Source organism: Alligator mississippiensis, chromosome 15, assembly GCF_030867095.1.
Source record: "Alligator mississippiensis isolate rAllMis1 chromosome 15, rAllMis1, whole genome shotgun sequence".
NCBI classification, from domain to species: Eukaryota; Metazoa; Chordata; order Crocodylia; family Alligatoridae; genus Alligator; species Alligator mississippiensis.
This window is the reverse complement of record NC_081838.1, coordinates 34,885,915-35,030,093: the sequence shown is the minus strand read 5'-3', so window position 1 is coordinate 35,030,093 and position 144,179 is coordinate 34,885,915. Positions and strand designations below refer to the sequence as shown.

The following is a 144,179-nucleotide window of genomic DNA, read 5'->3' as shown; positions in this document are numbered from 1 at the left end:
AGTTGCTGGGCTGCTACTTACTGAGGGGACTAGCTGTAGGACTACTCGTATATAAAAGGAAGGGTCAAAAGTGTTGGGGGGAAAAAAATCAGTCCGCCTTGTCTTCCCGACTTGCCAGTTTAACAGCCCCCATCATATCACACTGTACTTCTTGCCACCTTTATCTTCCCCCCAAATAAACTGAAAATCCCCCACCTCCCTCCTGGATCAGAGAAGTAACTAGATTTTTGACAGACAAGGCAGTGCCACTTCTGCCCCCCAAACCCTAAACCTTCCCTTCTCAAACAGAGCACGTACTACATTTGATGTTCCCACTCAAATAAAAGTGTTGTCTCACCAAGTTTCCATAATAACAATTAAATCATAGATTTATTTACAGGCTATGACTTTTCAAAGTGCAAAAAGCAGGTAATCATAATCAAATAGCACTTAGCATTTTAACCCCACTTGGAGCAGAGTTTATTTGAAAACCCTTGATACAGAAAGGCCAAAATGGAATAACTCGTATTGAGATGCATAAAGTTGTCTAATTAGCAAATCAATGGCAAAGACAGGAGAAGAGTCCTGGCTTAGTACCTGCCAGTCCATTCATACCACCATGAAGCTTATAGTTTCATAGTAGCTAGGATCAGGAGGGACCTGAACAGATCATCTAGCCTGACCCCCTGAGGCAGGAATGAATGCTGGGTTCACAAGACCAGACAGGTGATCGTCCAACATCCTCTTGAATTTGCCCAAGGTAGGGGAGAGGACCACTTCCCTGGGAACTTGGTTCCAGATTTTGGCCACCCTAGCTGTAAAATATTGCCTTCTGATCGCTAACCTAAACCTATTCTCCATCAGCTTATGACCATTGTTCCTCATCACCCCAGGTGGTGCTGGGGAGAAAAGGGCTCTACCTGTTTGCTGTTGATCTCCCCTGATGAGTTTGTAGGCAGCCACCAGGTGCCCCCTCGGCCTCCTCTTGCTAAGGCGGAACAGGTTCAGGTCCCTCAGTCTCCCCTTGTACGGGCTATCCTGCTGCCCTCTCACCAAGCGGGTGGCCCTCCTCTGAACCCTCTCCAGGTTGGCCACATCACTCCTGAAGTGTGGCGCCCAGTACTGGACGCAGTACTCCAACTACGGCCTGACCAAAGTCGCATAGAGGGGGAGGATCACCTCTCTGGACCGGCTTCAGATGCATCTTTGGATGCATGACAAGGAGTGGTTGGCTTTGCTGCCTGTGGTCTGGCACTGGCGGCTCATGTTCATCTTGGAGTCAATAATGACTCCGAGATCCCTTTCCGCCTCTGTGCTTTCAAGAAGGGAACTCCCCAACCTGTAGGTATGCTGTGGATTCCTGCTCCCCAGGTGCAGCACCCTATATTTGTCTACGTTGAACCCCATCCTAGTCTCGTCTGCCCACTTTTGTAGTCTGTCTAAATCTAGTTGCAGCCTCTCTCTCCCTTCAAGTGTGTCCACCTCACCCCACATCTTAGTGTCATCAGCAAATTTGGACAGCGTGCTTTCCACCCCCTCATCCAAGTCGATGATGAAGATGTTAAACAGTGTGGGCCAGAGGATCGAGCCCTGGGGTACCCTACTGCTTACATCTCACCAGGTTGAGTACAACCCATCCACCACTACTCTCTGGGTGCACCCCATCAGCCATTTTTTTACCCATCCAATTTTTTGCCTGCATCCAACTGTGCAGGCATCAATGCCACAGTTGCCTAATTTATTGATGTGAGTGGGGTGAGAGACAGTGTCAAAGGCCTTCTTAAAGCCATTTACTGAAGCTGTTTAAGGTATGATACTCTTTTAAAATTTGGCTCTGGAACACAGTGTTACGAAGTCAAAAACTTGCTCTGACAAGAATAAGACAAATGTAAGGAGAGCTGCTTGGCCAGGTATAATCTACCAGAGTATCCAATGGAGTGTTTGGCTCACAGCAAAGCTCCATGACAGCATAGTCCCATAGACTGAGTCAAGTCACTGCACAAAATGTTGGGTGACAAGATATTTATCACCAGACAATGCACCAGTACCCATCTATTTACAGCATTTGCTACTAAATGGATTTTATATCCTCTTTTGGAAACTGTGCCATGTATTAATATTGACTTAGTTTCAACTGATGCTTCATTTACTTAATGTAGTGAAATGCACGTACTTTTATAAGGAAATATATCCTCTATATATGCTATGTCGATGACAGCAGTCTCTCTTTTGACTAAACTTGTATGATCAACAAGGGACAGTTTAACTTTGCCCTAAATGTTATTGTGTAAGAACATACCCTGTATATTAAAGTGTTGCAGAGTTGATCAAGTCAATAAATTAATCTGTTCTTTGAAGTGAGCCATGACTCTATTGACAAAAAGAAGCTTATTACATTAGAAGCGCTTTAAATGTTCAAGTAAGGTTTTGGGCTAATGGACTGGATTCATTAACTGGAATTTATGTCTAAAGCCTTCACCTCTGTAGATCTTCTCTCTAAACGGTATAAACACTATAGTCCAAAGGGTAGCGCACTGGAAACAAGTATTCCTTTACACATGGCATTTCCGTATAGTTTGTATCCATGGGATTAACACAAAACATTCAGAAGGCGAAATTCAGGGACACAAATTTTCGTTTCCAGAGCAATTTTGACACTGGAGAGGTTAACGGCTCACTATCCATATTGCTGAATAGCGGCTCCACAGAAAATAGCAGAACTCAGGCAATTTTACACAAAAGCAAATGAAATCCTACAGCAATATCAAACATGGGATTCCCGAGGTTTCATAGCTGTTTGATTCCTCTTGCAGGCTCGGTAGGGAGCTTCGGTTAAGCTACAGCTCATCTACGCATTCGTGCTTACATACATGCTTACTTTGTTGATTACGGGTGACCTCATTTTATCACGAGCTGCCTTTTATCCGTGTGCTTACTGCTCTTTCCTGAACAGGGATGGACTGAAAAACTGGGGCTTCAGAAGCATGTACGGTGGCATAGATCCACTGAAGTGGAGTTATGATGGGTATAGCATTGCTTTTCTAATGAAAAGGAAATTACACTATCACCCTTGATGAGTATAATGAAGTCAGGCTTCTTTAAATATTTTCCACTTTTTGGAATGGAATTTGGATGTGGGTTTCCCCAGAGGATGCATTTTTAACTGAACATCTGCTAGCCGGGATTGTGAAATCTGCCACCTGGTCCAAAGGTTAAGGACATTACAGTAAGGGTGAAAAATCTGCTGTTACCAAAACCTAGAAGCATGAAGACAAAATCTTTAGCAACCATACAGGACCTGATTGAATGAGCTAGAAGGAGGACACAGGGTGGTGTGTGTGTGTGTCCACACATTGCCACAAATGTTCTCCAAACACAACACAAAATCACCAGTTTGCCACCCAAGAAAGCCACCACGCTTCTTCCCACATTTAAGAAGGTAACAAATCACCATATTTTTACACTTTTTTTCATACAAATGTTCCTAAATCACCCTGGTTCCAGAGACAGTTCCCAAATCAGCACACCATTGTCCGCAAACATCCCTGTATTCCCACACACCACTTCCACACCACGTTCCCGTAGGACCACACAAAGTCCCCCGTTTTCACAGAAAAAAGTTCCAATATTGCCACACAATATTACCAAATTGCCCCATGTGTGTCACCATACTTCCACGCGTAACAAAGAGCACGGTAAAACCCCACTGAACTGCGGGTATGTCCTCATCATCTTCCTCAAAGAGCATCATACTCCCACGCACACTTCTATGCAAAGTTCCCAAATCACCACACAAGATTGCCAGTTTCAAAGGAAAAAAATCCCCATGTTTCCACACAGTATTACCCCATTACATCTCCACGCACGTCCACAAAGAAGTTCCCAAAACACCCCAGAATCAGCACAGCAGAAGAGCCCTTCCAGAGTATTCCCCCTAATTCTAACGTGCAGTACCGCATCAAGGCAGAAGCCGTGATCATGTGCTAGGGCTCAGAAGAATTAGTCTACTGTGCACTAGCATCACGTAAAAGGCATGTGGGGAAAATGAGTATTGTCTTGTTTTCTCCATTTGACAGAATGGAAGCCAAATTTGACAGAAAGCCAAATTTTGGAGAGGTTGAGCAACAAGAGCCAAGGTCAAGAAGCAAACCTGCCAAGCTGGACACTGAACTCGGATGTCCCAGTTCCAGCCCAGCGCCCTAGCTGTACGATTGTAAGAGCTGCACGGAGCGTCAGTTGAGTGAGGATGAGCCAGGCGGACAAACCATTTTCAGCGGGGCACATCTGTCATGTGATAGAAACATTAGGCCTGCATGAAGCAGCTAGTAATCACTTCGGACTCGGTTGATTTGGGGGACAGCGATTCAATTTGGCGATTTGAATCACTGTCCCCAAATGATTTGGCTGAATCCGATTCAGAGATTTGGCAGCAGCCAAGTCTCCGAATCACCCAGGCCCATCCCCCATCCGCTCTCCTAGCCCGGCAATGGCTGCCCTGCCTGCCTCAGCTCCTGGCACTTGGAAAAAAAACCCAACTCAGCGGGAGCTGCTGCGGGCGGGGGGGCATCGCTGCTGCTCCCCACTGCCCTGCACTACATAGGGGGCTCTGCATGAGCCCCCCAATCCCTCTTTGCTCCCCAGCCCCCACCATGGCTGCCTCACACGCCCCAACTCTGGCCCTTTAAGGGGAAAAAAAAAAACAGCAGGTGGGGGCTTGGGGGGAACTGGGGGAGCAGGCAGGGGATGGGGCCTGGCACAGGGGTCCCCCTCAGCATCCCTGCTTACCAGCTCTGAGTCCACCTCCAGCTCCCTACTGCAGCCTCCGGGGCAATGCAAATGCAATCACAGCTCTTCAGATCTTTTCCAAAGATTTGGAGAGCTTCAAATCTGCCTATACATTCAACCTGGGGGTGCAGAAGGGAATTGGCGAGGCTCTACTCACCAAGGCACCCCAGGGGCTGACAAGAAATAATGGCCACAAGCTAGCAGAGAGCAGATTTAGACTGGACATTAGGAGGAACTTCTTCACAGTTCGAGTGGCCAAGGTCTGGAACGGGCTCCCAAGGGAGGGGGTGCTCTCCCCTACCCTGGGGGTCTTCAAGAGGAGGTTAGATGGGCATCTGGATGGGGTCATCTGAACCCAGCACTCTTTCCTGCCTATGCAGGGGGTTGGACTAGATGATCTATTGAGGACCCTTCCGACCCTAACATCTATGAATCGACTTGGACTTTTCTTTGGCCCCCGATTCGATTTGGACTGGGAGATTTGGCCACCGAATCGGGACGAACCTCCTCCGAGTCTAATAGGCACCAGAAGCTTTGCACAGCCCTAAGAACCATCTGGCAGGGGCAAAGGGGTGATGGGGGAATCTGGCAACACACGACTGTTTTGGCACGCATTGCCGATGACCCTAAAGAATGCAACCTGAGCACAAGACAGTAAAAACTGGAGTGACACTGCGATTTCATCAGGTCAGCAGGACCTGTAACACCAGCAGCACAGGAAAAAGAACTCTGCTGGTAAGCAAACGTGTGTTTTATTCCCCCTACCCTGTGACAAAGATGAGCCCACCTGGGAATTTTCTAACTGTCCACCCCTCCAACCAAAACAGATTTCCCCGCAGGAACCTCCAATCTTCCACTAGGGAACAATTTTCCCCCTAAAGTGGCTATATTTATATACATGTGGCTATTAGGCTAAATAGAGATTGGCCACATGCCATTTTAATGTAAAATGCCAGGAACATGGCATGCATAATTCTTTCAAATTGCTTCTTCTAAGATGAACAGTGGAGTCTTAACAAGCACAGTAGAAACCGTCCATAGTAAAGATAATCATCTAATACGTGTCTAAGGAAAAAGCCTTCAACTTTGCAGAGAAATTCATATCTTTCTTAATACCCTGGCAAATAGGGCTCCTCCTCCTCTTCTCTCCTATTGAAAGTCACTCATTTACAAATAGATATATAGATGTATAGCCATTTTCCGCTGGTGAAACAATGCACTAGAAAGACAGTTAGATGCCTCTAGATACTACATCAATGTCCTGCTTTACTGAGCGAGGTGAATACAAAGAGAAGATGCACTCCATCCGGCCCTTGGCGTCCCATCTCTATCTGGCATTGCTGTGCCTGGAAAAATTATTCTAGACCAAGCCCAGGTCAATTGTGCACCAGAGACATTCACGTTAAGTAAGGTGGGCAAGATACTCCTTGAAATGACACAGATGGAAATCTGGAGCATGTAAACACTGAATGTCAATGCAAATCTTAAGTCTGACAGACTGGGGATGTTGCATCTGAGAAGCACAACCTTGTCTGCTACATCCAGTGTATTTTTCTCCTGCACTTCTACATTAAAGCAGAGAGAAATGGCTTGAGCAAGTCTTTTTCTCTAGCAGGAGCTCTCACAGGCTATTGCGTTTTACTAGCGCTCCCAGCAGCGGAAGCAGTATTATAAACACAGATCCAGTGCAGAACCACTGCCCACTGAGCACTGTCATCTCAAAGCCGGTTAAAATAAAATGCATAATTCCCACTGCCTGGAGTCCTGTCTGCACTAGTTTTCCCTGCACCAGTGGGAGGAGAGGGTATGGCGGAGGATGAAAATGTAAGGGGGTTCACTGAGAATATAAAGTAGCTGTGTTTGGCGGGAGGCAATAAATACTTCATTAGGATTAAATAAATTGTTTGGGCAGTCAAAACAGATCTATGGATTCTGGAGTAGTCATGCTTTCCAAAATTTTTGTGACCTGCATTAAAATGCAAACGCTTCTTACCGTACACATTTATTATAGTTGCTAGAGAAGGGAGTAACAGCGAAAGACTGCTCTAAGAGATCCTCTGGTCAAACCTATTCTTGAAAAGAAAAGCAGTGAAAGGGCACGTTTCTGCACATTTAGGGCCTAATTGGTAATTCCAATGAAGTTGAAGGACTTGGACCAATATACTAATTGGGCCCTGGATCTTTCCTGCTGAACTACTAACACATTATTCCATATTTGTATTTCTCTGGCACTTTGGCAACCAGGTTGTCCCAAAAGGACTTGAATTAAGCGTGAAAGCTGCTGTGATTTCAGAGAATCATAGTAGAAATCAAGTGTCATCAGTTTAATACTCGAGATGTCCCTCTATTGGGGGGTTGGAGTCTCCCTTTGCAGAGGGATGGACTCATTGCAACAGACCTTGTCCATCTAACAACTAGGATCCTCATGTGCTGCAGCAGCTTTGTTTGCTGCCTGGAGCACACAAAATGCACAGGCACCACCAACTGCATACGTACGGTATATTCTGGAAAATGTTAGACCTGCATAGGTGAGTCCTGGTACTACAGACGAGGGCAAAACAGCGACTCCTCCAGGAAAGAAAGCTGATGCATTTTTTTCTGTATTTTGATCGTACATCCAACTTGCGTGTAGCCTGGTGGCCATGACATTCCTCCTCCCCTCGCCCTATTCCTCCAGTAGCAGTTACATACACTGCTCTTAAAGCTACCTCGAGACACTTGGCTGATGCTACTTCCTGGGAGCCTGCATCCGAGACATTGCGGAGAAGATCCCTGAGCTCCTCCAGCCCATTGCCCACTACCCTATGCTCCTTATCCATGTGGGCACATATGACATGGCTCAGAGCGCTCCCAGCTGGGTCATGAAGTGCTACAGGGATTTGGGAGCAGGGCCTAAAGGGGTGGGGGCACAGGTGGTGTTTTCATCCATTCTCCCAGTTTCAGGCTACAGGCTGAGAAGGGCGAGGAAGATCAAGGCAGTGAACCAATGACTGCAGCGCTGGTGTGATCGGGAAGGCTTTGGCTTCCATGACCACAGTCTGCTCTTTGGCAAGAGAGGCAGCGAGCTGCTGGGAAGGGACGGCCTCCACCTCTCTCCACCGGGGAAAAGGCTCTTCTCAGCCAGACTGGCTGACCTACTCCACCGGCCTTTAAACAAAGCCTGCCTGGAGACAGGGGGACACTTGCCTGCTTGTATACAGGAGCTTGGGGAATAAACAGGAGGAACTTGACCTCCTGCTTAACACAAATCATTACTATGTCACAGAGATAACAGAGACCTGGTGGGATTCCACCCATGACTGAACCACAGGTATAGACAGCTATCCCCTGCACAGGAGGGATCGAGTGGACAAAAGGGGTAGGGGTGTAGCTCTCTATGTCAAGGAAAGCTATGCGTCCCTGCACGCCGACATTGGTACCCTGGGTGGACAACTGGAGACCCTCTGGTTTAAAATCCATGGGAAACACAGCACAGGGGACACAATGGTGGGAGTCTACTACAGACCTCCCTCCCAGGATCAAGGGCTTGACCAGGAGTTTGCCCAGGAACTGCCTGAGGCTGCACAGTCTCTGGAGGGCAGGCAATATGAGGAGAGCCTTTTCTGCCTGTGGCAGGGGGTCGGACTTGATGATCTGCTCAGGTCCCTTCAGACCCTACCTGCTATGAAACTATGAGAGGCTGAGGATCTGGGACTCTTCAGTTGGGAAAACGGAATGCTCAGGGGGGGACTTGGTGGCAGCCTACAATTAGATAGGAGTTTCATAGTTGGTAGGGTCGGAAGGGACCTGAGCAGATCATTAAGTCCGACCCTCAAGGGGGGTACATCAGGACCTGGGAGAACAGCTGTTCACCAGAACTCTCCAAGGGATAACAAGGTATAATGGTCATAAACTTCAGGAAGGCCAATTTAGACTAGACATAAGGAAAACATTGTGGAGCTTGTCCAGGGTCTTGAACAGACTCCCCCCAGAGGTGGTGCAAGCACCTACTCTGGACTCTTTCAAAGAACATCTGGATATTTTTCTTGCTGGCATCACTTGATCCCATCTGACTTCCTGCCTATGGGGGGGGGGGGGGGGGTCTGGACTCCATCTCACATGGTCCTTTCCAGCCCCTAATGTCTATGAAATCTATGAAAAAAAAATTGTTTTCTTGGGTCTTTCAGCTAGATTGTAGGCTCTCTGGGACAAGAACTATCTTAGCTCTGTGTTTGTACAATGGGGTCCTGGATCACTAGTGGGGACCCCAGTTCTTATGATCATTCAAATAATCTCTAGACTCCCATGCCTACCTCTGTACAATACCCATTAATTCATGACTGGGGGAGGGGAAGTGAGCCTTGCACTGAACCCTTAAAACTCAGCTCAGGCCACTGCAGGCCTCGGAGGGGGTTCCCACAGTCCTGGCAAAGAATGTCCCATCACCCCCTGGCCCTTCTCTTGCCTTCAGCTAAAATACCATACACAAGCCTGAAAATTAGATCGTATGGAGGGCTCAGGCTAAAGCTGTTTCCATTGCCTAATTGTGGGCCTGGGTATGTAGGTTTTATTTCTTAGAGGTGGGGCCAGGCCCACCCAGAGGCAGTGTCACACAGAGAGACATCCCTTGGGTAAGTAGGTGCCTGCCTTTGACAGGGCAGGTTGATTTCTCATCAGCAACCTTTCTAAACAGGAACAGTAATTAAAAATATGCAGCTGCAACTACAGACACATAGGTAGCTCCAGTTCTAATTCTGCCCTTCATCAAGAACCAAACCTCGTCTGGATTCTTACGAAGCCCACAAAGCCGCCTAATGACTAAAAAATATACAGCAAGGAAACATCAATATGATGTCTTACCCATCTTGTGGGGAAGGCCAATTTTATCGTAAGGACAAACCTCACTCCTACGGACTTCAGCATAGGACTCTCGGGATCAGGCCCTGTTTCAGGCAAATGCAGGTTATTCATACCCTGGCTCACTAAACTTTCTCGAAAGTTTATCCAAACATCAGTGACATCTGAGCCAAATTCACATGGCAACTCATCTGGTTTATCTCAAAGTCCAATTATAAAATATCCTCCCAAGATATCTGATGAACCCATGTTTACCTAGATACAATACTTTTCATACAAGGATCTCAAAGTACTTTATTATGTACAATCAGGGTTCAAGTAATGTCTTGTGATGGTCCGTTATTTCCAGAGAGTCTTAAGACATTTAGAAAATTTAACTTATCTATGACAGTCTCCCCTGCTACATATGCACTGTAAATACTAAAACACCCAGAGAATATTGTGTTGTTCATTTAAAATCAATATCAACACCAAGTGTTATTTTTAGATAGCCTTTTAATCTTTTGATTAAGCATTGAGGAACATGAGATTTGCTCAATTAAAATATATTGGCCATTACTGACAAGAAAGGCCAAAGCCCCTCATACAATAAATATATATATATATATATATATATATATATAAAAAAGCCAACTCAGGCCCATAAAAACAGCAGAAGGGCAGAATAAGAGGAGACTATTGATAGAAATAATCTTTTAAAACAGCCATATTTTTTCTTATTTCCCTTTGAATTAAAATAACTTAGATGACCTCCCCTGTTCAATAGTCTGTGTAATACTCCTTCTGGCTCTTCCTGGTCCCTTCTCTAATTACCCTGCTTGGCAATCATAGCATATAAAAGAGCTAAATAGGTCCCATTATTTAGCAGGGTGTTTCCAGATAGCATCCTATGAGACCCCACTGGGCACCAGAGAGACAAAAGTTTGGTGATAACATTTCACATGGTTATGTGTTGTCTATGCTTCTAAATGGCACCAAGAGATAGGGAAGGGTGTTGTGAAAAGGGCAGATTTATGATGATTTACATTACAGTAGCAAAAAGCTCCCAATGAAGATTAAGGGCCCATTGTGTGAAAACCCATACAAAACACCTTGTCCCTTCCCAAGAAGTCTACACTCAGAGCAGACAAGGGATAGGAGGAGACACTCAAGCAGAGCAAATGCAAGAATTTGCTAACAGTCCCACAGCAGTTAGCAGAGGAGCTGAGAATACCACCCGAGGCGCCTGGTTCCCCAAACCTAGTGCCTATCAGAAGATCCCAACTGCGTCCGTTTTGTTACAAACCCATGTGCTTCCTACCAAAGGAGCTGAAAGGTACCCGAGTATCACAAGGCTTTCTCATAATCTAGTTAACACATTACTTAACCAGTCATAAGGAAACGGGAAATATTGAGGACTGGAGCAGAAGCATGTTCTCAAAGTTAGAATCCACACACCTCTGATCTTTATAGCGCAGGCTAATTTTGTGCTAGTTCAGGATCAAGATCCAGACCCACATTTTGTAACTTGAGTTCACCACAAGGAAATGGGAAAGAATAGGAAGGCAAGAGGTTTTCTCCTGTGCTCAGACGTGGCTTAATTTTGGATTTACAGATATTGGCACTCCAGGAAGATAGATTAAATTAAAACACATTTTAAACGACAAGTAATGGGGGAAGACAGAGCTCCCTAACAGTTGGTCTTACCGCAGTGCCAGTTACAAGCATACAAAATGGGTCAAGGTCCCCCAAACACATGAAAGTTTCAAAAATAATACATTTGGAGGCCTATCTTCTTGTCTTCTCCTTTTTCAGACTTCAGTGTTGACATTTCTTAGCTTTTCCGCAATGCCACAAACACTAAAAACTTATTTAAGAAAAAATAAATGGCGAAATTCTCAAGTAATCCTCTGCCTCTAATTAAAGAGGTTTAAGAAAGACACCAAACAGCATAAGACTGACTTAAATTTGGACAAGCTGGCAACTCTGGGTACTAAAGAAGTCGGAAGAATCTTATCTTTTCTTCTGTATTTCTAGGGAGGAGGGAATTGTGAGACTAGGTGAAGGCTGAGACAAGAAATTTCAGTATACAAAAACTGATTAACTTCCTTGTTGCAATCCTGCTATTTAAGGGTACAATCCTGAAGACTGCTTATTCTACTGGCAATCAGGACTCATGCTAGAGATGAAATCTTTTATTAGACTAAAAAGATTTTTGCCAAAGAATGTCTTTAATTATTCTTCTGTGCATTTTAAATTATTGTAAAGGGGATACAAAGCTTGGGAGAAGCTCAGTCACTTTTTTTTCATTTAGTACAGATTTAAATAAGCTACATAACAAGGTTAGAATATGTATTGCTAAAACAGACGGATTCTTTGTGTGGGAATTTAATGTTCCTGAATGCCTCCCAGACTAACAGCCCTGGAGACTGGAGTCCTTGCTGTAGCCACCAAAGAGTTGCCACAGCTATGTTATTCCCTCCACAGAGCATTTCAATCTTGAGATGAAGGAATAATTTAGTCCTAATGGTTGATGTGTCTTCTGTAGCTGCCAACATATTTTCCACTTGTCCCAAGCAATTTATACCATTATTATTAATATCATTTGTTACGTGATTGTGCCTCTAATCCTTGTGAAAGAACCCTTGTCAGGTGCTCTACAAGCAGAAAAATATGAAGACCTGTCAAACGAAAAATGAGCTAAAGCAGTAAACTGCTTCGATGCAGCCCAGAAAACATCAGCCAGCACTGAAACTTTCACTCACTAGCCGCCATGATGAGATTCAAACTGACAAAGTAAAGGGGAAAAAAGTATCTGCTAATTACCCATCACTTCTGTCCCCTTGTCTCACACAACTGCATCAATGTGCAACAATTGGAGTAACTCCCTCTACCATACACCCCTTCCATGTGATCCCACGCTATCTCTGCCAGCCATTTCATAGGTGCAAATTGTATTTAACTGATTTATGACCCAATTTCAAAAGGTGCTGAGTGCCTCACACAAAGCTCTGAGATGTTTTAGGCCCTGCTGACTTTAAGAAGGGACTCAGTGAATTGCAGGATATAGGCGACAGCTCCTAGAATTGAGCACCGTGCCGGGTCCTTCGTTCTCCCTCGGCTAGCTTTCTGTTCTGTAACAGCTGCTGAATCAGCTGATGAGTTGATCGTGCTATATATGATATCTAAAGTGTTTTACAAAAAATCCAACTTTGCCTTGGGAATATTTTTTATACCAATTCACAAAAGGTAAATGAGTGTTTCTCCCCAGAACAACATATCCCCATGATTTTCAGAGGATCAGAATAGTTTCTTAATTACCGTGTTTCCCTTTCCGCCATGGCGAGCTAATTAAGAGGGTTCTTCGGTACCACTTGCTGTATGGGTACTTGAGGGAATGGCCAGGCAGTTCAATGCAAGGAGAAACCTGGATTCATACCAAAGGCAGCGGGCAGTAGAGCTCAAGTGAAAGGCATACTTGTGCTTATTAATTAAAGGGAGTCCGGAAGAGGCCTAAGCCTTCAGTGATCCCCACGGTTAATGGGATACTCATAGAGGACTGGATGTCTGCAGAGAAGTCTCAGAGCTACTGCAGAGTTTCAAAAATTTGACTCAACTGCTTGCTGGCAGGGATGGAAGCAAGGTGCTGCTAAAATACGAGCATGAACAGCATGCTGATCTCAGCTGAAAGTAAATGCGTCTGAATTTCCTATGCTGTTTATGAAGTCTGGCAGAAGCCCTGGCTGCATGGGGCTCACCACACAATGGAGAAGGTAACACTCAAAATGCTGGTCAGAAAAGAAGAAAACACAAAGCTTAAGACAAACCTGTTTTACATCAAATTGTGTGTGAGTTTTCCCTAAGAAAAAGGTTTGAAGGTGAGAAAGGGAAAATTAGAGAATCAAGATGTTTTAGTACAGAGGTGGGCAAAATATGTCCCGCAAGCCACATTCGGCCTTCCAGGCCATTCTATCCAGCCCCCGGGGCACTTAAAACATTTAGAAAATTAATATTTATCTGCCTCTGATTCCTGTCAAAGATGGTCCGCCAACCCTGCTGGTGCAGCGCAGCCTGGCTCCATCAAGCCCCTGCCAGCCCAGGGCCCATTCTCCTGCCACCCCACCCGGGGTGCTAGCAGCACTGACCCTGGTGCACCAGCACAGGCCCTGCACTTCCACCCAGCTGTTGCTGTGCTCCACGCACCCGCTTGCTGCCCTTTCTTCCTGCCTTCTGCAGCCATTCCCTGCTCCCCTCTCCCCGCCTCCCAGCACCATGTGGTTCCCAACTGCAGCGCTGGGACTACAGGAGCAGCTGGGATGCGGTGCCGAAGCAGCACAGGGGGCTGGAGGGAGGGGGCAGTGCGAGGATAGATAGGGAAGTGGCAGGAGAAAGGCAGCAGTGGCAAAGGGGGGAAAAGTGTCTGCGAGCAGCAGCATGGGGCCGGTGTCTGTGCCAGGGCCTTGGGGCCAAGAGCGTGGAGCCTGGGCTTGGAGCAGCAGTAGCAAGGGTTCTGCCTGCTGCGGGGGGCTGCGGGCAAACCCTCCCCCTCCACACAAGCCACAATACCCCCTAGCCACCCTCCCCTCACACACTCAGAACCCCCCACAAACCCCATACCCACCCATAACCCACACCTCCACACAACCCACATGCTCCCTCCCCAACATACCCACACACACCCTGACAAACTCCACACCCCCGCAACAAATCTCTACCCACCCGCTGACACCCTCCCACAATATACAAGAGTAAGATTTCATTTGAAGCTATTATACCATCATGTCTATGTACAAACTCATGTAAATCAGGACAAAAACTTTTTTTTAAATGAAATTAGTGAATGTTGTAATACATGTTTGATTTTTAGAATATAATGTGGTACTTTTCTGGATCGGAGATGACAAACTCCCTTGCTGAAAGGAGTACTTCTGGGGTGCAAAGGTAGGGACTTCTGGTGGCAAAGGTCGGGGATTAGGGGACAGGACTTCCAGTCCCAAAATACTGACCAGGGGGTGGGGCACCTGTCAAGGGGCAGGGCTACCCATGCAGTCCTTGATGGCTTGCCAAAAGTCAGCGGCCCTCCACCCAAAATAATTTTCCACCCCTGTTTTAGTACATTCCCTCAAATAGAGAGTCTGTTTTCAGCAACTGGATACATAGACCCAATCCTGCCACGTGATCTATGTGATTGGACTCCCTCACCTGCCAGGAGTCCTTTTGATTTCATGGGGATTTTGCACACACGTAAGGAAGCTGTGAAACACTGTACAGTCAAGATCTTTGTTCACTTACTAGCTCAACAGGAAAGAGCCTGGCTGAAGAATGATAGCCTTGTAGCTGAAGTGCCAGATTGGGACTCAAGGGACTGGAAATAAATCCTTGTCTTTAACACAGATTTTCTGGGGTAAATGAGTTAAACTCTCTCAGTGCCTTGGTTCTGCATAAATGAAGCTAAGAGATGCTTGAGCATCATGTGATACCCAGATGCATGAAGCGGCGAGAAAGGACAGAGAGGTGATTTTACCTCTATATCCAGTAATCACCAGACCAATGCAGACATGCTGTCAAGAGTGAAGGCTGCATTCAGGGTGCTGCCTTGCAGAGATGCATCCAAGGCACCATGCTGAAACTCCTGAAAGTTGCCTTGTTGAAAAGGCAGTTAAAGGACACCTTAATTCCAGTTGAAAAATAGCTTAAGAGGGAAACAACTATAAAAGGACTCTTTAACCTGTCAGAGACATACCATATTAGAATAAATGAATGGACGCTGGAGCTGAACAAATCTAAATTAGAAATAAGACAAAGGATTTAAAACTAGTGAGGAACATGCTGCCAAGAAAAGTCATGGATTCATCATTTCTTGACGCCTTCAAATCAAGACTGGATGTCTGTCTAGACTAGAAGACATGCTATAGTTAAAAGTATTTGAGATTGTGTGTGTATCTTCACATATATATAATGCACATATGGTTCAGACTAGAGATAACTGCGAAACTTAATGACCTAGGACACACAATGTAATCAGGATGACTGAATGGTTGCTTCTGGCTTTAAATTCTATGAATTATTTCTTTTTTTTCCCACCCTTGGTTGCCTTACCTATTGAGATTACAGACTGTTTAGGGCACAGAATGCCTCTCTGTACTCATACATAGCACCTTGCCAAAATAGGGTTCGGTCAGATCTGAGACCTTTAGACCCACCTTCAAATATTATAACTAGAAATGACCATTATCCATAGCCAAAGCAAGAATGGAATAAAAATCCCAATAAAACTTTTCAGGACATATTAAATTTTAGAGCAAAGGATTTCCTATAGCCTTGTAAAATAAGAGGGGATAATATCATATCGAGCTGCCTTAAAATAAAATGAAAGCCAAAAAAAAAAAAAAAAAAATAGCAATAGCGCAGTAGCCTTTTCACAGGATCCTTAGTACAAAGAAAGCTGGCAGGTTCAAGGATCTTCCTTACAGAAAATGGCTGAAGCTCAGAGGTAGGCAGAAAGAGAGGCCAAAAAGGGGGAGTGAAAAAAGAAATGCTTCAGATGATACAACATCAAAAGGATGCAGAAGTGGAAATGAAAAATCAGAACTGACTCATTGGAAGGAAGACGGGTGGCAAGCAAGCTCTATCTATGATATTCATGCCGTTGCTTGATGCAAAGATGATGATGGCATAGTCCCAAGCCATGCTTTTAAAAGCAAACAAAGTAGACCTTGAATCTACCTAATTAGCAACCAACACAAGGCAAGCAGAACAAGTACCTAAGTGCCTACCTCAGTAGAGAAGAATAATATCACTGCATACAGAAACAAATCCACGGCCGGATGCGCAGGGAAAAGTCACCATGACATTGACTTCCAATGAGACTGGGCTGTATCAATATTGGCTCAGTAAACATAAATACACAGAGGGAAAGCTTGTTTTCTTTCCTGGGATCTGAAAGCGCTGCAAATGCTCAGTGGCATTTAAAGAGCAAATTTCACACATTTGTAACTTCAGGCTCTGTATCCCTATGCATCAAATGCAGCAATTTGCACTTGGATCTAATGAAAACAGTGGCTCTTTCCTGGAAATGATTACTTCATTTTAAAAGGAAGGTGTGGGACAATATTTCTGGAGGAAAGGTGTTAGGCTAGACCTCAGCACGTGAAACCAATGGTCCTTGTTGTGCCTACATATGGATTTAGATGCCTAATTTTAAACAGCAAGGCCAAGATTTTTGTTTGTCACTAGGCCCTGATGTACCCACATTTTATATTAATGTAACTATTTGTATTAAGGGTGTGATTTATTTTAAACAAATTGGCCGCATCTACATGTACTTATTAAAGTGAAGCAATAAACTCTGAAGTTTATGCTCCAGAGTTTCTTGTTGCAGGTGCACCATTTGAATGCACATCCAGGACTGCAGCATGTTGAGCCAGACTGGAGCAGACATGGCTGGCAGGGCTCAATGGGCTGTGGATAGGCTGGCTGGGGTACAAGGGTGCTTCAGAGCAGGGCTAGCCGGCAATGAAGCACCCTCATGCCCCAGCTAGCCAGAACAGCATCTACATGCGCGTTGCTGTGGAGTAAAAAATGCCACAGCAGGATAGTACTTGTATTTACCTGCTGCAGAGTAAATTCATTTACTCCAGCCTAACAGGGGTGCACATGTAAAAGTGTGATGTTTACTGCACAGCTCACTAGTCTAATGCACAGTAAACATCTCGTGTGGATGCGCCCAGTAGCTACATCAGCACAGCCCGTAGTGTAGGCCCAGTTCAATGGGGATAAAGATGACTCTTGGCAGAATAGCCTACTCCACTCTCTACACTGGAATACATTATACTTGTCTAAGATTACACCATATAAAATATCTTATAGACCATATCTTAGAGACTATGTCAGAGAAGATATACATCTTAATCTCTACAAGTATAATTACATTTGTCCAAGTTTGATATAGTATCTTGAGAGGATGTAACTGTTCTGATGCGTTCAAAATCAGCTTCTAATTTCTACTTAGCCTAATGCTCATATTTTATTTTTTTTTTTTTTTAATTCAGGGATGCCTTTAATTTGCCCCAAGATGAGGACCCACAACCAGACAGATCCCAAATACAAACTCTGTTTTTTTTGTGAAAATTTAGGCCCTGAGTTTCAAGAATTGGGCTTGCATTCTGTTTATAGTCATAATTTGCAGCTGGTTCAACCCAGGCCAAATCAGTGTGCTACTTGTATTTAGCAAATAATACTATTGTGAGCTTGTTCAGCTGCTTTGGGACTAGCTTTTATTGAAGGCACACTTACAAATAGTTTGTAGAGAGGTAATAAAAGGTCATTCAATGCTTTAACAAATGTTCACTAGCTGGAGATGCTAACAGAATCCTATAATCAGCAGATAACCATATATAACAGTCGCACGCTGATGTCCTTACAATCATCTTTAAAATCTATTAATCACTTAATAACACTTTATAAACTGTATCTTTAAATATAAAGTGTGCTTGATGAACTGCTACATGGAGCTTGGAAAGCATCTTTAGGGTTAATGATCATTTTGGCTTTCCTGCCCATCAAGGGGAGCTGCAGAATCTTGTACCTTGTAGACCAAAGGGAACAATGGAAGAATACAAATGAAAAATTCCCTCAACTGCAATGTGTGTTTTCTAGCATGCAAATCCCTTGTTTTTGCATTCATAACGAGAGAGGAAAAATGTTACAACTGTGGTCCTAAGCTGCTGCAAAACTCTTTTCATGCGACAGAAAGACCTTTTTTTTGGGAAGACAACAAGACTTTAACTCAAGGATACCTGAAAACTGAAGAATTAAACCCAGTACAACTCTCAGACAGCAGCATATGGATAAAGCGAAGCCTTGAGAATTTCATTGGGTGGAAGTAAAAATAACCCAGCTTCTGCAGAACTCCAAGTAAAAAAACCCTTTAAATTAATTACTTCAGGAGTGTCAGGGTCAAAGTCTCCTTTGTTACTGCCAAGCTTCCAAGTACCTTGCAAGACATTCAGCACCAAACTGTGGTACATGGCACGCTGTATCACCTTGCAGGGAAGGTTTAGAGTTTGGTGGCGAGAAAGCATGATGTAACCAATCAGAAATTTAGCAGTGTAACTTAATATGTCATTGAAAGATCACATTCACTTCCTTGATAAGAAGTACCCAACAAAACTTAAATGTTAACACTTGTACAGTGCAGGAGCATCAAGGACTAAAGATTAAAGCATGGGACAGAGTGTCTTATGGTTTGGTTTCGGTTTCTCAGTCTGCCACATACCTCCTGAGGTGGCCTTTGCAGAGTCATTTAACCTAGCTGTGCCAATCTACAAAATGACCGTGCAGTTGCTTGCTAACACCATATGTGATTCTGAGAATTTCTCATTTGTGTCTCTACTACACCGATTGAAAACTTAACCTTTTATTTAAGCCCCCAAATTATTTTTGATTCAACAAAATTATTTTTTTTTAATTTAGGACAAGAATTTTAATTGTGCTTGTTGTTTTTTTTCCCTGGCTTTCCTCTTGTTTTTATTATCCTATTCCTTTGTAGATAAAGATACACTATTTTAAAAGAGAGACAGAAGGAAAGAGAAATTAAGAATCAAATAATTTTAAAATTAACACCAGTATTTGAAGATTTGAATTTGGAGGTGGGTTTTGGTTAAAATAGCATTTTTGGGAGGGGGAGGGACTTTTCAAAAAGCTCCAATCCAGACATCTCTTTGAACTTATCTACCATTTTTTGTCCGAGGACAGTTTCATATCTTTTATACACGTGCTCATTTTCCAAAGTGGTTCATGCTGACTGAAGAGGGTTTCCACTGAACTCAATACAAGTTTTATTATTGACTTCAGTGGGACCACAGTTAGGTCAGCAGAGCGAGCTCTGAAAATTATAGCAGCAACTAAGCTGCATCATAAGAACATTAAATGAAAAAATAAAGGCTGGGAACATGATGGAAATAACTGGGAGAAGGACTTACCTGTGCTGAACTTGAAACATTTGCCCATGCACCTACAATAACACCTGCAAATGCATGTACAATGGGACGTCTTGCACATGAACAAGCCTAAATATGTGACCTGCCTGTAGAAGAATATCCAGGTTTGGAAATTTGGACTAAGAAAGTCAAAGTGGGGCATAGAAAACATGACCTACAGACCAGTCAGCCTCACCTCAGTCCCCCAAAAAATCATGGGGCAGATCCTCAAGGAATTCATTTCTAAGCACTTGGAGGTGAAGAAAATGATTAGGAACAGTCAGCATGATTTCACCAAGGACAAGTCAGGCCTGGCCAACCTGACCGCCTTCTCTAATGAGATGAAGCCTGAAAACCTGAAAGCAATAGGGAGACCAGCACTACAGAACAGGTAAGAAACAAGAAGGTAAGAAACAATGGGCCCCTTGGGACTCGGAGCGGGGGGCCAGCAAAGGCACCAGTCGCAGGGCTCAAGTGCCTATATACTAATGCTAGGAGCATGGGGAACAAGCAGGATGAGCTAGCACTCCTGCTTGCACTAAACACCTATGACTTAGTGGGGCTAACAGAGACCTGGTGGGATTCATCCCATGACTGGGTGGTACATATTGAGGGCTATAGATTGTACAGAAAGGACAGGTCGGGGAAGGAAGGGGGGAGGGGGTTGCACTTTATGTGAGTGAGCAATATACATCAACCCTCATCAAGACAGAATCCAAGGTTGAGGAAGTAGAAGGATTGTGGGTTAGGCTACATGGGGGGCAAGGAGAAAGGGATTTGGTGGTAGGGGTCTGTTACAGACCCCCACACCAAGGGGAAGAAATAGATGCGGGGCTCCTGAGGCAACTCTCAGAGACCATAAAAGCTAAAGAGGCGGTAGTCATGGGGGACCTAAACTACCCGGACATCTGCTGGGAGACGCAGACAGCAAGGTCCCATCGCTCACGCAGGTTTCTAACCTGTGTACAGGACCTCCACCTGACACAGGAGTTGCATGGTCCCACTAGGGGGAATGCCATACTGGATCTGGTATTGGCAACGGGGGATGACATGATAGGGGACCTCCAGATCGGTAGCCATTTGGGAGACAGTGGTCACCTAATAATAGAATTCAACATAAGACGTCGAGTGGGTAAGGTAACTAGTAGGGTGAAAGTGCTAGACTTTCGGAAAGCTGATCTCAATGCACTCAGGCGATTAGTCAAGGAAGCACTGCAGAGTAGTAGTTTTGAAGGGATGGGAGCCCAAGAAGGGTGGCTGTGCCTTAAGGAAACGATCCTTCGGGCACAAAGCAAGATGATCCCTGAGCGAGGCAAAAAAGGGAAAGGGGCCAGGAGGCTTCCATGGCTGACCAGAGAAATCCAGGGCAGCCTAAGGGCCAAAAGGGGAGCACATAAAAAGTGGAAACATGGTGAGATCACCAAAGATGAATATACCTCCTCTGCTCATGCTTGTAGGGAGGCAGTTAGGCGGTCCAAAGCTACCATGGAGCTGAGGATGGCAACCCAAGTAAAGGACAACAAGAAATTGTTTTTTTAGATATATTGGGAGTAAAAGGAAGGCCGAGGGAGGAATAGGACCCCTGCTAAATGGGCAGAAACAATTGGTGACAGACAGGGGGGACAAGGCTGAACTCCTCAACGGGTTCTTTGCCTCAGTGTTCCTAAGTGAGGGGCAAGACAAGTCTCTCACTGGGGTTGTAGAGAGGCAGCAGCAAGGTGCCAGACTTCCATACGTAGATCCTGAGGTGGTGCAGAGTCATTTGGAAGAACTGGATGCCTTTAAGTCGACAGGCCCGGATGAGTTCCATCCGAGGGTGCTGAAGGCACTGGCCGACATCATTGCAGAGCCACTGGCGGGAATATTCGAACGCTTGTGGCGCACGGGCCAAGTCCTGGAGGACTGGAAAAGGGCTAACGTGGTCCCCATTTTCAAAAAGGGGAGGAAGGAGGACCCGGGCAACTATAGGCCAGTCAGTCTCACCTCCATCCTTGGTAAAGTCTTTGAAAAAATTATTAAGGCTCACATTTGTGAGAGCCCGGCAGGGCAGATTATGCTGAGGGGAAACCAGCACGGGTTTGTGGCGGGCAGATCGTGCCTGACCAATCTAGTCTCTTCCTATGACCAGGTTACGAAACGCCTGGACACAGGAGGAGGGGTGGATGTCGTATACTTAGACTTCAGGAAGGCCTTCGATACGGTATCCCACCCCATACTGGTGAACAAGTTAAGAGGCTGTGACTTGGATGACTACACAGTCTGGTGGGTGGCGAATTGGCGAGAGGGTCGCACCCAAAGAGTCGTGGTGGATGGGTCGGTTTCAACCTGGAAGGGTGTGGGCAGTGGGGTCCCGCAGGGCTCGGTCCTTGGACCGATACTCTTTAATGTCTTCATCAGTGACTTGGACGAGGGAGTGAAATGTACTCTGTCCAAGTTTGCAGATGACACAAAGCTATGGGAAGAAGTGGACACGCCGGAGGGCAGGGAACAGCTGCAGGCAGACCTGGATAGGTTGGACATATGGGCAGAAAACAACAGAATGCAGTTCAACAAGGAGAAATGCAAAGTGCTGCACCTAGGGAGGAAAAATGTCCAGCACACCTACAGCCTAGGGAATGACCTGCTGGGTGGCACAGAGTTGGAAAGGGATCTTGGAGTCCTAGTGGACTTCAAGATGAACATGAGCCGGCAGTGTGACGAAGCCATCAGAAAAGCCAATGGCACTTTATCGTGCATCAGCAGATGCATGACGAATAGGTCGAAGGAGGTGATACTTCCCCTCTATCAGGCGCTGGTCAGACCGCAGTTGGAGTACTGCGTGCAATTCTGGGCGCCACACTTCAAGAAGGATGCGGATAACCTGGAGAGGGTCCAGAGAAGGGCAACTCGTATGGTCAAGGGCCTGCAGACCAAGCCCTACGAGGAGAGACTAGAGAAACTGGACCTTTTCAGCCTCCGCAAGAGAAGGTTGAGAGGTGACCTTGTGGCTGCCTATAAGTTCATCACGGGGGCACAGAAGGGAATTGGTGAGGATTTATTCACCATGTCGCCCCCGGGGTTTACAAGAAACAATGGCCACAAGCTAGCAGAGAGCAGATTTAGATTGGACATTAGGAAGAACTTCTTCACAGTTCGAGTGGCCAAGGTCTGGAATGGGCTCCCAAGGGAGGTGGTGCTCTCCCCTACCCTGGGGGTCTTCAGAGGAGGTTAGATGAGTATCTAGCTGGGGTCATCTAGACCCAGCACTCTTTCCTGCTTATGCAGGGGGTTGGACTTGATGATCTATTGAGGTCCCTTCCGACCCTAACATCTATGAATCTATGAATCTATGACTGGCTCTGTAGATGCGGGGAGAGCAATGGATATGATATATCTTGAATTAGCAAGGTTTTGATATCGTCTTCTTTCAAGCAAGTTAAGGAAGTCTGAGTTGGATGAACTGACTGTAAGGTGGACAGAAAGCTGGCTGGACTGTTGGGCTCAACTGGTAGTGATCAATGGCTCAAGATGTAGTTGGCAGCCGGTAGCAAGAGGAGTGCCCCAAGGATCACTTCTAGAACTGGTTTTGTTCAATATCTTCATTAACAATCTTGACGATTGGATGAAGTTCACTCCCAGCAAGTTGACACAAAGCTGGGGGGAGTAGTAGATGTGCTGGAGGGTAGAGCTAGGATTCAGAGTGACCTAGACAAATTGGAGGATTGGGCTAAAAGAAATCTCATGAGGTTCAACAAGGACAAGTGCAAAGTCCTGCACTTAGAACAGAACAATCCCATGCACGGCTATAGGCCTGGGACCACCCGGCTAAGCAGCAGCTCTGCAGAAATGGACTACACCGGACAATATGAGCCAACAGTATGCGCTTGTTGCCAAGAAGGCTAACGGCATACAGGGCTGCATTGTTAGGTCTGTTGCCAGCAGATTAAGGGAAGTGATTATTTCACTCTATTCAGCACTGGTGAGGTAAAATCTGGAGTGCTGTTTTCCAGTTTTGGGGCCCCCACACTAGAAAGTATGCAGACAAATTGAACCGAGTCCAGAAGAGGACAACAAAAATGGTCCAGAGGTTGGGGACATGACTTAGGAGGAGAGGCTGAGGGAACTGGGCTTATTTAGTCTGGAGAAGAGGAGAGTGAGAGGGGATTTGATAGCAGCCTTCAACTCCCTGTAGGGCAGGTGGGGGTCACAAAGAGGATGGAGCTGGACTGTTTTCAGTGGTGGCAGGTGACTGAACAAGGAGCAATGGGTTCAAGTTGCACCAAGGGAAGTTTAAGTTGGATATTAGGAAGAATTTTCTCACTAGGAGGGTAGTAATACACTGGAACAGGTTACCCAGAGAGGTGTGGGATCTCCATCCTTGGAGGTTTTCAGGGCCCAGCTCAGCGAAGCCCTGGCTGGGATGATCTAGTTGGGGATGGTCCTACTTTGAGCAGGGGGTTGGACTAGGGTTGGAGGTCCCTTCCAACCCTCACTTTCTATGATGCATTCATCCTTTTTGCAATGACAGAAAATGTATACTGGATCTAAGCCATGAATTATTTCCATGACAAGGAACTAGTTAGGCAGTGCAGGCATTTCTGCTTATATTACTAGGCAGATAGTCAGGGAGAGACCATCAAGAAGGGCTCTAGAGAGCCTTTCCATTGACATTTTTATAGGCAGAACAAAAAGGACAAGTAAGAAAAGAAGAAAACCGCACACACTCTCCAGAACAGATAGCTTCCATTTTAACACTCACACATAACAACTGCGCCCTTAAATGCCACCAGTTTTGATAAGCGTCTCTGTGTAGATCATACCCCTCACAACCCCCAATACACTTCAGTTATTCTCAGTCCATCCCTGTATCCATTTTGAAAGGCTCTATTTAGGAAATCCCTCTGTGGACTTCCTGCTTCCTGTCTAATGGATACGTCCTCTCTTCTCCCTGGCCAGCTCATTTGGCAAGTCCAGGCCCGGTTTTTTCCCTTCCCTTTTCATAGATCACCACTCTCGAGACAAAACCCTTCTCCTCACCACCGATGGTGCCCCTGCAGGGAATCCAAGCTCCAACACAATACTGCTCCTCTGCATTATGAATGAGTAGTATGGGTTCAGGCCCTACTCTAAAGTCTGGTACAACCAGTGGGAGGCTTGATTCCAGTGGGTTTTGAATCAAGCTTTAAAAAAATTATATTTGATCTCATTTTGGCTTCATTCGATACTGGGAATTTACTTATCCATCTCTGTACCTGTCTCTTTACATAGATGCTTATATTGGGCCCACCATTGCGATACATAAGTATCTTTACAATGCAAGCCACATTTGCCAGGATGCTAAAAGATCCTCCTTGCAAGAACAGTGGTCTATGTGCAAAATCCAGATGCCAGACTTGTCATCCTGATACACTGTTTGCCTCAAATCATTGTTTTTCCTCAAGTCAATACAATCCAGGGCTCAAATTAGACAGTTTTTAATAACCGCCACGTGCAAGTCACAAATTCACCCCCTCATTTCCATTTCTATTCTATTTGTTAAAAATGTATGCATATATAGATATATAAAATGTAAAATAACTCCTGGTATTTAAAACTCACTCTTAACCAAGGTACTCCAGTTTATCATGGGCACGTTCAGAAGCTCGTCTTTGTGCCTGGCCTAATCAGACACCATAAGGGCCCTCTCTGCTTGAGAAAGGTGCGCTCACATAGCTTGGGACATTATTTGACTGGGCCTGCTTTTAACATCCCTATTCCTTCCTTTCTTTTCTATTCTTTTTAAAGGTTGGCCTGGTGTCAAAGTTGCTGCTGAGGCAAAAGTGCCAGAGGAAATGTATTGCTGCTATTGTGGCAGCATACTGGAAGAAAACTGCATGGTTCAGCACAGGGAATACTTCCACATTAAGGCATAGATGGGGGACAAAACTGGAAACCTCCCAGGCACTCTTTCATACTCAGGCAGGCTGGGAAAAGAAAGCTGTAGTTGCATAGCAGTAAAAATAGGAGCCTGCTTGACAAAGGATCATGTCCTGGGGAGGAGACTAGGGAGAAGAGTTGGCGGAGGAAAAGAAATATCCCACACCGAACCTGGGCTGAAATACAATAACAGAAAATTACTGTACCTGAAATAATAAGCTTGCTGCTAATAGTAAAGGTGCTGCCATTAAATGGATGGGAAATAATGCAACACTGGCTTATAAATCAAGCTACTGCTATTATATAAATGGGGGGAGGGGGAGCTTCTGTATTTTCCTTAAGCTGAATGTAATTGTATGCTACTAGTTTTGATTCATATTTAATAATAATTTAAGATGCAGAAAGGACAAGATAGACAAATCAGAAGCTCTTTTTATTGGAAAGGATCACATCTATTCTTATGTGCTCCTGTTCTGCATGGGGACAGGATAGGAGAGAAGCTAATATATAGAGGGGAGGGAGAACAGTCATTTGTTTCTCTGACATATTTGGGGGGAATAAAAAAGTTCTCATTGCAAACTGTAACGACTACTGCTTACCTGTGAGTTTTCATACTGAATCCTACATCTAAAGCACACCTTAGAGGGTCGTTGATATAGGGATCAGCTTTTTATTCTGTATTTCTACAGCACCCAGCACTTATTGAATCCTGGTCCACAACAAGGGATCCCAGATGGCAACACAAGATAACTGCATTCCAAGCTTGTCTGGCTCTATCCCAACTGTTCAGGTGGACCAATACAAGATACCACCCTAAGAAATCCTTGCCTCAACATAATATAAATAATAAACCGTCTTCAAAAAAAACCTAGCCATGTTTCAAGGTTTAAGTCCAGAGCACTCTGGTAGAGCTGACTGAATGATGTCACATGAATTTATTTTCCAATTAAAATATTTTTTTATCTTTCCAATGGATATTCCCATAGTAAATATCTATCTATGCCCACGTGTGCATTTTTAGGTATTTAAACTTCCTGAATTTATGTCCTCCTTCCCTCTCTCACTCCAATCTCCCTCCCTGCTTCGTCACACGGTCTGCAGCAAACTGGCAGGCGAGCAAGCCAGCCAGGGGGCTGATAACAGCCTCAGGTCCTGTGAAGGAAACAGCAAGACCATGATGTTGATGTCCTAAGTCCTTTCTTTACCTACGCTCCTCTAAGTAATCACGCGATGTTTGTACATCGCGGGCTTCACCAAGGGACCTGACGGTAGCTCACCCACCCTCGGCTGACTCCAGGGCTCTCCAGCCAACAGCTGGTACCTTGCCACGCTGGACTCTGCCCCTGCTGCCCGCAGCCCTGGGGACAGGTGGCAGCCATCATGGGAACCATGAGTCAGAGGGTCTACTCACAGTACTTAACCCTGCTTCAAGTCTGCTAAGGTACGGACATAAGTTACACATAAACCAGTTTAAGTCATCAGAAACTGGATTAAAACTGTAACAGAACAGAAGCTCAGTGCACATAAACCAGTTTCAAAATGGCTGAAACTGGCTGAAGATAAACCTGGTTGAATGTAGCATCAGACTTAACTGATTAGGGTCAAACCGGTTTATGAAACTTCTGTCCCTGACCTCTTCCTTGTTCAAGTTAAGTCACAGTCCCCCAGCATCCCAGCATGCTTTGCAGCTTTGGGCTGGGCTGTGCTGCCGGCTCCAGCGGAGAAGAGCTGTATGCGGGGGAAGAAGAGAGAGTCAGGGACTGCCCCCCACCCCCAGCAAACCCTGGCTGGGGTGTGGTGCCAGGAAGGGGGCTAAACCCACCTTCCCTGGAGTACCGAGCTGCTCTGCCCTGCTAAACTCACTGAGCAGCAGGAAGGGGAAGTGAACACACAGCCAGAGAGCCGTGCTCTACCACCCTCCAGCACCTGGCCTGAGCCACTGCAGGCATGGGACTGCATTTCCTGAATCAAAGGTAAATGTCTGTTCACTTCTGTTTCAATTTCATCTGTGCAGTTCAGACTAACTTGCAAAGACTGAATCTATTCAGCCTCGGGCTGCTTGAGTATCTGTACTTAGCCCTAAAGACAAACCAGCTTCCCCATTTCCAGCGGGCTGATGGGGTGGGGAGAAAAAGATGTATATTGTATTCCATTAAATGTGTGGCATATTTGGGGTGAAATAAAAGGGAGTGCTCCTTGCAAACAGGCATGACTGCTGCTCAGCTCTGAGGGTTCGTGCTGCTTCCTACATCTAAAGCAGTGCTTTCTAACCTTCTTTGGACTTGAGACCCGTGGAAGATAGCAGCTCTTAGTGTTCGCTTGTTTTTGCCCCTGGAAACATAATAGAGCAATTCTTCTGTTGCAAACAACTCAGACTACAGCAGGTCAGAATGATTTTGACAGGATAGATTAATTGAAATGGACACCACCAATTCTTATTTGAAATTTTTGGGTAGATCTTATGAATTATGTTGTAGAGTTTGCACCCTGTGTCACCCTTAAAAAGATACTAGCACCCTGGTTGAGAGCCACTGATCTAAAGCCTAGATTGTAAGGTCTTCAATACAGGGATAAGCCTTTTATTCAGTGCTTGTACAGCACCCAGTAAAACTCAGTCCTGGTCCATAATAAGGGATCCCAGATGGTTTATTGTTTATATTGTGTTACCATCTCAAAAAAAAAAAACATATATAGGCAAGTTTCAAAGTTTTATGACAGAGCGCTCTGGTAGAGCTGATTGAATACTGTCGGCTGATTTCTTTGGATTTATTTTTTTTGGAAAATGAGATGTGTTTTATTTTTCCAATGGATATTTTCATTGTAAATCTATACTATTATGCGTACTGCGTGCCATCTCCATTAGTAAGTATGAAACCTCACTACGATAAATGAAATTGTTCAGAGAGGCAGGTGGGTGAGAGGACCAATTTCAACGATGTGTGCACGTGGGCGAGCTGCTGTGGAAGTGTTGTGAACCTGATGAAGTGCAATGAAGTGTGATCTCAAGCAAAAATTGACATCAAGTGCCCATTTATGCCCATATAAACATCGGGACATTTAAAAAGTCTTAATTTAGGCTGTTATATGCAGCTGAACATATTTTAAAAGTCTTAATTTAGTCCAATTTATTTTAAGTTTTTGGTTTGTAAAACATCTTTGGTCTAATGAGTTGGAGTGTTTGCTTCCTCAGACAAAATTGGGGAGTGGGAGGGGAGAGAAAACAAACCCTTTTGAAACAAATTTGCACAAAAACATTTTTATTTTTGTTAACAACTATTTTTCCAAGCATATTCAATGCTTTCCAAGCAGCTGTTATTCAGCAGGCAGCCCAAATATACCCTTCATAAGAGGACGGTGAGGAAAGATACCCTGGGCTTGGTATTGTACGCTCCAACACAAACACTCGCCAGTCATATTTTGACTTGGAAGTTCTTCAGAAGAGGGCACACATCTCGGTATCCCTATTTAATGGATGTGGACACAGAGGCAGAAAGAGGGAAAGCACCAGTGTCCCATGGGCAGGTCAATGGCAAATCGGGAAAAGAATCCAAATCTTTTAGCTGTCATCCTGTATGTTCGAACATGCTACCTCCCCCAGCAAAGAGGTTTCTGCCGTTCCACATAGGATATTCTATGCAAAAACACACCTTGCCAAGCTGAGTCCCTTGCTCGTGCCTAGGAGTTTCAAGTCCATTTTCCACATTCTCCTCCAAATTATCCTGTTGAGTTCCCCAAGTCTGAGGGATGAGAAGGACCTCCCCTCTTGCCAATAATCATTCATCATGGGAATTCATTTGAGTCGCATGCATCTCAGTGAATGTCACATGGGTGAAAATAGCTAAAAAGTATGTTTGGAAGACAGAGAGGAAACACTAAGCGTAGCTTTTTTGGAAGATATATGTTAGCACTACCCAACTGACAGAGGACAACTGCACACTGCACCGGCTTGCAGAAAATGAAATCTGCCAGCCCTTCTTGTTACAGGCAATATCCTGATTATGATCAGCCATGTAGGAAACATTGTGAGAGTAAAACAAAACAGTCATAAAATAATCCAGAAAACATAATATAATATTATATATACACGTGGCTGGATCAAATCACAGGGAGGTATCTGTAAATATCTGATGCATTATTTGGATTCTGTGTTTGTGCCTCTTCAAAAGAGAAGGATGGATAAGAAAAGCATTTTCTAAGGAATCATGGGAAAAGGGTCCAATCCTGTAGTGTATTTAAGCATCTTCCACTCCCAGAAGGAAGTCAGTGGAACTTAAGATGCTTACAGCTGACTGGATCTGACCCTCCCGAACAGTGTTTTGGGGGTGGGGGTAGGGGAGGAGGAACAGTATTGGAAATTGTAAAGACAACTAGGTTTTTGCACTGCCATTAGGTTTTTTGGTTTTTTTTTTAATAGTAACAGTAAAAAATTACTTGGGTGCCTAAACCCCATTGTCTAAAATGATATTAGGATATCAACAGAGAAGTGTCCTAAAAGTAAATGCAATGACATATAGGCAAGGAAGCCCTGACCTTAAAAGAGAGGTTAAATATTTGGGAATCTTATGGAATGAACCTAATAGGAAAAAGTGAGTCTTTTGCAGGCAAGGTTTTCAGATCTTGATCACAAACAATTTATATCAGGGATTACCTTTAGCTAGGAGAGCGACACATTCATTGCATCAAGACACCTAAATCAAGTGCTCCTGGTGGGCAAGAGGTCTGTGTCTTAGTCCTGAATAGCCACTGATAACCTGAGTGACCTTAGACAAGACCTTTCCTTCCTGTACCTCTTTTTCCGTTCATTATTTGTCTCGACTTTACAGTGCAAACTCTTTGGGCACATCTAGACAAGCGTGCGCAAGCAGTATGCAACGCCTGAGATCTGGCAGCTGCAATGCAAACTGCACGCACTGCTTGTGCAGGTGTTCAGTGTGCTGCTAATTTGCAGTGCGATGGGGTTTTTTGACACCAGGAGATCCTCATGTCAAAAAACATCTGCGTCTGAAAAAAAACGAGGTGGCATGCACGGCAGCAGTGTGCACTGCCCAAAACCAGAGCCAGGCTAGCCAGAGCCATGCTCCGGCTGCTGGCCAAGCTCCGGGTGCCTGGATTGCCACCATTGGAGCCCCAGGAAGCCCCCAGGACCCCAGATCTGCTTGGGCCAGCCCAGGTACTGGCCCCAACCTCCCCTACCCCACCCAGAACATTTTTCCATGCTCTAACCCCATGTGCAGGGGCATGCGCTGGGGAAAGAAGCACCAGCATGAATTTGTGCTGCTGCCTTTTTCCCCACAGCGACTGCACACCACTGTTCACGGGGATCTTTGGGTGCAGGAACTGTTTCTTAATTAGGTGCTTGTACAGTACCTACCATGAGAGAGCATCGATCTCAGATAGGACTTCTACGCATCAATACATCATCAATAATAACAATAAAAAAGCCTTGATCTTAACAGGGTGCTAGTCCAAAACTATAAAAAAATTGTAAGAATAATAAGCATCCCAAATACACGAACATTTCCAGACCTGAGTGATCCTGTACATGCTCTAGTCTTTTAAACAACAGTGGGGGGAAAAAAAAAAAATCAGTAAACAAACTCTTAATCCCTCCTATGGATGCTTGCAATAAGAGTTGCAATTATTTCAATGACATCTTCAAACCTTGGGAATGAGTCATATGTTAAGTCAGTATTTCCATTTCCTTCCATATATTTCTAGCTTTCTTAACATGCTGCATATGGAATTTCACCGCTTTAAAAAGTCTGACATGAGAATGGCTTGAAGGTAATAATAGTCTGCTTCTTGTATACTTTTGGACAACTGGATATTGTTTTAGTCTTGTTTACAATGCCATGTTAGCCTATATCTTCACCTTCTTTTCTGTTCTGGTATATGGTTTAGGGATCCAGGTAAGAGCTCCTTTTTTAGTTTCCACAGGTTACAACTAGGTCTATTCTCCTCCTCATAATTTGCTGCATTCACACACACACAAAAGGGATACTTGTGTTTGTGTAAACAGATAGTAATGGAGGCACCAGAAAAAGTGCCACTTAATTAATATTGCCCTTAGAAAAAAAATTAATTATGCATAAATAATTGAGCCAGAACTATTTTCACATATATAAAATATGTGAAATACAGTGCGTTACGTCCAAAGAACTCAAAGCATTTTACTGAAGAGGGAGGTGTCTTTCCCAGAGGGAGAGTAGGAGAGGAAGTCAAGTGCTCAAGTGCAACAGCTTTTGGAAAAGCCACCCTTTGTGGACACACTCCACAAAACCCACTGGGGACTCAGTCCTAGGGTGCAGCCCTTATATTTATTATCTCCTGCAGCAAGCTGGAGCTCGCTGTCCAACCGCTTGTCCCTGGAGTTGAAATCTGACTTCTCGGACTGCAACCAAATCCTGAACGCATCACTCAATAGATCTCACTGAAGGTGGGAGCCTTCTGACTACCACTCTCCGGACCCAGAAGAAAGATGTCAGCAAACATATATAGACACTGAAAAACTGGGTACAGAGTTTCTGCTCATGCCATGACTTACCTGCACATCAGGCAACAATGAGCTGTTGTCCCTACTCCCCTTGGAAGTCCCGTTGTAGTCAGCAACGCAGATACCCTGCACAGCATTCATATCAAAATAGGCCCTCAAGTAAACTCAGCCACTTCTCCTATCCAAAATTTCCTGGGTCTCATCCAGCCTTCCCCCATAAGGCTCTTTTTGTTCATTTGTTTTGTTTTCTTTTGCTGTCCCTGCACCTCGTGGGAGCACATGTGAGCTCGCAGGCTAGCTCAGCTAATGATAGCAATGCAGCTCGGGTAGCTTGGAGCGCAACACAAACTTCCAGCCCATGCATTTATCCAGGGTCTCAGGTGTGTGTTGTAGCCTGTGCTGACTGACATGCTGCTGTGCATGTGCTGTTCACAGTAGTCACAACCTTAGCGCTAGCTCAGATAGGTTTGCATAAGCTGCAACGGCTGCACTGGTTGCAATGTAGAATTACTCCTTGCCTTGTTGCTGGTACTTTCCTCTCTCTCTGCCTCCTCTTCCCTTCAGAGATGAGGAGAAAGGATCTTCATCTAAAAAAAGTTGGGGTGGGGTGGTGATGCATCTTCAGTAGCTCTAAGCACCCACCCTGGTCTCTGGTCAAGCAAATTGATGCAAGCTTATGGCAGACACACGCAAACTGTATGCTGATACAGCAATTTTCAGGCCGACCGTTTCATGATATCAAGTGCAATTCATAGACTGTACAGAGCGATTCCTTGAACCGTCACATAAAGGTCTCCCAGGGAACCCGTGGAGGAGACAACCTAGTGCCGGATCTGCTGAACCACACCATAAATACACGCACATCTGCTTAACCCCCTATAATCTGCCTGTCATTCATAAATAGATGATACCCAGATGTCCTTGATGCTTCTGAAGAAATGACCAGGCTGCAATTTCTAAAATGAATATTTATGCAAAGCCCAGCTTATGAACGCCATGGTTTATAAAACACAATCAGAAAGTATTATCTATTACTACATGGCCAACGGTGTGTAGCACTTAAGCAGACAAGCATAAAGACAGGAAGACAAAGCCATACAGTCTAGGGAGACAAGGATGAAGATAAAGCAAAGGGAACAAACACGACAAACACAAGGTGGTGAGTGGTTAAGGTTAACGTACATCTGAATAGCTCCACCATTTTACTTATTTCTTCACTCGAGTAGGGACTGGGAACAAGGTTTTAGCCTTCACTTAGGGCCTAAATCCAAAGCACACTGAAGTCAAGAAGGCCCTGGACTTCAGTGGGTTTATTTTCTTGCTAAGCTAATGTTTTATGCTGAGGAAGGGGAGGTCTTGTGACTCCAGGAACATGCACGCTTTTAAGGAAGGTCCTGTGTAGCAGACTGGATCCAGGAGCAAGATCAGGGCCTGGGGATAAAATGGAAGAAGTGGTGCTGGTGTCGGGCACTTGACGCTTGATCATGCAGGTGTTGTTGACCTGTCCTCGTTCCTGGTGAGGCCAGTGGGAGCTATGGCTATTCAGCATCTAATAGGATCCAGCTGTTGCTGAGGAGGGTTTTTAGCCCAGCACTTTTTTTTCTGATCCTACCTTTGAGTTTGTTTATTAAAGAAATCCCCATGCCAGATTTCTAGGAGGAAAAAAGGAGACATTATCTGGCTAGAGGGTGTTTTCAGTGCGTTCTAATAATTTCTACCACTGCTAAGCCAAGACTTTTGCTAAAAGAGAGAGAGACTTGCATATTAGACCTCATTATCACATTTCTTCATTTGCCCTTGACTGTATTTCTTCCAGAATGAACTACATGTTGCAAACATCTTTTTTTTTTTTCTTGTAGATACCTAGTTGACTGAACAAATCATTCTAATCAACAACCACGTGTCCCTTATAGGATTTAACAGAGACCAACCCAAAGAGTTTACATACACACTAAGGAAGTCTTTCATGAAAAGTGTCTTTTCTTTGACCATTTCCCCCAAGTCTATACAAGTGATAAAACATTCAAATTGTATAGTGTGATTGAAAACAATCTTTAATACCTAATTAATATACATTATAGGGGGCTTTTCTTTTTTCCCAGGGGAAACCTGTGTATTCCAATCCTTCAGTGACTAACAGAACAGGTTGTGGAAGTGCATGCATACTTATACTCTTTGACTGATGGGCTCTAACCACTGCTGTGAAGGATGGCAAATTATTATTTCTACTCCGGCTGAGTTACAGGTTGAAATCCGGGACCTGCTGAAGTCAATGAGCACTTTGCCATTCGTGAGACCCTGCTGAAAAGACCATAAAATCTAAAATAAACCAAGCCAGGAAAAAAAAATGGGAAGAAAAGAAGCATTTCAATCCCTGTGTTCTAGATAGAAAACAGAGTCACAGAGAAATACATTACTACAGGGGCAGAAGTAGTTAAGAACGTTTCTTTTTTTTACTACAATACCAACATGTGCGAAAAATTATTTGCTTCTAAGTGTGTGTGTGTGTGTGTGCGTGGGTGCGCGCACACATGTGCATGTTGCACGGCAAGATTGAAAACTAAATGTTCTAATTAAAACTGTTTCAAGTATTTCTGCTTCATTGAAATGCTTTTGACTCTAATAAAGCCATGCAATTTTGGCAAATCTGGGACCAGCTCTCCACAGGACTGAGAACTGAGCATAGATGCTTCGAGTCTCATTCTAGCGTGTCTTAAACATAAGATCATGTGCCCTCTCAGATATCGGTTCATCTCACTGTGAGAAGAATACAACTGTAACAGTTTAATCATTTTTTTACATAGGGCAGTGATTCACCCTTAAAACAAGATACTCGGGGATGTGAGTAATGATTCCTGTCAGTTGAAATCTTCAAAATCAGGACTGGCTCCCTTTCCTAAAATATGTTTTAGTCAAACACAAGCTTTAGCACCCAGTACAGGGATAAACTGGGTGCAACTGTGGCTTGATGATACAGACTTCGTGCAGGATAGAAGGGCAGATAACCTCCTGATTCCTTCCTACTAATTTGAAATTGCCAGTAACTTCCTTCCTAATCTGATTTGTACAATTTGTGTTCCTACTGCGAGAACACAACAGCTGCCTTCATTTCCCCATTTTACTTTGTATGTGACATCGACAAGGTCTTTTAAAACAAAAGCCTAACACATGATTTCGATGCTTTCTCGAAATGTTGCATTTTCGAAAGAAAATGGTAATGCTGGAAAAAGGAAAGTATTAGAAATTTATATTAAAATCATGCAATGTTACTGCACCGCAGAAAATCACTGGGACAGGGCTGAGTAGCTGTGAGCAATTCTCCATTACATCTAAGTATAAGGACAGCTGGGTGGGGTGGGGGGAAGGACGTACTGTCCCTTACAGGTAAACTCTGGCTAGAGTTGAGACCAAGGAGGACGGTTAAACACCTCTTCCCCCACTCAAATTTAGTGCCAACTGCAACTGTGCACTACACATCCCAGAGACACCTGGAAGCATGAAGACAAAGTGATGAGCAACCCTGCAGAGTCCTGCTGCTGTAATTCTGGACTGAGAATCCCAGATACCTCGGGGGCAGCAGGAAGAGGAAGTGACTCAACAGTGTAAAAGAGGAACAAGACACCGAAATGCATCATGCTTATTCTCACAATTTCAGCAGATGTTAATTATCTAGCAAATCAGGTTATCTTCTGTGCGGGCCGGGTGCGAACCCGTGGCCCTGGTCGCGCTGCACACGGGCTGTGGCCGGCAGCCCGGGCACGCCGGGTCGGAGAGGGCGGGCGCCGGGTTAGAATTAGGCACAAAACGCTTAATGGTTGATTTTAAGATTGTTTACTCACACCGAGATGGTAGCGGTGCAGGCTGAAAACTTGCTTGAGTTGCGGTTACAAACAGAAAACACGAACAGTTACGTGGAGTTTGCTAGGCTCCACGCAGACAGAACTCTGGATGTCCAGGACAAGCGCACCTCAAAACTCGTCGATACGTCTTATGAAAGGTTACCTCTTGAAGACGGGAAGAGGTGGGCGGTGGATCAGGCCGCCAAACTCCTCTGAATAACACACAGGGTTTCTGTTACCCTGCCGCGCACCCAGAGTCCCCATGAGATGGATGTGGAGTCCTCTTCGGCTTGGGCGGAAGCCGCTCAAGCCTCTTATACAGCTAGCAGGCCAATCGCTAGCCGCCACGTGGGAATAATTTAGCACTAGCCAATAGCAGGATACAAATTTGCATTCAAAGAGCGGGAACTCTTTGCACCGTGCATTTCCGTGTTGCAAAGAAAATGCACCCTGCAAAGACAGCTGCAAAGTGGCGGGAATTCTCTCCTTTGCACGCGGGTTTTCTGTGCAGCAGAACTCCTCCGTGCAATGAAGCTGTAATCCCACAGGGATAATTCTAGTGCCGAAGCACATGCACAAAATCAGACCTTTGGGTCATGACATCTTCAACCCCATCTGGAATAAGGTTGCCAATGCACCGTGCCTGCAGGGTCACCTCCTTTACTCCATTCCCTCCGAGCACCCCCATTTCTTTGCCACTCTTCTCCAGTCCCATTAAACCAAGCCATTATTCTCTGCTCAGCCATCTTTGTTAAGGGAAGGAAATTCATAACAGAATTAATAGGATCATTTGTTTTTAAACCCTCCAAGTTATTCCCTCTTCTCTGTTTCCTGTTTTCTCTGTGCTCCAGGATCCTGCGAAGACAAGTCCTCACCATGTACACATCAGTGGCTCCACTGAAGTCAAGAGCACACGAGGAATTAGGACATTCGACTCCAAGATCTTTGGGCTAGACAGTGTCCTAACATGAGCCTTATACAAAACAATGCATGTTGTCAGGGCTCAATAATTAACTAATAAATGGCACTTGACCAACACCTCCTTTTCAAAATAGTCTTACAGGGAACAGATCTATAGTTTCTCAACAGGTTTTTTGACATTACAGTCCTTCAGTGCTTTATCTCCTCCTACTGATGAGAGGAGAAGGTGGATGAGCATAATATAATGAGACTGATTTAGCATGTGTGAATGGAAGCAATGACTTCCTCATTTTTGATCCCAATGAAAAACTTGGGAACATCAGGCACGGGACGCTGTCCTGTCCGAACAGGCAGCCTCATTCGCCAAATGTTGAAAAGTGGTTAGATTAAAAAGTGAACCTGTAAAAGTGGCAACTCAAGGTTCATGTAAATGATATCTTGAACAATTTTGCTTCAGCTTCTCAATTTACAGGGAAAAAAGATCACTTTTTAGTTTGTTGGAGGTGTTGTTATTCTTGTTATTTTATAGCTTTGATCGTGAAAAGCAGTAAGCCAGCAAACTTCCATTTGAAGGAAGCCAGCATCTTTGTAGCAGGACCCGATCCCAATACACAGTGGCATGGTGCAGATCAGTATACATGCGTGATAGTATACTTTGGTTGATAAAAAGAATTGCCATTTAAGTGCGGTCTGAGCACTCATGCAAATAAGTGAGAAAAACGCAGGTTGCATACCGGCACGTACACAAGGCAAATACCAAAATAAAGCAGCTGCAGTTGGTTAACAGAAGAGCAAGAGCCAAAATCATAAGCATGGCATTATTTAGCAAGGCTTGCCAGTAGACTAAACAGAATATGATGAGCCAGATGCTGTGATTTGACACTACCGGGTGCCAATGGATTTACACCCATTTACAAGAAGGCTGAATCTGACTCTGTACCTGCATTTGAGAGAGTCATTCTGAAAGCCCAGTTTGTAAATGCAGTCATATAACTTGCTTCTGTTGCTCTCTTATTTGCAAGGTTATGCCCTGGTTCAGGGAAGCTCTCTAAATGCACACACTGCTTTAAGCAGGTGACAGGAGTCCCTGAAGTATTTGGGGCTGCTTACATGATCAAGTGCTGTCCTGAGCTGGAATCTAAGATGCACTGCTTTAATTCTTGATTGCCAGAAGAAAACGGGGGGTTAGGTATAAAATGTAGCCAGGCCCTTTTAACCATAAAATCCACACTGTGAAAACAACAGGGACATCCTACACAGCCCTTAGGAATCATCAACTATCTCTAATTTTCATTGATAAAACTTTCAGGAACCTTCCACTGGTTATAAATGGAAAGGTGAATTAAATAATCCTTCCTTTCCTGCTGCCCACACATTTTTCAAACCATGAGATGGTCACTTTTGCCTCTGAAAAAAGAATAGATAGGAAGGATTTTTGAAGACAGGCAACGATTTACAAAAAGACAAAGTGGAATCAATAAAAACTTGAGCCACTTCAGCTTATCCTTAAAAAATTTTTTGAGACCCTGACTTTACTTTGCCTCTAAATCTTTCTTGTGTGTGAAAGCTGAGCATGGGAACAATGAATGAGCCAGTCGGGACTGCTAAAGATGGCCCTGAGTTACGTGTCTCTCTCACAAATATGAGTCCTCTCGGACTACGTCTGTCTGACTACATCAATTATTAATACTGTTATGTTCCACTTCCCCTTTTCCCCAGTTATGAAACTTTTTTTTGCTGAAGATACCGAGGAAGATTCTTTTCCTATTGATAAGTGCTGTACAGAACATGTCTGTCCTTTTACAAAGTTGAACCTGGTAGGTATAGGGATGAAAAATGTTAAATTCAAGCTGAAGATAGTAGGAGCTTATGAATGTTACATGAGTCTTCAGCAATCAGGTGCTTTAATGTCTTTTCTAGTCTTCTCTATCAATAGCCAAGGTATACTAAATCATCATGAAAACACAGGGTCAACTTTCCAGCAGGTGCATAGACAACCTGTGGCCTCAATCCAGCAGATATTTATACACGGGCTTAACTTTGTTCACATGAATAGACGCACTGAAGCAAATGCTTATTATTTAATATTTGCATTACAGTAGGGGCTGGAAACATCAATGCCACACTGTGCTAGGTGCTGTACAAGCAGTCATGGAAAGGCATTTCCTTTCACCAACAATTTACAAATCAAATATCAACTGGCAGACAACACGCTAGCAAACAGAGGGAAATAGGGGAAATAATCCTCAGCATGAAAAGCAGAGGTGACAGAACACCAGCCGGCAGCCATGCTCATACCTTCGGTAGACACCGGGGAGATGGGAGTTTTATGGAGAGATCTGAGAACACGGCTGTTTGAGTAAATATAATTAACTTGACCGTACGTGCCTGCAAACGTTCGACCCGTGGCGACCATGTGGAGTCGGTCGGTCCCTTCAATTGTTGAAAGAAAAAAAACAAGATTCTTCCCCTAGTACAAACCTAGAATAGCTGCACTGATGTCGGCAAAGTTACTCTAGGTTCAGAGCGGTGGGAGAGAGGAGAATCCCCCTGAGGAGTCTAATCCGGTGAATTCTATCCAAGCGCTTGTCCAAAGTTAAGACTACAGGACAGATCCATACATCTGCACTTCTCCAATGCACCAATGAAATTCATAGAGTCCTAAATGCTGGGGCAGGACAGGACCTCAAAGGACCATTGAGTCCGACTCCCTGCCTGGACAGAAAAGAGCACTGGGGCCAGATGCCCCCAGCCAGATGCCTATCCAGCCTTGTCTTAAGAACCCCCAAGGTAGGGGAGAGCACCACCTCCCTTGGAAGCCCATTCCAAATTTTGGCCACCCTTACCGTAAAGAAGTTTTTCCTGATGTCCAGCCTAAATCTGCTCTGTCAGTTTGTGACCACTGTTCCTTGTTACCCCAAGAGGCACCCTGGGGAACAGAGCATCTCCGAACCCTTGCTGCCCCCCTAATGAATTTGTAGGCAGCCACAAGATCACCTCCCAGCCTTCTCCTGCAGAGGCTGAAGAGGTCCAGGTCCCTCATGAGTCTCCCCTCATAGGGCTTGGCCTGTAAGCCCCTAACCATATGAGCGGCCTCCTCTGGACCCTCTCGAGTCTACCAACATCCTTCTCGAAGTGCGGTGCCCAAAACTGGACGCAGTGCTCCTACTGGGGTCTGACCAATGCCACATAGAGGGGAAGTATCACTTCCTTGGATCTATTTGTCATGCATCTGCTGGTGTATGATAAAGTGCGGTTAGCTTTGCTGGTGATTTCATCACACTGACGACTCATGTTCATTTTGGAGTCCACTGTGACTCAAAGATCCCTTTCTACTTCTGTGCTGTTGAGAGGGTCACTTTGCAACCAGTACATGTGCTGGATATTTTTGCACCCTAGGTGCAGCACTCTGCATTTGTCCTTGTTGTACTGCATCCTATTGTGTAGTGCCCACTTATCCAACCTGTCCAGGTCTGCCTGCAATCGTTCCCTACCCTCCAGAGTGTGCACTTCACCCCACAATTTAGTATTGTACGCAAACTTGGACAGAGTACACTTCACACCCACATCCAAGTCACTGATGCAGACATTGAAAAGTACAGGTCCAAGGACCGAACCCTGCTGGATTCCACTGCCCACATCCTTCTAGGTCGATAGCGACCCATCTACTACCACTCTCTGGGTGCGACCACTAAGCCAATTTGCCACCCACTGGACCATGTAAGCATCTGTGTCACAGCCTCTTCATTTATTTATGAGAATGGGATGAGACACCATATCAAAGGCCTTGCTAAATCCAAGAAAATGACATCCACCTCTACTCCTGTGTCTAAGCATTTTGTGACCCTGTCATAAAACGAAACCAGATTGGTCAGGCATCATCTACCTGCTACAAATCCATGCTGCTTTCCCTGCTGCATTGATTTTCCCGCTGGTCTCCCACAAATATGATCCTTCATAATCTTTTCAAAGACCTTTCCAAGGATGGAGGTGGCACATGTAATTTGTAGAAATTACAGGGCCAGATCTCAGCTCAGGTACATAGACGTGCTAATGCAGGTCATGGAACTGTGCTGACTTGCAACTAGTAATTTAGCTAATAATACAGATTGCCCTGTCCTTCTTAAGATTGCATCAGAATCCATTTAAATGCCAATTTCTGATTAAATACCTTTATATTACATTGCCTTTATTGTGCTCTTTGCTACTTGCATCTGAACTTGTATCATTTGTGAGCACACTAATCTTCAGCTACCCCTGCTTTCTAAATCCACAAGAAAGACTTGAACATTTACTGTTAAAGGCCATCTTGCACTTGTACAAATGGTCTTAAAACCCTACTTGAACCATCTTTTTTTTTGCAAGGCAATCGGTCATACACACATGCTCAGACTTTGTCTTCCCAGCAGATGATCTTTACTGCAGCATCACCATGGCCTGAAGTCTCATTATTGTTAATCTCAGATTAAGATCACTATAGGTCTGTAGAAAGTATGCAATGTAAACCCCTTTATTTACTACCCTGTGGTAAAACACACACCTTTTTATTCGATTGCCATGATCACACACCAATTAGAGATATTTTCAAACCTTAAATAACTTCAGACATATAGCATCTCCTGTGTCTCTTAGTGGTCGTGCCACTCAGATACTGGATTTTAACTCATTCTTTAGAGATGCGATTCTCCTCTGAGTTGTGCTGGCGTAAATCAAAGGGAATCTCATTGAAGCTAATGGAGCTACACTGGATTTAAAAACCAAACCAAACCCAAGAGTGACAAGAGAAGGAGGTCTTGGGGGTCACACTGATACCAAGGCAAACCCAGAGAAATCCCACTGAGTTGTTTTTTTCTGTACCACTGCTGACAGCAATACCATACATTAATTCACACTGCTTCTGGTGGCAATGGTGAGGATATGCAAGGTCCCTTGATTTCAGCAGGGATATTGCTTTAAGCAAGTTAAACGGAAAGCACAGACTTCTACTTATAATCTGGCTCATTGGAGCAAACATGTTGCAAAAGTGACTGGTGCTTTTGGGTGCCCAAATTCATATATCTTAAAGGGTCTGGATCTTCAGAAAAAGTGCTCAAAAGATCAGGTCCTGGGAAAGAATCTCCAGTTGGTCACTCAAAATCAGTTGTTACACTTAACCAATCTTGACCTTACATTTTAGCATATCTGAACGTCAAAGACACTGTCCAAGCCCTAACCTGGTTTAAACCCATCCTGCAGAAGTCATTGAGAATTCCCAGGATGGGAAGGAGCCACAACAGGCCGTTCATGTTTCCCATATGGATGCTTACATTGATAAGAAAAGCCAAGTCTAACCTGGCTTTAACACCACAGCAGCAGACGCACAATGTCACATAAGCAGAAAGTCAGTTGTCCAAAGAAGTGTTTGTTGAAATGGCATAACACAACTACATCTTACCATGTATAAATGGGCCATGGGGATCTAAAGTACAACCCTTTCTTATTTATTAATGTCCAAATTATTACAAAATTACAGCTCAACATATACACATGCGTATATGCGCCTCTCACACACACACACACACTCCCCAATGACTGCCAGTTTTTTTTACTTACACTTACAGAGCCAAAACGACATCTCTTGTAAGAGGGTGCAACTCTGAGCTACATCCCCTTCTGCCATCTCTTGGTCTCTCAGTTGAAACTTTCCAGCAAAACACACCAAACCAGGCATTTGCAAATGTTGTTTTTTACTTTTGCCCTACATTAGGACCCAAGTTCAGGCAAGTCCATAAACAAGAGCTCCCATCTGTCCTGATTCAGCAGAGCACTCAAGTGAGTTAAGCCAGTGCTCAAGTCTCATTGTGCTTAATTATATCCCTGAACAGCAGCCTGAATATGGAAAAGAGAAACGGCATCATCTTCTTTAAACCCCTGTCAGATAGGTTGGAGAAGCCACCAGGTGTAATACTGACCCTACTATACAGATTTCCGCCCCAAGCATTCTACTCTGTGTTCCCTAGACCAGCAGGTGCCTTAATCCCCTCCCAGTTACACCGGTGCACATTGTTAGTGACTCCCGTAAACCGTCCCGGATTTAGGCTTAAATTACTTAAGCTACACTTTAGGGCCTCACAATATGAAGGGTCTCTAAACAAGAAAAAGAAAACTGGCTCAATGTCAAGTTTTATAATAGGCAGTTGGTAAATAAAGGAGATAAAGGAGATACGGGAAAATGACTCTCTTAATATGGACATTTTCATCCTTATGTGACAAAAGTATATATACACTGGATTATTTTCATCGTATGCGGCCTCTTAAAATGGACATAGTTTAGGGCCTCAGCATGTCATAATCTGGCACTGCTCGTAAAGCAACTGGTGTAAAACGGGTCCCGGGAAGAGGAAATTCAGGCTCTAGATGCGTTTAACATGGCTATTTATACCATCTTAATCTCATCCTTGGATGAACCTCTTTCAAGTCTGCACTGTTGAAAATAACCACCGGCACTTCTCCGACTGTTGTCATTTAATTAAATAACCTTTCACACTGAGCACACCCAAGAGCAAAAAGGCTCATTAATCTTTCTAGTGATTAAAAATGCCGCAAAAGGTTCAAACATTTACCTCTCCTTCCCAGCTGCTGAAATGGTTTTAGGAGGATCAGGGTTCATACCTCACATTCCCTGGAGCCAGAGATACTGTACGTGCAGGGTCCAGATCCATTAACGGATACACCCATGGTTGGCTTGTAGTTCACATAATACTCCTGCAAAGGGGAGTTCATTTGCCTTTCAGACTCTCTGGCTTTTTTTCTGCGCCTCTTCATAAGGGAGTGCTGCTGGAGTTGTTTCACGCTGGCTGGGTGGCACTTCCATGACACAGAGATAACCAGCAAAATCATAGCCACTGAAAGAAAGAGGGCCACGCTCCCAGCAACGATTTTGTGAAAGGAAACACGCTCGTACTCCGGTTCCACTCCAGGTGCCGGTAGGTCCGGAGAAGGACTTGGCATAACGGAGGTTGGCTGATTACCTTCCAGTTTAGAAAGGGTAGGTTTGGGAATAAAAAGTGGCCTCTGGGGCATTTTAGGTGCCTGGTATGATCTTTCAGAGTACATTCCCACAGATTTCCGGACAGAGAGACTTATATTAGCGAAAGCCATGAATTGATGGTCTCCTGAGAGATGCTGGTGAGTTTGTCTGCATCCAGGTTCAGCTTGTGCAGGTTGGGCAGGCAGCTGAACGTCCCAGGCTCTATTCCCATCTTGTCATTCCCCGATAAATCCAAGTTGTCCAAGGAGCTCCAAGTCCACGTAACCCTGGGCTAGCAGACCGGATCCTATTCCACTGCAAATAAATGGATCGAAGGTTGAAGAGCCATGGAAAGTGGGCCAAGCTGATTTTAGAAAACTAGTTGTGCTCTAGATGGAGCTCTGTTAACTGCAGGAGGCCAGCAAAAGCATTGTGGGACAGACTCCGCACACGGTTGTAGCCCAAATCCAGAAAATCAAGGTTCTGGCAATCTTGAAAAACTTGGACTGGTCCCATTTTCAGCGAGTTGGACCACAAGTGCAAGAACAAGAGCTTGCGAAGGCCCTTAAACTGCTCCGACTGTAACACCTGCAGCTTGTTGTAAGAAAGGTCCAGGTTGCAGAGATTGGGGACCAGGTGAAATGCTTTGTTGTGCAGATGAGTAATTTTGTTGGAGTTTAGAATTAGTTCCTTCAGCCTTTGGATCCCCTGAAACGCATCCTCAGCCACAGACCTGATGTAATTATGGTCAAGATAAAGCCAGATGAGCTGATTCAGGCCCCAAAACTGATTTGATTTAAGCTTCTGGATGCTGTTGTAGCACAGCAATAAGCCTAGAGATCCTCCAGAAATATTCTGAGGGATATCTCTGAATGTGTGAGATTCACAGTACACAATTTTGCTATCACACCTGCAGTTCTTGGGGCAAGTGCGCTGAGCCGCAGTGAGCATACCAGACAGCACCGTAGGAAGTAGCACTAACACCACACTCATGCCTCTCAGCTGCTTCGTTAAATGGAAAACTGCAATATTAAAAAGAAGACAAATGTGCGTTGTAAAACTATTAAAATAAATCACAAGGAGATTACTTATGTCAAGGGGTTTCTACTGGGGCATTGGAGGTCCAGTGGATTTGGAGACAACCTGTTTGTCCCTTCCTGCATTGTTTGCTATGTAAATGCCTGTTATCATTTCACTTCCTAGCCTGCCTCCCTGACCCACCACACCCACACCACCACCACCACTGTGGTTATTCAATTACTTGTGCGTGATTTATGATCTCAAAGATGGGCCGAGAGCCTGTCTGCTCTTCCCTTGATCTCATGTACATACGCACACCGTGTAGCAGATATATCCTTATCACTGGATGCTGAGGTTTTAACAATAAACGTATCTGTCAAGTGACTCTTCTGAACTCACCGCAGGGTTCGATTGGAAACTCAGCCCCTGCTTTGGTAGTTCAACAAGAAGTAAAATATTTCTTAATAAACCCAGCTGCTTGTAAATCTTTGCCAGCCTGCACCCCACCCCCCCAAAAAAAATGAGTATAAAAAGGAGCTACAGTGATCAGCTGACATATAATAAAGTTTGACCTGCATTTGAAACATGCCTTTATTGCAAAATGTAAGGTTTTCATCTACTTTTTCTAACCAGCATTGAGGGATCTTTTTTCATGGGGAAAAACAAAAGCATGCACTGTAAACACCCATACACAAACACTATCATAAAGCATACATGTGTATTATCTATATTGTGTATCAGATGTAGGGGACCCCGATATTATGAGAATGCCTTCATTAATATACACAGCTCACAATTTAGTTTTCAAGGTCGCATTATATGTGCATTATATGGATGTAAACACATCTACTGATATTTGAATATCTATTATTTTGTACATGTGTTATTTTTATGTACTGCATGTGCATACCTACATGTATGTGTGTATATATACACATGTACACACACATACACCTATATAGAAGTATGAGTATGTGTGTATATGTATGCACACACACTTTTATACCAATGTTGTGTGACCCTGGTGGTGGAACTACCCGCAGCCATGTCCAAGTTCTTGGGATCCTGGGGTGCCAATAGGTCTCGGTCTACTCCCACTCTGTCTACAGGCTGGGAGCACCGCTCACTGGAGCGCTCTCCTGTGGTGCTTCCCACACCAGACCACACACTAAGTAACTATTTACAATAAGTTACATTTCAAGAGAGTCATATTTTCATCTGGACCCCCCTTGCTGTTCCTCACTGCCGCTGATTTGAATGCTTTGCACTTCCGCTATCAGGCTGATCCTTCCGCATTATCTATGCTGCTTTGGGAGAGCAGTCAGATTGTGCACAGTCTCTGAATAATTGTGGCAAGTCTCAGAAATTTCAACCTGCACACACACACACTTTCTCAGAGGAAATCATAATTTTGAGCCCCCCTGGCTCAGTCCAATGTTGTAGTCCCACCCACCATTTGGCTGCATTCTTCCATCAGGAGAATTGATTAAAGGCCTGTTATCTTCTCTGTAAATAGTCATTTTATTATTTGTCACACACATGCACACACCCTGTGCTGCAGTTATTAACTCCAATGTTAAACCAAGAGGCAGTAAGTGAAATCATTCTTAATCTAAAAAGCCCTTATGTGTCTCTCTCTTTCACTTCAATGGTTAGGTCTCTAATTTAAATCCTGATCTTCCCCTCTTGCCTGTGTGCCAGCAGCAGCCAGTGAGAAATATGTTCCAGCTGTTGCAGAGTTGGGGGGAGGGAGATGGAAATTAAAACTGTCACACTTGAAAAAATAAGGCAAATGATTGCTGGAGATCCACCAGCTATACTAGGGATATTTATTGACAAACCAAGTCAGCCTTCCCAAAACTTACAAAATCACCCCCCTCTTGCCTACTTCCCACATGCTGCAAACTGTTCACAATCCTTCCTGACCACCTGCATAATCTCAATACAGGTTTATCTAATGTGCACACAATCCCAAAGGAAATCTCGTACGTGCGCACCTCAGACGGATACAGAAACCTATTTAGAGGCGTATGGGCAAGTTGGATCATGAATGGACTCGCTGTGGTTGTCAGCTCCGTGCATGCATTTACAGATTAATTACATATAAAACAACTGTGGCAGGGGGGTGGGGGAAAGGTGTGTGTGCTTGTGCAGAGGGGGGGATACACAATCGAAAAATATAATAGCAAGAACACCTGGCAAAGGACTACACTGCTGCTGTTCAGACTGGTCCCCGCTCTCCATCAGCTAATAATCCAGCTGAAAAAATATACTGTACACCTGCAGCTGTGCTAAGGAGGCAACAAAAAAAGTTCACTTACCCATCCTTTTGTCATCCACAAGTGTATTCCCTTTTTTCTTCCTCCAGCTGTTATCTTCTTCCTCTCTCTTTCTCTTACTCTTTTTTTTTTTTTTTCTTTTTTTACACGGGGCTCCTTTCTTTAAACCATCACAACCTTCATGCCACAGCACAGCTGCCACTCACATCACTGCCATCCGACAGGCATGCCAGTAACCCACACAAAGTTTCCTAGAGGGGACAACAAAGAATTTGGTGGATGAGGAAAAGAAGGGACAGGGGAAGGGAGTAGAGGGGGGTGGGGAAGACAGGACCAGGGATGGGGAGGGTACAGCAGAGGCAGGGTGGGGTGGGGGGGGATACTAAGCTATGAGAGCCATTGTGTAAGTCATCAGAGAACCATCACCTTTACATGGCAACCTGCATTTAAGAGCTATAGCACAGCAAGTAAACCAACTTCTCTGGGAGGAATAAAAATAAAATCTTCCCATACCTAGCGCCCCTTATTCTGCTGCCCTTTGCCGTTCTCAGGTGCAGCAATCCATCCTCCAACTCTTGAAGCCAGCAGGTGTCCTGTGCTGTTTAAGAGCTATGCCAGACAGATTTATCCATTTAGCTGGTCAGGTTGAAAGTGTTTTGTAGATGTGGTGAGAGGCAGCTCTTGTCAAATTGGGCAGGCTTTCCAGAGAGCGAGGATGCTCCGGAGCGTGTGGGTGTTTGTGATGCACTGAGCGCCCTCCACTGGAGAGAACGGATCACATGTTACAGGCATGAACAAGTGATCCTGCCATTGGTATGCACGCTCCTCTTTCAGAAAAGAAAATTAAAGACACAGTATTGCTTCCTCCCTCCCGCACTTCATTTTCCTTCCCAGATTATTAAACATTTATACCATTGATTTTCCTGCAATTACTATAACTGACCAAATACAACACCGCATCCTTGCATATTTAGCAAACTGCATGCCCAAACCACCCTCTTCTTCTTGTGCAAATTATAGGCTCTTTTTAATCCCTTTATTCATTGCAGGGGGCTTGGTGTGGAGGGGGGACACTTATAGATGAATAATAAAAATACTGTTAAAGGTACTAGGTGGGGGCTGTAAAATACACAAATCTAGCATCTGCGTAAAGGGTATTTAATTAAAAGCACAATGTTGAAATGTAAACAGACTGAAAATGGCCCCCCACCCCAAGCCCTGGCTGCCCGGTTTGCAAGCCAGGGGGGGACTGCCAGAGGGGATAAAAGCAGCAGCTGAACTGGTGTGGGAGCTGCTGACAGTGACTCTGGGGAACGATGCAGGAGGCCTAAGAAGAGCTGGGGAGAGCTGACCCAGTCGAGGGAGCAGAGACCCCTCTGAAGAGCCTCGACGGCCCTGGAAGAAGAAGGCAGCAGCAGTGGGCCGTACCTCCAGCCCTGCAGCAGAGAGGGCAAAGCAGCCAGGAGCAAGGGCAGCATCCTTATCCGGAGCAGGGCCGGTGAGTTGAGGAAACCCCTCACCTTCCCTGGGGAAGCAGGACAGCAGCAGGCAAGGTGCTGGGATCTGGAGGAGCAGCAGAGCACCAGGACGAGGGTCTCCGGGAGCTCGGGGTGCAGGCCGCTGCTCGGAGCGGGATTGGTGAGCCGCGAGGCATGTCAGGTGCCCGGCCAGTCATCTGGAGCAGGGGTTTGGAGCAATGACCCCTGGGAGCTGCTTGTGCTGCTGACCCTCTGCCACTGACTGCTCCAGAGGGGACTCAGTCCTGTCCCTTATTCTGCAGCTGATGGTCATCACATGGAGTCCCTGAACTTTGTGCAGGGGTCATGCTGATTGTTGCAGGAGCCTACTCTGTTGCTTGCCTTTTTGGTAGCCATGGAGGGTCATTCTTCAGCCTCTTTGTGGGGTTGGGATTTGATACAGCTGGATTGCTGCAGACCAGAAGAGCTGAACCTGTTCCAGTCTGTCACTTATTGGGAAGCCTGTTGGAGCTGCTGGGAGTGAGCACCCTGCTTCCTTGTGGTAGCACTTCAGCAGCGGCTGAAAGCTGCCAGTTCCCCTACCCGGGGGTCTTGAGTCGAGGGCTGACTAATGCATTCGGGTTTGTTTTGTGATTCTGGTTATGCCACTGAAGTTCACATGTAAGTCACCTTTCCTATTATTCTTGTTTTGTAAATAAAGTGTAAATAGTTAAATCAGTTAAGTGTTAGACCTGCTTGGGACCACATGCTGTTCTGTGGACAGCAGGGGCTGACTGGGAAGTTAACTGGTGCTGACCAGAAGCCCTGCCCCACTCTCACCACACCATCCCTGGTATGGGGCAGGGTGGCAACTACTGGGCTGCCACCCAGGTTACATAATGCAAGGCTGGAGAGGCATAATTACAAACACCTTTTTCCAAATTCAGAAGCAGTCAGGTCTCACAGACAGAGCACTGGCCTGGGACTCAGGATGCATGGTTTCTACTTTGATTTTCTGTGCAACCATCACTTCTGTAGCGTTTCATCTCCCAACCTTGATCTACCTTGCTTATTTGAGGGCCTGATCCAACTCCTGCTAAATTCTTTGGAAAGATGTCAATGGGCTTTGAATCAGGGGCATACGATTCTTGATGCATGGACCCGATTTTCCAGATGGTTCAGCCCTTAATGTGTAAATATTTTCAGAAAATCTGTCCACTTACTGACAGGCCTAAGATGGATCCGAGCTCCTTAGAAAATCTGTCCTCATTTTTATGTGCTGTAGAAAGTCTGAAAGTAATAGCCAATGTGTCTAGAAAGAACTTAGCACAATAAACCTTGATCCTATCTGAGGTCTCTGTATGCTACCACTATTCATTCTACCAGTATTAACAAAAATAAAATCCCATCATCCTTCAGGGCCAGATTCCACACCTGTTTTTTTTTTTTTTTTCTAGATTTCTTATTCCTTTATCAAGCAAAAAGATGACTGGCTCCAGTAGGAGTGTTTCCTTACATTAAAAAAAAATGAGGGTTTAATATTGCAATCAGCTTTAAATGAAATCAAGGTCACCAAACAGTCTCTGCTTTCTCTCTCTCAACCAGTCTCAGTCAACTTCAGGAGTCACACCTGCCAAAAGAGTTCAGTATTTGGCTTTCATTGCCTAGGGCCAAGCAAAATTCCTCACTGCCAATAAAACACAGAAATAGGCTCAAATCAGCATTTTTCATCCTGTTCCACAATCCCAACCTCTCACTATTGGGATATGTCTTGATCCAGGTTTTCCTTTTATCCTCTTATAATGATTTGGGGCCATTTGCATATAATGGTTCAAGGTTTTGAATTTGGATTCATCTGCATGACTAACTATGAGGGTGATTTACAATTATCAAGATCAAGCTGTAAAGCTAGTCCCATGTCAGAGGCAACAAACCAGGTTCAAGGTTTAATTGTAATGACATGATTATGAAAGCAACGTGTCATCATGATCAGCATCATTTTTATGCTCATTCAGATTTAAGACCAATAATATTTCCTAATATAAATGGTGCCAGAGTCTGGAATCCTGGGACTTGGAATAGACAGTTCGCTAAGAAGAAGTACACAGAACAACTAAGGCTGAATTGAATCAGGTTTTCTTCCCCCACCCCCAGATCAAGGAAGATCTAAAAAGACTGAAAACATTTCCACGTGGTTTTCTTTCCTGGGCTTCTGTATCACTTCCTTTTCTATGAGACAAAATGCCAGAACTGTCCTCATTCTAGACACTCTTAGCAAGAAAATAGCTTTATTTGGTGCTTGAAAATTTCATGAACGTTCTCTCCTAAACTTTTGATTTTTAATTGGAAAACCATAACCCCCAAAACTGAAATCTTTGGCGGTTCCACCAGTGCCCGCTCCCCAAAACGTTTCAGTCAACAACAACAGTCTGGGTTTGTTCTTGGTTTTCTCACAAACCATAGTGAGAAAACTAGTTCAATAGTCAGGAAAGTGTACAAGACAGGAATGAAAATGTCATTTGATATTTCTAGTCCAGGTCTATCTAGGCACAGGAATCACAGAAATCTTACATGAAGAAGTTTAGGATGTCATATAGAGGTTTGGATGCTCCAAATGACAAGGTGTCCTGCCCGCTATCATCACTAACCTGCAAAAATTATCAAAACTAATAACCACTAACCTTGCTTACACTGCAATCCATTCTTTATCATCTAGACTGATGACTGCATTTATTTAATTCAGCTCCCAATCAATATAATAGCAAATCTGGGGAGTAGGGTGGCGGGGGGTCATTTTGACTCTCATGATTTCTAAATCACGGGATTCTAAAAAATAAGACTGTGTTGCAAATTCTTTACATTTGTCTTCTTGTTTCTGTGCATTTAAGATGTGTTTGAGTCCTGTTGTAAGGTCTTTTTTGGAGAACTACAGGAGTCACAAACTTACACATGCTGAACCCTTTATCTGTGAAATCTGGAGGGACGAGGGTGCTGTCCCCATGTAAAAAAGAACAAAAAATTCCCCAAACAAACGATCTCAAACTGTTTCACATGATCAGCTTTTCAAAAGCCCTGCATAGTCACATAGTACATTTTTATTGACTGCCACAGGAGTTGGACTTTTCAAGCTCTTCCACAGTTTGAAAAGCCCCAGCCACTAACTGGTTGACAGATGGAGGTTTTATTCATAAAAGCTTTATGCATTTTTTCTCGTTTTGCTAATTAAATTTTTAAAAATACTGTCCACCACATCTAATCAATTATCTAGATTCATTGGCTGCCTACCAATGTCATCCCATTCACAAAAACTTTCAAAGTGCATGTAGAGCTCTAATTATGACTGCCTCAGCCAAGTCATTGTCTTATTCATTTAACTGATTAAAAAACATAGGGCCAGGGGAACCGTTTCAAAACCCAGGCCTGTGTAACATCTGCCAAAGAACTTCATCCCAACATTTCTGCATGAAGTCCATAGCTTCTGCCTCATACATTTCTGAAAGACAGAAAAGGATGGAGAATCTACCACATCCTGTCCCCCTGGCTAATTCATCTTCTCTTGAACAGCTTGAGGATGCAGCAGAAGTACATATTCATTACTTAGAAAGGAAGGTCTACAGGCATCCATCAGGAATATATCTTCTTGTGTGCTTTAATTTAGAATAAATCAGCATTGGAAATGGCCATTGAAAATATTGTTCAAAAGAAAAGGCATCTTAATTTTAAAATGTTGTGTTTGTTGGTTTATCAGCAGCAGCCCTGCTTTTGACATATATTGTCACTTTTGGACCAAACAACAGGAAACAAGCCTGCCCCTTTAAGCACTTTTTTTTTTTTTTTTTAGAAATGGTACTACTAGTTGCTCCCCAAATGAACACATTTCAGTTTGGGGGATTGTTTTTCTTAATTAACAACTAAAAATATTTCTATCCTCCTGTGAGGTAAGGAAGTGACAATTTATACATGAGGAACTGCAACAATTTCTATGCAGGTTGGGCACCTAAATACCTTTGGGGATCTGGATCTACATAGGATCGCAGGAAAGTAAGACTGGAAGGGAACTCGTAAGGTCACCTGGTCCCCTCCACTCGAAGCAGGACCACCCCTGACTAAACCATCCCAGCAAGTGTCTGTCTTGAAAATGTCCAGGGATGGAGACTGAACAGCTTCTCAACACAGCCCGTTTCAATGCCCGACCTCACAGTCAGGAAGTTCCTAACAATCTCCAACCTCCATTTCTTCTGCTGCAGTTTGAGGCCATTTCTTCTAGTGCTGTCTCCTACAACCACGGAGAAAAGTCCATCCCGGTATTGTCTCTATAGTCCCCATTCAAGTATTTGAAGACTATTAACCAATCGCCCCATAATCCTTCCAAGCTAAACATGATTTGAGCAAATGTCTGCAGCAGAGCTTCAGATCAGAGACTAGTCTTGTATGGCACAGGCTAGTCATCTTTCTACACCTAATGTTATCTTGCTTTTCTTCTCATATAACCTGGCCCTCTGCTTGCAGAGGGGGTGGCAGGGGGTTGTGAAACATTCACCGAGCAATAAGGTGGCATTTTATACTCACTTTCCATTGGGCAAAGTAAAGGGTCATTACAAATTTGAACTCTGGCGAGGAGGTCTGCCCTTACTCTTCCAAGTTCTCAGCTTCAGATGCGCTGCAACTTCTTGACAGAGACATGGAGCCAGGCATTTCCAAACCTAAATGCACAAGCTAATATAATCTGAACAAGGAGGCAAGGCTCTGGGGCTCAGGGCTCTTGCAAATGCAGATCAGCACAAAAGGGGAGCTGTAAATACATGCCCAAGAGGCTTACAGCAGGAGATACTGCAGTGGTACTAATGAGGAGCTCGGTGACAGGTGTAAATTGTTGCCTGTTGCCAGGTGTGACAAGCTGAATGAGGGCAGAATACCTCTGAGTAACAGCAGCACTGCAGCAGCAAGACAAAACTCTACTCAGCTTCACAACAGCGCCACGTTTTACCAGCAGAGGATCTGAACCCCTAATAATCACCAGACTTTTTTAAAAACTCAGTTTGGGTTCAACTTATTGTAACAGCTACCAAACCTGGTGTTATCACAATCTAATTTTCAGAAAGAAAGGAAAAATCCAAATCAATTGGAAAAGGTATTAAGAAAAAAAAAATGCTAATGAAACATCTCCTTTCCTTGCTCCACTCTAAATTAAAATTTGCTCTTTAAATTCAAGACAATACTGAGGCATATAATATGCCATGTACCCACTTTCCTTTCCTCTCCTGCACAGTAATTGTGTCTGAGGTTATCATTTATATTGAAGATCATCCTGGAGTTAGTTAATTGGGCCTGAAGCTCTATAACAATAATTCAAACTGGGCACTTGTTAATTAATGTAAATTTGTTTCATCCTTGGAACAATTCAAAAGGCTAAAAAAGTCACCTGTCTTTACTTCTAATGTTACTGAAGAGGGAAACATTTAAGCCTTGCAGTATCAGGTTATTCCATTAGCGTATGGTAATTTAAGTTTCAAAGTGGAAAATGAGTGTCCTGGCATTTGTGGAGCACCAGCCAGGTCCATTTTTAACGCAAGACAAGATTCACTAAACATGTCGATAGCATTGTAACACAGCCCATTTTACAAGCCACAGAGGGAATGTTTCCATAACTCTTTCTCTGGGTGATTTCTCTAAGGATATTAAAGCCTTATTTAATTACTGGATCAAGAAGGTGGCCTAATATTTACAACCAAACCCACTCAAACTGGTCAGGGCCTCAGCAAACTTACCCCACCGTGGGGAGTGACAGCCACAAAAACGTTATTTTGGAAGTGAGTAAGACTCACTCCTGTGTAGACAATAAGTGCGAGGCCTGCAAGCTACTTAACACCCTCCAAACGTGGAGTTTAGTGCAGTTGTATTCTTATCCTCAACTGAAGGCTGCCATGGTATAAATGTTAAAATGCTTGCGCCCTCCACACCCTAGAAAAGACTCATCTTCCGACTTACGTTATTTCATTTCTAACTCTACAGTCTCCATTTTCACAGAGGGCACATTTTAATCATTTATAAAGGGCTGGTAGATGTTTTAATTGTGGCTATTCATTGCTAATGAGTTTTATATGCAGCTTACAATAGTTTATAAGTATTTATAACACCTCCCCCCCATCCACAGCCCATTGCTGAGTGGGGGGGAGGGATGGAGGGGGTCCCCCAGCAGCCGATCGCTGAGCCCAGAAATGTCAACGGTGGAACCAGCGACAAAAGTGGAAGTGGTGTCGGGGGACCGAGTACCCTCTGGAGGGCCCCCCGCCACCCCGGTGCCTACCTCGTCAGTATGCCACTGCTTGATCCACTGGATGCAGGTTTTCATTAGTGTGGGACTTACTTCAAGAAACTTTCCCAGTGATTTTCAAAATCTGGCCCTTTATTTGTATGCCTTAATGACAGTGAATATTATTGAAAACCTGCTTTTGGGGTTCTAATGGCTCCTGAAAACTCACCGTGCAGCGCCATGTGCATCGTGCGTCTCCACTACCGAATGTTAACAAAAGGCGCCAAACTGATCAACCTAGACAATGACGCTATCTATCCATGCAGTAGGTACAGCACGGCCAGCAGCAGTTCAGGCTTTTCCCATGCTGTCCCACCAATACACTTTTATTCCTGAGCTGGAGCATATACACGTGGGAAGGCTGTTCAGTCTCCAAGGCACAAAGCAAATCTTTTGCTCAGCTGCTGAAAAAGGTCAATGAGGCTATTTTGTAGTGCCTAGGGTGATGGGGGTTTGTGATGTGTACATCTGCCCAGGAGAGGCTGGACTAGCACCACCAACTAATTGTTACACAAGGCATCACACTGCCACTAGCCAACTTGGGCTGGCTTCAGAGCAAACTGGATTCAAACCAATGACCTCAGGTGACAAGCTTGGTCAAGGCATTTCCATTGTTTTACCTGGTCAGGCAGATATTTATTTAAAATAATGAGGAAGTCAGGCACGATTCCAACCAAGGGATATGCAGCTGCAGTTCATTAAGAGACTGCTTTAAAAAGACAAGTCACTGCTGTAATGCTGGGAATTGTACCTTTCAATGGTTTAACTTCACAGATTTAAGTTGGGGGGGGGGGGGGGGACAGATCTGCAGAAGCATGCGTTCTGTTAAACAGACACAGCTGAAATGGTGTGAATTCCAGCACATTGGTGTTTCACGCTGGGGTAACACAATGCAACCATGGACCTTTTCTTACATGAGCCCTATTACACATTCAACACAATTACATACAATCATATACACGCACAAATATGTCATAACTCTGTGAATACGTACTTATTCACATACAGACAAATCACATACACACATACTATCTATGTATAGATACCTAGTTATGTATTCTGCATATAAACACACACACTGTAGATATGAATCATACTCTGCCCTGGAGTGCACCTAGCACAATGCCGGACTGCAGAAGTCTATGCAGAACTCACCAGCCAGACTTATAGAATGTGACTTCACTCAAAGCAGCTGCTATGAACAGGCACCAACAATAATTGGGGGCATCGTTTTTAGATCATTAAAACATTTACCCTTAGTACCTGACTGCACCTGCCAAGCAGTCCTGGCCAGCCAGAATCGCCTGGAAACTGGGCCCTGCCTCTCTGAATTAATACAGGAATGTCTTCTGGGAAGCTGAACTACAGACAGGGAAAAGCAATGTGAAATGTCCTAGCAGCAGTTACCAAGAGGGACAGATCCTTTGGATTGAAATGGCTGCATAGTTTTGGCTATCTGCAAAGATGCTTTGGGCCAGCAACCACTGGGGCTTCTTTCTCCCAAATTAGAGCCATGGCGTCTTTGGCAGAAAAACATTTCAATGTCTCACAAAGATGCTTAAGAGAATAATGTGGCGTCTCCACTGTTTGCAGAATTAATCTAGCCTTGCAAATCATAATACAAAAGCTGTTCCCGCTCCCCTACAAAAATAAAAGAGCTCCCCAAACAACTATATGAGTTGCACATTATTTGCCCTTACCCTCTGTAACCACAGCTTTGGTGCTACTCGGTGTAGGAAGCTGCTATTTACACTGGGGGAATGGGGTGCTAAAAAAAAAATCAGGTTACATAAATACACGCTGATCAGGGTTACTTTAAATTCAGTGAGCTTGACTACATTTTAGACATGCCATTGAATTAGTAGTGAGGAAGCAGGATTTATACACTGCATTTGGGTACTAACTAGCATTAAACTCCATTAAAATGTACAACCCTCAAACTTTAACAAAATACTGCTGATTTCTAACCATTTGGACAAGAAAAGATCTTCAGGATTATGACCCAAGCCATACAAATTCCTACTTTGGGCTGAAATCAGCTGTGATCAGCGCTGGGACACTTCCTATTGATTTTTTGGGAAGTATCAGGACTGAGTTTGGGAATCTAGTTCCCAATGCATTTGTTTAAATTGTTGGTTGTTTCTCTTTGTACCTGTTGGATTAACTAAGGTGGAACCAGATTTGGCAAAAATGGCAACGCATAAATCTGGCCTACGGTCCTTATCCTGCTTCAAGCCCCATTGGCTGAGACCAGAGTGGTCTAAAAGGGCCAGAGCGGTGTACAGGAGTCCTTCAAGAACTGGCCGTAAACGTGGGAAGACAATTCCACACCACAGGTTTGAGCACAGGGGTGTAACGCAGCACCTGGTGCTGGGTGAATTATGCTAGAAGCCTTTTCAGGCTAGGCAGCAGGCCCAAATCAGCAGCCTACACAGCAGGGCTGCCTTAGTTTATTTCCATTTTTAACAAAATCACATTTAGTTTCCCCCAAAACTACCCGACAGCAAAATTCTGGCATGTAAAACCTGGCCCTTAAGAAGAGACTCTCCAATGGAAGAGAGCAACCGGAAGGATGGCTCAGTGGCTAGCGACTGGGGGACCCTGTTTATGGCAAACCCTGCTCTGCCATAAACTGCCTTCAAGATGCTGAGCAAGTCACTTAGCCTCAGCTCCTTGGTTTCCCATCTGTGCTCCATAACCACACATCCCTAACTCACCAAGGAAAGGGTCGTGAGATGCTCAGACATTACAGTAATGAGGACTCACAGGTGCTACGATATAAAAGCTGCAAAATGCCATCTGCTCTGGGCTTACCTGAGACCTTCCAGAATTGCAGCAGGTTTTGGCTGCTACATTTTAGATGTAGCTTTCTATGGCTAGCATTGCTGAAGAAAGAGGTTTAAAGTCAGCAGTACGTTCTTAAAAGGTAAAAAACTTAGATAAGCAATCACAGGGATCCTCCAGCTGAACTGAGTAAGAACTTGCCATGTGCAACTTACTGCAAACAAGTTAAAACCATTAAAGCTATATATGTAAGGTTGGGATCAGCTACTTTTCCCAGAATGATTCCAGTTCAGGTGGCAAATTCGTGGTTGACCAGCTAGCAGCCTCAGCACTAGTTGTGACAGTCATGGTAGTGAGCATAACACCGGGTGCCTACTGCGGACCTTTTGCTTATGAACTAATCCTGTTGATGTTAACAGGATTTGTATCAAGAGAAGATGCAGAGTAATTCATATTGGATTTTCTTCAATCATGAATCTATGCGGTACAGGTTTACTTACAAAAATGGGACGGACAAATTAGTGTCTATAGAGCACACAGAGCACAAGTATATTCTCTTTTTGGCGGGCACTCTGCTCTAAGAAAATGTATGTGCTACATAACAAGACACTGTCACTGTCAGACTAACAACGAGTAGCAGCAGCCTGAAAGAAAATGATGCATTTTGTTAAAGTATTTTTGGACCATCCCACAGATTTTAATACTATCCCTGCTATTGATTTTTTTCTTCATGTATGTGTAGAAAGGACATCATTCACTATTATATCCCACAGCTGTTCAGAATAATTTCTATAGGTGTCAATTGGCTCCAATCATCTCTATAGGACCAGAGGAACATAAGATCTTTTTTTGGAGAAATTGTTCAATAGTAAACTTAACTATGGGTGTATTCCCACAGCACTGAAATCACAAAGAGTGAAAACGTATGTGTCAGAGGTTGCAATATTTGCCTGGTAAGTCACAGCTTAAATTATTCAAATTTAATCTTTTTTTTTTTTTTTTTTTTTTTTGGATGGAGAGCACAAATTAAATTAGTCAGGTGAGCAGGCTATTGATTTAACCATAGCTCAGTTATTTTCACACTGAGAGGATAGCTGCACTGTTTGACTGCAGCCAAATTAAACCATTGCTTCCATTATGAAATTTGGTAGCACTAAAACACAGGACAATTTCAGACTTCAATCTGAAAAGCAGGGGAGCCTTATATTGGCTTTACTGGAAACAGCTGCTGACAAAAGTTCCTGACCAGATCCTGGTGGGACCAAAGCACAATTTTCAGCTCTCTATTTTTCAGCTCTCTATTTAGTGGAAATGGGAAACCACAAGACTAATTCTTCACTCAGCTCAGATTGGATTTATGTAGCTTCACTGAATCCAATACATCTCTGTGTTTAAAGTGCTTGAAAGTCTACCACATCAATCCACTTTTATAGTGCTCAGGGTAAGCTACAATTATCCTGGTCTCAAAAGCTTCCAAAAAAGAAAGGCAGAGAGAGAGAAGACAAAAGAAAAGAAAAGATCAAGCCCACTACTGCCAAACTCACGATTCAAAAATAATGAACCAAAACCCCAGCGATCTTGTGATTAGGTAAAAATAATAATAATAAATTTCGAGGTCTTCAACTGCTGCCTTAGCTTTAGGGGATATGTTTCCCAACTTTTCTCTGCAACTGTGAGAACTAGAGATTCAAAATAAAAGGGGCCATAATATCTTAGAAAGTTATCTAAACTAACCCCCTGCTTAAGGCATTCCTGCCTCACAGGTGTTTGTAAGGACTTATTTTTAATATGAACAGTTAATTTTCTTGTGTAATTACCCACATCCCTCAAAAAACAGCATAGGTGAAATCAATGGCAAAACATCCAAAGTATCAATGCAGCTAGGACTCACAGCTTATATATCACAAAACTAGTGATCAAACCAAGAGAGTTTGCAAAAATGATTTACACACACAGTTAACTTTAATACATGCTTATCGAAGCCAAGTATCACATTCATTGAAGCTTCATCTTTCACACTCATTCCCAACCCAAGGCTATAACAGGGTAATGTTATATGTCATTAGAGTATGCTGGACCATTTTTCTCTTGGCCATGGGGGTTAGATCTAGCTGATGGGGAAAAGATGGGGGTTAGATCTAGCTGATGGCAATTATGTGTGATGGTATATGCGCAAAGAGAAAGGAATTCATTTCTTTTCTTTTACTGAAGCTGCCACTGGATTATTGGGTTTCATGGGGGATAAAGGAATAATGTGTCATCCATTTGCAATGTACTTTTTACAAAATAGCAATGAGGCACCCAGAGCACTGGATAGGTCTTCCTCTCTCCATTTGTACAAAACTACCCGAGATGCTTGCAGTGTCAGAGCTTAGGTTCATTGCCTATTTTAGTTTCTGGAGTAATAGCTTACATTTTTTCATCATAACATAAGGAAAATTCAATAAAGTTTATTTTAATGGATGGAGTATGGATGAATGAAAACACTAAATGGATAGAAATTAGTGCTAGAGTATGGTAAGTATTGCCTGTGGGTCACAGGTTAGTTCATTGTAAAATACCTTCCCTGTTTCTTTGTAAACCAGGTACAGCATAGAGAGAGAAGCAATCAGTTTGATTCCTCCTTGAATTTAATCTCCCATTTCACACCACAATGCCTGAGGAGGGTGAGCCAGCCAGACACACAGTCAATAAATGGAAATTGAGGTCAAGTTATTTCTTAGGCAATACCAGTTTACATACAAATCCTGAAAATTGGAACTACAATCTGAAGTTATCATCTACCTGTTGGCTAAATAATTAATAATAAATACCATTTCATATTCCTACCATGCCGTGCACCCAAGAACCACAATGCTGCAATAAATGACTTCTAATTAATTAAACCTTCCACACCTAATGAATTACATCCATTTCACAGCTACAAGCAGGTAGACTATCATTAATCGTATTTGCTTACCTCCTAGAGACCCTAATTCAACCGAGGACTCTTAGCTAGTCACTGTACATACCGGCACTGTAACGGCATGAAATAGGATGAAGCTGCCCTGGTGTTGCTTTTATTTACCATGGGAGAAAGCTGGGAGCAAGAAGGAGTCACTCATGTCACTCCCCACGTCCTTCTGATTTGCTATCATTTGTCCCTCTCCCTATTTTTAAGACATCTCCACCCAAGTGATTTCTCCACAGCGGGGTGTGTTCTTGCACACATCCCAGTCATTACCTTAATCCTCCACCTTCATCATTTTTAATACTAGTTTTAAAAGACTACCACCACTGACCATATTTCCCACTCTCCTTTCTGTGGCACTTGCACCTTTTTGGCACCTTCCCCAATCACATACGGACTCACTCCAACCTCACTTAGTTGTGAAACGAGGCTGCATCACAGAACAGCACGAAGAGGCAAGCGTCCTAAAAGCTCTGAGGCCCGATCATTAAATTCCTACGTATTTCATTTTAAAACTGTCAGCCTCTCTTTGTGAAAGCACAAACTCTTGGCAAAATTGGCTTCATATTTTTCTTCTGCACAGAGCTCCGCTGATTCAAAGAGCAATTTTAATCTCTGGAGGGATGCTGCATGTGTTCTTTTTCAGTTATTCATTTTTGCTAACAGTTCAGCCTCTGGAAGATCAACATTAGTTTTTTTTCTATTTAGGTCAGCCATCTTTTTCCTGAAATGAATCAAGTGAAAGCTTATTCAGAGCACTATTAAAAAAACAACTACTTCAAGGTAGCTGCATGTTTTGTATAGCTGAAAATGTACAATGGATTATAAGTCATTGCAAAAGTTGGTATAGTAGGAGCTATCTGAAAAACTTCTGATCCCAGCAAGCAGACATTTATATGAGGTCACGGTTGCGATCCCCAAGGCTTTCTCCTGATGGATCTAGCCTGCTAACACAACTGACACTGTATGAAGTCCGGACTTGCCTCTTTATTAGAAAACAAAAATACTCTCAAACCAAAGTCTGGCTGCTCCTGAAATTTTTCTTTCTTTCCAGCCACACACTACCCTGCCTTCTGCTCCACTTCACACTAACCCTGATAACTAGCTCTCTCTACCAGTTTATAGTCCCACAAGATAATGAACCACCTGCCTCAATCCATCAGCAGAGCCTATTAACCCTTTCCATGATGAAACAATACCTGCCAAAAAGGGTGGGAAGCTTCAAGCAACCACTGCTGGCTTGGCACTGTGGACCGAGAGCAGTCCTGATTTACCAAGGTTGAAGCAAACAAAAATTATCATTAGCTGAAGTTCAGTTATGTCCTTCCACCTAACTAGTGGGTTCCCTTTAAAACTGGCTGGTTTGCAAACAGAGGGCCAGATCCTGCTGTGTCTGATTTAGAAAATAGCTGTATTTGACTCTTGATTTGACACCTTGGCTCAAATCTTGCGGTTTTGAGCCAGTTGGCTCTTTTTCTATGAAGCACTTAGGCATATGCTGAACTTGAATCATAGTGCTTAAGATCAAGAGCCTCAAAGATGTTTAGGTAACTTTTTTTTTTTTTTTTTTTGGTGCTAACTCCTACAGAAAACAGTATAAGTTAGGTACCTCTACAGCTGTGACCATCTTACCCAGACCTTCCCAACACTTGAGCTTTTCAGAGGGTTTCCCACCACCCCCGCAGTCTTGCATCACAAACCTTGGGAAAAAAGGAGGGGAACGGGTTGTACCGCAATATACCTAAAAGCTATAGGACATAATATGTGTAGCAGGAGTATACACTTGATGGTAGATGCATAATGTACACAATACCCAAGCCTATCCATAGTTTTTATTTAATGTTGCAGACCCATGAGTTTATGAATTATTCACATAAAAGTTATGCTTGGTAACTGTTATGATGCTGGAAGAATGTCAGTTAATTATGATGGTGTTGTAAGAGTAATTGTCCAGAGCTCAATTATACACGTGCTTTATTTTTACCTAGTTTTAATTAAAGAAATAAAAATAATAGGCAGGCGAGTGTAAAATAGACCATACTATATTTGCTGCACGCACACTGTAGAAGCATCGTTCTATTCTACATTGCAGCAGCAGCAGCTATACAGTACATCTGTGCCTTACTCACAGTATGTAGCACTGCTTCAGATTTGCTGGATGCACTTCTAATCTGGCGATTTAATACCTTAAAAAAAAGTAGCACAACTCAAGAGTTGGAATAGCACAGAAGGCAATTTAGTAGATTATCTTAGCACTAAATTCTACCTCCAGAAAAGCATATGTGGATATTCCAAAAATAATCTGATAGTTTATTAAAAGTTGCAGGCTCTGCCCTAGGTCATCAGCACAATGGCTAAGAAGATATAAACCATATCTCACCAACAGAACTGTGTGACCATGTTGGAGAGCAAAGGGGAAGGGAAAAAAGAGAGAGAGGGAGAGGCAGGGGGAAAAAAAGGGACAATACTAATCAGCATGCCAAGCTGCAGGGTTGATGTGGTGTAGAATACGAATGTAGTTGATGAACAAGATGGATCAATTTGAAGTGGCATCCCCTTAAAGCCCTGCCAACGAGTAGGGGCTTTTGTCAACCCTGCTATTACCAAAAGCCTCATTACGATGTAAAAATATAAGCAAGGTAGGTTTTTTTAATTTTATTTTTATTCCCCCATAAACTATTTTTCCTGTTGATCACCTTCGTATCTTTTTTGTCTTTGCTGACCACAATATGGCATATTTTCCCACTTGACATCCTTTGCGTGCCAGTGCAGTTCTTCCCTATTGCCACCACCATAGGCAAACCACAGGGTGAGTTCATAAAATTAGTGGATGACCCCTACATGGTTTTTGACAGATATTAGTCACAGAATTATGCCACTTAGGAAATTATACTACAAAACTGCACTTGGACGAGCCACCCCTTTTTGAGTGGAAATCTAAAAGTTAAATAAATTCATGAAAAAACAAGATTCATGCAAAATGAAAATATTTCCCTCCAACCCAAGATGGTAATGCTATAGGGAATATGTAGATGCAATGGGGGCCCTACATTGAAGTGGTGGTTTTTTAAAAACACTGCTTCAATGTAGGGCCCTTTAAACCCCCATGTTGTGCACATACACAAACCTACCTGCCTCTCTGGCAGTGGGGAGGGGAGAGTGAGCTGCTGGCAGGTGGAGCGGTCCCTGGGCTGTGTGGGGGGACTGGTGCTTCCCTCTGCAGCAGTGGTGGCACCCGCCCACAAGCACCTGGCTCCAGCAGCCCCAGGGGGCACCACAGCCATAGAGGGAAGCACCGGGACCTCGTGGCAGCTCAGGCAAGCAGCCTCTAGGGAGGGGAAAAAAAAAGAGGTTCGCTGCTTTTTTTTTTCTCTTGGGCTGAGCCTGCCTTCCCAGGCTGCTGCCAGGCTGCCTGCATGGGCTTCCTGCAGAGCCCCTGAGCTGCATGCAGCCCGGTGCATCGCTTTGTGGTTGTAGGGCAGCAAATTAAAACTCCTCGAAGGAGTTTTAGTTTGCTGCTCTTCAAGTCATTTAAGGCGCATTATGCCACCAAATTTGCTACAGCATTTGGAATTACTGTGCAATACACCGCCAACGCATGCAAACACCAAGTCCATTAAAGTGGTGCAAAAGCATTTAACCCGCTTTCAAGTGTCATGCACGTATGCCCCTTGTTTCGTCTACACACAGCCATAGTCATTACTTATGCTGAGCTCAACATAGGTGTGAAACGGTATCATGGGCCAAGTGCACGGCTTTGAAATCTAAGCAACAGGTCTGTAACGTTTCAATTTTCTAGAGCTCCAGGTTCCTGTCCCAGCAGGGAAAATTTGTTCTTCTGTGCACTGTGGAAGAAGGATTTGTTAACATGTGAAGGTTTTCCAGAAGGGATCTTGAAACCTGGATACAGGCTGCGGAATACCATCCAGTTAGGAAAACCTGATCACTTTACTGTGTGCCAAAATCTGGTCCCAGTTGTAGGTCTGGAACACTTTGGAAAAATCTCCCCATCACTAACCTGCCTGGGAACAGAAAGTCTGAAAGGACCAAAAATTACAACCACATCACCTGCATCTCTCTCTAGGCTCTGAATCACAAGGCTTTCCTTCTAACGGAGTCATTTTTTTTCAGGCAAGAAAGAAAGAAAAGAAAAAATATAAAAGAAAATTCAGGACAATGATTACAAGGTAAATTATAAAGAGTTTTGCATAGAAAGACCTCTATTAGTAAGTTTAATTTACAAGTAGTGATGCAGCAAAATCACTGTCAGTCCATTTCTCTGAAGAAGGTAAGAGTATATCTTACACCAGGGAGTGCTCCCTGTTAAATACTGCAGTCTGTCTGAAGCAATGGAGGGGGATCAAATAAAAGAAGAGAGATTCTCACAAGAGCCTAAGTGACCGAGAACCCTGAGCTCTAATGACTGTCAGTGGGACTTTTGCCCTGTCCATCAAAGAGCTGGTTTGCAGCACCTGCACCCTGAGCTGAGGAGCACTGCTGACATGCAGGTCCAGGCCCCTCGCTCCTGTTCTCTGTGTGCTAAACCTGGGGGAAGGAAGCTATGTCCCAACAGGAGAGCATGTGCCCAGATCCCTCCTTTGGCTCCATCTCTGCCATGCTTAGTGGTCCATACTCAGGACTTCCCAAAAGCCGTCTCAAACCATTGTCTTATTTCTGTGACTGCCAAGTTCAGAATGAATCATAGGAAAGTAGGGTTCGAAGGGATCTCAGGAGGTCACATCTAGTCCAAACCTCTGCTTGAGGCAGGACCAGCCCCAACAAGATCATCCCAGCTGAGGCTTTGTCTAGCCATGTTTTGAACCCCCCAAGAACGGAGCTTCCACCACCTCTCTGGGTAACCTGTTCCAGTGTTTTACTACCCTCTGAGCGAGACAAGTCTTCCTAATATCTAACCTCAACTTCCCTTGCTGCAACTTGAGCCCATTGCTCCTTGTTCTGTCATCTGCCACCACTGAGAACAGTCCAGCTCCAGCCTTTTTCAAACCGCACTACAGGTAGTTGAAGACTGCTATTAAGTCTCCTCTCAGTCTCCTCTGATCTAGACTAAATAAGCTCAGATCCCCCAGTCTTTCTTCATAAGCGGGAGAGGCACATTCTTAGTAGCCCTTCCTAGCTTGATCTGGAGATACCATAACCATGCCCTAAGGACCTGAGAAATAGGACTTGGTGTCCTTATTCACTGAAGCACTTTTCAAAAGTTTGCTCACCCTTACCAGGATTTTGTTCTTGCCCAATGACATACCTGGTGCTGAGTGAGACCTAGTTAAATCTAGCCCCTGCCCAAAGACTTTCATTGTATACCAATGAACCTAAGTGACAGGGACTAATTGTAGGGTTGTATGTGCTTGGATGTATGACATCAAAAATAGTTAATGGTCAATAAAATAAAAAAAAATGGTTGCCAAAGGGAATGCTGTTAATCATGGAGACAATGCACAACCACAATAAATTGGCATCCCAAAGCACCTAGTGTGGTGTGGGGTCTAGATGGGGAAAGGGACGGTTTTGAAGAAAGCAGGTTTTTGCAGCACATCTCAAGGGAAAACGATTGGCATTTGGGGAAAAATTTCAGATCCCATTTGCTTCCAGTGCTGAAGCTTTTATTCTTCCACAAAACTTTATTTCAGCTAAAAAAGAAGTTTGTTCCTCTGCAAAGAAATAAATGAACCCAGGAGATCAGCTGTGGTAATTACGAGAGCTGGTGCTCACTGGGGGTCTGATTTCATTTGCACTAATGTAAACCTAGACTAAATCCATTAAAGTCGACAGTTACGGGGTTAGACTGGGGGTGTAAGAGCAGAAGCAGGCTCCAAAGAAACATCAACCAGTCAGACGGTTTGGGGGGATATGTGAACCTTACATGCAGGGCACACTAAAGAAAAGGGGTGGGAAAACTGCTCTTTACACAAATGGCCTCCTGTTTTTTGCACTGTATGGTAGTGAAGTGGTATGGCATGGTGCACACTCACACACACCAAGAGCCAGCTGTGGGAACAGTTACCATCTAAATACAGAAGGCAGTATCGGTTATGATCTAAATATATTGGCACCAATATCCCTTTTTTTAACAGGTAAGGAGTGGTGGCATAGATTTTTTAATAAGAGGAGTTTTTAAAACTTTTTTCTCTGAGCATTTTTTAAGTAATCCAGTAGGTCAGTCAGAATTTGTAAAACTCTTGGGCCATTTGTAGCCATGCTCCCTGTTTTCTACACCATGTTAACGGACTTGCATCACAGTTGGAATCAAATTTAAATTTGAGTTAAGGGCTAGTAGATGATCATTGGCCACCAGGGAGATTTTAACGTATTTCTGCACTTCTGCAGCAGAGATGGCAGGGGGCTCTGGACACTTCCCATCACTCACAAGCAGGGCCACAAAACTGCACTCACTTGCTACACCTGGTGGAGGGCACAAGCAACAGCATACCAAAGATACTTGCCATACATATGTGTTAAAATTGCCTAGTTCAGACTGCCTTAGTCGGCATTAACTTTAATCCTTTAAATCCAATTTTAATTCAGACTACTGATGTCCATATGTTTATAATAATGGCTGTAGTCTGGATTAAACCTAGAAATATGTAATGTCTAAGATGTAATGTCTAGGATTACGATCAGTAATGCTCACTTCCATGGGTTTATCAGGTAGCCAATAGTTCATCAAGTCACTGAACTTCATAACTAACTTTACCCATGCGAGTAGCCCATTTGAAGTCAAGGTCCGTGCACCACTTAGCCACTCTGCAAACTTTAGCAAACATACTAACTTATTTCAAGTTAGACATGAGCTTATGTCTCTTGGCTAAATCAGGATTTTAAGAGATTTAGCACACGATCATATTCTGTGACATTTTTAAATTCACTGGGGGGTATTTCTGAAGCATCAGCAAAAACACCAAACATCTACCATTTCCTCTCCTCACAGCTACCATCTCCACCTAGTCTATGACATGTCATCCAGACAGCTTCAGAAACACTTGTGCTCCAAAAAAATCTACAATGTGTTATAAAATACCTGAGATATTTTCAGCTATCAGTTCAAATATAGCTGCTTTATTAATGGATATGTTTTATGACAGCATAGGAAGAATTTTATGTTGTCAGAAACTAATTTTGCCAGTCAACATTTATGCCAGGACATCTGAGCTAATGAGCTTACCCTTCCAAGACTCCAAATGGGATCTCATGTGGGGATACGAGCAAAAATCTACGGATCCCACGTGCTCAGGACTTGAGTCTTGTGGCTCGCTTAAGAATGAGGGACAAGGGAAAAAGCAGTAGATTATTATATTATCAGTTTTGTTTTGTTTCTGAACAGATGAATTGCATTTTAAGGTTGCCACCTATGGGAAGTTTAATTTAGATTGATCTTTTAACATTTTTATGTGTTTTTAAGTTCTCTATCCAGTGCTCTGTACATTCAAGATCATTGACATTGTGACAGTCAGCTTAAATATTCATGAAATGGTAAGTGCTTGCCTAAGAATGACTGATCTTGTCATGGTGCTTTCTTTTTTTCTAAACATACCAGCATTCATAAAACTGATGAAATAGTAATTATTAAATGTAATAATTTAATAATTATTAAATTTCACTGAAGCTGTTATTGGTGAAATGTGTGCTTTTGTCAAGGGCATCTGCGATATATTCAAAGGCACTCTCTTTTAGCATAAATCTAAACAGAAAGTTTTTCCAGTGTTTCAATGGCAAAATCAGACCCTAAGACTATGGGAAGCAGCAGCAGGTTCCTTTATCATCCCAAACACATTAAAGCCTTATGACTAAACTAACATTTTCCCACTGAGTTGTGCCAATCTTATTAAATTTTCCCATGAAAACAAACATTTCTTTTGAAAATAAAATGTTTGGTTTGGAAAAAAATATGTTTCCCAAACAAAACACTGTTTGGTAATTTTTCTTCTGAAAGGCAACATTTCTGTTTTGTATTGATGTGGTTACATTTACATTGTCCCAGAATAGGTCAAGAATGCCCAGGGCCACAATGTGCCAGTCATGTCATATCTTAACATTATAATAACTGAACTATCCATTACTTTATGTTATATCATGTTAGTAACTTATTAAAAGGTAGATGCTAGTTACCACTGACTAAAAAAAAATCTAGTTTTCTAGATCAAAGCGTCTCAGGCTTATATTTGTAATGGTCTAGTGGTCTAAAAAGTTTTGGAGTAACGTCCTTACCTGCCATGACTATTAAAAGATTGCAGAAGGCTCTGTAATGTTACAACCACCATACAAAACATGACACTTGCAACTCTGAATTAGCCCCTGCTAGCTTCACTGGGGCTACCTAAGGGGAGCAGAGTGACATTTAAGTTAAGGAAAGGATGGGACTATGTTTAGGTCACTAGTCTGAGAAAGGAGAGACCTGTGACTTTGGGGAACTCACTGAAGTCACACCTGTATGGCTAACCTCCTGTGCCAGGGTGTGGCACCTTCAAACATACTGGCTATCTTCTGAAAGGTAGGCTAATTAGTCTCTGGGCACTGCTAAGTGGGGTATGTAATGATTGCGCCACTGGAGACAACAGCACTGGGATGAGTCACCTGAGCAACTGAGAACTTGGCCTACTGAGTACGTGTGTTAAATAAAACGGTCCGTCTTTCACTCTGAAGTAACTTCACCCTTGAACTACTACTGCCAACTACTACCACCCTTTCTCCTCTGCCTTTCAAAAGGCTTTTTAATGTTTCAGCATTCTCAGTTGATCTCCAGTCTCTCTCCTTTGACGCCGTCAGCTGGCAAACTATTAGCCACTTAAAATGGGATCTTTGGCACTAACAGCTTGACTCTTTGGATACTAAATATGCTTTATCTAGACTTCTTGAGTGGCAATCTTGTTGGCTCTTCCCATGAGCCTTTATTAAGTTAGCTCTATTTGTTCGTAAATGAATTGGTAGCAATTTCCAGGCTTGTAAAGTAACTTTGCATCACATCACTAGGCCACTCACAATATTCTTACCATTATTGTGTAGTCTTCTTCACTGATTAATAGACAGCAGCTTTGCAACTGTAACACTGCATTACCATCTATACCACCCCAGGCCAGTTATTAAATATTACCATTCAGACACGACAGTGCTGTACAGCCACTTTGGACTGAAAATGGAAATCCCAGCCCAGCATCTTGGGAAAAGTAGCAACATCATGCACATAACACTTCAGTGACAGGGCTGGGTATGTAAGTTTTGGTTTTCTGATTCATAGCCTGGTGCTGTAACTATTAGGCCAAGTCCTCTTTTTTACCTACCCTACCTCTGCAGTGGATTGGAATAACATGTTCAAGAGAAAAAGGGCCAGAATCATGAAGCTCGTATCAGAAAGAGAACTTCCTCAGACTTCAGGGTGAGTTGGATCCATTGTTTCACTCAGATTCATCTCTAAATTTTGAAACGCACTATTTTTTCCTTCAGGTACTGAGTACTTAGATGTGTCATTTCTTTCCCCAGAGCACGTAAATGGAGGGGGAAAATAGAGACCATGAGAAGAACATTATTACTTTCCACCTGCTGAAGAACTGTAGAAGGAATTCATTTTTTCTTTGCCATTTTCTTTTAAGATTGTGCAATTATAGAACTAAAGGAAAAGTCAGGAGGTAATGAGATAAATAATGAGGAAGGTCACAGGACACACATTTCCTTATTATTAGAATGGTGCAAAACTTAGCAGCTTTGTTTTGCAGGGGCTTGCATCCCAGGTGTTTTATTTTGGGTTTCAGGCAAAGGTTGAAATGACTTGCACAATAGATGAGCCAGACTAAAAACTGAAGAACCTAGGATGAACCTGAAGCTACCAAGGATGAAGTTTCTTTTTCTTTTCTGTCTCATTATTGTCACTAGCATATTGGCTACAATCGTACCTTCTGTCAATCTTACATTAAGCAGCAGGTACAATAAAAAGGTGAACCAAAAAATAAATAAATAAAGCCAGTGTTTGAAGAAGATATAATACTCTGACACTACCTGCCTATGTCCATTGAAAATTGCTTGATTTTTTTGGGATAAGGTATTAAGTCTGGATCTCCAAGTCTAATTTGGGCAGGTATGTACTGCCTGCCTGCCTAAAATCCACCTTGTTTTAAATATAAACCAGGTTCTTTTCTATTGTTGTTCTCCACTTCCAAGCCTAACGTGCTGTGTAACATCTCACGGGTTTCATAAAGAATTGTGTCTTCCAACCAGAACTGGTCACATTTCAGTGAAGCATGAAGTCATCCCAAAGTTAAGATATTCAAAGGTGACCAGTTTTTTGGGTGCTCAGCTTGGAACAGCTTTAAGGAACTTTTGATACAAGCACAGTGAACACCTAGCAATGGACACCTCTCCCCATTTCTGCAAATCCTGGCATTTGCAAATCCACTAACAATATATATATTTTTTTAATAATGCTTCCGTGTGCATCAATTGCAGACATTTGTCTATTGGAGATTTTCAGGTGTATCCATGGCAGCTAGATACTCAACTCTCATTGAAAGTCAAAGCAAATTAGGAACCTAGCTATCATTCATGCCTGTGGAAAACTATCCCCATTATTATCATCTGGATTAATACGAATAACACAGAGTTCCCCACCCTGAGTTCTCAGTCTCCTTTCCTGAAGTATTTAGCATAGCATGAGCTCTTGAATCACAACCCAACAGTGAAGAGGAACCAGATTACATATATGCTCCTTTGGTATACATGAATCAATAAAACACTGATCAATAGAAACCACACTGGAATGAATTCATTTTTGACCTACTACTCCTGACAACGGTAAAGATTTAGCTGAGCAACAATTTGACTTGGAACTGCCTTACTGGGCTTGCTTTGCTTAGCATACATCAAGGAAATGATGTATACCTAGAGCAAGTCTTGACAGATTTTGACCTATTCATTGATTGATGGGCTCCAATTACTGCATCAGATTCAGCAACATATATTACCTATAGTTTGTGTCATCACTCATATGCTGTTCTTCTTTTACAAGATAGTTTAATGTTGTGCAGTTTGATAGATGGAGTATTTTATGCACAGCTACACAAAATATAAGTGATTTACTTTCATTAAAAGAAGGAGATGGCAAAATAAAATTTAAGGCCAGATCCTGATATTCTTATTCATATTGAGAAGTCACAGACTTTCTGACACTTCCCACAAAAATCAATAAAATGCCTCATGATAGGAACACTTTTCTTGGGCAGGAAGACTGGGGAGATGTATCCTAGCCATTGGTTGCCTTATGTGTTTGCAGTACTTGTAGGGACAGTTGGGGAGAAGGAAAATTTCTGGATGTCTCATTCATTACTAAAATAGTATATCTGCTCAGAAGCAGGGAAAAAACAGAGAGTAATATCAAGGCAGTAGGCCAAGCGGTCCTTGAGCTGCAGGGGGACTGGTGGTTCCCTGCATAGCAGTGGCACTCCTCAGACAGCACCCACTGCTGGCACCCGGCCCAGGTGGTCCCGGGGGCACTGCAGCTGTGGAGGGAAGCACCAGGCCCCCGTGCAGCTCAGGCAGGCTCCAGAGAGTTAAGAAAAAAAAAAAAAAATCAGGCTTACCGCTCCCCTCTCTCCACCCCCCCCCCTGGCTTCAGTGGAGCCTGCCATTAATTGTAGATCCTGTGCTGGAAAGAGAGACATTTACGAGCATAGGTCTGGAAAGGATCTCCTGGGTCACTGAGTCCAATGCTGTCACAGGCTTCCATGTCACAGGAGCCTATTCATAATTTTAACATGTTTCTTCTTAGAATGAGCTGTTTTTGCTATCACTGGGTTTGGACAGTTGCATGTTTTGTCATTTTGTTTCCAGGCACTGGGGCTTCCCCAGTCGATTAGGGTGCCTGGGCTGCTTGTTGTAACTATTCAGACAGCACACCTGTGATAAAAGGCGTGAGGAGGAAATCGGGAAAAGAAGGAATGGATACAAGCCGAGATGGAGAGCTGCCCTGGAGCAGCCATTTGAAGTACATCAAAAGTGTTCTTGATCCTGCAAAACCCGGGTCACTTCGTGCAACCTAGTTACACCTTTTCTGCTCACCACGTGCATACACACAAAACCTGGATGTTCTTGTAACACATAAAACTTTGAAGACATACACACTGTCCTCTCCCCACAGCGACATACAAACACCTTTGGTTGTTTTCTGCCATTTAGATTTGGTGCTAGGTTCTGCTGGAGTAAGGTACTGCTCAAAATGAGAAATGACAACCAAAATGATCTCTTGGTGACCTATGGTCTAGGGCAGGGGTTTTCAACCTTTTTTGGTTGGTGTGCCCCCAGCAGGCAGTCGAGAAGTGGGGAGTTCCCCAGTGGCTGATCGACAAGAGGTGTGGAGCTGTTCAAAACCGTGGTAAAGTATCAGTGACACACAACAGCGGTGAAAACAAAAGGACCGGCAGCACATGGGGTACAAGTGGTGCAGTGTGTTGGCAGTCCACCCCCTGCTTCTCCATGCCGCTGCTGCATACCCCCTAGAGCTTTCCTGCGTACCCCCGGTTGACAACCCCTGGTCTAGGGGAAGGAAGAAGAGACCCGTAACAACGGAGAATCCACAGCAGTCTGCTGTCCAACATCACAAGAGGCCTTTGATTCATTAGGAAATGGTGTCCCAAATTTTTCTCTGACGTAAATTAAGGCAGAGCTACTGACCATCCTGCCAGGTACCATAAGTCTGCCTAACTCTATTGAAATCCATCCTATTTTACATCATCTGAGGCTCTGCCCCAATAAAATTAAATTAACAAAAAAAAGTTCATATTTAGAGATACCAGATGATGACCAAAAGTGGCTGAAGGAATTCCTGGTACAGCTCAGCTGAAAGGAGATCTTCAAAGGATGCAACTGCCTCGCTCTCACCTGGAGGTTAACATTGAAAACTTAGTTCACAAACAAGGCAGCATCAGTGCTCTCTGTAGGGGGCTCTAGCCTTCCAGACAACTGCCCATCGACCAACCATTGTCATGACTATCAATCTCTGCTCAAGAAACAGTCAAGGACTGGAACGACAAGGTTATTCCAAGTCAGGACTCAGGTGCATTGCCTGGGCTGCAGAAGAAATCTGACAAGCAAGGAAGAGATGAGCACCAAAAAGAGAAGAAAAAAATGTAACTGAAGACACCTGTTTTAGGGTAGTGTCTGTACATATACCTGCTCTTGTTTCTAGCATCACGGTCACCCTGTAAACAGGGAGAAAGCAGAACAAGTCTCTTCACAGAACCGGCCTTGCCAGCAAGATAAGCAACATATAGGAGACAAAACTAGGAGAAGGAAATGAGCCAAATTTTGCTCTACCATTTAATGGGCTAGGCAAACAATTAAGGGAAGCATATAACCACTTCAATCTCCTCCCAAATCCAGGCTTTTGCACAGCATCGCTGAAATGATGGCTTAACTCATGATCACTGACTGGGAGCTGTATTCTTGATAGGAATCTTGGGGTTTCACTGAATGTCTTGACCACTAATTCCTCACTCCTTCCAGTATGAGTCAAGAACTCATCTCCCAAACCATTCATCCTGCATATGCCAGTTCATAAAAATCAGACCCCAGCCTATTAATTGCTTCATGAGACTTTAGCAGATAAAACTGCATGTTTTTTTTCCATTTGGGTACAAGAGGTGGGCTTGCACTGAGCACTCCGTTCTAAACAGCTCCGCATTTTGTTACAGGTCTGAACCTGGACCTTGTTTTGGAGGTTAGGATAACACGGGCCATTGTCCTCTTCTACTGACTGAACACAATCAGAAGATAACAGCCTGGTACAACTAATAACTGTAAGTCCTGCAGCTTACGCAGCAAAAGTTGACATATTTAGGGCTAAAGGCTCTAAATTTACTCTTAGATTAGACCTTCAGGCACGTGGCTATGGGGCAGTGCTGAACTGCTACCCAGCACATCCACGGGTGGTGGATAGTGGAACGACCTTCAGGGAAGCAGATGAATAAGCAGTCATAGACCAAGCAGCGACAGTGCCTCCACGATGTGGTGAGGACAGCAGATGGCAATGCTTTCCCTTCTGAAAAGCCACATATATCCTTTGACAGTGCCATGACATGGCGAGTATAGGTTGCTACTATAATAAGCCTACCCGGGCTCCAGCCATGGGTCTACAAGTCCTCAGTGGCAGGGCAGGTTGAAGAAAATGTTAAAATCTCAATGGCTATGAAGGCGGATGAAGGCTGCCGCAGATCCACAGTTATCTTGGTCTCAGGCTCTGCTACATACCCCTGATGCCCAAGGGATGACCCATCCACTACTTTTACCATATGAGAGACAGAGAAAACAGCGAGTGCTTAAATCCTTTTAAGTCTGTTCTAAGTCTTTTGAAAGGGAAAAAAAATCCAAGTGTCCAAGTTAGTCAAGTGCATCAAACAAACTCCCATGTGCATCTAGATCCTCAGCACAAGATTTAGCATTTGGGAAATCACCATGTTTTGCCTAAGAAAGCATAGGATAGATTTTTTTTTATTATGTTAGACTAAGAGCTCCATCACACTTCCATCTTTCCTGTGACCTTCCTCTTCAATTTTCCAAAGCACCTATGTATTTGCTTACTTCTAAACTCATGTAACAGTGTTACTAAATATTTACATTACAGTCTAGCCCAAAGGCCTAAATGAGAAGCAAAACCCTGTGATAGGAAGTCCTGTAGGATCACATAAACCCATCATTCTTGTTCAGGAAAGGTTGCAATCTAAGAAACAAGAACACTAATGTAATGCAGCAATCAAGCAAAAATCAGAATATGCTGAGTGTGACAGCAGTGGAAGTTGCTGAACTACAGCAAACAAAAGCCCAAGTCGGTGACAGAGCTGGGAACAAAACTCCAGGCCTATACATTCGGTGTTCCCTTCCCTACACAAAGGAGCTTCTCCTTCTGTACAACTTGTCAGCTTCTCAGCTTTGCAGTTGCAGCTGTAAAATCTATGGACCAATCAGTCAAGTCTATTGTTCAATTGAAAATGCATCAAAAATTAATTTACCAGAGTAATCCTGTTAGGCAATGAAAATAGGACACTGAGCAAACGTCAGGTCAATCTGAATAATCAACGCCTTGCTATAATAAAATATGGATGTCATGCCACATGTACCGTAACTGATGTTTCATGTGATAATGCAGCCTGACCAGCGAAGACTCAAGTATAAGTGAGATGCAATTGGATTGGGAAAATGTGCAGCTTAAAAAATTAAGCATAAAAAGTATCAAGACATTAAAATTAAGCAGCGTGGGCAGCAAAGTAAGTAAAGATTCAACTAGTAAAATCTGCATTAATGCAAGCAGAAAATGTACTATAGGAAATAAGTATGTACCCCACAAGCAGCATGACTTGGATCTTTACTGGCATCTTGTTGTATAGCGTAAGAACTGCGTTGTCAGCCTGAATAAATACATTTAATTTGATTTATGTTTGTTGTCCTGGCGAACTCAAAGCAGTTGAATTTACATTTCCCAATTTGCTTTTAATGATGGCTGAGCCTTAGTAAAGCAGAAATGGGCAAATAAAGTGATAGCTCCAGTCTGTCTCTATATTTAGGTTTATTTTAGGAGATGGAGCACAGGTTTCAAAGCCAAAGCAAAGTTAGCCTCGAAAAGCCAATGCTCCTGAGCGATCAAGCAGGCCACACGCAGTATCCGTGGAAATGACCCAAGTGCAGCTAATTTAGCTGAAGTCCAGGAGGGCGGCCAGCAGTGTGAATATTTGCATATGGAAACTTGCAGTTTATGCAGGAAGGTCAGGAAGGGAAAAACAAGCAAGTTTGCTGAGCGGGAGGAGGCGAGGCATTTTCTAATCCACTGAGAGAGCTCTGCCTGCTAACAAATTTCACACATCATTCTGAGGCTCTTGAGATATTGCTTTCAACAGGATTATAAATTAATTCAAACATGCATTATACGTCTGATTAATTTTCGGCTAGTGACATTTTTTAAATAAAATACTTGTCAAGTAATCTCTCTATTGTGTGGCATACGATACATCTCCAAGTGCTTGTACTTTCCATATGTAGGAGGCTTGCTGATATTAGTAAATCTGAAGTCTCAAACTGCCTATGCCTGCTAATACTCCAAAGAGGGTTTTTTTATTTTTTTATTTTTTTTTAGGAGTTGCTGTTGCTTTGGCAGTAATGGCAATGAAAATGAACACCTTACTTCACTTGGTCTTCAGTAGTTATTTTTGTTACAGTAATGCCAAGAGTTCTCAGTGTACTAATTGTTGTACGTATCCATCCATGCTATGCTATGCTATGCTATGCTATGCTATGCAGCCCTTTGGTACCAGAGTACTTCAGTACCTGCCAACTTTTAATAAATTTATCCTCACAGCAGACAGTTGAGAGAGAGAAGTGACACTGTCCTTGCTCTAAAGCAGGGGCGGCCAATTATTTTGGGCAGAGGGTCACTTACTGAGTTTTAGCAAGCCATCAAGGGCCATATGATTGGCAGCCTAAGGCAGCTAAATATTAATTTTCTAAATTCTTTAGGGGCCCTGCGGGCCAGTGAAAATGGCCTGGTGGGCCACATTTTGCCCACCCCTGCTCTAAAGACTAGGATCAGAGGCAGAGAAAATCAAGGCATCTTTACATTGCCTCTGTACAACATACAGGAGGCACCACAAAAGATCATGACACATCCACTCACTCCTGCTTACACATATCAAAGCTCCCAAATTAGGCAGTAGATTCAGTTTAGCAACCTAATCAGCAAGCACTTAACACCCCTTTCGGGCATGCCACTTGATACACACTCAGGATACACTTGATACACTGTCTCCTGCACTTCGAATTGGCCATGTTCACCAATTTCCAGGCTTTGGCAAAGCGGAGTAGAACCAAGAGTGCAGTGTTTAGGGGTAAGCAGAGCCTTCTTGGGAGCACCTGTAGGATAATGGAAGTGGCATGTGCATGTCCTTAGGGACCTGTCCAGGCTCACAGCTTATCTAGAACTTGAACCCACACCTTCTAAATCATGTCCTCACTCCTGGACCAACCTTCCTTCAATGAGTCCCTGTCTTGAAGAACGTGTAACGTAAGTGGACCCAAGACACATAGAGCAAGAGAATGATCACTTCTATTTTAAGCATGGGAGACTAGAGACACACACACAGACTGAAACCACTAGATCAATCTCTCAAAACATTGGCAGAACTGGGAAAGAAAGCCATATTTTTCCAAGTTAAGTTTTTAAATGTCCCTGTCCTCTCCAAACAGAATGGATTAGGGATTGTGAATGTACATGGAGAGAGGTCAGCATCAGTTCGGTAGCTCGTATCTATGGAGTGTAGTGTCTATATCCTGTAGCTCTTAAGGAATGGATTCACATATCAAATAGTTTTTTTTTTTTTCCATTTCACTACAATGCTGAATTAGGTGTGTATAGTCCTCTCATTCTGAGGAGGGTTCAAGTCCAAAAGGTTTAACAATGATCTAACATTTGCTATTTCTTCTTTGCCAGTTTGCACAGCTTGATGCATTTCAGTTACAATGCAAAAGAAATATAGGTGCTCAATTGCCATAGTAATGGCCTGATATGGGAAGCTATATAAAACTCTTCCTGTTTATGAACAATTCATTAAAATAACAGAGTTTAAGTCAGCACAAAATTTGGCTTTATTTGACTGTAAGCTTGTCCAGACAATGATGTGCCATAACGTGGGCCCTGGCAAACATTCATTTAAAGATGCAGTTGGATCATCCCCAATCCCAACAATTGTTTCTCCTGCCATGTCACATGTGGGTCAGATCCCAATCACAGACCTGATACTTGCCATTACTGGGGGAGCCTGGGATCATAATCCCAGGCTTCTCCTACATCAGCAAGATCAAAGTAGTTGCTCACACATACAGGCTTGGGACCAACAACCAGTGAATTGTTGGCTCCAGGCAAGGACTGCAGTGGGGTCTTGAACCAGTCCTAGCATGGGCTAGGCTGTACCTACAATCAGCTGATTTTTGACCTTGGCCCATACCCACTACACATTCCATTTAAGGCACCATACAAACCAGCTATCAAACTGTTCTACATGATACGTAAAACATTGTTATGGCTGGTTGCCAGGTTATGGCAATTGAGTTCACACATACCACCCTTGCCACTTATGCCACGGTTAATATGTTAATTACAGTATAAATATAACATGTTGAGGGGAGCCTATAGCACAGTTCACTCTTCATGCAGTGCCATAGTAACCTGACTGCCGTCTACAGTGGAGAAGCAACATCTTATTGGGAAACTAGGAAGCTTCCAGCTGTCCAGCTTTGCCAATTTTTTTTTCACAAAAGCTAAATTACCTGCTTTGGATAATTTCTCACCGGCAATGAATTTTGCTCCAATCCCAAATTTCACAATGGGACTCTACAGCAGAGATGGAACCTTAGACTAGGCTGTTGGACCTAATCACCTGCGCATGTAGGCCCTGGAGAAGTGACTGCATTTATCCTGTGGGCCCAATCTAACGCACTCTGATTTTTACTATTCAGATTGCTATTCATTTCTTTGGTTCAAGTCTTGGGTGTTCATCCCGTAAAGCTTGGGTTTCCCCATGCAGCCAGCTGGCAAACAGCCACCATGTGTCTCTCTGGTTATTTTAGTGCAGACTTATAATGGAAAGGGGAAAAAAGGCTAGATTTCCATTATACATTTGCCTATGCCAAATATGTTCTTGGTGCAATCACTAAGTAGGATCCCCATTTAAAGGTCAGCTTTTGCTCATTTCCCTAAGACCATTAAAGCAGAAGCAACCACTAGATGTCCTGCCTAGCCTATTAGAAAGGTCAACTGTTGTAAGAAAACATACCTTTCAGTTCTAAATGCAATTACACTTCCTGAAAATCACATTGCTTGCATACTTTTTGAAATACATAATGAGATTTTCATACATCATCAGGGCTGCAGAATTGATAAAAATCTTTGTATAATACCGTGACCTGGGAAGAAAACCTGTTTCCTTCAACCATCATGTGAAAACAACTAGGTCATGCAGAAGTTAGTTGCTAAAACTTCCAGCCTGAGCCTCTGCAGCATATTAAAAGCATTATCGAAATCAGTTTCAAACCCTGTTATGCTCAGAGCCGTATAAAGATAACAAAAATGACAGTCCCTGCCCCAGAGCGCTTGCAGCTCAGAAGTCAGGCGAGTTACAAGTGGTTAAAAGGGCAAATGGGAGTAGCCAGGCAGAGTGACAGGACAACATAAGAACATGAAGAGTTTTGCAGTGATAGGAAGTCAAATCTCACTTTGTTAAGATTAAGCCCTTCATACATGGGCAACCCATCTTCCCCCTGACACTTGTTTTAAACTGCTTTGACAGTGGAAAGTAAGTGCCCTTAAACTGGATGCAAATGTAATTGCAAGAGCCCAGTAAAATGGCTTTCAGTGTAAAGGAGAATCTGGCTAATTGATCAGCAATATACTCCACTAATTTCTATGGACCTACTTGTGACTTAGGCCTTGACACCCCTGCAATAGGGAAACTCAGTGCATGTAAATGCAGGAGGCTTTTTATTTCTCATTTTCCCGATTTTCCTTTTTGAAGTGATGAATGGGATTACATCCTACATTTTATGGCATTTCAGCATAGCAAGTATGTCATTATATTATGCAGTTGTTCATAGATAGCCAGTTTTATCCCCTCATACAAGGCCTGCTGGTTCATCAAAAATACACCCCCTCCTCTCCAGAGTGAAAAATTAAAACATCCCTCCATGGTGATTCAGTTTAGACAATCACATCAAATGAACAGTTCCTGGAAAGGGGCCTTTGTGCAGTGGGTATTTCTGGTTTTTAGGCTGCCAAGAAGAAAAGTGGTTTACATTAGAAGTCCACTGAATAAAAGTAAATCTTTTGCAAAACTTGCATTTGCCGTCAAACAGAGACAGCAGCTAATAAAACATTTAAAAATGGAACAAACGTTACAGATGTTGGCCTCTTTTAGATCCTTCATTACAATTTGAGGGAACATATTGATTATGTTATTTCAGTGCTTAAGGAGAAAATTGGGTCTTGCTTTGATTTTAATGGTGCTTTTCATTTTACGAGTCAGGAAAAAGATGCTGAGCAGACTATTATTTTCCTTGATAGGGCTGTTAGAGACTCATACTTGGCCATCATACCAATCTTCCTTGCATTAGCTTGACATACATGATAATTTGGGGTGTTTTGTCCATCCTCTGATTTGCATATTCATCTTTATACTTATTGGAGATGGCTTGAACTTTTCCCTGCACGGCATACAGTACTATACAGTACTAAGCTGATTAAATGGATTCTAGCATTCTAGCTAGTTTTCAGTTATCGTTCTGCATCTCTCATATTCCTTTCACCTGCTGGACATTGCTCACTGAGAACCAACCCTACATCCTTACAGTGCTGGCTGGAAGTGCTGCACTGCTGAGAAAGAGAACACAGCGACACAGATTTAACCTTAACACCAAGTCAATACAAATTAAACTTGGGTGCATTGGGTATTGTGATCACTAACAGAATGAATTTGGATCTCACGCGTGCCTCCCTTTCTGAATCAAGGGAGGTTTCATAAATCAAAGACCATATGCATCTCCCTGTATAAAATAATAACCCCTTCTAGAGCTGTGCAAGCTTCACTTCAATTTGACACATTGCACCAGCTTTCCAAACATGTCTCACTTGTTATTTATGTTTTGCTGAAATTTTTGATGGCTGATGCAAGTAACAGAACTGAGATCTCTGACAGCCTGGTTAGCCTGAGCTGAAACAGATGCTGCTGTAGCAGAAAGCCCCTTTTTCCTCTTGCCTGCAGTTGCTCTCCCCTCCTTGGATATGTTTTTCCTCTTCTACCTTTTCTTCCTTCCTCTTTCTTTCACTTTAAGATAAGGAATTGTGTTTTAAAATGTGTATGTGTGCATTTTGTATCTCCCCTTGTATTTTGGTATTTTTATCCATTTGTGTTCCATGGCATTACTTTTGTAGCTTATATTTTATACCCCTCACCTTTCAACTAAATGTGTTTAGTTTCAGAAGTAAGTTAGACATTGTAACTATGTTAACAAGGGCAGGAATCTAACTGCCACTTCCCTGTAACACAGAAGCAGGTGGCCATTAACACCTAGGGAAACCACAGATCAACCAACAGAAGGAGTCAATAGGAGACAATATAGCAACCGTGAATTCTCCAAACATCACTGTTTAAGGGCTAGAAGCCCTGATCTGAGTTAATCAACGCTGGGGACCAACTTTTGGGCTGCAGATCTCCAGATCGACCGCTCCCAGAGACGTATTCAAAATTCATCAACAGACTGCCAAACCTGCACGTACATGCGGACGACCCCTGGGCTGACAGATGCCATCCAGTAGCCGCCGAGGGGGAAGTCCCATGAGGGTCAACGACCCCTGGATTGGGCAAACCTGAAAACTGGGGAATCACCAAAGTCTGCCAAGGACAGATAAAAAGCAGTGAAAAGTGACCCTCAGCGGTGCCCTCTTGATCTCCAACTTGACCAACACTCGGCCTGTTCAGCCAGAAGGACCAGCCGGCGACCCCCTTCTGGAGGATAACACCACGCTGAAAGAAGCCTCAACTGGCCATTGACGGCAGACTCCAGCGCCTGTGGGATAGGTATACCTGACTCTTGTAGCTCGCTACTGTGTGTGTGCATGTGTATGTGTGTGTGGGGGGACCAGCCCCAAGGTTTATGATTTAACTTCATTACAGTGCTTCAATCCGCCTAATAAACCAGAATTTTAAGGATCCTGAGTTGGACATTTGTAGCCAACACTGCGTTTCCAAGTGTGGTGACGGACATCTCGAGTCCGGTACCACCTGTCGTCTACGTAGCCCCTCCCCTCGTCCCGTCTGCCATGACTTTGCTGTTATGTTTGATTTGTGAGAGGGTTTCAGTGGAGTTCTTTAGTTGAGGGGTTCCCCAGTGCGGGTGTACTCACAGTTGATGCTTCTGTTGTTCCACGGGGCTCCGCCACCCCTACACTCCGTCCACTCACCAACCGATCATGTTCTGGTGGGATGGTGGCCTGCAGTGCACTGCAGGCCTGCCGTGGGTTCCCTCCGACTGTGGGTACCCAGGCCTAGCAATATCACTGGGCCAGCCTATCTTCTACTCTCACTGGCTCCTCAGCTAGCTCTGGCAGTCCTTCTTCCTCCCCTTTTCCACTAGAAATAATATTCTGCCTGGGTGGGTAGACTTCCCGTACTGCTGTCCAGGACGCAGCGATCCCTAGGGAGGGATCTACCTATCCCTGCCCCTATTTCCCTTAGGGTACCTGCTCCTCCGTGCAGGGAGCCTCATTGCTTCCCCTGATTCCCTCCTCCCGAGGGGGATCCTGGAGCTTCTCCGCTCCCATCTGGGGTAGGACAGGGAGCTTCCTGCCCCCTGCCTCTGATAGAGGCTTCGAGCCTCCTCCTGCCTCTGTCAGGGGCTCCAAACCTTGCCTCAGCTGCAGCATGGGTCCATTGCAGCCTTGCTGTTGCCTTTCAAATGGGGGAGCTGCAGCACACTGACCGTGCTGCCTGCCTTCTCCTTCTCTCTCTCGCTCCCCCTTGCCCACGGGTACTGCTGGGGCTTTTGAACTCTCCCGCGGCAGCCGCCGTGATTGGCTCAGCTGTTTCCCTCACCGGGAACAGCTGCTTAAATAACCGGCGTAATGCCAGCTCGCGCGGCTGTAACTGCGGCTGCAGCTGCTGCCGTGGTCTAGGCTCCGATGCCGCCATCTCTCCCGGAGGTAAGAACCCCAGCCCAGGGCTCTGTCTCGGGGTTGTATCCATCCCACAACCCTTCCTGCCCTTAGCCTGTGCCCGTGATGGTGGCACGCCGCCTTCACACCAAGTCTATGTCAAAACCTTAATATTTGTTCCCTCTTGCGGCTGCACCCATAATTGTCTACCTACAACTAGCAGTGATAGCAATATTGCTGTTACAGAAAAAGAGGCACCTCCGCTAAGGATTTACTCAGTGCATTACGAACGTCACGTAGTTTTCCCATCAGATGAAAATTTCAAACTGCATTAATTTGGGGCACAACGCTGTAACCACTGGGCTTTTGGAATAAATAGCTAGACCTGATTTCTGGGATGAAACAACATCAAATTTGACTCTAATTTCTTAACTGATTGAAAACACAATTTTAGACTACTCATTATTCACCTAATAATATTTTCCCCAACTCTTGTTGTAAGCATGTGTTTGTAGAGAATTATAAGCACTAGAAAGAAAGGGAGAAAGTTATAAGCTACAGCTATAATCAATTTTTTGCCTCCTGAATTTGATTATTCTACAATTGGTTAATTATTAGAACCTTTATTCATGTATTACTCCACCAATGCAACTTTACTATCTTATACAAACTTTACCATCTTATACAAACCCAGAAAAGGGTTGGAGAGCACACAATATTAACTCCCAAACAGCGTCTCCCCTTTCATGGTACTTGAAAACCAGACATGGATGTGGAAGAGAAGGGTTGTCTAAGTAACACTTCCCTGATTCTGTCATTTCTAATCCCCTTAATACTGCTGCTACATCCTCAGGATCTCCTGATAATATACATATATATACACATACATATACATACATATATATTGCAAATCAATTTGGACATGAAAGGGAGAACTGCTGATGATGAAGGTCCCAAGGGATTATCACATTTGAGCTGGTGCTGAAGTTACAAAGTAATGGTCAACAATAATTAAAGCAGGACCGAACAAGATCTGATATTCCATCAGGCACCCAGGACAGAATTGAGGACAAAAGAAGGGAAGAAGGATGATCTAGTGGTTAGGACCAAGAAATGAGTGGAACTGAGTTCAGCTCCCAGGTCTGCCACAGATTTTGTGTAGAATTTGCAAAAAAACACTGATTTTCTTCCAGGATCAAGCTTCTTGCCTCTAAAATAAAGTTAACACACCGTTTCCTTATCCATTTTGCATTTAGATCACAGGCTGTTTAGGGCAAATGCAGGCTCTTACTACATGTATGTACAGTAACTAACATAATGGGAGTTTTTCAGGAACTAATTAAAGTAAAAGTAAATAAAAGAAAGTTTGTTTTTTGTTTTTTTTTTCCAGAAGGCAAAGTAGTATTTTTACATAGAATGTGGCTCCATTCCTGTCATATTTTTTGCAGTATATCTGTAGTTACATCCCAAAGGTTTTTTTTTTTTTTTGTGCTTTACAAGATAAAAAAAAAAAAAAACCCCAAAAAACCAACAAAACTATTAAGTCCCCCTGCCCCAAACTGCTTATACTTCAAGGACCTAGGGTGAAAAAAGATCATTGCACTTAATTTCAAGTATGCACACACTATTACTGCATTCAGCGGCATATTTATTCCTAACCTGTCCAAACTAAATGAGACTACAAACATGATTGAAGTAGTAAAATGGAGCACCTGTCTCAATTCTCTCACAACGTAAGCTGCGACTAGACCCAGCCAAAAACAGTAACAGAAAACAAGCACGTGAAATCATATTCAAAAGTGTGCATTTTAGAAAAAAAATATTTTTTTTTCCTTTAGTGCAAAACCTCCAGCAAATCAGTAGTTGCTCAAACCTATAGCCCCTTGACCACCACTGAATTATGTTGACAATTTTTGCGTAATATTGTGGAAACATTTTTTTTTTTAAAGTTTTAATTAAAAATTCCATACTTGGGAAATTTTACCTGCTCTTCTGACATGGTAGCCTCAGGGTATTCATATTTTTCCACTCCCAGAAGAACACACTGGTTTTCACTGAAGAGTTGCCTGCAATACTAAGAGAACTGAATGCATGACAATCAGTAATTATCTGGACTTTGCAAAAGTATCTAAGGAAAAAATAAATAAAACATTGGGCACATTTGGGGCTTCAGTGTCTTCCCATCCTAGATCTGGTCTTGAAATGGGATTTCCTATGTTAACACGCCCAATTCCATATCCATGTAACTGGACTGACACTTAGGCACTTGAAATGAATTTTGCAAGCTCTCAAACTTGGAAAGGAATTTAAAAGCTCATTAAAATGTGGGGAGGAAGCTTACAGGCTTGGATCCAAGAGGTATATACCTTTCCATTGGAATTCCATAGGATTTGAGCAACTAAATCCTTTGGGGTCCTTGTGTGCAGGAGAGAGAAGGAAAGGGTGCAGGGCAGGCATTACAAGGATATTCTTCCAAAGTTAAATGCAGTTATATCTTGTTTATACAGCAGTCTCCCCAAGGAGCCTTAATAATATACTACAGCTGCCAACCAGTGAAATGACTTCTGCAGTTCATGGGATAGAGGCTCTCGCTGTTAATCCAGGTCTTGGATCCAGACACTTTCTCACCAGCCTCAGCGAGCATTATACATGGCAGAGGTACTGCCAGCATAGAGAAGAGAAGGTTGAAACTTTTGTCTATTTAAAAGGTTTCTGAGGTACTCTTAAAAACCCCTCCTGCAAACTTTTATGGACCTTCCAGGCACCAACGGTATTTTTCTTTCTAATCCCTTTTGAAAGATAAACCCCAGTGCTATGAAAGTAATGCAAAAATCACATTTGGGAATCAACAAGCTCATTTGCATTCAAGACCTCTTTTCATTGAGAAAAATAAATACATGTCAGAACAAGCCTAAAACATGCATTTAAATGAAGATCACTGCAGTACCGGATCTCATTGGGTTGATAAAATCACCGTAGCCACCACGTGCAAATCCCAGGATCTGGTGACCTCCACACACCTCCAGGTGCACCAGGGTTCTCAGCCACACGCCGAAAATAACAGACCCGAGCCGCCATGTGCAGCTCCCAGGGTCTGGTGTCCCCATGCACTGCTATGTGCACCAAGTATCCTGGGAGCCAAGCTGCCTCCTGCAGCAACCAGGATTGGCCCCATGCACCAGACTGTGCATCATGTGGGGGGGGGCCCAGCAGGCTCTCCCTGCTCCCAGGGTCGAGGCTCTGGTGGTGAATCCTCCAGTGATGTCTTCAGGAGCCCAGGGCTATCACCCGCTGGGGCAGCTCTCCCCAGCTTTTCTTGGCTCCGCTGTTCTTGAGTCCCTTGCTGCATCTGCCCTGCATGCTGAACATGCTCTCCTTTTGTACACTTCAGGGGCTCTGCCCCTCAAGTCCAGCAGACCTGCTGTGCTGCAGTCTGCAATTAGGTCAGAGAGCTCCTCTCCCCCTTCCTTTGGGAAAGGGGCAGTGCCCGCTTTTCTCAGCTTGTTTCTGATTGGTGGACTGGCTCAACCAATTGGAAGTAAGGATTCTTGAGCCCCAGGACACACTGGAGCTCAGTCCGGTAAGTCCGTCACATCAGTATGAGAACTAAGGGGAGCCATATTATTCTTTATTTGTTTACAGCGTCATTTTCATATCTACCAATGAAATCCCTGGTAAAGAGTCGAGATGCTGGACTCAATTTTGAGTCCAATCCAATCAGGAATCTCCTAGGTCCCTATGATCATTTCAGACAGGTAGTGAAACTCAGAATCCAATTGCAATCATGCTTTTAAAAGGAAATGCTTTCTGGTTATAGTGATATGTTAGTCTGCCAACAATGGAGAACAAGGCCATGGAACGTTTCTCGTTTGATATTCACAGAGCAGCTGCAGTGAGGTGTTCTGCATCTGTGCAGCTCTTCCTCAGGCTGGGTACCAGAAACAGAATGAGGAAAGCAAGCACAAGAGGCTGGCCTCCTCCAGCTCCCCTTGAAACATTTATGGCCATGGTTTCAGAAGAGCTCAGCAACTATTGGCAGGTCTTTGGAGAAACTAACTGCTTATTTAGGTGTGTAAGTGGAACCTGTGATCCTTTGAGGATCTGGCTTTACATGCCAATTTACCGGCTCAACACCCAGTACAGAAAGCAAAAACACTCTCTAAACCCATTTAAAAGTTGGGCTCCATTCAGACCTCAGTTGGCTGGCAATAAGTAAAGACAGAACCAGATATATTCCACATTTAAAGCAGAAAATGGGCCAAGAAGAATTCCACTCTGGATGAGGTTATTGTTCAAGGTCAGGTTTATGGCTACCTCAGAGATGAAAGACCAGGTGTGTGGAAAAGTCACACAACTAGATTTTACTGTATTCAGTAAACCAAGAAGATCACAACTACATGAGCCTGTTCATGTAGGGGCATCCATAAAGAAAGAACTGGATGGATGTGTGTGTCTGTATACATCTAACTCCAGCAGTGCTCTGTTTCTACCTGTGGATAGTTAGGCAGAAGGCAGGGCAGGGCAGCACCTTATAGGCTCACCAATTAAAAATACAAAGCTAACTACCTCTTTTTCCTATAGGTAGGTAGTTAAGAAATAAAGTATCTGTGGATGGTGCTCAGGGAAATGTAGCCTAATTCCTGGGGTTTGTAGGATCACTAAAACCTGTACTACACTAGAAAGCACAACCCTCAGGAAGTTTTCAACTGCTCCTACCCTGCCCTGGCTAAAAATGAATGGAATTTTTTCAGATTTGGTCCAGCTCTAATATAAATTAATACAAACATATACAAAATGTTGTAAAAATAAAACTCTGAAGTAGTGATTGCTTCAGGCTCTCTTTTGTCCTCTTAGTTCTTGGGCTACTGGATTAAAGAAAGCATATACACTTTACTGTTAAGAAGGGCGTCTTCTGCAGTATACAAACAATTGGAAATATAAACATAGCCCTCCAATCCACCCATTCGTCTTTTTAATGATTCTGAACCACAACCACCCTGAGATAACATCTCAATCTCTCTGCGTTTGAGCCACAGAAGCTCGGCAGAATCCTGATTTCTTTGGCCTTTTATTAAACTGAAGCCTGGATAGACATGAGCACTAAAGGAAAAGGATTACAGGGGTTTAATTCAGCGGTGTAAGAGAAAGAAAATCCCTGTCTCTCTGCCAGATGCATTAAACTACTGATCTCACAATTGCGTAGAATTATCACTGGCATTAAATCTATGCTAATTCAATCTCATCCAAGGAACAGTGATTTAACCCAGAACCCTTCCCCAATGTCAGTCAACAGCTCTGATTAGTTAGAGAGGTGTTCCTATTCTCCACTCAGGCTATAATATGATAGGTATTATTTCAAATGTATTATTAATATTCATTCAACAAAATGAGAATAACGAGGGGGTATTTATGACATAGCTGAGGAGGGCTGTTTAGACATATCTGGTTACAGTTTTCTTTTTCTTACAGAAACATTAATATCTCATGAACATAAGTTCACATTTAGCACTACTAATGGAAACAGTGCAAAAGCTAATTGGATGTTTTAATGTGACTGCTAACTGTAAACACACAATTTCACCCATCAGTTGAAATGCAAAGCTGCCTCCCTACCCCATGCCACCTTCAATCCCTAAGTTTTCTGGAAAGAAACGGTTCACTTTCACTGATTAAAAACAAAAAAAAATATTCTTACATAGTATACAATTAGAGCGTGGAACACAGAGCCACAATACATCAGTGGGGCCAAGAGATGTTCAGCATTACCAAAGAACTGGACATTTAGATGGATGGTGTGAACATCTGCAGTTACAATATTAAGAATTAAAATGTTTTAAATCCAATACTGTCTAGATCTTAAATTGTACATTTGATTTGTAGGTCCTCAAGGCTTTAACCTAAGGTCAGGATAATGACAGAAGAGGAAATCAAGGAACAGAAAGGTGAAATGACTTGTCTGAGGAAAGTCAAGAAAGGCGGCAGGACCTAGACTAGAACTGATATCTCCAATGAGGGAAGGGAAGGGGAGAATTAAACAATTGTATCTTCATTTTTTTTGGGAAGGCTATAAATCTTCATGCTACAGGGCACACACTAAACTAGAACTGAAGCGGGTTAGGAAGAATCTCTCCCAGTGAACATACATTTCCATAACACGTAGCATCATATTTTACATTTTCCTCTTACGAGTCTAGGAAACAGGCAGACTACTAGACTAGATAAATCACCGGCCTGATCTAATATGGCAATTTCTATCTGCCTAAGGTTGTGGGGGAGAATAAAAAGTTCTGGTACAACTCACTCCAAGGAAAAATCTAGGCAGCTGTAAAAAATTGAAATTAAAACATAAAAATGACAAGAAACTAATTTCCCTCCCTCCCCCATGTTGTGATATGATTTTATGTGCAGCATTAAAAGCACAATGTGAGTTATCATTTAAAGGCTTACTTGAAAGATGCCATACACTTAGATGCAGGCAACAAAATATAGGAATTTTGATGGATGAAGTAGGTTTATATCCGTTCTAATTATATTCATAATACACTCATTTGAAATACCATAGGTATTATTTAGATGAATGTTACGCATTCTGTCTAAAATAAATTGAAATAAAAATATGATGCAGAGCTGAAAAATATACTCTGTGCAAGTACTGTATCTCATTGACAAGTACTTTAAAAAAAGCCTAAGTAATAAAAATTACTGCTAGACAAATGAAAGTGATCAATTTCTAGATTTTATGGGGGCAATAAAAAATGACAAAGCAGCTCTAGTTAAGCTAGACTGATGAAGTGATATACTGCAAGAAAGGCATTTAAGGTTGTATTGAAGCAGATTTAAAGTTAATATATAGCAAGTACAATAATTCTGGTGCATAATAAATACAGCTTGAATGGAATTTTATAACAGTATAGACAAGCTAGTGTAGACATGCACCACAAAACTGTAAGCAAAAACAAAAAAAAAACTCTCTCCTTTGCCTCGCCAAACAATTTGGATGAAATCAACAAAAGTTTTCATCCATCAAATAGGATGCATCATTGTAATTTCTGTTTGTTTTTTTTAATTTTATTTTATTAACAGGAATTCAGAATGACCAACTTTTTTTTTTTTTAATGTATTTTAGTTCTTCACTTTCTTTCATTGTAAAATAAGGAAAGATTTTGTGTTAAAAAATAATGGTATTCTAATGGAAAGCCATAACAGCAGCACAGAATGTAGGCAGGAACACAGGATCTGGATCTGAGATCTGCATTTATTGTTGTATGACTTTGGCCAAGTTACTTTTCCTTTCAAGGACCTTTCCCCTCCCAGGCTTGTTTGCCCTTAAGTATACTCCATTGAGAAGGAACTTTCTAGTACTATACATTTGGACGGTATCCAGCACAACAGGGCCTTACTCCTTCATCTTCAAGGTGCCACTGTAATATAAATAAGAATAAGAATAAGGACCGGGTAATAAGTCACCACTGTCGCAGGGCTCAAGTCACCTATATACTAATGCTAGGAGCATGGGAAGCAAGCAGGATGAACTAGCGCTCCTGCTTGCACTAAACACTTATGACTTAGTGGGGCTAACGGAAACCTGGTGGGATTCATCCCATGACTGGGCAGTACATATTGAGGGCTATAGATTGTACAGAAAGGACAGGGTGGAAAAGAAAGGGGGAGGGGTTGCGCTTTATGTCAGTGAGCAATATACATCAACCCTCATCAAGACAGAATCCAAGGATGAGGAAGTAGAAGGATTGTTGGTTAGGCTACATGGGGGGCAAGGAGAAAAGGATTTGGTGGTAGGGGTCTGCTACAGACCCCCACATCAAGGGGAAGAAAGAGATTCAGGGGTCCTGAGGCAAATCTCAGAGACCATAAAGAGGCTGTAGTCATGGGGGACCTAAACTACTCGGACATCTGCTGGGAGTCACATACAGCAAAGTCCCACCGCTCACACAGGTTTCTAACCTGTGTACAGGACCTCCACCTGACACAGGAGGTACACGGTCTCACTAGGGGGAATGCCATACTGAATCTTGTATTGGCAATGGGAGATGACATGGTAGGGGACCTCCAGATCGGTAGTCATCTGGGGGACAGTGATCACCTAATAATAGAATTCACCATAAGACAGCGAGTGGGTAAGGTAACTAGTAGGGTGAAAGTGCTAGACTTTAGGAAAGCTGATTTCAATGAACTCAGGCGATTAGTCAAGGAAGCACTGCAGAGTAGGAGATTTGAAGAGATGGAAGCCCAAGAAGGGTGGCTGTACCTTAAGGAAACGATCCTTCGGGCACAAAGCAAGACGATCCCTGAGCGAGGCAAAAGAGGGAAAGGGGCCAGGAGGCTTCCCTGGCTGACCAGAGAAATCCAGAGCAGCCTAAGGGACAAAAGGGGAGCACATAAAAAGTGGAAACAGGGAGAGGTCACCAAAGATGAATATACCTCCTCTGCTCGTGCTTGTAGGGAGGCAGTTAGGCGGGCCAAAGCTACCATGGAGCTGAGGATGGCAACCCAAGTAAAAGACAACAAGAAATTGTTTTTTAGATATATAGGGAGTAAAAGGAAGGCCCAGGGAGGAATAGGACCGCTGATAAATGGGCAGAAACAATTGGTGACAGATAGGGAGGACAAGGCTGAACTCCTCAATGAGTTCTTTGCCTCAGTGTTCCTAAGTGAGGGGCACGACAAGTCTCTCACTGGGGTTGTAGAGAGGCAGCAGCAAGGCGCCGGACTTCCATACGTAGATCCTGAGGTGGTGCAGAGTCATTTGGAAGAACTGGATGCCTTTAAATCGGCAGGCCCAGATGGGCTCCATCCGAGGGTGCTGAAGGCACTGGCCGACATCATTGCAGAGCCACTGGCGGGAATATTCGAACGCTCGTGGTGCACGGGCCAAGTCCCAGAAGACTGGAAAAGGGCTAACGTGGTCCCCATTTTCAAAAAGGGGAGGAAGGAGGACCCGGGCAACTATAGGCCAGTCAGTCTCACCTCCATCCTTGGTAAAGTCTTTGAAAAAATTATCAAGGCTCACATTTGTGAGAGCCCAGCAGGGCAAATTATGCTGAGGGGAAACCAGCATGGGTTTGTGGCAGGCAGATTGTGCCTGACCAAACTAGTCTCTTTCTATGACCAGGTTACGAAACGCCTGGACACAGGAGGAGGGGTGGATGTCGTATACTTAGACTTCAGGAAGGCCTTCGATACGGTATCCCACCCCATACTGGTGAACAAGCTAAGAGGCTGTGATGTGGATGACTGCACAGTCCGGTGGGTGGTGAATTGGCTGGAGGGTCGCACCCAGAGAGTCATGGTGGATGGATCGATTTCGACCTGGAAGGGTGTGGGCAGTGGGGTCCCGCAGGGCTCGGTCCTTGGACCGATACTCTTTAATGTCTTCATCAGTGATTTGGACGAGGGAGTGAAATGTACTCTGTCCAAGTTTGCAGATGACACAAAGCTATGGGGAGATGTGGACATGCCTGAGGGCAGGGAACAGCTGCAAGCTGATCTGGACAGGTTGGACAAGTGGGCAGAAAACAACAGAATGCAGTTCAACAAGGAGAAATGCAAAGTGCTGCACCTAGAGAGGAAGAATGTGCAGCACACCGACAGCCTAGGGAATGACCTGCTGGGTGGCACAGAGGTGGAAAGGGATCTGGGAGTCCTAGTGGACTCCAAGATGAACATGAGTCGGCAGTGTGACGAAGCCATCAAAAAAGCCAATGGCACTTTATCGTGCATCAGCAGATGCATGACGAATAGGTCCAAAGAGGTGATACTTCCCCTCTATCGGGCGCTGGTCAGACCGCAGTTGGAGTACTGCGTGCAATTCTGGGCGCCGCAATTCAAGAGGGATGCGGATAACCTGGAGAGGGTCCAGAGAAGGGCCCTCATATGGTTAAGGGCCTGCAGACCAAGCCCTACGAGGAGAGACTAGAGAAACTGGACCTATTCATCCTCCGCAAGAGAAGGTTGAGAGGCGACCTTGTGGCTGCCTATAAGTTCATGACGGGGGCACAGAAGGGAATTGGTGAGGATTTATTCACCAAGGCACCCCCGGGGGTTACAAGAAATAATGGCCACAAGCTAGCAGAGAGCAGATTTAGATTGGATATTTGGAGGAACTTCTTCACAGTTCGAGTGGCCAGGGTCTGGAACGGGGTCCCAAGGGAGGTGGTGCTATCCCCTACCCTGGGGGTCTTCAAGAGGAGGTTAGATGAGCATCTAGCTAGGGTCATCTAGACCCAGCACTCTTTCCTGCTTATGCAGGGGGTCGGACTCGATGATCTATTGAGGTCCCTTCCGACCCTAACATCTATGAATCTATGAAAACTGTGGTCCGTTGTGCTGGTCAGAACGATACCAAGTGGCCAGAAAAATCCTCCAAATGTAGTAGCTGAGGTTTCCATATCATCTTCCTTGGGTACTCTGTAGGAAGGATGCTACAGGGAGAGGGGAGCACTTATCTAACAGAAGAATTCCGTTGGGGTAACTCTGACGGATAGTATTTAGAGAAGACTGGTGACTGATCAACCCCAGGCCAGGAAAAGCATCTGTGCGGTCATTTATCCTCCCTCCCATTTAGTTACCCAAAGCATGATCATATGCTGGGTCGCTGCACGTATGCAAACAGCCAATAGAAAAAAATTCCAATAGGCAGCACTTAAGAATGTAGAGAATAGCTGCTGGTTTTATTGGACCAAAAAAAAGATGTTGTGCCCTGCAAATGGCTTCCTCTGCCAGCTGTTAACGGACACAGATGAGAAAAGAGTCACAGGACAGTTAGAAAAGTGTGTTATTTGTAACATAGCCTGAATTTTGATGCCGAAGATGAGACTTTACATTCAACTTCTACTGCTAGACAGGATGAAATGGAGCAATGGAAAATATGTTGTGCTTGTGCACGACAATTGAACAGTGACTCAAAAGAACTGACATCAATGCCACATTCTCTATGTGGCTTGTGCAGATTTCCAACAGTATACCGGGCTTCTGCATTTCTTCTACTGCATTGAATAAAAGGGTCTACCACAGCTTCCCCATTAGGAATGAACAAATGCTTCCCACAAAACTCAGTTGAGCTACTCAATACTGATTTAATAGAAATCAGTAGACTGAGGTACAGAGAGCCATTCAAGTATTTCTCATTGGAGCTATCAAAGTTATTTCTATTAAAGAGGTTCAGCTTCCAGAGATATCTCACTTCAGGCAAATCTGATTTAGGATTTTCCAGGGTAAAACTGACAGTAGGGAGGATGCCAGCAGTATACCTATGAACCATTTAGGCTCCACTTGTTAGTAGTTTTAGTTAATCTGGTGGTGCTGTACTTTACCCATAGACCTTGTTTTACTCAGAGTGGGGTGAGGGTTTTACTATATACCAGTACAAATCACAGCTTTCCAAGGACAGGTTCATCCAGCAAAGAGTGCCCAGCTGAATTATAGAGGTGCAGAGAGAAGGGCAGCTCTCAGGTTTAACTCATGGCACTTCACAGCAAGTGATAGCCAAGACCTTTATGCCACTATTGTGAAAAGCCATTCAATTAGAAAGGAAAAGCCATACCATTAGGATTTACAGGGCTGAACTAAATACCAGAATAATAGATCACAATTACTAATGGCCAAAACAAGCCAAGACCTACCACTAACCTGATATACGTGGATATAGGATGAAATGCATCTATACTGAAAGGGAAATCCCAAGATCAGGTGCAAAGCCCATATCATCCACAAAACACTGCCTAGGTGATTCTGCCCTTGGATTTCATACAGAACAGGACTCTGAAAGCGTTTTCTCTCAACATATTCAGAAGCTATTCTAGGCCCAAAAACTTCACCCAGAATCTCTCTGTTGCTCCCTCTCAGCCTGGCACATATGATTAGTGTGGCCCCACCCTCCAAAAGGTGGAACTGGACCTGGTTGCTCCCTGCGTCTCATCTGCCTATACATTTTTGGAGGATCCCAGGACTCATGAATACTTAATTCCAATCAGGATTAGGGGCTAATTAGCAGATGGCTCCTTTGTGTAGGGGGGCATCTGGAGTACACACACAATGAGCAGTGCTGAGCAGTGGGGTCACCATGGCTTTAAATACTGTTGGCTCTGTGTGGCCCAGCCTAATGAGCTATATGGCAAATCATGAGCCTTTTGGCTTTAGACTACTATCAGGCATAGCTTGAGCTCTATATAAGTAAGTACAAAAGTGCTGCTTAAAGTGTGTTTATGGAGTATCTGTGCTAAAACTTGCAGCAGTTTCAAAAAAAAGATAAAATGCACCAATTCTGAATGAACTAAGTCTATGCTTATATCAAGATGAGTTTTTCAAATTTGCTGTTCACTTCGTCAGGGAGAGCAGGGTCTGACAGTAAGCAGCGGGTAAGGGGATGCAGGGGGAAGAAGTTGGGGGCGGCGGGGGGGGGGAGGCAGAGGGCAAGGGAGCTACCTGACCCCACAGATTTATTTTTCCTGCTGTAGCAGTGGCAGGGGGACAAATTCAAAGCAAACCTTCAATAATTAGAGTCTCTACCTGGAAAATTATAACAAATTTGTACATTTTCCACATATAGACTAAATATTGGGAGGTCATTCCACATCTGAGTAAATACGGTAAATCCAAATACATGTGGACACAAGCCAGCCTTCAGGTGATAGCAAATGGGAATAAACCCTCTCTAGGGCAAATCTGCCAAATACGTTTTCCATCATAAGCTTCCCTGCCTCTTTCTCTGAAACACGGCAGTGGCTAAAATATAACACAGCCCAGGTGACATTATTCATAAATCTGCATCAGGCTGCTGTATTTTCAAGTCATGTATGTTCGTCACCCAGAAGTTTGCAGGGAGAAGGCATCAGAGGGAAGCCTCATTGAGCACTGAGGCTCCTGCCTCTCTCTCAGCCCACAAGAAGATTAAAAGCACAATGTAAAACGACTGTGAATAGAGCTTCTTGTGTTCACCTTTAAAATGAATTACTAGTGCTTTTTCCTCCATCTGTGAAGCAGACCACAAGTTATCTCAGAGGTGTGGGTCGTAGTCATGTTGGTCTAAGGACACAGGCGACACAAGGTTCTTTAGGTAACTCTGATATCTTTTATTAGATCAACTCAAATAGTTGGAAAACTTCTTCCTAGCAAGCTTTTGGGTTTAAATACCCTTTGTCAGGCTGAGGAAGCAGATGCAGATGACTTTGTTGCTTTGTGATACCTGCACTACTAAAACCTGTATATAAACAAGTCCTATTTTTATATAACATGGATGTACATGCATGTGTGCAGCAAAGGGGCATGACTTTGGAAACCTTTGAGCTGGTGTACACACATGGAAATACTTGTGAGTAACCCTGAGATAGTGAGGCATACTATATTTGTTCTGGCAAAGCTGCACTTGTGTGCCTTGGCAGACTTGAATAATAATTTGCTTTGGGATCAACTCAGTTTTGTATAAAAAGACCCCATTTGCATTAAAAGTAATTTCTTATCACACTTTAACAAAGCCTATTCTATCCATTCATTTGAGGTTAAATTTTCAGTAAGCTGGACGACTGGAGGAGATTGCAAAACAAGAACTAGGGAATGTTGGAATTTAAAATAATCTTTTTTAAGCATTTCATATAAACATTCATTTATGGAAGTAAATGACCTGATCTGTAAGCAGTTAGAGGATAAGATCCTCTTTTTACACGTATTATATTTACCAGGATGAGGAGAGGAGATCACAGCATTAGCAGCCAAGTGTAGGACCCTCAAACTCACCTGCTTGTATAGGACATTTGATAGTAGTATATTATTCAACAACTAGATGTCTCTGCCTGCTGCACATAGTTCTAGACAAAATATGATGCCTTTTAAAAAAAGAGAAATAAAATACAAATTCGGGCCTGTTTTCATCACCATTTTCAACATGTTAATAAATGCATCCTGTTTAAGAAAAGCCATGAATTTTTAAGTTATGGCAGACAGGACAGGTCGAGGTGGCTGAAGTACAACGTTCCCTGGCATAAACCTTAATAGGTTGCTGATCTCCAAAATACAAAAGTGCCTTTCCGCAAAAGGTGCTCAGTTATTAAGCGATATTCTATAATAGAAAACCCCCAAGATACAGAGAATGAGGGGGGCGGGGGAGGGAGGGAAACAAACTATTATAGATGCAGAGGTAGGGATGAACTGAAATACCAGATGCAAACATGATCTGGGGTTTGGGGAACTTGAAAATCCAACTCCAAACTTTGTGGTTCTTTAATTAGAGGCAAAAGTAAGAAAACCTGCAAGAGACTGAAAGGCTTGATTTGAATTTACGCATTCAACTTGCAGGTTCAGAGTCCACTGAGGAGCCAAAATAAAGATGGTTTAGAAAAGTATTGCATTTCCCTCTCACACTAAAATTTGCTTGTTTTTAGTGCGGACTAAAAGTGATCTCCTCAATCCACACAACACAAGCTGAGCCCACGTCACAGAGATAGGCCTGAACAGCAAACTTCAGATTTACTCAAGAGCAGTCTTAGAAGGCTTTTAGAAAGGTCTGGATCACAATTTTTTGTTCATATCCCTCTCTACTAGTAGAATAGGAGGGATGGATTTGTAGACACACAAAAGAATAAAATTAATGGTGCTAATGGGAACGTGAAACAATGAATTAAATGACCTAAAATGATGCTGCAATTATTTCATTCACCACTACTAGTGATTACAAAATCATAATGCAAGAGTCTTTTGACCTTTAAAACAAATGACACAGTATTTTACAAGCCAAGCAAAGCAGCCTTCCTAAAAATCCAGGGAAGGGAAGGGCAAAAGTCAAGTGCTATCATTAACTGCATCATTATTTTCCAAAATAAACGTGCAACCTTCACCTCCGTAGCAGTGAATGGCATCATTGGGGCTGCTCTTATTAAGCTGCAATCACTGCGCTATCATTGTGGTGCTGATCAGGAAAAAGAAACACTTCGGGATACACTAGAGGATGCGTTTATTTCCCAGTGTCTCCAAGGTGAATTGTGCATGTATGGGTTTTTGAGGAGGAGAAGGATGGTTGGTGATACTGGAAACAACAGGGATAATAAGTGCATTGCTCTCAAGAAACCTGTTTAACACCCTAGCAGGCATCATGGATGAAATCCTCCTGGCCACTCTGAACTCAAAGCTCCCATTGATTTTTTAACAAGGCCAGACATTCAGATGCCGAAGTAAGAGAAAAGGCATGGAATCGATCCCGGAAAAGGAGAGGGGGGAAATTGTGAAATCTTTGCTCAGGAAAGACACTCGTGGACTCTGCTGAGCTTTTTGCCCAAATGAGGAGTTCAATACTAGGACCTGCATAAAGTACAGACCGAAGTTGATCAATGTAAATCAACTTCAACTGGAGTTTGGAAACAAATGCCTTAAGTCAAGAAGCAATGTTTTCGGAGCAAGGAGAGTAGCTTAATTAGTCTTGCCCCAGAGGGCAAGAATCTCTACACATTGAAAATGAGCTCCAGCCCCAGATAGCTGAAAAAGAAATGGCTATGCTAAAGAATTTGGAGAAATTATATGACCATTGTTGAGAATAAATTCCCACTTAAGGTGTGCACAAATGTACACACACACTTCACTTTTGCCAAACCTAACTGAAGTTGAATGTGGAAGAACTGAAACTGATTGCTTGTTGCATTGGGCTGGAGGGAAAACAGAGTAACTGTTACTAGAACATTTTAGACTTAGGCAATAGGTGACAGTCATTTATGTGCAGGGACTATTAGAAGCAGCAGCAATGTCACCAATCCAATTTATCACCACCAATGAAGAACACTCAGCTGAACCTACAAGATTAAAAAGATTTTTTTTATTATTCTGAGCAAAAAAAGTAACAAAAAACAAAACCAAACAAAAAACACCCAGGAGTCTCCCTGCAATGGAAGTATCTGATGGAATTTAAGGTTAGTGTGAAATATTAAATACAGGGAATTTTTAATGTTGCATTCAAGGAATATTGATGCTTACATAATGCATGACAAAGTATTTAGTAATGCACCATGGTATAAACAAGCTGGGATAAAGGGAACCAGTCATCCCATGCTCATTAAACTGTGTTGATCCCCAATCACTTGGGAAATGCTAGTTTAGTGCTGTGACCTTTGGTAGACATTACTGCAGCCCAAACACCTCATAGCCACAGGTGCAGGTGTGAGACGGGAGATGCATGTACAGACAGACTGAGTCTGAACTATGTACTGTGCGCATTGTTACTTATTTCCAGGACCTATCATGTGTTTTTCTTTACAAGAATGCAACAAAAGCTTATATTGTATCAAAGTGCCACAAACTAGAACAGCGGTTCCCAGTCTGTGGCATACATACCACCAGTGGTATGCAGACAACCTGTCAGTGGTACGTGTTAACAGACTTATTATAATTATATGCAAAAATTTGCTGGTGGTACTTAAGGGCGAACTGAGAAATTTGCTGGTCATACTTAAGGTCATTTCATTTTAAATTGGGGGTGCGCAATCTGTCAGAGTTTGGGAACCGCTGGACTAAAGGAGGCAGTCCTGGAGTTGGGACTTTGAAGACTTGCACTTCTACTCCAGGCTGTGCCACCAACTGAGTGGCCTTAGTTGTGTTGCCTCCCTTCTCTGTGCCTCAGTTAAGAACACAAGAGCTGCCATTTACTGGGTCATGGGTCCATCTGACCCAGTATACTCTCCCAGACAGTGGCAGAGTGCATGCTGAAAGGGAGAGTGAGCAGGGTATGACCAGGGTTTTTTCCCCATTGTTCTTCTCTCACTTGCAGCCTCCAGCATTTAAGGTCTAGCAAGTTCTGATTCGGAGGCTGCACCCCAAACTCCTGTGCTCAATAGCTATGGATGCACCTCCAAGAATTTGTCTCATCCCTGTTTAAATGTGGCTAAACTGCCAAAAGATGCTATGCAAGCTGACAGTGAGTTCCACACATGAATTACACACGGTGTTAAAAAGAACTTCCTTTGTCAGCTTCCCCTGCTCACAGTGGGATCTCAGTACTCACCTCCCTTCTGCTTCGATGTCTACTACTAAGGGAAAGCTCAGCATCTTGATTATCTTTATATTATTAATACAACAAAGACAGAGAGAAAGAGAGAGAGGGAGAATAGGCCTTACTAGGAGCTTTATTCTGGCATTGTTTGCTCTTTCCCCTGAACAGCCCCACCTTCCAAAATAAAGGATAACATGATGGACATGGTATACAGCTGTTAATAGTTAATAAAACAGAAGTATTATGTGGTATAGCATATGCTTTAACCTTATTTCACATAATACAAGTAGAGTGTTCTGTCATCCTAAGCAACTAGAATATTTTGGTTAATATTTTCTGTTCAAGTCTCCCTTTGTTGAAATGATTTTAGTAAGTGCTTGACTTTTGGTTATGATTTTCTTTTCTTTTTTGGATTTGAGGTTATAGTTCTATAATTTTAAAACCAACTGTCTGTGAAAGTCTCTAGATTTTGGAAGACTATGAATACACTTTATAATATAAACAGCATACAAGCTAATATTCTGGTTTGCTTTGGTGACAATGTGTAGCCTGGCATTGTGATGTAACTTGTCTAGCTCAGAGCTGACTTAGGATGTGTTCAAACTGAGCCTTTAATTCAAGTACTGTATTAATTATTTTACTTAAAAATTAGCTGAGTCATTACTTTGTCTTAAATGCCTCCTTTTAACCTACATTTTAAGATAGCAGCTTGCAAATCACTACCACCTGGTGCTGATCAGGGCCGGGATAGCCACCTCACCAATCTTAAAAAGGCTTTCACCCAGCAAGGACACTCCTCCAGAGAGGTAGATCACACATTTGAAAGAGCCACCTGGATACCATGTGATGAACTGCTGCAGTACAGAAGAAAAACACCCACAAATTGCACACCGCTGGTGATGATGTATCACCCCTCCCTTGAACCTGTACGGAAAATCCTCAAAAAATTGCAACCCATACTAGACAGAGACCCTATTCTTAAAAAGATCTTCCCAGAGCCACCCATTCTAGCCTTCAAACAAGCACCGAACCTCGCCAACCTCATCACCAGAAGCAAACTTCCTCAAGCTCAGAACACACCAAAAGGATCCAGACTGTGCCAGGACAAGAAATGCAAAACCTGCCAACACATCTCCACCACCCCACTATTACTACACCCCACAACAGAGCCATCAGCATCCCGGGATCTTACAGCTGGCACCTCCAGGAATGTAGTATACCTCATCCAATGCACTAAATGCCTTAATGGAAGATATGTAGGAGAGACCAAACAACAACTGTGCACCAGAATGAATGCATGCCGGAAATCCATCAAAGACAGAAATACCCAATTACCGGTAGGGGCACATTTCTCACAGGAGGGCCGCTCTCTCTCCAATCTCTCAGTCCTGATCCTCAAGGGTAACTTACACAACACTTCCCAGAGACGAGCCTATGAGCTCCATTTCATCAACCTGCTGGATACTAGAGATCATGGACTAAACATAGACATTGGATTTTTGACACATTATAATCTGCCTGGCAACTGAAACCCCAGCCCAGCCCCTGGCTTCCTTACTTTTCATTCCATCCAGGAATGGCACACACCAACTGCTGCAACTTCCTTAGCCTGACAAAGGGTTTTTGAACCCGAAAGCTTGCTTAATAACTATTCTCCAACCACTTGGGCTGGTCTAATAAAAGATATCAAATTCACCCAAGGAACCTTGTCTCTCCTTTTTAAGGCACTTGTGCAAATGATTCCTAAGTTCCCCTAACTTAATTTTAATTTCCACTTCAAGAATTACCTTTTGGGGCAAGTACTTTGTACATCCTCCAAGTCCAAAGTTTTCCCTCCTCTTAAACTTTTACCATGCATAAAATATGAAGCAGTACACAACACAGAAACAGCTGCTTTGCTGCTCTGCTTACCAAGTTGCATTGCTTTTGCTGTTTGTTGGCACAAGGGACCCAGCACAGTCAGCTGACACCACACCACCTCAAGTTTAGTCACAATTTCTAGTCCAGGATTACAAAATAAATCTTTGTTACAGTGAAACAAGAGGACAAAGCAGTAAAAGGTAGCAGTGAAAGTTTGCTGTTCTTATCAGCACTAACTATAAAGGTGGAAGGCCAATTCCTTCTTACATCTGTGTAAATCCACAATAATTCCAGGGTACTGGTCTCAAGTTGGAGTTACACCTAATTTAACAGGAGTACAGATGAGGACAGATGTGGCCCAGCAGACAGCATTCAGAACAGGAGATCTTTTCAGAAGCAGTGTTGCATTAACATGCAGGATTACCATGCATACACATACACATAAATAACATATTCACAAAACCCAACACCTTAATTCTATACAAAACATAAAGAGCTTTGGTTGTCAGGCCCAAATATTTGACTTTTATGTTGCAAAGCACATTTCTTTTACATTAGAAATTTCATTCAGCTCTAACTATTTCAATTCGGGGAGATGTGCAATGGGATATCTAGTCCAGGAAATAACCAATTGGTTTCTGCTTACCCAATATCGGAGCACCATTTCCACTCCCTCTCTGGATCTGAAGTTCTGTCCCACTCTGGCTTGCAACACCGAGCTGAATATCCAAGTTCAAAGTCAGTCTGCCGTTTACAGCCTTTGTGCTTCCAGTTGCAGTAAGTCTGGAAACACACAAATGTTACATCTCAGCTCTGTGTTCTTGGGCAACCCTGGCACAGGACACAGCCTGTCTGACTCACAAAGGACTCACCCCCTCCCCTTCCCTCCTCTACATAAATGAAACTGATTAAGATGCAGTGAGAGACACACCTAAGACCCTCCAGATAAGGGTGACAAGAGTGAAACAACTGCCCTAGGTCTCATTTGCATCCGAGATGGAACCAGATGACCATTCATTTACATGAGAGATGGAGAACAGAAAGCCTGAAGCAGAGACTGCAGTGAATTCTGGGACCAGAGAAGCAGGAGAGCGCTGAATGATGGGGAATCTGTGCTTCCAATGTTAATCAACTCATGTTCACATACACCCAGCTCAGCATTTATCAGACCAGTTCTAATCTGGATTTGCTAAGGACTTCCCCCCCCAGACACACACACACACACAGCTCTAAATTTAATAGGCATCTCGGGCCGTACATTCCCCGGTCCCACTATGGGAGGCCTATTTAAACTTGATTGACTAAAACTCGGTTGCCAGATTAGGGAATGCTGAGGCAAGAGACCGAGTCAGACGGGGTACGGGCAACATTTGAACAATGGTTAAGGGTTCATCACAGCATCCAGCCTGCTGGAGCCCTAATCCCAGGTGTTGTCATACTTTTCCCAAGATGACTGGTGGGAGTCCTCTCCACAAAAGGTTATGAGCACCCCAATAATTGTCTTAAGTCTGTTAAAAGACCATAGTAAAATCTGGAAAAGTCATGCTAAGCTGAGGCTTGTGCACAACAAGTAAAAATCCAAAATCCTGATGCTGCAAGCTATCTATTGTTCCTGAAGAAACCATGAGATATTCCATCAGTATATCTGCCATCCATAGGAATTTCAAGCTGGCTCCCAAGTATTTGGTTACTCCCTAATCTTAAGTGTTTCCTGATTATCAATCAGTTTCCTGAGATGTTCCAAACCAGATAACCCCTTGTCAATAGAAAAGACAATGATTTACACTACTGAGGGTGCTTCGAAGCAGCTGAACTGAGGGTATAAAAATCTGTAAAAAGTGTGTGCGCTTCAAGGAAAAGAAGCAGCAGGAGGAAGGAAGAGAAGAAGGAGGAGGAAAGGAGAAGGAGAGGAAAAGGAAAGAAGAAGAAAACTCCTGTGCTGACACCATCCCCTGTCGTTCTTGGGACGCTGGAAGAACAGATCATCTCTCTCTTCAAGGATTGTGCTACGGACTGTGCCTGTCAGCTTTGCAGCCTGAGTACCTTGGACTAGGTAAGATCCCAGCGCTTGCTCTCTCTCTCTCTCTTCTCTCTAAGCATAACCTTCTGAACCTGAACTGTATTAGTTAAGCTTGAGCTAAATTTCCCCAAATACTTAGTGAAACCAGGGTAGTATTGTCATTGTGTTTGTTTTTCTTTTGCATGTCTATTACTACTAGTAACATTATATATTTCATATGCTTAGCAATAAATAACTTTTATAGTCAAACTGGTAGTAATTGGGTATATTTTTCCTTCTCTGCTTCTCTTTCCTCCCGTGCTCTGCAGCAACACTTCTTTTACCTAAGCTAAAGATCCCTGTGAAGCCCAAAAATATTGTGGGGTCTGCTCATCAAGAGGCCAAAGATTGGGACGTGCTGAGTTTGAAACACATAAGGGGATCAGCTTGTACAGGCTGATTGACCCAGTTTGACTCAGCCGTGCCCTTATGAACTGAATGCTGGCCCATGAGGGTGTCAGCTGGACACCCAGCTGGATTCAGAGGGATTCTGTTTACCTGTGTGCTTGTGTCTGACTGCATTTTATTGTTGCTCTTATGAACTGATTCTTGGCATATGAGGGTGTCAGCCTGTCCATGCTGATCAGCCCGGCCAGGTCAGGTGTGTCACGTTAATTTGTGTATGTTTGTGTGTATGACTGATTTGGTGACTGGAAGAACCCAGTCCCATTGAGATTGAGTCCTGCAAGATAGCTCCACTGGGGGTGAGAGCTTGCAGAAGGGAGAGATACAGCTCCGTATAGTAACACAAGCAGCACATTGACAAAATCACCAGGACCCTAGAAACTATCCTTAATAAATGAGCACACCCCAAAGTAATGGGCAAATTTGGTAACACAAACCACAACTTCCCTATTAATTTGCATTAAGATATCCAGCACTCAGGATCTCTCTGTTCTGTGGAAATGCTTTTCCTTCTCTTGCCCAGTCACTTGATTTTTCTTTTACAGATCAGTTACTAGATTTTTCCTTTTTCCAGACATTTCCTCAGGCATGAATCAGGGGATCGAATGTGTTTGCAAGCACGCATTACATCACCATTCTAATAATTGAGTAAGAGTTTGCTACTAAAATTGGGAATTACTTTCTTGAAATGGTTTGTGCTAAGAGTGTCTCACGATTCTCTCCAGCATTGGGCCTGACCCTGAACTAACTTCCATGCATAGAGATGTTTGCAGCATTGCCAACATGGATGGTTCAAACTCATGAGATTTACAAATGATTTGGGTTTGGTTTTTTTTCATTGGCCGCCAGTTGTTTTTTTTCAGCTGATAGGGTACATGTGGGTCATATTGTCAGCTTTTCTTAACAACAACCAGGAAGGGTGTTCTCCCATACAAACATGATTCCAGGCATCCTGGCTTTAAAGGAACATGACAGTTCACCAGGGATCCTAGTTTTCTGTTTAGTACAGAAAAATGCAGATTTTCTCATTTTAAGAGCAAGACCTGGCAGAGCAGGGTGAGGAAGCCCAGTGAGCCCCATGCCACCATGGTGAGGCACCCCCTGTCTGCCTGGCAGCAGCAGGGGTGGCACCTTGGAGTTGTGTCCCCCACTGCTGCCAGGTGGGCAGGGAGCACCTTTCCATGATGGTGTGGGGCTCATGGCAGTGGCACCAAGCCTTCTATCCCACCCTGCCAGATCCCGCCCAAGGACCAAGGAGGCCCCCAAGGGGAGGTCAGCAGAGTGGGAAGCCCCGAGCCTACAGCTGCCAGCCTGCATCTGCATGCCCTCATGGGCTCTGCTCCATCCGTGCCACCCATGGGGAGGGGGAACTGGGCTCCGCACTCTGTTCAGGTCACAGCAGCCCCTGACTCCCATGGTTGGCAGCCAGTGCTCAGGCACTGTTGGTGGGGGGCAGAGGCTTCAGACCTGGGTTCCCAGCCCCATAGCCCTGGCAGCTTGCCCCCCCCCCCCCGCCCCATCCCTCTCTTGCAGGGCTGGGGGGTGCAGGGGCTGTGGGTGGGGAGTGAGGAGTACCAGCAGGGCCAGGGGCTGTGGCTTGGGAGTGAGGGTTAATAGCATGAGCTGTGTACTGGCCTCTCAAGGCTGCTCACTGCCACAAAGCAGCTGGGGAGGACAGCTGCAGCTGGACCTGCATTCTGGTGAAGGAAAGGGGCAGGGGAAGCTCTGATTTTCCATGATAAGAAACCCAAAATCAAATGCTAGAATTTATAGGAATTTAGAATTTATTTTTTTATAGTGATTGAGACACTGGTAGGCTTCCAAACTGCTTTAAAATTGTAAATATATCAATAAAACATTGTGTTCAAGTGATACACACACACACACACACGGCTACACATATGCATATACAAATATAGTGGTGGTCATTTATATCAAGGGAAAACTTAAATTTTAGGTTTTTAACTAGAGAATTTGCTATTTTTAATCAGAGAGTTTGCAACTTTTAAACAGAGAAAAGCAGAATCCCTGGAGATTATGACACTCGCATTAAAATCAAGAGTTAGTGGCACTGCCTCTGTGGCTGCAGGAACTCATTTCAGGATCTTCATGGATTTTGCTGCTTACTGTAGTATCTAGAAGAGAGAGATCACGTAACAATTTCTAGATAATCAGGGATCCAAGTTGGGCTAATGGGCTTTCTTAAATTATTTATATGCTATTCAGGTCTTGGTGGTTGGAAATCATTATTCTGATGTATTTCACTATGTCAATCTCCACCAAGGTTTCACAAAGATTATGCCATTCCTACTTGCAGGCTTCAAATGCAGAAAAGGGCAGGATCCTGAATGAATGTAATCTTGTACACTAGTCATTTTTGGCAATTAAAATAACGACTTGTGGCCAGTGACAGCTAATATAAATTAGAGCAGCCTGCTGGGGACTAGGCTTGGTACCTAGCTATCTCAGGAAATAAAAATGTGAAGCTGAACTTTCTGCTGGTTTTGCATTTTCCGCCTCAATTATGTTAGATCTGGGCAAGACTGGGGGCTTTTGCCCCAACAGTCTGATCAGGCACTATTGTTTCAATTTTATTCTAAATAGAAGAGACTAAATATTACTTGAATGCAAATTTATCCCACAAGCTAGATATAAGATGCTGGCAATCACTATGCACCATCATATGTAACCAGGGACCTACCTAAATCACAGTTTCACAGATTTTGCAGAACCCGCAAAAAAAAAAGTCCAGGATTGCTAGGAAATCTGGTATTGGTTGTGATTTCCTGCAAAATTAGCCCCCTCCATCCCCCCACAAAAATACCAGTAGATCATTGATGTAACCAACCAGATTGGTTACATCTCCTTGTCATGTAACCAGATGTTACGTCTTCTGAAGATGTTACATCTTCTTGAGATGTAACCAAGAAGAAGAGCTGGCCAGATGACATTTACATCTTAGGATACCCCAACAAGATACAAGTAACGTTCACCCTGAACCAAGATGGTCACATCAAGGAGATGCAACCAAGCAACCACCACCAATTAGTGGTGAGGGGTGGGGTCACCAAGGCCCCTCTGCCAATCAGCAGTGAGGGGTAGGGCTGTCGCAAAATGCCCACAAAGTCAGCTCGGTGTGCTGCAAGCTGTGACAAACCCTTTGTCTCACTGCTATTAATGCAGGTCCCTAGACATAACACAGCTTAAAATACTTGCTATTCATCTCTGATTTAGCAGGTTTAGATCTATACAGTTCTCCTGCACCAACTGTTAAGGAAAGTCACTTATTAGTAGGAAGCGCTAGAGCTCTTGAGATGCTCTGGGTGACACTTGCTGTCATTAGCATGATCACAACCATTATACAGAAAAACGAACTAGTCATAACTACAAGGGGTAAGTGTAACAGCAGTATTTCCATTCATTTACTCAGCTAGAAGCTGGCAATTCTCTTTTATTTATAAATAGTCACCCCAAAGGAATGCATTTGTCCATATTTCAATAATATGATTAGGCAAATGCACTTCTCTATTCCTGGATGGTGAACTATTCTGGATGTCATTCCACATTGGGTGTATTTGGAAGAGTGAAACACAAGCTGAATGCTCTAGATGAGGAATAAGCTTCTTTTTATGGAGAGCTATATGTCATGTCATATAGGATTGATGGCATTTAGAAATGGAGCCATATATCTTCATGAGAGCAGATATGTTATAACGTGGTTCAGTAGCACAATCAACAGTTTTAAACACTGACAGAAGAACAGCAAGACAAGTTTGTTTTCCAGTGTTGCCACCAATTCTTGTTCTGACCTTTACCAACCCCCTTGGACAACCTGGGCCTTAATAAGTGAGGAAAACTATGTTTATCACAGACATGCTGTGTTTTCAGTCTCATTGATAACAGTCTAATTCACCAATGCATTTAAACATTTCTCTGACATAAAATGCATGGATAGTCCTATTAATTTCAGTGGGATTGCTAAAAATAGGTGGAAGCCTACCTATCTTTCTGAATCAACTTAAAAGCAATGTCTAAACCAACATTTCCCAACTGGTGTGCTGCGGCACACCGGTATACCATCTACCAGGCATGTCCAAATGTGCCGCATCATTTTGGGCTGGAGCCAAGCCCCCTGCCATGCCCCAGCCAGCCAAATGGGGAGAATAGCTCCAGCCAGTGATTCAAGTGCTGCGCCACCTGCTCCACACCCTTGGGAGAGAGGCCACATAAGTGTGCCATGTGGTGAAAAAGGTTGGGAAACACTGGTCTGAACCTCAGCTATAATGAGAGTAATGCTGTCAGCCTATTCCAAAGCAAAGAATAGCTGTCACCATGACAGGTATGAACTGCAGTAGAAAGAGCAAATTTTATAGGGCATGAAAGAGGATTGCTTTGTCTTGTGCAGATCGATCACGTCCTGTCTGTACCAGTGGTTGAGGGCATACATCCAAGACTAGCAAAGGTGTGCTAGGCACTTAAGTGACTGAGTTGATGTTGAATGATAGATGCTGCTGGGACTTTGTGTCATCCAGGATGTCAGGACACAGAGCCCTGTCCAGAGGTCTTATTAGTTTCAATCTAGGGTTTGAACTTAACTAGAAGGCCACATAGGGCATTATAGGATTGTTTCTTGTTGCTCTTCTCTTTGCAAAACATTGCAAAGGGGACAACAGTAAACTATGGAACAGAGCCAGTACCCTTACTCTCACTGGGTTGTACCTAAACACCAAAAACCATCCCGAACAAACCAAAGTATTAGCATGCGATTTATGCTGCTCTATGATTAGGGTTCCCAGCTGTTATCACAATGCAAATGATCAGACAGTCAAAATAACCTGGTGAGCATGGGGCAAGTGCAGTTTCAACACCTTAGTTTGTCAAGGGGAGACATTTGCATTTCTCTTAATTGGAAAATGTATTGAATTAATTTGTTATCACACTGTAGTGAAAATAATAACTGTTTAAAAAAAATCTTTTTCTGCAAGAAAATAACAGCATATTAAAATGGCCTTTATTTATTTATTTGTTTTTTTTTACAGGCATCTGATCCCAGCAGTATTTCCTTCCTGAGTGCAGAGGAGCTGGACCCAGTGATCTGTAAGGTCCCTTCCAGCCTCTAACAACTACAAACCTATGAAAAAAAGCTGATGAGATAAGTAGGTTATTTTACTTTAATAAAGAAGGAGTTTCATGATGAGCTGCTGCTTATTCAAAGTGGTTCAATCATCTCTAATTACCATTGTCACTGGTGACTTTTTGTTGCAAGGAACTTAAGCCAGGATTGGGGTCTTCCATGATGCCCTGTACAAACTGATGAAGATGCAACCTGGCACTGAATATTGAACAATCCTACAAAAGTATTACTGGATTTATTGGCCCATTCCAGCTTATATTCCTTTCATCATGAGGAACCATGATTTTCTCAGGGGAAAGGCAGCACAGTCTATTTGATATGCCGATAGAATAAAAGCTCATAAATAAGGCTGAGATCCTGGCCCTGACATTAAGCTCAGATGAGTCACTTCACCTCCCTGCCCCTCCTGTTCTCTTATGTATTTAGTTGGAAAGCTCTTTAGGGCAGGGATCATCACCCCATATTTGCCCAGCACTTAAAACACTGGGGCCCTGTGCTCCTGCTAGGCTGATAATATTTCTCCCCTTTGGCAAAAGTCCTTCTTAAGGGAAATGTCAGAGCTAAAAAGAAAATGGATATGCTTAGGTTCTTTGATCTTTAATGAATACTGGTCACAACCAATGCTCACTTAAAATACGGATGCCTGATTCCCAGCCATTAAGGACTTTAAGCATCATTACTTCTATTTGGTGAAATAAACTTATTAAGCTCTCATGGTAGCCTCAACAGTGCTTGTGGGTGTGCAGGGAAAAAAACCCCACACATTGCTGACTGTCTGAGACCAGAATTTCTAGTGGTTGTGCGGACCAGGCCCCGAGCCCGCCCTCGTCGCCATGCACGGCGGTGATTCCGATCCCATTCTGGCCGCCATGGGCAAGCCGGGGGTGAACCGGGGTCATACCAGACCCGTCTCCGGTGCACGCGGGCTGTGGCCGTCAGCCCGGACACGTGGGGTGGGAGAAACCACGGGATGGTTTTGTGCATGTGAGTTAGAATTAGTCACGGAGGCGTAACGATTGATTGAAAAGATTGTTTACTTACACCCAAAGATGGTATCGGTGTAGGCTGGATAGGTTTCCAGGCACAGCTCCCGCTTGAACCCTTGTTGGAGGACTCTGACAAAGTGATTGCTCCCACGGAGTTTGCTAGGCTCCGCGGGTCCGGTTAAGTTGAATTCGAAAAGTTTCCCCGGAGCTATTCAGGCTCCGTGGGTCCATTACGTTTTCCCCGGAGTTTGCTAGGCTCCATGGGGTCTGAAATTATAGGAAAGGGATACGTCTAGGATTGCGCTCGGCGATGGGGAGAGGCGAGAAGCGAAAGCTCCGTAGGCTCGGTTCTATTGCCTCTCTCTGCCTCCTTAGGGGAGGTGCGCCGGATCCGCGAGGGTCCACAGCGCTTGGAGATCTTCTCACAGAATCTCTCTCTCTCCTCCCTCCTCCAGTGTTTGTGGAGTCCTCCAACTTGGGCGGAAACCACACAAGCCTTATGTACGGCTAGCAAGCCAATCACTAACCGCCACGTGTGCCTAAATTAGGAGTCGGCCAATAACATGGCGTGGACCCTAATACAAATGGCGGGAACTTCTTTACAGTGTGTATCACTACGATGCAAAAGAGATGCACACTGCAAAGAAGCTGTAATTTGGCGGGAAATTCCCCGTTGCACCAGAGCTCTCTCTAGCAGCAGAGAGCTCTACCGTGCAAAGAAAGCGACAAAAATGGTGGGAAATAATTTAGCGGTGCCGAAGCACACACACAAACAAAAAATCACAACTTTGGGTTGTGACAGTGGTGAGATGGAGGAACTGGCGAGGAGTTAGCTTTATGTCAGGGCTCCATTTCCTGGGTAATGTTATTAATTTATTCATTAAAAAGTTATCAAATTATTGAAAAGAAAGCACCATCCTGAGATGTAGATAACAGCAGTTCTGCGTCCCATCTGAATGGTATGTTCACTTCAGCAGAACTTTTATTTACCAATAATGTTTCATAACTTTTACTTTTATTATTATTCAGTTCAGCCGAGCTTTTTTTTTCCAACTCTGTTTACACATTTTAATGAGGTTTTAATCTTTCTTGACTTATTTATTTAGATAATTTCTTTTACAAAAGTAAAGTGCCTTAAAGTGTAATTGAGGAAAGCAATGCCTCTTTCAACCTGGGTCTGCATCTCTAATTCCCCTTTCTTAATATTTCCCAACCCTTAAAAAAACCCGCAAAAACAAAAGATCCTACACATGGGATCTTGTGAGAATGTGTATGGTGGGGGTATTACTTGTTTAAATTAATTCAGATAGAATTCACATCCTTATGACAGTACCGTGAATGCTACAGGTCTCGTACAGAACAACTGATTGTCAAATTAACTTTGGCCTTTTGAGGTTTGTTCATAAATTTTAAAAAGCATTTTTAAATCAAGGAGTAATGTAGGAACCATCATGGCAAACCTAGAGCTGACATCAACTGTTGCAAATTAAAAAGAAATCCCCTGACGGCAAGCAGCCTGCTTTCTATTTTGTGCAGTTCCTAGTGTGCTTGCTTGCACAACTGTTTACACTGCAGGTTGAAGGAGCTCTGCATGGTGGGTACGTGTTGAACTCTTTTGGGTACTGAACTTGTCTGGAAAATTTGGCCTTCACTGTAACAATGGGGCTTGATGGGTGCTGCAAGCTTTTATAACTCTGGCTTTCATTTGCCGGTGTAAGTAGGAGCAAGAGCTCGATGACATGGCCTTCGAACAATCTGAGTCGTAGAGACTTTTCTCAAGCTAATTCTAAATAGGATTTCACAGCAGAATACTTTTCCAAGAAGCAACATTACTGTAGTTTCTGACGAGGATGATAGCTTATGAAGAATGAAAAAAAGTGTGTTTTTAGAGTTCACCTGGTCAATAGATTGGTTATAACCATCTATATAGCAAGGCTTGAGTGGTCTATTTATAGCTATCCAGAATACCTACCAGTAGTGTCTGCACCAAGATTATAACCTCTATTTTTGAGCCTCCCCACCACACAGACCTCCTCCCAGTTTACTGGCTCATGTCCCAGGGAGAGTGGGGAAGAACGTGAAGGGGGGCTCTGGATGCTTAAAGTGTGAAATTTGAACACTTCTGCCTCTAGCTTTTTGAACATCTGTACCTAGCTAAAGAGTGCTTAACACATGAGGTTAAAAATGAGCTTGTTCACTGAGTCCAGTACCCTGTAGCTGCACTTCACTTAAGATCTTAAACGTGTCTAAATTTAAATACCATTTAACACCATAGTGGCCCCTGAAGATTTTCTGGCCCACAACTGCTTCTTAGGCATAATACATGCATGACTACTTTATATGTAAGAGACTTAACAGGATTTTTCCTGTTTCGTTTTCTGAGCAGTAGAAGTATTTAAAGAGCATTAATCTAGTCAAACTTAATTTACCTCATTTTTTTTTTACCCATGGCTTGCAATCATTTTTCACCATCCCTATGCTAGCTAGCTATTGTTTTGTAAACAAATGGCTTCATTCAATTTGGTTTCAGATTTAATTGTTCCTTATTGGAAATGTCAGGTTTCACAGTTGGTTAATGAGGATGCTAGTGGAAAGAGAAAAAGAGAGGGGCGGTGGCCAAGGGAAAGCACACTTCATTAGGGAACCTTTGCAGGGGCCACCCAGCTGTAGTTCAAGTCAGATCCATGGGTCTGTGACCAGACTCTGTAAAATATGGTGTCTTGACTATAATCACTGAGGTGATGTCCTAGAGGGAAAATCTTTGCTCATGTTGAAACTGGCTAAGTTCCTAGCTCCATTACCGATAAATCATCTGGCTTCTCCTCCACAATAATCACACCCTGCCCCCATTATGCTGGAGGAGAAGAGGTTAAAGAAAAAAGCAACAGAGAAAAGTTTTTTCTTCCACTCTGTGGTTTAATAATCAATGCTGTTCCACAGCCTTTCCTCCTTTGTTGGTACACCTAAAGACCCCCTGGCTATTTCAGTTTCCTCAACTATCGGAAGGCAGCAGCATGAAAGTACCTGACACTCAGGTGTTGCCCAGCAGCTTTCCCTGCAGCAGAGCTACGGGGATGCCATGGACTCCTGCTTCTTGCACACATGAAAGTGTTCTGTGCACGGGGAAATCACTCAAACATTTTCAGGAACTTTATTCAATCAAGTAGCTGAGAGGTGGGGGGTGAGGGTAAATGAAGGAGAGGAAGACCCTTGAATAAACTAGTACTTGACTTATTTCTAATACACTGATGCCATTAGGCAGCAAAAGGTCAGATATGTATGAAATGCTTCTGAGGATTCCTTCAAAGCTGACCCTTTCTATCAAGGTGACAGTGACCTCCATAGATCAAGCTGACATACCCATGGATTCTCAAGATCGGCGGCATTAGACAACCCTGTTTCCCCACAGCGAGGGTATGTTTTGCAGTGAAATTTTGCAATGTGCTTTCCTCTGCCTCCAAGATTTCCTTCCTACTCACAGAAGATTGGCATTTGGGTGGCAAAGGGATGACACAGGACTGTCCTCTGGTTAACTTGCCATATAGGGTGCCTATAGACATGCTTGCTGGTGTTCTAATAAGCACATGGAACAGACTTGATTAATGGAGCCTACTCCAACAAGTTCCAATTAGAACACTCCAGCATTGCCTTGGTGTCATGTGTATTAAGCCCCCGTGCATTTCAGAACGGCCACAGGGGCACTTCATGTACTCTCAATGAAAAAGCTCTAGATAAAGCATCCCACAGACATTTTGAAATATGCGAGGGCTTAATACACACGACAGTGAGCCATTTTAACTAAAGCAGATGTCCAGAAACTGCTTTAATTAAAACACCTCCCACCCAACACCAAGCATGTATGTAGGCAGCCCTAGATTCTGGAGACCTAAATTTGAGTCTCAACTATGCCAACAATCCCAGCAAGTGATTTAAACCAGATTTTTCAATATTCAGTGTCCATGACTGGGCCCAGGTTTTTAAAACAACTCAGATCCCATTTGAGTAGCTGGTCCGCAAGTATCACAATGGGCTTTGCCCAAAGCTTATCATTTTAAAAAAAATTAATATTATTTTGCAAGGCAGCGTCTCTGAGGAGCACCAATCCCAGACCAGGACCCCGCTGTGTTAAACACAATACGAGTCCATACCAGAAAGATGGTCTGACCTTTTCATCTCCCTTGTCCCTTAAATCTGTAAGTTAGGGATAAACACTACTCTCTACCTTGTAAGAGTGTTTCAGGACAAATGCATCAACATAGGATATACATTAATACACCATGGCACTGAGAGCCATATAAGAACCCTCACAGGTAGCCCAGAAAGCAATCTCTGCCTGTATGATTAAGCATCTATTTATTGTGTATATGAAATTATAATAAATATTTTAAATATTTTGCAGAGCATGAAGGAAAGTTAAATGTAACTGAAATAATTAATCCTCCTTATAGTTCCATCTTTAATGAAAGCTCTGGAGTGACCTCTGCAGAGCCAAACTGTTTTTAAAAGCAATGAAACACTTGGGAGAGTGATTGACTTAGACATAATAATGCCACATCCATCCACTAATTGGAATACATTAAAAGTTTAAGTTTGATCAATATTTGTCACTCTCAACCACCAGTTAATATTAATAAAGTAGATTACTGTCAGAACAAAAAAAGCAAGAAGCATCTATGAAATTGTTATGACATAATCAAGACTAGCAGTTAAAACTGATCTATAAATCCAACACCAGAACGGTGCAGTCATATATCATTAAGGGAATGCATCTTGCTACCCATCCTGTATTTGGGGTACTTTCTCCATAAAAAGTACAGTAGTCTAAGCCCATTTAGCAGTTACGAAACACTTTCTATGAAATGGCTTTGACTCGGTGTTATCGGTCTGCCTTATGCTACTTACACGTTTAAACGAAAGGTTCCCTTCATCTTTCCAAAAGAAGGAAAAAATCCACTTTCAGTTCTTAAACAAGTAAATAGTGCATAGAGAATTGTTTAAGGAAAAAAAGAGATAGAATTAGAAAGAGGCTTTTATATATTTATGCAAAGCCTCCAGAAAGACAATAGCTGCCAAAGAACTGAGCTGCTGTGCGGGGAATTTATTACATAACAAAAACGGCAAAATCGGCTTTATTTGCCAGGTATGGAAAATGGTAAAAGTTATGCAGTGTTGCCTACAGACTGAAATCCTATTCAAGTCAGTGGAGAAGTTCCCACGGAGTTCAAGGACATTTGGAATGAGAACCCAAGCTTTCCATCCCCACAAACCTCAGGCACCACTTAATATAACATTTCAGCACTGGCGTTAAACCCATCTCTCAACAACAACTACAGCATACACCTCTTTTTAGGCACAGGAGAAGTCCCAAGCAAGAGACTGGACTTCAGCTTTGGTGTTGAATTGGACTCAAGTAACATGATTTTGGCTCATTTCCATAAGAGCTGCTTTTTAGAAACACTGAGCACTTTCAGCTCCCATGCACTTCAAACAGGATGATGAGCATGCAGCATTTCTGAAAAACTGCTTTCATTGCCTCATACCCATATACAAAATGATAGGCTAATGCTATTTCATGGAAATATTCTGAGGCTTAAACTAATAGATCTAAAGCTCACTCACATCCTCAGAAGAAAAATGCTACAAAAATGCAAAATATTGCTATAATAAACATTCAACAGTACAAATCATAATAATCATTTTCTTCCCTTCTCCAGCAGCAAAGGAGAAAATATAATACTTACCATGGTAGAATTACCATGTCTTGGAGAGACTATAAATGGAAAATTCTCACATGATATTGCCTTGGATGAAAGCTCCTATGAAAGTGTAAATTATTATCATTAAAATAATGATTTTCTACTCTGCTTAAGTTTTGCAGCTTGCACCGAAATTGAAAAAAAAAGAAGCTCAAGGACATAATGTGAATTTTCCACAGCATTTGGTCTCCATCTGAATTGTGTAGCCCTCACAATCAGCACACAGAGACCGCATTAAGAAAGAAGGCCCTATGGTACAGGATCCAAATTCGTTGCCTTATTTTTCTCAGATAATTTTAAAGCCAGGAATGACTACAGAGATTGTAAGCAGTACCTCACCAGTTCCAATCCAGTTCAGGTAGGAAGATGAACAGAAGAGATCATCAAGTGATGGCTCTGAGGTGTCACATATAAAATGTGTTCTTTAGTCTCAGGGCAGCTATCATGGATAAAAACACCACTCCATTTGGCCATTCCAGACACCCCTCGCTGCCACTCTCAGCAGACAAGCAAATCATTAAAATGACCACAGAGGCTGATTTAACCTCTCAAACCCTCAAAATATTCTTTCCCCATGGCAAGATCAAGACACGCTGGCTGGGGAAGCATGCAGAATCTTGCCTGGCGTTTGACTGGGTAATAGTTCCTTGAGAAGCAAGCCAGAAAACAATGCAGATGCCTTCTAAAAATGTTGCTTTGAGTTAGAACTGGTTTAAAATTTTCCATTGAAAAAGCTTGCTTGAAAAAGATGTTTTGAACAACATCTGAAAAGATGTGTTGAGAATGTATTGATTTTGTCAAAAAAAAAAAAAAAGAAAAAGCAAAACCAACATTCAGTTCTGAGCAAGTCAAAATATTTTATTTCAGTCCAATCTTAACTTCTATCAATGGTGAAAAATCCAGAAGTTCCTATTTTCCACCCTGATTTGGGATTAAGTGAAATTTCAGAAACTCAGCATATTTGTTTTCTAATCATTTCCACCCCTATTTTTGAGAGTCTCTGTCACCAGCTGCTAGACATCCTTACAGAAGTACTTCAACTGAGTTCAGTCAGTGTTTTAGGTTCCCCATTCCTCTGTAAATAAGGACTAAAACACCTCAAACTTTTATACAGAAAAATGGAGAGTCCCAAATTAGAGAAAAGGATGGAAGTAGGTGAGAATAGGCTGTGATCCAAAATCCATTTGAATCAATGCATTCAGTGTCTAAAGTTTAAAGTTACTTTATAAATTCTCACTTTTCAAATTCAAGTTGAATCCAAACATGATTTATATATGATCAATAGATATTGCAAGTACGTTGCAGATATGAATAGATGGTGTGAAGTATGTGCTAGGCCCCATCAATCTAAGCTGTTAGAGACCTGGGGTTATATAAGTAATCTTTTGACCCAGTAAACTTTATAATCATCCACAAACATTGCTTGGGATCAGCGTGGAAGTACACAGATACAATTCTTGTGTTCTACAACAAGAAGTCAGACTACATATGATCACATTATCCTTTCTGGCACAGATAACAATTCCTGAACATGTCCATCAGTCACATACTAACTACAGCTGGTTAAAACTTGCCTGATGAAGTGGACTGAGGAGGATGGGGGGGGGGGGGGTGCAACCATCTGTGCCTCCAATTCCCAAGTGGGTGCTATTTGAGGGGCAGGAGGAAGGGGAGGGTGATTGGTTAATTATTCTTGTTACACTTTTGGTCTCTCCAACTCTTTTTGTCCCTGCATCCCCAAAACAGCAGAGGGAGATTTGTTTATTTTTAAACATTTTTTTCAATTCTATTTTTTGTTCCTTTGAAGGAAGGGAAAACAAAACCTTGCCCAGTTTGGTCATTATCCTGCCACAAACTATTTGTAAATGGAACTTCAATATTCAAGTGTGACCATAAGAGACTGGAAAAAATATTTATGATGCTTGAAACAAATCCTTTCTATTTCATGCACAGCTGATTTACACTACACTGTTTAATGACTTTTCTATTTTTCATCTTGCCATTTGCTGATCTTTTTTGGTGTCTTACTTGCCACCAATCACACCCTAAGTACAGTAATGCTCTCTAGGGCTGTGCAAAACAGGACCGTTTCATTTTTCCTTTTTTTTTTTTTTTTGCCATTTCGATGGGACAGTGTTTCATTTTGAGTTTCGGTTTGTTTTGAAAGCACTGTTCCTTTTTGTTTCATTGCAACTGTTTCGACATTTTGCCCTTAGGCTATAATGGGCAAGCACAGAACTGCCTATAACGTTATCATGTTTTGGCTGATTTGAATGAAAATAGCAGGGATGGTAGCCCCTTCTGAGGGCATGAAGCCCACGAAGTTTGCAGGAGATAGGTGATAGAGTTTCTGGGAAAATACGCTTCAAGCTGCTGACAAGAAAAACTCATGTCACTTGTAAATGTGAAGGCACAGGGGGGTGAAAATAGCAGGCATGGTAGCCACTGATGAAGCTGGGAAGGTACTTGGTATTTATCTAAAAGTTTTTTGATGATACTCCACATCCCTGCTGATTAACCCCAGAAGGTTGAGGGTATTCAGCATTGCAATACCCAAATGATTTAGAAACTCCTAAATGGTGTAGGACCTTAAAACAAATCAACTCAAAATAAGTCACTTTTAAAAGATATTTAATGCAAATAAATACAAAGGGGGATTCTTAAAAGTACATAAGTGCTTATCTGCCACTGATTTACCTGTGAATGAAACAAACAGGTATGACAGGATTTGCTTTTAAAAATCCTGTTTTCATATTTTGGTTTCTAAGTAACTTAAAAAAAAATTGGGCCAGCACAGATAATCCTCCCACAGGATCTGGCACAGATGATCATCGTCTTAGCCCTCTGAGGTATGGAAGGGGTATCTGTATTTTCTGCAGAGATGCAAGGGCACTGAAGGAGGGAAAGGACTTCCTAGAGGTCAGACAGGATGCTGGTGATACAGCTGGAAATCTAAGTTAGTACCCTCTTTGCACTTACATTTTCACTCCAAACCTTATAGCACTTCATAGGAGTACACATTATGTCCAACTGATTGATAAGGAAGCAGAGTCACAAGGAAAATTGGGTCATTTCACCACATTAATGAAAGACCCAAGGCCTAAGTGAAAAACCTGCCAACCTGACAGAGCCCAATGTCTTAGAAAGGGTTGAACACTGACCCACATGTAGCGCTTCTGAACAGAGAAATCAAGTGGTCCCAGCAATCCAAGATGCCCATGCACTATGGAAAAGCAGTATCACTGTGTAAGAGAAAAATGTATCATAATAGTAACAAGCTTTCCTCACCTCCCTTACCTTTAGATGCATCATACTCCTTTACACATAGTATACAGATTTTCCATGGCCTTCAGAAGCAAGAACCTATGAAAAGTTTTGGACATTAGGGCTAGGGGCAGGCATTCAAAAAGCTGGAGCTGAAATGATTCAACCTTTGCAGGTTAGTCTAACCTGGCTAGGCTGAACTGGTTTGTAACAGGACAAACATTATCTCTTGACTGAGGCAAAGCAGGAGAGTTAGTCTTCCCTCTACCCCCACTGGTAGCTGGGTTTGCCTGCCCTCGTCACCATGCTCCCTGCCTGGGAATAGGCCCCCTGCTTTCCCTTCCGCCTGCAGACGAGGGAGGAGGAGTAACCCCTGTCCCTGCCACTCCCACCCCAAGGGACCCTGCTGGCCAGCATCTGGCCATGTCCCCTCCCCGCATTTGCAGCAGGAGAGGGCAGGGTCCTTGTTGAGGGCAGCAGCCCCTGTCATAATGTGGGGGAGCGCGAGCCCCTTGCCGGTGGGGGCACTGTGCTGCAGGACTGGCAGAGCTGCAGCAGGGTGTGCGCAGTAGCACCGGGGTCCCGAGCGGGCCAGAGCCCTGCAAGCCCCCCGCAGTGCTGCTGTGCTCTGCAGAGCGGCCCCTCCAGGGAAGAGGCTTGCTCTCCAGGAAGCCGTGACAGGCTGCTGCCTGGCGTGGTCATCTACCGCTTGCCACTTCCACTGCCAAGTGTGTGTGTGTGGGGGGGGGGGGGGTGCCTGGGCCCTGCTGCTCGGTCTGTGCTTGGGGCAAGCCCCTTCCCAGCAAGAGGATGCTCATTCAGCTGCTGGCCCCAAATATAGGCCAAGCAGCAGCTGTAGCCAGGCTGGGCAGATCCTTTGCAGTGTCAGTGGCTGTACAGATGTGGGCCTGCAATATTCTCCGAGGGAAAATGGTAGGGGAAGCAGTGGTGAAATCAACTTATCCCAGAATTCTGTGCAGTGATGAGCATCTCTTACAAATTCAGAATTCAGACTGCTGCGCTGATACAATGAGTTATAAGGGAGCACACCTGGGCTTAAATATTAATTGTTTTGATAAACACAGAGCAAACTGACCACGAGATGAAGAATGAATATGCAACAAAACTAACCAAGGCCTAACAAAACAAGGAATCAAGCATATGGGCTCCCCACTCTGCCTAGAAGACATTGTTCAGCCTCTTTAACATAATTTAATTTATTGGTGCCCTAAAGCATATCCATCTGAACAACGAGCTTTATGCCCGTTACTGGAGATGTGCAGTAACTGGGATATTTCTGCTTAGGGGCTATTTTTTTTTTTTAAGAGGTTTCTATTCTGAACTGGAATTAAAACAAAGCATCTTTTGAAACGAATGTTTTCATTCGGAGTCAACTGAAATGTTCCTTCACAATTCAAATTTGTTTTCCATTACAGTTTACACTATAAAAAATAAAAAAAAAATCTACATGAAAAGTTGAAAAGGTTGGATCCAAATGTTTCAATATTAAATGCCTTGTTTTGGGCTCCTTTAGATGAAGTTTCACTGAGAGTGAACATTTTTATTTCTACAAAATGTTTTTCAAAGGAAAAAACATTGCATCCGATCATTTTAATCTACCTTTACTTGTTACATGCTTCTTACATGGTGTTCTAATGCTTAATTCATGTACAGTTTTAAGGCCTTTTAAGACTGTGGGGTTTTTCCATTTTCATTCAATACTATCAAAGTCTTGTCTGGAATAATGTTTGAAGATGTCCCGCAGTGAAAGAATTCTTTTTTCAAGTTAGGGCTCTTGACTTAAGCTTTCTTTCACCAAAGGAATGTGCAACTCAGGGCTGTCTTAATAAGCTTTCCTATGTATAAAAGCTTTAACTTCTTGCAACCTAAAGAAGAAGAGAAAAAGGCAAGGAACAGAAAGGGGGATATTGGACCCTGGTCCTGGAAGAAATTTCAACCCATGGGACATGAGTGTGAGTGTGAATAGAGATTTACAAGTTTCATCCCAACACAAATAGGATTCTGTTTGCCAAGGTTAGCTGACACAAGCACAAAAATGGAGAAGCAATCAATTTGTCTCTAAGAAGGTTGACTGCACTTTGAGATGATGGAACTTATTTTAAAAGTTGGATGATAAAACATCTACACAAAGCAAGACATGCTCTTAACCTTTAAAATAATACAGAGTTTGAAATTTTAAGAGGATACGCACACTATAATATATATATAATTTGAAGTGAAAATAAAGCAAGTGGTTGGCTAAACAACTTTTCCAAAGAGGCAATGCTACCTAGAAGAAGTTAGATTGAAATATTCCAAGCCTTTTTACTCTTGCAAATAAACATTTAATAATGGAGACTGCTGCTTGCACGACTAGTCTAAACAATGTGATAACCATTGATTGAAATCAGTGGAATAGTGCCCAGACATGTTTTACATCAAGCGACTGACTGGTGCTCTCTGTGTATGGGGCAGGGGTCTCTGTGTGTATAAAATTGAGATTCGTACCAACTGGCAGCCTGATGAAACAAGCCTGGGAATATTTCCACCAATTTCAATTATTTCTACCTGAAATCTTGGCCTCATAGAAGACGAAGTCAAAACTAGCATGGATTTGAATACAACCAGGATTTCATCCTTCGGATAAGTTTCCTAGAAGTAAAATGGCAGCCACATCTGGCGTAGTGTGTCCAGTTTTGCTCCCATCCCCCAGCTACAGAAAGTATGTGGAACAATTGGAGAGAGCCCCGCAGAGGGTAATGGAAAGAGTTAGGGGGCTGGGGCACATCACTTATAGGGAGAGGCTCAGGGAACTGGTCTTATTTCATCTGGAGAAGGGCAGAGTGAGGGGAGATTTGATAGCAGCCTTCAACTCCCAGAAGGGTGGTTGCAAAGAGGATGGAGCTGGACTGTTCTCAGCAGTGGAAGATGACAGAACAAGGAGCAATGGTTTCAAGTTGCAACAAGGGAATTTGAGGTTAGATATTAGGAAAAAAAAAAACCTCTTTCACAAGGAGGGTAGTAAACCACTGGAACAGGCTACCCAGAGATGTTGTGGACTCTGCATCCTTGGAGGTTTTTTAAGACCTGACTATACAAAGACTTGGGTAGGATGATTTAGTTGGGGCTGGTCCTGCTTTGAGCAAGGGGTTGAACTAAATGACTTCCTGAGGTCCCTCCCAACCCTAATTTTCTATGATTCTATGAAATGGCTGGGAAAGAAGCTAACTGGGTCATACATTCAACGCAAGCAGGCAGACGACGTGCATAGTACATCTAGTCTTGTGTATGCCCTGCCATTCACATCAGTTTCAAAATTAGACACCTCTTGCACTCCATACTTTGGTACAGATCTTCAAAAGCTCACAGCATTCTCATTTAAGCATAAAGCAGCTCTAATTTGGGCAACTAAATAAGATGCATTTGCTTTGCAAAAAAGCCCAACAAAAAACAATCGCTCAGCATATAAGCTTCCTTAAAGAACAAAAGGGTCTGCTGGAAGGGACGCAGATCTGACGGTCTGTTTTTTCCCATTACTTTGTTGTCAACTCATGGATTTTGGAGTGATGTGCTGATACTCTTTATATAACTGGCCTTCAGACCTCACCAGACAGAAATCATTAAGGAAACACTGCATTTAGCAACCAAATCATTCTGTACCCATTTAAATACTTATTCAAGCTGTATGTTGAATAAGCATCTCCGATGAGCCCCCGGAGGGGCTGGAAGTGTGTCTGAGGCTGCCAATTCAGACTTGAAAAATCAATTGTAGAAGGCCTTGGCTGGCACCTGTTGCCTCGCCTGTTTGCTCTGACTGCCACTTGCTTTGATAGGACTTTGCATGCACTTGGCTCTGATCCTTTGATATATTCCTCATAAAGCTGTCTTTTAAAGTGTAGCTGTGCAAGAAGTGTAATAACTTACACTTTTGTTTGTTCAAAGGCATAATGCAAGTGCCACATTAAAGCCACTAAAGAAATACACTTCTGAATTGTAATGATTCACTCTACAAACTAACCTGAACAAACTGCAGCTAAGGAGAGGAACCAAAAGTGTTCCCAGTTGGAGGAGCCCAGCACTGATACTGAAGCAAACCAACACTTGCAGGGATCGTTAGCCAACAGGCCTGTGCGAAGTGGGTAGTATTTGCTTCGGATTTGGCTGATTTGTGGACAGTGATTCAATTTGGTGATTTGAATCACTGTCCTGATTTGATTCAGCTGAATCTCCGAGTCAGCCAGGCCAGGCCTATCCCCTGCCCACTCTCCCAGCCAAGCAATGGCTGCCCTACCCCGCCCAGCTCCCAGCACCTGGGGGGAAAAAAGCCCTGGCTTTCAAGGTGCTGGTGGAGGGGGGCACTCCCCTCTGCCCCCCCCACTGCATGGGGGGGGACTCTGCCATCCCCCCCTCCCCTAGCTCCCTCACAGGTGCCCTTAACAGGTCAGCTCTGGCCCTTTAAGAAAAAAAAAAAAACAATGCCCCACCCCAGAAGAAACCCCCGACTCATCTCGCTTCTGCTGGTGGGGTGTGATCCCCGCTGCCCCAAGCCATGTGGGGGGGGTTCTGCACAAGCCCCCAAGGCCCAGAGGCTGCACCAGGAGTGATGAGTCCTGGGGCTTTTCTCTGCTTTTTTTTTTCTTAAAGGGCAGAGCCCTGGCAGGGGGGCAGCCCTGGGGTGGGGGGGCATGATAGTGGGGGAGCTCAGCTACTCTTCCCCACTCTTCCTACCTGCCTCCCAACTCTGACTAGGCTGTTTTTAGTTCCCCAATCCCCCCACCCCTGGAACTACAACCCCACACAGACACATCATCACCCCTCCCCACAGCAGGGTGTCTGTCCTTCCCTCTCCCCTCCCTCCACCTGCTAGGCCCTCTATCCACCCCAAGTTACCTACATGGAATTCCTGGCACCAGCCAAGGTGTGCTCTTGCTGCTCCTGATCTATCACGGCACAGCTTAACAGTAAGATACACGAGCATAGACCAGGTGCAAATGTCTGCACAAACCTGAAGGTGCAACCCTTCCTTGCCTTCTGCCTGACTTCAGACTAACACAGCTAACTACCTCACTTTCCTAGACACAGAAGGAGGTTTGCCACACCTGCCAGGCTGAATTCTCCAGGCTTAGACAGATTTACTTCAAACCATTCTATTTCCCATACCACATACACAAGTCAGAGGTCAGGTTTTTGTCAACCAGTCCTACTCTGGGTTAACTCCTTCACCAGGTACTGAAAAAACACAAGTCCAACAACATTCAAGGCAAGCTGTGGTGTCACAGCTCCTCTAAAAATCTATTCTGCTGCCTTTGTGAATATTGGGGATTTGTACATAGACCCCATGTGCATAAATGCACATCCATGCAGGCATGTGTGCATGCATATGTGTGTGTGCATGTCCCTGCTTAACATCTGCTTTGTTCTCCTGGAGTGTCCCTTCTTGAATATCGAGAAAGCACCTTGTCCCTTCCAAAGCAAATCGTAACAACAATAACTAAAGAAATCAAGCCCCGAAAACTGGGGAATTTTGCAACCTTCATTTAAGCAATCCAATTAGGAGCATATGGATAGGGAGGAAAACTTGTTTTAAAAAAATTGCACTACCAACCCCAAAAGGGAAAGTAACTACTGTAAAAGGTTAAAGGTGGCATTTTTATACTCGGCATCAAAATGAAGCATGATCATGCTGGAGAACATGAGAGCCAAGAGTCTTACCACATCAGTACCAATGTGAACTTTAACGTTTTCAATGTTTAGGACTTGTGTGCCTGCCTAGGAAGATAGGGTGTGAATTAACAGCATACCAACTACTCTTCAATGATTTCCATTATGGACAATTTGAAAGAGCTCCAGCATGGGTTCTATGCAGCTCAGTTCAATTAAAAACAAAGCAAAATGTATTTAATCTCAACCCCAAAACTCAACTAACAAAAAAACAAGTCCCTACTGTAAAAGTAGCACTTGGAAATAAAGGTTGAGGTTAAGCAGAACCATAACAGTTGTAGAGGATCTCTGGAGTTAGCTGCATTACATTGAGCTGAACTTAAAAGTATGCTCAAAGTGTTCATATACAAAGTTATTGCAGATTTGTACACAGCTTACCTGTGCAAGAATAGACCGTGGCAATTAAATCCTCAATTTGTTTACGATCTCTCTCTACCTCAAGTAATGTTTTGTTTAAACACCACAAGGACCATGAGCACCCATCATAAATGCTGAAGGATGAATATGTCTTTTTTAAGGTATCAGTTAGTGTGTTGGAAAATAAAATAGATGAAGAGATAAGAACAGTGAGACAAGAATAGCAGGGCAGCAGATACAGGCTAAGGTTAAGGCTCTGTCATGACCCAAAGGGTATGATTTTGTGTGTGCTTCGGCACTGCAGAATTATTTCCCGCCACATGGAGCTTTCTTTGCACAGTGCAATTCTCAGTTGCATAGAGAAAACCCCGGTGCAAAGGAGTTCCCGCTACCCGTATGTAAATTTGTTTCCCACTATTGGCTGTTTCTAAATTATTCCCACGTGGCAGCTAGCGATTGGCTTGCTAGCCGTACAAGAGGCTTGAGCAGTTTCCGCCCAAGTTGGAGGATTCACATCCATCTTGTGAAGAACTCTAAGCGTGCTGTGGAGCCTAAAAAACTCCACGTATGCCTTAGAGGATGATATAGGAGCCTGATCAACCACTAGCCTCTCCCCGTTGCCGCATAATCCCTTGATGTACCCTACCCTGCGCGCTCGTGGAGAGTCACCTTTTGAACTCTCATCGTGGTATCCAGAGCTCTGTCCGGGTTATTATCAAGAGGCTTGAGTTTTCTGAGGGTCTTGTTCGTGTTTGTGTTGTGGAGCCTAGCAAACTCCACATTTGTTTTGTTTGTAACTGCAAAGCAAGCAAGTTTTCCTGCCTGCACCATGACCATCTACGGTGTAAGTAAAATAATCTTTAATCAACCTCTACACATCAGTGCCTAGTTCCAGTCCATCATGCCGAATTCCCCAACCCACGTGCCAGAGCTGCTGGCCACAGCCTGCTGCGCGCCCCCCGAAAGCCTCGGACCGCTCCCGGCCCGCACAGGCTCAAACTGATTAGGTACATGCCAAGCTAGTCAAAGCTAACCAGGATCTCCAGTCCTAAGATTCAAAGGAAAATCACTGTGATTTATTTTCACAAACCAGAAAAAGGTCCTGCCCTTTAATGTCCAAACATAAATACAACCAAGCTTCCTTCAGTCTGAATCACAACAACAGTATTATAAATTGTGCCTCACCTTGGCAAAATATTTGCAGAGCAATGAAAAGCAAGCACTTGAGAACTTCTCTCCTGCAGACTGCTGCACTCAAGCCCCAGCTCCAAACACAGCAAACTACTTAATTAATTAAATTCCCCACACCTGGTTCAAATCACCTCTCCACCCCCCAGAGGGAACACCTGTGGCCATTATTCTAACCCAAGGAAGAAGTTTTAACTCCTTCCCTGCCAATTTCTGAGGATGGAGAATGGTTTCTTTATTACTTATTGGGATGAAGTCCAGGGAATAAAAACATCACTGGATTTCAAGGATTTTAAATAAACTGTGTGTTTCAATATAAGGCCCATCATGGATGCTGAAAATAAGAAAGGGAATCCCAGGTTAGGAGTGCTAATGGCATGGAAGTAGTTGCTGACAGCCATTTATCAGAAGACAAGATTACATCTCATGAATAGATTGGGAATAATGGAACCATTACATTTCAATTTCCTTTGTCATAATCACAGCACCTGAGACTTGGTGAGAGTGAATCTCCTAAACAAGTTGTAAAGCAATGCAATTATGTGTTATACAGAGAGAATATTGAAATGGAAAAGGGGCTGGAGAAATAAATTGCAAATATCAAAGATGTTATTTAGTAAAGCAAGCGGTGGGTCAACTCTGTGGATTTTCAAGGTGATTTTTTTAGTCCACATTGAATATAGCAACTATTTAATGTGTCAATGTGCATTACTTCCATTGTGTTATACTTTGAGAGATCAGAAAAACTTGTCTAACTACAAAGCAATTTGAAGAAAAAAAACCAAAACAGAACAACTCAGACCTTCTTCATTGTGCAGAAATTTTTCCTTGCCTAGGAAGAGAATTCAGATCCTCTTTTTAATATTTTATACACCAAACAATGTTGCATTTTCTGATAGATTAGAGTGAAAAGTACTCTTTAATGGAAATGCAGTGTTCTCATAAAAATCCTGATAAACACAGTCATTTGCAAACTTCATGGGAATGCTCTCAATGGGCTACAATTCATTATTTATTTCAAGAAATACATCACTCAAAATTAATACATTAATATCTATCTAATCCAAAATATGACGGAGTACTGGCATGGCAAAGACAAACAGAAAGAAGAATCTGTCATGGCTTAAGTCAAAAGCATTGGTTTAATTAGAAACTTGCCTCCATGTAAGCATAATTGTGTGTCCCTGGACTCCTTTATGCTACAAGAATAACGCTCATAAAGGAACAACGGTCAATACTCCAGGAACCTCGCTGCTCATATATAAATTGTTCTATTGTAGCCAAATTGTTTCATGAACTTGTGCATTACATATATAATATAAGCCCAATGCTTCAGGAAGGTACTAGGAATGATGTGTATTCCCCAAAGTAGTCTATTTAATTATTTGATAGTAGTCATTACACCAGTGTCAGCCAGCTGCGACCAACATTAGGATCACAGAAGAAAGTTAGCAAGACTTGTTAGATCATGTTTCAGCCAAGGCAAGCTCCACGTGCATGCCTCCAAAAATTGATAATCAGACATCAAACTAATTTTAGAGCATGTCTTAGCTAAGAGGCACCAAGGGATGCTGAAGGTTTTACAAAATTTAAATCACTTCAACAGCTAATTTGGGGGTGAAACGTCTCACATATCAATTCCCTCCAACACAGAATGGTAACTCAGTGGTTTTATGCATCTCTGGATGATGTACATTGGTGATGTTCAGTATTCAAAGACTTGAACTGAACATTCATGCCACTTCAGAGAAAAATTGCTTGGGTATAACTGGAATATGGCCAGAACATTGGAGCTAACAACACTATTACGACCTCTCACAAAAGAATGGTGCTCTTCAATATCCAGTAACATAGTGTGTGAAAAGAAAACCCCTTAATTAAATAACACTGTGCAACACCAGGTCACACAGCTGGTGAAGCCCTGATTCTGAAAGAAAATAACTAAGTCAAGCTGTCCTTTACTAGTAAAACCCAGGAAGATGATTGTGGCAGCTGGTACCCATACAACTTCAACTCACAGCACATTCATTTTTTGACAAACCATTTTATTTTGGTCTCACTTGCGCTAGGTTCTTCTTCTCCTCTTAAGACCCCAGAGACATGTACAGTGAAAGCTCTAGAAAGCACCAGCCTTTAGGTAATTATCACATGAAATATTTTTTTTGTAAAAGCAGGTAATTTACCTTGCAGCTTCTGTGCCAGCTTCTTCTGAGCTTTGCAGATCAAAAGAATGAGTTGACACAGATAACCTGGGCTAAATTAGAGGTTTTTCCACCCACTTATTGCCAGAAAACAAGGAAAAAAAAAAAAAACCCTACATATAATGCAAACAAGAAAACAAATGCAACAGAAAGGGCTGTTTATGTTTTGATGGCTGCGATATAATGCTGCAGGTGATAGGCAGGATCCTTCCTTTTTTGAAAGAGAGCTGAGAATTAACTGGCGGCACAGTGAAACATAAAAAAGATCTTTAAAGGATGAATGTGTGCAAAGTGTTTTTGAACTTTTCTTTTCTGACAGATGATTCTCGCCAATGGAGTGTCACAAAAGTAAAATATTTAAAAAGGAGTGGGGACAGATCATCTGGTGAAAGTCAACATGGATTCACAAACTTTGTAGGAGCTCTCCCACTTTACACCTGCTAAGGATTTGCCTTATGCTGTGGGTGTTCAGTAGTAGTCTCAACCATTCCCTTCAACACCTTACATTATCATTATGCAGCAATCTAGCTTGCTCGCTCTCTTTAATACATCATTGCTTTCCAGGCCTGTGCCTCTGTAAGGTAAGCAACTAATTAGCAATGGAAGACATCTTGAGAGCCTGTCTTATGTACCCTTTCTCTGGTTTGTTTGTTCCTTTCAAGACAGTTGCAAAATCCATGGGAAGCAAAATAAGAGGATGCTCAATTTTTCCTCTCTTTTGTACTGGTGTAAATAAGGAACAACTTTTTAAACTAGAGAAGCAAGATTGAGGAACACAGAATGCATCATAAATGTATTTGGAACAATGACACCTTAACCAAACACCCAAATATGTTTTCTCTGCATGTTGGAAATTAATGGTCCACCAGCTGGGGAGTAGACAGGAAGTGGGCAGAGCCCTGACTTGACACAGTCGGGTTTTTGGAAGTCAGTTTTTGGAAGGACATTGCAGTTGGACTTCCCTCTACTTCTCCAGGAAGGGACGGAAACAGGTACATCTTTGAGAACCTATTCCTGAGGCACTTTTGTCTCAGCCTAGCACAGAGCATGGTTATGTATATCAGAACAATTGTAAGGCATTTTTTTTTCAAATGTTAATTTTTCTGAAATTGGTAGGTCCACTGGCAATGAAACCAGAAGTCTTCCATTTACCATCCATTGGCTTCCAAATCTCCCTCTCTCACCAGCAAAAAGACTTGGAACTGATCTTCAGCAGCCTAACTGGGTGAGGTCCAGTTTTAGCTTCAGCATTTCCATTCACAACCAAAAGTGTTCACATCAGACCCTCTGAAGTCAAGAGTTATGTACCTGTTCATCTGAACTAAGAACCTGACAGGTCATCTTTGACTCCTCCTGGAACGGTTAGGACATAGAGCAGCACGTAATGACTATAACAACAAGCTGGAAGCCATTTCAACATTATAGGTAAAGTCCTAGGCTGCTCAAGTCAGTAAGGCTGAAATTTTAGCCCGTATGACAGAATCTGCAGAAACAAAAATGAACCCAGTGGAAGCATCTCTGGGATGTGCTTGCAAACCCCTCAGACCAGTTTTATGTCAGGTGACACCTGAGTCAACAGCTACAGATGAGTAACACCAGTAACACCACCAGTCAGTTGAAATGCCAGAAACCAACAACAAACTTCCATCTACTTCTACTTCCTGGACAAGAACATTTTCCTCACATATTGCTCAGTTTTATTTTATGACCATTTGGGGTATGAATGTGTTTATCACAACAAGGTTCCTAAAATCCACAGCCTATAAATGAAATTGCTCTCTGTAATTCTCTCTATATAAAAGCCTTCATCTGTCTGTCTCTCTGCAATGCTTTATTCACACTCGGATTGGTTGTCTGAAACAACCAATCAGAGAGCTCCAAGAGTGTTCTGGACAGGAGATGGCGATGGCAGCATGCTGCTATGATAGCGGTGACAGAGTGGACAGAGCTGGGGGTGAGGCCAGTGGTACTGGCCTTGTCCCTCCCCCAGCCCTGCTCCTTGGAGATGGTAGGGTAATGAGGTACTGGCAGTGCAGTGCTCCCCTGCTCAGGCCTTGCCACCACAACCACCGACCCCCAACAAAAGCTGGCAGACAAAGGGGGAGGTGGTGGGGAGAGTAGAAGGGAAGCACAAAGCAAGGGACACAGTGGCAGCGCCCCACTACCGGGCCCTGACAACAGTCAGGAGGAGGGAAGGGGAGCTGGAGGAAGGGTGTTGCACACGGTTGGATGTGCAGTGGCAGCAGCACAGGGTGCTGGGTGGAAACTGCTGCCACTTGAAAGCTTCAACCCCACTCCTGAGAAGTGGTGGCACTGCAAGGGGAGATGGGAGAGGCTCATGGAGGCTGGGAGCGGGGAGTGCTGTGGGGTGCTGTGTGGCTGAGGTGGCTGCTGCATGCAAACTCCCTTCCCTGCTAGTTCCTGAAAGCCATTGATGGTGTAGGGTGGAGCAGCAGGGGGTGGGGTGCACAGGGCCGCAGTGGGGACAGGGGGGGCCCTTGGGGCTGGACACGGGAGCTCGGGAGGGCACCTGGGGCTGGAGGCAGAGTGGCAGCACTGCAGGGTGCTGGGTGGCAGTGCTCCATTCCCCCACCCCCCTCCAATCATCCGTGATGGGAAATTTGCTAGTATTCAAAATAATCTTTATCCAACTTGTTATTGAACACTTGTCCTGGATGTCTACTTAGTGCAGGAGGACTGACCTTTCAGGGAGCCCAAACCTCCTGAAGGCAGAAAGCTTATTTTAAAACTGAATCTTTGAATGAACACACAACAGTTAGGCAGGAAGAAATGCCCAATGGGGAAAATATAAGATAAAAATAAAATCTGTGGGCAAGGAAGGAGCCTACAGGTAAAATCTGTGTGCAAGGAAGGAGCCCCCCAGGGGACACTTGTCTGCCTGTACACAAATGCCAGGAGCTTGGGGAATAAGCAGGAGAAGCTCATCCTCCTGCTCAATGCAAATAATTATGATCTCATAGGGATAGCGGAGACCTGGTGGGACTCCACCCATGACTGGACCACGGGTATAGATGGCTATACCCTGTACAGGAGGGATCGTGTAGAGAAAAGGGGCGGGGGTGTAGCTCTCTATTTAAGGAAAGCTACACGTCCCTGCAAGCCAATATTGGCGACCAGGGTGGATGACTGGAGACCCTCTGGGTTAAAATCCGTGGGGAACACGGCACAGGGGACACAATGGTGGGAGTCTACTACAGACCTCCCACCCAAAGTCCTGAGCTTGACTAGGAGTTTGCCCGGGAACTGGCTGAGGCAGCATGCTCCAGGACCATGGTTGTCATGGGTGACTTCAATTACCCGGACATCTCGTGGGAGGATCGCTCAGCAAAATCTGAGCGGTCGCAAAGCTTCTTCTCATGCATGGATGACCTCTACCTGACTCAAGAAGTCTATGGGCCAACAAGAGGCAAAGCGCTGCTCAACCAGGTACTGGCTACCAGAGATGACCTTGTTGGCAACCTAGTGATCAATGGGAAGCTGGGTGACAGCGACCACGAGCTGATCACCTTCACCATCAGCCAAAAAGCTGGCAAGTCAGTCAGCAACACGGAAGTCTTTGACTTCAGGAAACCCGACTTTGGCAAGCTCAGGAGGCTTGTCAGTGAGGCCCTAAGGGACCATGACCACAGGGAGAGGGGAGTTCAAGAAGAGTGGTTGCTCCTCAAGGGAGCAATCCTCAATGCACAAGCTAAGTCTATTGCATCTCGGAGAAAAGGCAGCAAGAGGGCACAGAAGCGCCCCCCCCCCCCCGCTGCCCGGCTCTCCAGGGACCTAGCAGACCTCCTGAGGCTAAAAAGAAAGGCCTACAAAGGATGGAGGATGGGAGTCACCTCCAAGGAGGATTATTCTGCACTGGTCCTGTCCTGTAGGGAGCAGACCAGGAAAGCCAAGGCTGCAACTGAACTTCAACTTGCTTTGAGCATCAAGGACAATAAAAAGTCCTTTTTCAGATACGTGGGGAGCCGGAGGAAAAGCAGGGGCAACATTGGACCCCTGCTGAACCAGATGGGGCAACTGACGCCCAGGAAAAAGCCAACCTATTAAATAGATACTTTGCATTGGTCTTTCATCAGTCCCATGGGACGCCCATGCCCACTACTGGACAGGGAAGTCGGGGTGAGGGTGATCCCCTGCCCTCCATTAATGCTGACTTCGTGAAGGAACATCTTGAGAAGCTGGATACCTTCAAGTCAGCCGGCCCTGACAATCTTCACCCCAGGGTACTCAAGGAGCTGGCGAGCATCATAACCCAGCCTCTAGCATGGATCTTTGAAAACTCTTGGCGCTCTGGTGTAGTGCCTGAAGACTGGAAGAAGGCCAATGTGGTGCCTATCTTCAAGAAAGGGAAGAAAGTAGATCCGGCTAACTATAGGCCCATTAGCCTGACTTCTATCCTGGGGAAGATCTTAGACAAGTTTATTAAAGAGGCCATCCTTAATGGACTGGCCGACGCCAACATCTTAAGGGATAGCCAGCACAGGTTTGTCACGGGTAGGTTTGCTTGACCAATCTCATTTCCTTCTATGACCAGGTGACCTATCACCTGGACAAGGGAGAAGAGATTGATGTCATATATCTTGACTTCAAAAAAAGCCTTCGATCTGGTATCCCATGATCACCTCTTGGTGAAACTGGCCAAATGCTGCCTTGGGTCCACCACAATCCACTGGCTGGAAAATTGGCTCCGTGGTCAGACCCAGAGGGTAGTAATTGATGGAAGTCACTCATCGTGGTGTCCTGTGACCAGTGGGGTCCCCCAAGGCTCTATCCTTGGACCGATACTGTTCAACATCTTCACTAATGATGTGGACACTGGAGTCAGAAGTGGACTGGCCAAGTACGCCAATGACACCAAACTTTGGGGGAAAGCATCCACACCAGAAGACAGGCGGGTGATCCAGGCTGACCTGGACAGGCTCAGCAAGTGGGCGGATGAGAAACTGATGGTGTTCAATGCCAATAAATGCAAGGTTCTCCACCTTGGGAAGAAAAACCCGCAGCATCCTTATAGGCTCGGCAGTGCTATGTTGGCTAGCACTATGGAAGAAAGAGACTTGGGGTCATCATTGACCACAAGATGAACATGAGCTTGCAATGTGATGCTGCGGCTAGTAAAGTGACCAAAACGCTGGCTTGCATCCATAGATGCTTCTCAAGCAAATCCCGGGATGTCATTCTCCCCTTGTACTCAGTCTTGGTGAGGCCACAGCTGGAGTACTGCGTCTAGTTTTGGGCTCCACAATTCAAAAAGGATGTGGAGAAGCTTGAGAGAGTCCAGAGAAGAGCCACCTGCATGATCAGAGGTCAGGGAAGCAGACCCTACGATGACAGGCTGAGAGCCCTGGGGCTCTTTAGCCTGGAAAAGCGCAGGCTCAGGGGTGATCTGGTGGCCACCTATAAGTTTATCAGGGGTTACCACCAGTATCTGGGGGAACGTTTGTTCACCAGAATGCCCCTAGGGATGACGACTAGGTTGAATGGGCATAAACTACTACAAGACCGTTTCAGCCTGGACATAAGGAAGAATTTGTTTACTGTCTGAGCCCCCAAGGTCTGGAACCACCTGCCACCGGAGGTGGTTCAAGCGCCTACATTTAACACCTTCAATAGCAAATTGGATGCTTATCTTGCTGGGATCCTATGACCCCAGCTGACTTCCTGCCCTTTGGTCAGGGGGCTGGAATCGGTGATCTTCCGAGGTCCCTTCCAGCCCTAATGTCTATGAAATCTATGAAGATTACATTAATGAAAAGTAAATTGGGGACAACTGTCAAAGCAGCTAGCTTGACACAACTTACTTCGAGGCAGACATCCAAACTTTTAGGCAGACTCAAAATTAGTAGCCTAAGCAAACTGGTAGCAGAAAAATAATGCTGGCTTAACTCGCTGGCCAGTGACAGGAGTTACACATAAATCAGTTTAAGTGATCAGAAGTTGGTTTAAACCTGTAACAGAACAGGGCTAAGTACAAACAGCCAAAAAGCCTGAGACTGAATTGATGCAGTTTGTGGGTTAGTCTAAACTATGCAGATTAGTTTAGAAACAGAAGTGAACAGACATTTCCCCTTGATTCAGGAAATGCAGCCATGTGTCAGCAGTGGGTCAGGCCAGAAACTGGGGACACTATAGCACAGCTCTCTGGCTGTGTGTTCACTCTTCTTGCTGCCCCCGAGATCTCTGGGATTTGAACTCCAGACTTGTGCCGGCAGGCCTCTGCAGTGTTGCTCATTACTTCCTCTTCCTACTTCCAGATGCCTCTGGGATTTGTAGTCCACAGTTGAAGCCAGCAGTAAGTTTGAGCAGGGGCAGGGGTGTTTAACTTCCCCTCCCTGGTCCCCAGGCAGGGTTTCCCTGGAGGGAGGAGGAGGAAAGTCCCCCCCGCCCCCCCGAGACTGGACTGTATCCTCAGCTGGGCTTGCCCCATCCACGCCCCCTGCCTCTGCTCCAGCTATGGAGCAGAGGGGTGGAGTCAGCCCTACTCTCTGGAGCAGACAGCACAGCGCAGCCCAGGGCTGGAAAGCATGCTGGGATGCTGGGGGAATGATTTGATTTGAACCAAGAAGGGGTCTGGGACAGAAGTTCCATAAACCAATTTGACCCAAATCCATTAAGTCTGATACTAAATTCAACCAGCTTTATTTTAAACTAGTTTCAACCATTTTGAAACTGGTTTATATACACTGAACATGTGTTCTGGTACAGGTTTAAACCAGATTCTGATCACTTAAACTCATTTGTCTGCAATTTCTATTCCTAGCCTAGAAGTTCAGTGCGCATAAACCAGTTTAAAAATGGCTGAAACTGGTTTATCATAGAATTATACAAGTAGGGTCGAAAGGGACCTTGTAGATCTTCACGTCCGACCCCCTGCCTGGGCAGGAGGGAAACTGGGGTCAAGTGACCCCAGCCAGGTAGGCATTGAGCCACTTCTTAAAGACCCCCAGGGTAGGAGCCAGCACCACTTCCCTTGGAAGTTGGTTCCAGATCCTAGCCGCCCTGACTGTGAAGTAGTTCCTACGGATGTCTAATCTGAACCTACTCTCCAACAACTTGTGTCCGTTATTCCTTGTTATCCCGGGGGGGTGCTAGGGGAAACAAGGTCTCCCCCAAACCCTTGTGGTCCCCCCTAGTGAATTTATAGATGGTCACAAGGTCCCCCCTCAGCCTTCTCTTGTGAAGGCTGAACAAGTTCAGGTCCCATAGCCTCTCATTGTAGGTTCTGCCCTGCCCGTCCCCGGATCATGCAGGTGGCCCTCCTCTGGACCCTCTCAATGTTGTCCACATCCCTCTTGAAGTGGGGTGCCTAGAACTGGATACAGTACTCCAGCTGTGGCCTGACCAGTGCTGTGTAGAGGGGGAGGATCACCTCCTTGGCCCTACTTGAGATGCACCTGTGGATGCACGATAGGGTCCGGTTAGCCCTGCCGACCGTGACCTCGCATTGTCGGCCCATGTTCATCTTGAAGTCTATGATCACTCCAAGATCCCTTTCTGCCTCCGTGCTCTCAAGAAGGGAGTTTCCCATCTTATAAGTGTGTTGTTGGTTACTACTGCCCAAGTGCAACACCCTGCACTTGTCCATATTGAAATACATCCTGTTTTTGTTAGCCCACCCTTGCAACCTATCCAGGTCTTTCTGCAGTCTTTCCCTCCCTAATAGCGTGCCCATCTCACCCCAAATTTTGGTATCATCACCAAATTTGAACAGGTTGCTTTTCACCCCATCGTCCAAATCTCTGATAAAGTAATTGAACAGTGCGGGCCCAAGGACTGAGCCCTGGGGGAGTCCACTGCTCACTTCCCCCCAGGTCGAATATGACCCGTCCACCGCTACCCTCTAAGTACGACCCTTCAGCCAGTTCTCAATCCATTTGACCGTGTAGGGATCGATGCCACAGTCACCTAGTTTTGTTTTTGTTTTTTAATGAGGATGGGGTGGGAAACAGTGTGAGAGCAAGTGAGAGCAGTAGACGCAGCTCTGCAGACATGGTGCAGACACAGAGCGCCGCTGCCAGGGGCCTCACCCTGGCACTGCCGCCTGCCATGGGCTCTTCTGAGGCCTCTACCCAGACAGAGCTCTTTAAAGATAAACCTGGCTGAATATAGTATCAAACTTAACTAATTTAGGTCAAACCAGCTTATGAAAGTTCTGTCCCGGACCCCTTCCTAGTTCAACTTAACTCAGAGTCCCCCAGCAGCCCTTGTCTGGGCTTTGCTGTCTGTTCCAGAGAGCAGGGCTTGCCCCACACCCCCAACCCCTAACTGGAGCAGTAAGGACAGGCTCAAGTGCCCTCCTCCCACCAGTCAAATCTGTGTTGGGGTCTGGGGCTAGGGAAGGGGTTAAATTTTCCTTTCCCTGAGTACAGAGCTGGCCCGCCCTGCCCTGCCCTGCTTACTTTGTGCTGGCTGTGACTGTAGACTACAAATCCCAGAGGCACCTGAAAGCAGAAAGAGGAAGTGATGAGCAACCCTGCAGAGTCCTGTTTCTGTAAATCTGGACTGCAAATCCCAGAGACGTCAGTGGCAGCTGGAAGAGGAAGCAAACACCTTCCCCATGCTGGCTATGTGCCAGAGAGCTCTGCTCTAACATGCCCTGGCTTCTGGCTTGAGCCAATTTAGGCATGTGGCTATATTTCCTGAATCAAATGTGAATATCTGTTCATTTGCTTATTGGTTCAATCATTGCAGTTTAAACTAACCTGCAAAGACTGAATCAATTCAGCCTCAGGCTTTTTGACTGTCTGTACTTAGCCACTAAGATCAGCTCAATGTAAAGGAACTTCTAGTGGCACAAAGAAGTCATAACGTTTCTTATATTGCTTTACATTCTTCCAGAGGCAAGGATTCCTTAGGGTGATATCTTTTATTGCACAACTATGTATTAAGGATAAAGTTAGGCAAGATTTTGAACACAAGACATTCTTTGAGAGAAGGGTAGGATTTCACAGCTGTTTCTATTATATACTCTACTGGCACCACTGACCTTCCCTCTATTGAGGGAGCACAGGGCTCCATTTATGCATGTAATTGTCAGGTCTTATGGTCAGAGCCCAGTGAGGGATGTAAGAAGAACTAGCTCTTACTGCTTTTGTTAAGCCATTGTATGGCTGCACAGTCTACAAGAGTGGTTCTCAACCTTTTTTGTACCAACACCCATCTGTAAAAAAAACAGTGGCTGGTCCCAACCCACTGCCCCTCACCCCCAGGACTCCAGCCCCTCGTGTGTAAGGCAGAGAGGTGTGAGGAAGGGGGCCCCAGCAGACCCAAGCAGGCTGGAACTCTGCCAGGCTACAAGGGAAAGGCCACAGTTTTCCATTTTTCAAGTTTGTTCACAACCCTTTCACATATTGTTGCGACCCACTTTTGGGTTGCAACAATATATGACATTACGATATGTTCTAAATCATAGTATAGACTTATGATCTTAAATTGTCCTTTGCTCTGTTTTATGCCACTATCTCTCTGGAGCACCCAAACAAATTGTGTTTCCTTCTTGGTGCTTATACCTTCCCAGTCCAAGTGGATGGTATTACACTTCCCATTTCAGTCATCCTTTAACTGGGCTATGCATACTTAGTTCCTCTAATCTCTCCTTGTAAAACAGTCTCTCTGTGTCCTTAATCATTTTTGTTGCCCTTCTCTACATTTCCTCCAGCACTACTCTCCTGCCAGCTTTGCAGTCTATTCCCTCTTAGTTTCACATCTCATTGCCAAGTTGGTAACACATGGGAGATATCAAACATTTGGATGTATCATATATTTTGTAGATTATAGGACTAGTTCTGTTGTACTACTTTGACCTATTTGCTATGTGGTGTTTATTCTGCCTGTTCATTGCATTCTTCTCCTGCTCATAATTTTGCTAACCTGCAAGGAGAGGAAGGATGGCCAGATAATCAAAATACTGAATACTAAAAAGGCCAACATAATACAATACCTGAGCTACCAGACTATATCAGGTATTAAAATGCTGATAGCTCTTGCTCTGAAAAGAGAGCAAGAGGGAATACAAAGATCAAAGGATAGAACATTGGAGGCAGGGGTTGGGGGGATGGGGCTGACACCTCCAATACACCTGCACCACCTTCCAGCACCAGCTGAACCCCCACCCCCAGACCTAACTCCCTCCGCTCTCTTCTTCCCCTCCCAATCTGAAAACAGCAACAGGCTGGGAGCTCCGCAGACACAAGTTACAGAACATGCTCTATTTTGGAGCATGTTCATCTGAACCTTCATTCAATGAGGGTTCATATTTTCATGGAATCAGGCCCTTTTAAAGCTGTCTGCAGCCATACGCTTCTGTTTGGTTATGGCTGTAAACCACTTTCTGGAGACAGATCAGGCAAAAACTAGGCCTGTGTGAAGTGGCTGGTATTTGCTTCGGATTCAGATTTGGCCAATTCGGGGGACAGCAATTCAATTTGGCAATCCAAATCACTGTCCCAATCCAATTTGGCCGAATATTATTCGGTGGGGGGGGGGGAGCGAGGGGGAGTCAGGGGGCTCATGTACTGCCCCCCATGAAGCTTGGGGCAGTGGGGGGCAGCGAGGATTGTCCCCCTGCCTGGAAGCACCTGGTGAGCACTGGGGCTTTTCTTTACAGTACTGAAATTCGGCTGGCGGGAGCAGTCTTGGGGGAGGTTAGGGGAGCGGGTGGGGGTTGGGAGGCCTGGCATGGTACCCTCTTCCAGCTCCCTCTCCCACACCCCTGGTACTTACCAGCTCAGAGTGGCTGCAGCTCCCTATTGCAGCCACCGGACTGCCCAAATCATCAAAGCTCTCTGAATCTTTTTTCCAGAGATTTGGAGAGCTTTAAATTGATTTGGACCTTTGAATTGGTCCCCTGCTTCGATTCGAATTCAGAGATTCAGCTGCTGAATCTCCTTCAAATCAAATCAGCACCCCCGAAGCTTTGCACAGCCCTAGCAAAACTGTCACTTCTGTCTGTATCCTCAGGCTTTGCTTATTTATTTCTACAAAAGCAGAATGAAAGTTTTAGACTGTTTCAAGGCATTAGTGTCCCACTAATACTCCTGGGGAAGAAAACCTCCCTCCCTGCTTGCAAAGCAGTTACTGTGTGAAGAACAAGGCTTCACTTTAGGAAACAACTCTATACTGAATGTAGCAGCAAATGTAGCAGCAGGGATCAAGTTTAGGATTAACATTTTCCATGGTTACACCCCTTTTCTCTGAGCTAGAAGCCTAAACTGTCAGCTGTGATTTGAAGAGGCTCATCAACCTCTGGACATTGCCCAATGGTCACTAAAAAGAACTGAGGCACCACAATGAGACAACACGGGTTAGATGGGCAAACAGCACGCGCTGTGCTATTGCGCACACATCCTCATGCTCAGGATATACATTTTTACTTGGGTACAGTATGCTCTGTGGCAGCTAGACAATTTCTCTCCAGTCAGAGCTTCTCTTCTCAAATGCTTATTTCATTTAAAAAAAAAATAAAATGATAGGCTAGATTTCCTGCATTGACCATGCTCTATCCAGAAGTATAGTCTGCAACCTTTGCTCAACTCACTAAAATAAAAATTGTGTGTCTTGTCAGAAAACTTCAGTTTTGTCTAAACTGAAGTTCTCCAGGGAAAATACTAATTTTCAATTATTTTTTTCTTGCAATTTTCTGATTAGGAGAACAGACGCATCCGTTCAAAACCAAAGATTCTGTTTTGAGGTGTCAAATTGTTTTGACAAAAACACAGGGGATTTTAGTTTTGGTATTTCCAATTTGAAACATTATATTTTTTGTTTTGTTTTGTTTTTTGGTCGTGTTGGGATGATTTTGTAACTGTGATGGTCCAGGAAAAATGTAAGGGGCAAAGATTTTTGTGGGTGCATATTTGGGAGGTCTGAGATCTGATGAAGGCACAGTAGGAACCAAAAGCTTGTTAGTAACACTTCAAACAGGCCAGTTGGTCCAATAATAGGTATTACCCACAAAAAACAACCAAAAAAAAAAACCACACAAAACTTTTGTTGTTGTTGTTGTTAATTCGATTTATTTTCCTAATTTGGAATCGAAGGTGATTTTGCAGAAGTGTAATTCTTCATAACAGCAAAACATTTTTCAGATCATTCTTCTAACAAAGGTTTCCCAAGGTCTCTAAGGTAAGAGATTGTAATATAATGAAATAATCAATGATACATTCAGTAGCATATCTAATGTTTTAGTGATTCTGCTATTACAAGGGTATAACTACATATACATTATACTTATTTGTTATTTCACAGCCCTACCCATTGTTTCAAAGGTCAGAAATTATATGAACTCTGTGCCTTAACTACATTTATGTGGGTTGGCCTGACAAGTGATTGCTGAATGATGATGAATTCAGTCCTTTGGCTATGCATCTGTACAGACTGAGAGCTTCAAGTGATAGATGAAAAGGTAATAGCAGCAAACCAGGAATTCATTAATCAATTCAATTAATTTTTCATAGTGGTGCAATGAATATCCAGGGACTGTTTAACGAGCTAACATACATTGAGAGTAAAGATCTGGAAAAGCCTTATGCAAACTGTAAAAACGAGTCATTGTTTTTTGTCCAACAATCAATCCTTTGGGTAAGAGAATGTCTATTTCTCCCATGCATAAGAAAACAGTGATAGTCAAAGTTTACATTTTTGACTATAGGTACAAACTTGTTCAATCCTTAGTGCAAAACTAGATGTTGTGCCTGTTTTTGTTCAATTTTAAGCCTAGGTCCAAGCTATTTATAAGTTGCTAATGTCATTTCTAGGGGACTCGGGAGTTTTTTGGAGCTCAACTGTATGTGCCTTACAGGAGTGCTCTTTTTTTATTCTTTCTAGAAAGAACCAAGCATTTACCCTCTGCGAATCAGACTGTTTTCAAGTGTCTCATGCTGGGTACCAGGAAATACTGAAGTCCTTCCTTGTCCTATATATATACAGACATATCATTGCCATCTGAAATGTTTGGTCTACTTGCACATGGAAGATGCTTGGAAAATTTCAGGTGATTTCCTGGCTAATGAAAATATATGAGAAACAGAAATCCAAGACACCAGGGCAGATTCCAGATCTCGGCTCGACTCACTGCTTTGTATCCCTTTTATACCTGTATAACACTGTTGGAATCGCTCACTGTCACTCTGCTTGAACAACACGGCAATGAATGGGCCTTTAGACTGTACTCTGGTAAAGCAGATTTCTAACCTTTTGAAGATCTCCTTCCCCAAAACTGTGCTTTGCTCTACAATACAGAAACTCCTATTTCTCATGCACATGTATTGGATGTGTATACTCTGTTTAAGATCTTGTTTTTGTTTGTGTGAACATTTATGCTGCCAGAGAGATGACTTTCCAGGGCCACTTACCAAGCTTCAGAGAAACGAATCAATATAATAGGACATGCTAAGATAACTGCATGTTTATGCATTCAGATAAAAAACACACAAGAGAAGCATGCTTTTTCTGCCAAGGCACAACAGCTTGCATACATCTTGGAATAAGACAACCTATTTAAATGAAAGCCATGAGAAAATGGAAGTAAATTCCATTGGAGAAAATAATTGCACCATTAGATACAGAAAGCAGCTCATGAACCTATGTCAGGGCTTTGCTCCCACCTCAGCCAGTTACTAGTGTTGATTCCCCAATTTAGTTCAATGTGTTTTGCATCAATGCAATTCACTCTAGTTTTAGTAGCAATGTAAATGGCACCTTTCCAGGGTTTACATGAAGGCTTTTTGGTAATATACGTGTTAAAAAAGAAACCAATGAGCGAACTCTCTTTTGATGGAAATTCATAGTGTGGCCATTCAGAGTAGAGGCACACTTTGAAACACCATAAAACAAGAGATTAAAACACAGGTAGGGTAAACCCTTCCCTGGAATCCACCATGTGCTTCCAAAAACAAACCCAAACTCTTAACTTCTAATTTCAAGATAGAAAAGATGCCAGCACCAGAAACCAGATCCTCTGCAAGTTTAAACGGATACAAACAGTACTGATTTACACCATCCAGTGACCTGACTTTAAATATTTAGTTCACCAGTTTTGACAGTGGTTTATTTGACGAGTTATGTGATGAGTGTCAGCTACTAGAGCAACTAAACAACTAGTCACGTTCCCAACCATAGGACTGAGGTATTTTGTTCCTTCTCATTTAGAGAGCAGACCACTGATGTTCCAAAACTACACTGAGGTGGAATACTAGCTGTTTCTCTACGGAATCACAGTAGAGTTATCAAAAGGACATACCGTACCCAAGCTCTTATCTGTCCATTTATGGGAGATATTACATTAGCAAAACGGAACTAGGAAATAGAGCAAAAGCATTCCCCAGATAAGGCCAGGAAACTCCCGTGTTAACCCATTCAGTGTAGGAACTTACTAGATGAGTAACATGCCATAGAATAAAAAATAAATAAATAAAATGCTATATATCAAGCCAGCATGGAGAAACAATAGACAAGTCTCATTCAGAGTATGAGCTACCTAATACAATGCATTAGTGCATCTGCGAGAATCTTGCTGTAACTTCATGCATTTACTTTCAAGAAAAGCTAAGGTTGGGTTGCTCACCCCTGGCTATGGAGTTAGGTACTGCACTCCCTTTGACAAAATCTGACCCTAAACTTACCCTCTCATTGGTACATTACATCTGGAAGAACGGGCCATTCCATGCTAAGTAATTTGTTTATTTTAATGATTATGTTACAGAAGAGTGAATATTTGATTAAAAATAACTTAGTTGGCATTTTTTTTTCCAGCTGTGAACAGATTATGATAATCTCTCAAAAATAATTCATTGAAAGCTTTCCATGAATAATTCCTGATCTGTATATCAAGAACATGGACACAGTACCGTAGAATGGCATCTGAAAAATGGATGCCTAGACTACGAGGGCATACAGTTTTGTGAAGGTAGTGGAAAGGGCTTGAAATGGGGGTTCAGTCTGTGCATCTGCCACAGACTGCTATATAGGGTCAGTGTGGGCAAGTTAAATTTTTCTCTGACTCATTTCTTTATCTGCGAAATGGGGACACAGTCTCTTTCATCTA

General features: G+C 43.5%; 1 pseudogene; it reads right to left on the bottom strand.

The window, feature by feature from the left end:
- Positions 1–41,859: 41,859 nt before the first annotated feature.
- LOC132245623 (leucine-rich repeat transmembrane neuronal protein 4-like) lies at positions 41,860–127,019 on the bottom strand (annotated as a pseudogene).
- Between the last annotated feature and the right edge of the window lie 17,160 nt (positions 127,020–144,179).